Source organism: Thamnophis elegans, chromosome 15 (assembly GCF_009769535.1).
Source record: "Thamnophis elegans isolate rThaEle1 chromosome 15, rThaEle1.pri, whole genome shotgun sequence".
In the NCBI taxonomy this organism is placed as follows: domain Eukaryota; kingdom Metazoa; phylum Chordata; class Lepidosauria; order Squamata; family Colubridae; genus Thamnophis; species Thamnophis elegans.
Genome location: NC_045555.1, coordinates 48019854 through 48122018, shown reverse-complemented (window position 1 = coordinate 48122018; position 102165 = coordinate 48019854). Strand labels below are relative to the sequence as shown.

At 41.3% G+C, this 102165-nt stretch overlaps 1 protein-coding gene across 1 annotated transcript; it reads left to right on the top strand.

Moving 5' to 3' along the window:
• Positions 1-7757: 7757 nt before the first annotated feature.
• LOC116518369 (kinase non-catalytic C-lobe domain-containing protein 1-like) lies at positions 7758-80684 on the top strand. Its single transcript, XM_032231703.1, is given in 32 exon segments — positions 7758-7823; positions 13021-13183; positions 13186-13218; positions 19989-20047; positions 33726-33872; positions 37343-37460; positions 38892-39110; positions 39306-39823; positions 42518-42632; positions 44678-44749; positions 44840-44901; positions 46882-47040; positions 47325-47402; positions 50100-50175; positions 50350-50512; positions 51332-52221; positions 52829-52973; positions 57920-57999; positions 59198-59523; positions 62316-62409; positions 62509-62606; positions 64075-64295; positions 65535-65648; positions 67085-67232; positions 67665-67850; positions 69608-69769; positions 72675-72757; positions 73500-73650; positions 75791-75913; positions 76037-76096; positions 79892-80049; positions 80343-80684. Coding segments are annotated over 32 exon segments (5316 nt in total). The 3' UTR covers positions 80572-80684.
• The last annotated feature ends 21481 nt before the right edge of the window (positions 80685-102165 follow it).

The window sequence follows — 102165 nt, the reverse complement described above, 5'->3', positions numbered from 1 at the left end:
TGCCCCCCCCCCCCGCCTCGAATGGTATGACTGCTGTGAGTTTTTTAAATTATGTATTGTTATGTTTCGTCTTTTTTATTTTCTGTCTGTACCCCCCTTCCCTGATTTGAATTGTGAGCCGCCATGAGTCCCCTTCGGGGGAAAGGGCGGCATATAAATATAATAAAATCAATCAATCAATCAATCAAATGACTTAGCTGGCTGGAAACAAAGAGAGCACACCACCCTCACATTTGCTGGCTGAGGAATTCTGGGAGCCGAAGCCCATACATCTTGCAATTGCTGCGGTTGAGAAACTCTCTGCATTGGTGGACCAATGGCACATTCACTATAGCTGGTGTTTTTGCTGAGGCTGACCTTCAGAACTTAAAAAGTCCTCTTTCCCAACATCAGAACAGATATATTTGATGAGTGGTGGTGGAATGTTTTGGAAAAATGAGACCCATCATTGATTATTTATTGTTTCGGGGCGTGGCAGGCCTGGGTCGCTGCCGGTTCTGCGACGCAGGCCTGATTTCCACTACAAGTTTGGCCGAACCGGGCCGAATCAGCACCCACCCACCCACCTCTGATGCTGTGGTTTGTAGGATCCCACTCTGCCCGCCATATATGCTGTGAAATCATGAAAAACAGAAGACCCCAAATCTATATTTTCCCTGAAACAAAGCACGAGAGCATTACTGTAATACGTTGCAGCAGTTATTATAATTTTATGACCATCCATGGGAAAGTATCTCTCATTTGTGTGGAGAGGCATCTTTTGGATGTCATCTATATCCTTGGAAATTACAAAAAAAAGGACTGAAAAACCCAATGTCTCGCTCTTTCAGCGAGAAACAAGTAGGCCATCAGTGAACAAGCTATTCAGGGATGCAATGCATAAAACGTTACTTCTGTCGTAATCCTAGCAATTGAACTGAGCATGGAAAGCGTCTGACATTTCTCACTCTCTTCAGCCAGCTTCCTTATTTCTCTGTTAGCTCTTTGTAAAAGTACTAAAAGAATGCTGGCTGAGATTCATACAAAGAACGAATGCTTTGTTTCAGCTTCATGAATATATATTTTTCATCGTTAGTGCAGAGTCTTTGGGGAACGCAGAAAGAAAACTCCTTTTCTACTTATGTCCGCAATTCATTGAGCAAATTTCTTCCCTTTACTTTTTCTTGCTCTGGAGAATTAAGTCAAAGTTTAAAAAATAGGCAAGCAGAGAGAGCCCTCTTCCCATTTCTAGCTTGGGAGTTCATTCCTGTAATTATATCAAATTGTTTGGGGGCGGGGGAGAAATGGTACACAGGCTTTTAGCTGTGAAACATGTACTGTAAATTGAATAAGCTTATTTAAATCTATGTCTCCTAAATCCTGAACAGTGCCTTCTTAGAACAATAATTAAATGGTATATTTGACCTTATTTCAATCAAATCGCAATAAAATCTTTCCTCAATCTTTGGACATTTTTAAAATGAAACATTATACATTTTTGTTTTCCTTAGGCGAAGTTAACAAAGTAAAATATTGCTGGCTCTTATGTCACTTACATTTTTCAATGTTTGGGGTTCAGTTTATTGTATTTGTATGCCGCCCTTTTCCCCCGAAGGGGTATTTGTCTTTGCCTGAGAACCAATGTACCTGTACCTATAATGAAGCCAGGAGCCGCTGCTATAATAACAACAGAATCCAAATCAGTCCATGTGTAATTATTAAAGTTTGCTCTTAGTGTGTTTAAAAGAAGAATGGAACTTTATCTGATAAGAGATTGCATTTTGAATCAGGAAGCACCAATTAATAGCAGTAATAGCAGTTAGGCTTTCAGCCCCCTCTAAGCGGTTTACAGAGTCAGCATATTGCCCCCAACAACAATCCGGGTCCTCATTTCACCCACCTCGGAAGGATGGAAGGCTGAGTCAACCCTGAGCCTGGTGGGATTTGAACAGCCGAACTGCAGAAGTAGCCTGCAGTGCTGCACTCTAACCACTGCGCCACCTCGGCACATTAAGAGCTCCATCTAGGTAGACATGAAAAAGTACATTTGAGAGCTTCCAAGCACGAGGCTTCCAATGATTGCCACCCAGAAGATACTGTTTATATCAGTGTTTTTTTTTTCAAATCTGGCAAGATCTCACATCTTGAAGTTGTGTGGACTTCAACTCCCAGAATTCCCCAGCCCTACAGCTTAAAGGTGAAGTCCACACAACTTGAAGTTGCTAAGTTTGAAAAATACCGAACTAGACCAGGGGGCGGGCAACTGTGTCCCCTTCAAGACCCATGGACTTCAACTCCCACAAGGTGGTTCAGGCTGGCTCAGGAATCCTGGGAGTTGAAGTCCACAGGTCTAAAAGTGGGAATAGTAGCCTAGTAGCCTGATATAAACCTTTCCCTGGTGGATTTCATGTGTGGAAAGAAACAAAAAATGATGGAAGTATTAGTAGCTCTAGACTTACGACATGAAGCAGAAGTGTCTCGCTTCCTTTGCTGTCTGCTTTTGGGACCCAGATTCTCTGGCGATGCTTTCTCTCCCTGAGACTTTGCACCATTGTGCTATTTTGCTAAATCTGCACTGACTTCTAAAAGCTGCAATGTCCTCAGTGAAGAAGCTGGGTTCCCACAGTGGCTGGGTGCAGAAGGCTGGTTGGCGTAAGGGAATGCGGAGGGAAGGTAGCTGGATGAACAAATGCTTGCAGGGGCTTCGTAGCCACTGCAGCCTGGTGTTATATGCTGGTGGGGGGTGGGGGAGCTGGGGAGCCACCTTAGGAAGCCAGAAAAACTGTAGCACCTGGGATAGCTTGGTGGAGACAACAAGGAGGCAACAAAGAAGTGAGGAGTTTCTGCTTGGGTGCCTCCTTAAAGTTAGACTACTTACTCTAGTCCTACAATTTCCTTGGCAAGACTTGGAACGTGGTTTGGCTTTGCCTTCTTCTTCCAAGGACTGAGTTTGAATGATGTTAGACTACCCAGCCTGATTACTCCAATGCCTGAGAAAGGACCAGAATCCCCAGTCGCTAATTTATAGTCCGCTGCTTTTAACCTGACACCAAACTGGTTCTTAGTGCAGGTGTTGAAATCCAACAGATGCAGTCCCAGCTGTCATTTGTATTATTGATCAAACTTGCATAGCCTCCTGTCTCACCAAAATGTAATTCTGGGTGGGTGGCGCACAACGATCATATAAAAGCACAAATATAAAACGGCGTATAACAAAAAAACAATAACAAATCTATTTATTAAGAAATAAATACTATAAACAAAGGGTGCAAAGCCCGAGGCAAAGAGAGGATAAAAAATGGCCACCTCAACAACGGAGCTACGTTATGCTACGTAGAATAGAATCTTGGCTTTTTCTTCCTTTCAAATGCTTGCTGAGCTTTTCTTTCTGAATTTTAAGACAGTGACTAATTGCCTAATTTAATTCTTCACACGTGCTGGAAATGAAACATGACTTAACGCTGTTCTTGGGTTGGGAACAGAAAGTATCTGGGCAAGAGCAGAGGGATCTGGACATGACTCTTTTCATATGGTATGTGGATATATGTATTCAAGAAGAGATCACGTGCTGCATAGAATAATTTTTAATCTCTCTTTGAAAAGTTCCCAGCTGTTTTGCTACAATGCATTTATAAAGTTTAAATCACTGTTTAAAGTAATCTAAACCTAAGGCAAATGACAGAGCAATAGCAATAGCAATAGTTAGACTTCTATCCCGCTTCATAGGGCTTTCAGCCCTCTCTAAGCGGTTTACAGAGTCAGCATATTGCCCCCAACAATCCGATAGATAGATAGAGATAGATAGATAGATAGATAGATAGATAGAGATAGATAGATAGATAGATGATAGATAGATAGATAGAACATAGGGTATGGCTAGCTGATGAGAGCTAAATAGCTTGAAATAGATCTATACTAGTCTCCCTTTATTTATTTATCAGCATAAATATAACATAGATAGATAGATATCAATAGCAATAGCAGTTAGACTTATATACCGCTTCATAGGGCTTTCAGCCCTCTCTAAGCGGTTTACAGAGTCAGCATATCGCCCCCACAGTCTGGGTCCTCATTTCACCCACCTCGGAAGGATGGAAGGCTGAGTCAACCTTGAGCCTGGTGGGATTTGAACAGCCGAACTGCTGAACTGCAGTCAGCTGAGGTAGCCTGCAGTGCTGCATTTAACCACTGCGCCACCTCGGCTCTAGAGCAGTGGATAGGCCTAGGTTATAGTAACCTTTACTTCAACTGTACAGTATTGTATGATTTATTTTAATGGTCAATGAACTCCATTGATCCACTTATAAACAAGAACAATGTATGTCATTTTAGAAGATAGTCAACTTCCATATTAATTTGATGTGAGTGGAGCCAGTCAGGTTTTTTTTTCCCACGTATGAAACCGTTTTGGGACATGTTTGGGACGGAAAGTACATTTTGATACAATTTGGATGGGGACTAAAATGTGTATTACTCTTTTATACCAACTTTTCCTGGCGAAATATGTATTCTCTCTCTGTGACGGGCAGAAAATCATGACTACCTGATGGAAAAAAATTACCACATTTACCAAATTTAAACATACACCAATGAGATCATCCCTTTCAGGACTTATAGTGGAGGTTGTTATGCAATGTCTAGAACAGTGTTTCTCAACCTTGGCAACTTGAAGATGTCTGGAGTTCAAGTCCCAGAATTCCCCAGCCAGCGGATGCTGGCTGGGGAATTCTGGGAGTTGAAATCCAGACATCTTCAAGTTGCCAAGGTTGAGAAACACTGGTCCAGAGGCCTTAACATTTCCATACAGACAACCCAAACTACGGATGAGAAATGCAGACAACACCTTCATCATAATAAAAAAAGGACCAATTGGAGAACACCAAGAGAACCATGAACATTTCCCCCCCAAAAAATCCAGTTTACCAAAAAAGAAGAAAACCACACAATGGCAAACCAGAACCACAAGTGTATGGGAAAACCTCCAAGTGCTTCATAATTACCAAAGACAAAAGTATTTATTTTGATTCACTGTATGAGGTTTCTGATCTTCCAGCAGCTATGAAAGTCAAAGGTGCCTCTGAAAAATTAGTGCACTCTGATTTAACGCGATGAAATCACTAAATATTACTTTTTGTTTAGTATATTGTGCAATGTGTTGATGTACCAAAAATGTCAACCAGATTGGCACAGTAGCATGTCCCAGCCTGCAGTATTATTTTTTGAATGGTTTTTAAGGAAAGCATTTTTTTTCAGTTGGTATGTAAGATTGGAAAACAGCAAGCGGCTTCTATATATGATTAATAGTGAAATTAAACTTCGAACAATCTGGCTACAGTCCTACACACACGTAGTATTGTTAAGTCCTCGGACTTACGACCTGAGTCGGGCCGAACCCGCTCGGTCTTCACTGATTGGTTCCGGCGCGACTGTCGGCGGGCGCGGAAATTGCAGCCCTCGGATTGGCTGCCCGCCTGACAGCTGTCATATAAATAGCTGTTGTTGATTGTTGTTTCTGATATTTGGTTTGTTAATAAACGGTTCTACCGCAGCACGGTGTCTGTTTTACCTCACCTTGCAAACAAAGCAAGTATAAGTCGAAATCAGTTTCATTAAACCCAATAGAAGTTGCTTTTAAGCAGATAACACACAGCAGTATATTTGCTATTGGTTTTTAAGCCATTTGTAGAAAGGTAATTGCTATTGCGAAGAAAATTATAAAACCACGAAGATGATGGGGACCGTGTCCTGTTATCTTTCTTTCAAAAGCTTCAAATGTTTAAATTACTTTTGGCTTTGGACTCTCTTTTTAGAAATATGGACACAATTAATAGGTTCTCTGTCAGGGTATTAAAAATGGATTATCAAGGGTGGATGGTATTTGATGGAGGCGCTATCAAGGAGAATAATCGATAGGCTTGTGTATGACCAGACAAGGGTGGTTTCACCTGAAACGCAGCCCATTTTTAGCTCATTAATATTTAACATTAATAATATTTAGCGTGCGTCAAGTACAAGAAGAACTTGGCGCAGGAAGTGGAAGGATGCATTGCCAAATGTTTTTAATGTTAAGCTGGTTCATATATTTTTTTTCCAAGCAAAGGAGGAGAATCAGCCAGTAATTAATTTCCTGAATAAGCAGCATGAAAAGGTTAAACAAGAAAAATGTCTGTTTATTTGTGGGAAAGAACCTGATTGCAACTAAAAATAAACTACCAACAGGGAGAGACGTCGCACCTGTTGTGTCTCAGAAGTCTCCATACTATCAACCATAGGTTCCCCAATTGAGATCTGGCTCTGTTGGAACAAAATGTATCCAAAATGCTGTTGATACCCCTTTGATCCTCAAAAAAAACCCATCTTTTCTAGGTTTTATGATAATGGATGAATTTCTGGCTTCTCTATGACTTGCTACACGTTGGATATTTCAGAATGGCTGTCTTCTGTCTCCCAGCCTTGCTTATAAATCTACTTTGTGAGTACAAGAGATAGGGTTTTTTTTTATATAGCAAATATCTATAGGTGTGGAATTTGTGTTCTGGAATAACTTTCCCTGAACAGTTTATTTAGCTCCAATAAAGGTGAATATTTATGGCTCAGGGTTTGAATGAGGGATCTTTGTGTTCTCTGAGGCTGGTCGTTTTCTTGCAGAGATTTCCTTAGTCTAAATAGGTAACATCATTAATGCTGGTAAGGGGTGGGCTTTGCTCTCGATTTGTCTTCTGATGGCTTGCCCTGGGGGGCAGAGGGGGTCATAGAAATTCTTTGGTGGAGTTGTTTGCTTATGGCTTGTTTGGCAGTTCCTTAATTGGGGTGATTGTTTACTTGATTGTTAATCTACCCTTGGAGTTAAACTTGGAGCTTGGTGGGTGTGGCATGGCTTGGTGGGTGTGGCTTGGTGGGCGTGGCATGGCTTGGTGGTGGTGGACTTGGTGGGCGTGGCATGGCTTGGTGGGCGTGGCATGGCTTGGGGTGCGACTTGGTGGGCGTGGCATGGCTTGGTGGGTGTGGCTTGGTGGGCGTGGCATGGCTTGGTGGGTGTGGCTTGGTGGGCGTGGCATGGCTTGGTGGGTGTGGCTTGGTGGGCGTGGCATGGCTTGGTGGGTGTGGCTTGGTGGGCGTGGCATGGCTTGGTGGGTGTGGCTTGGTGGGCATGGCAGGGCTGTCCAAACTTGGGGACTTTAAAGACTGGTGGACTTCAACTCCCAGAATCCCCCAGCCAGCAGAACTCTGGGAGTTGAAGTCCACAAGTCTTTAAAGTCCCCAAGTTTGGAGAGCCCTGAGGATCTCCAGGGTCCCCTCCACCTCCGTTATCCTGTATCCCTGTATCGCCATTGACCTGAGTCGCCAAAGGGCTCCGTCATTTATCCTGGGGGTTCCCAGAAGCGGAGCCCCAAACCCGCCAATCAGCGGCTGCAGCGCCGAAACTTCTCCGACTCTTTCCCGGAGAGCCTCCCCCCTTTTTCGGCCACCGGCCCGGCACAAGGCAGGAGGAGGAGGAGCCGCCCTTCTTGGCTGCAGCCCGGCCGAGGGCGAGGCGGCTCGGTTGTTGCCAGGGGCGCCGCCTCGCTCCGCAAACACATTTGCCGGACGGCGCCGGGCGGGAGGCGCGGCGAGCCAAGCCGTCGGGGAAGGAGAAGGGACGGAGCCCGAGCAGCTACGGGAGGAGAACCGGGGGACGGGGCGGCGGAGAGAGCCCGGCTGGCCCTTGGAAGTCGAGTCCCTCGCGGCTCGCTTCTTTCCCCGGCCGGGGCCGGCAAGGAGCCTCGCCGGCAGCCGCGATGGGGGAGTTCGCGGAGGAAGAGGGCTGCGACTTCGATCCCCTGCCGGCGCTCTCGGAGGACGAGGTGAGCAGCCCCGGCGGCGGGGGAAAAAAAACACCAGATGAACAGAGTTGGAAGGGACCTTAGAGGTCATCTAGTCCAACTCCCCCCCCCCCGGTCTCCAAGCAGGAGCCCCTTGAGCATTTCTGATAGGTGGCAGCCAGCCTCTTCTGGAAAGCCTCCGGGGATGAAGCTCCCACAACTTCTGAAGCGACTACTATTGAGAAGAGTGGATTGTCCTCACTCTCAGAAAATGTCTCCTTATGTCCAGGTTGAATCGCTCCTTGTTCGGTTTCCAACCATTATTCCTTGGCTGGCCTTCTGGGGCTTTGGAGAATAGAATAGAGTTGGAAGGGACCCTTGGAGTCATCTAGCCAACTCCCCCCCTCCCCGCCCCAAGCAGGAGACCCTTCACCATTTCTGACAGATGGTCTCTTCATGAAAGCTTCTGAAGGCAACTTCTCTTCCAATTGGTGGATTAGTCTCATTGTCAGAAAATTTCTCCTTATTTCTCAGGTTGAATCTCTCCTTGTTCGGTCTCCAACCATTATTCCTTATCTGACATTCTGGTGCTTTGGAGAATAGAGTAGAATAGAGCTGGAAGGGACCTTGGAGGTCTTCTAGTCCAACCCCCCGCTGAAGCAGGATATAGCAATAGCAATAGCGGTTAGACTTATATACCGCTTCATAGGGCTTTCAGCCCTCTCTAAGCGGTTTACAGAGTCAGCATATTGCCCCCAACAACAATCCGGGTCCTCATTTCACCCACCTCGGAAGGATGGGAAGGCTGAGTCAACCTTGAGCCGGTGAGATTTGAACCGCTGAAACTGCAGATAGCAGTCAGCTGAAGTGGCCTGCAGTACTGCACCCTAACCACTGCGCCACCTCGGCTCTATATCATTTTAGATAAGTGACCTTCTAGACTCTTTTTAGAAACACGCTGTGATGAAGCACCCACAATTTCTGGAGGCAAGTCTGTTCCCAGACATGTAGCACGATGTCTTCTCAGTGTGCCACTCTCTGCGGCAGTCCGTCAAATATTGGAATGCTGCTATCTTGTCTCCCTGGACCTTCTCTTCATAGACTAGCCATGCAAGAGCCGAGGTGGCCCCATTACGGATGGAAATTGTGATAGGTGTTAAGGGATATAAAGTGGGAATCATAAGTGATCTAGTGTGATCACCATCTCTGTTCTTCCTGATGTGGTTGTTAAACAAACATGGGGTGCCTAAGAGGCCTCCCCCATCCCTTGAGGCACTTTGGTGCTCTGCTAACCTTCCCCTGAGGCTTGCTTCCACCCCACAGCACCCCGCACTCCTGTCACCCCTGTGTTATCCATTGGCCATTAATCTTTCAAAGATATCTGGAGCGAGGGTTAAGGAAGGGAGGGAAGATCAGTCCTTTACATAGGGCCCTTTTCCGGAAGGGGCTGCCGTTTTCCTGGACATTCTGCATTGGATTGGGGATGTGCAGTGGTGTGGTTCAAAAAGATTTCGAACCTACTCTGAGGGTGTGGCCTCCTTTGTGGGAGTGGCTTGCTGGCCATGTGACCGGAGGGAGTGGCTTGCCGCCCATGGTTCTCGTTCTCTCCTCTCTGTCTCTCTGTCTCTCTCTCTCTCTCCTTCCTTTTGTCTCTCTGTCCCTTTTTCCTTTTTTTTTCATCTCTCTCACTTTTTCTTTCTTTTTGTTTATTTATTTATTTCTTCTCCTTTCTTTCTCTTTCTCTTTCTCTCTCTGTGTGAATCTCTGTGTGTGGTGTGAGTGGTGGGTTTCAAAAAATGTTGGGAACCTCTTCGTAGGTGTGGCCTGCTTTCCGGGTCCGCGGGTGGAACCTCTTCTAACCGGTTTCGGTAGATTTGACGAACCGGTTCTACCGAATAGGTGCGAACTGGTAGGAACCCACCTCTGGGGATGTGGGGTGAGGAGGAAGGTGGTGGAGCCCAGAGGAGTTTGAAGCAGCACAAGACTTGCAAGTACTGGTGGGAGGAGATGAGGAAGGAGATGGATGGTGTGTGTGTATTTGCGTCCTGCAGCATCCCTACAGTTGTCTTTAGGACAGATAACTACGGGGACGCTGCAATGCCATTACTTCGGAATCGGTGGTAAGTAGCGTTTTTTTTGGGGGGGGGGTCTGTCGTACCTTCAAATGGTCACTAAGTAACCAGTTGTAAGTTGAGAACTACCCGTAGTACCTCCAGCTTTGCAAACAGCATGCTGATGAGAACGGGAACACGTAGTAGTTGCTGTGGGACTTCTGCTTGTATGCTGTCTGTAGAAATCTGGTTCATCGCTTTGAAAATGGAAGATTGAACAAGGTTGGCCTTAGTCCAAAATGTAACTGTCAGCACTCCTCCATTGAATAATTAGGAAAGGAAAACCACGAGACTCCATTGATAGAAATCAAGTGTACTTTTACTAATTATAATGATCAGAAGCGTAGCAAAGCGAAGACTGATTCTTTAGGCGTGAAAGCAAATGATATATAGAATAACCCATTCCCCTCCCCTTGGCATCACAGTTACAGTCCAATCATAATTCTCCCAAGTGTCAGGTGTGAGATAACTTTGAAAGGCATCACCCAGATGGAATGTGGGTGCCGTTGGCCTTGGCGGGAAACCTCCTCCGCATGCGCAGCAAGACGGGCAGCAGAAACTCCAGAATGTTCCTCCAGCACAAGTAGTAAATCCCTCCCAAATACCATGCCCCCCCACTCTCCGTTTCAATGGCAGCCGAAGCAGCAGCAAAGCAGAGGCTGACAGTAACCCTTTGGGAAGTATTACATTACTCTTTCAAAATGTTCCATTGTAACTTTAAATTTCACCTGGAAAACCACCTGGAGTCGTACTTTTTGTTTTCCACTTACCCTAGAAAGAGCGATGTGCCTTTTGTTTCATTTTGCCATAATGAATGTGTAGTATTTTTTATTTATTATTGCTGGTGTTTCTATGCTGCTCTGCTTCAAAAACAGACACTAGAAGCCAAGATGAGAGAAAGCAAAGAAATCACAAGTAATATAAATTACAATAGCTGATATAGATCAGAAAAGAAAATCTGACATCCTCCAAATGTTATTTCAGAGCCAGGTTTTTACTACTTTTCAGAAGCTGATCAAAAAGAGGCTTTTAAAAAGCTATTTGTACTCAAGCTGTTCCACAGAAGGAATCCTGCCAAAACTTCACATAAATAAAAGCAAAACAAGAAAATAAAAACATCAACATTTAAAAATTAAAACCAAGAACTATCAAACAGAACTGCTAACCTAACCAATATAGAAAATTAATCCATTCTATTTATTGAACAAATTTGTATCCCATCTTTCTGCTCCATTTGGATTCTCAGTGGAACTTCTTCCTTTGAAATTCAGTTCAGGATATAAAAATCCAGCAGTAAAACATTTCAGCTAATAAAACTTCAGGAAAAGTGATCTAGTTCTTTGATGGCAACCTATACAATTAAAAATAAACGAAGAGCCAAATCTTTCCTTTTAGGTTAGAATATTTATTTCTAATTATAAGATAATTAGAATTATTTTTCTGAGGACAGAAAAGCAGAGGAACTCTGGCGTGGTTTTTATCCTTCCGTTAACGCTTAAAATGCTTTCCCACGAATATGGCCACCCTCAACTGAGGGAACGTTACTTTTTCATGGTCTGTACAGAGTTTTTATATTTGTGCCTTTGCCATATGGTGAGACCATTTATATTTACCAGCAGTTGAATCGTAACCAGGGGAGAGAAGCATTTGCCATGGGGCTTAGCTTTGTAGCACTGCAATATTCTTTCAGCAAGAGAGAATGTCTCCCATTCTTAAATAGGTTTACCAGGAAATGTAGTAATGGAGCCAGAATGTTGTACAAGCACACTGTGGATTGAGCTATTGTTTCATTCATTGGGCTGCTAATAAAAATGCGCTTGGAGGTTTAGGGACACAGTCTGGACTCTTTATCTGAACATCCTTTGGGACCATAACATTATTTTATTTTATTTACAGTTAGAGATGATTTTAAAAAACTGTGTACAGAACAAATAGAATAAATTAAGAACACAGTGGCAGTGGGTAAACAATGTACATAACTCTAGAGTATAATAATGAATTCTAATAAGCAATAAGATATTAACTGTCTGGCATAGAAAAAAGAGGTCTTATATGTGAGGTTCCAATTAAATTGATTTATTGCTGAACACAGCCCACCCATAATCTTCTCAACTAACGGTTAGCAGCTGCTAGGGGTTAGATAAAAGCCAATTCAATTCAAGGAGCAAGGACTTAGTCTGTTTGTGACTACATAGGCATTCTAGGCTGATCCCTCTTTTAACTCTACCCCCAGGGGGCTGTTCCTTTTCCTACATTAACTGATTTCACAAGACAACCGTTTTGGGTTTCGGAATAAGGGTGGTCCAGTGTGGCATGAGTTTAAGCTCTAGACGTTTTCATTTTCCTTTTTATTATGTTTTTATAAACCTGGATACATTTTTTTCAGTACAGCACAGTTTATACATATTAATTGAAGATTGCTAACATTATATTTAGATAACTTGGAGTATTGAAAATAAAGAAGACTTAAAAAAACCCTTTTCTTTCACTGTCTCAAAGGTGCTTTTTCAACTGGACTTTCTGGTTTTCTTTGATTCTTATTCAAGAAGCTTCTTTGGCAAAAAAACTTCTTGGATGAGAAGTGAAACTTCTTCAAAGAAAAAACAAAGTCCAGTTCCCTGCAGCCATATTCCTTTTGGATCTTTGGCCTGCCACGCTTTCTATTATTCTACTATGTCTTTTCTATTGTGGGAAAATGGGACTGTGGGGGATTGCAAGGAGTTAGATGCTATGTAGCCAAAACAAATTCCTTTCTAGGAAGCCAAGATCATCCTTTGTTTCTGCACATCTGCACCTGACCGGAACTGGATGGGTGGAACTGCCAGCATGGCAGCGGAAGATTAGACCATGGGATGGACCTGTGGGTGTGGGGGCAAGATCACGAACTTTCAACTGGGTGGGGAAAACCGGGAATCTTTCAGATTCTGGGTTTTCCCAGATATGCCAACATGGCTCTCTTAATAAATTGGAACTTTGAGGAATCCTTTGCCTTGGACTCTGATTTAATTTTGGATGCTATTTGGAACCCTGACGACCTTTGGGGTGGTGGATTTTGCATTACTTGGATCTAGCTTCATCAAGTTCACTGTACTGAAATGTGGAGTAATTGTGAATTTTTGTCTTGGCAGGAGAATGTGTCGCTGGCTGATGTTCTCTCACTGCAAGATAGCTGTCTTACTGAGCAGGATATTTGGGCTATTTGCCTGGAGTGTAGTCAGTCTTTGAAGAGCGTCGTCCACTCTACAGTCTTCCACACCCTTTGCATTACTCCCGACACTTTGGCTTTTAACACCATGGCAATGTATGCTTCATGGAACAGATCAGTGGTAAGTGTGCAGGCTGGTAGGCGATTTGTTGAAAAGTAAAAAAATAAAAATCCTACTGAGAGATGTGGTGAAACATTATATTCTCCCTGTCAGATTTCTACATGGATTTTAATTAGAGTGCGAACCATAATTTTCTTAAATGCAACAATGAATGTCGGCTCACGTCAAGCTAAATTAGGTTACATCTATTAAATGTATGTTCATTTAGGTGTTATAGTATTGAACAAAGATTACCAGATTAAATTTAATGTGGTTCTAAATTTATTTCTTCGATCTATTTGTATTTTCCAGAGGATTTCATGCAATAAATGCTACCATGCTTTTGTGTGAATGTTTTTAAACAAAAGCAGCATCTGAGAACCAAGGGAGGATATATAGATAGATTATATATTTAGTGTTCATTATGTATTCTAACTGGAGAAAAGCTGACATTAACTAGCTCTAGTGGTAACATACATTATTTAATATATAAAAAGCTAAAGCTAGCAAAAATAACTTCCCACCCCCTTCCTTTAGTGAACAGGTTTTATGTGTGTTCCATGAATTTATTTATTTATTCATTTATATAGCTGCCCCCTCTTAAAACAACCCTGGGTGGCTTGAAACTGATAATGCACTATAGAAAGAGGATAAAATGATACAAACGGTATAAAATCAACAGCGATAAAACTCAAAAGAGAAAATCCTGGTGCGACAGCATCTGATGCACCCACATTCTCACCCCTTCCTGGGCTCAGATATTAAGTGATCTATGGGAAGATAGAAGGGTAGGGGCCTGTCAATCACAGGGAAGAGGCTGTTCCATAGCAACAGGAGCTGTATTAAAAAAAAAAAGGTATGTTTGAAAATTCCCATAAGATGGCGACATTTAAATGAAAGAATCTGGAGTTTCTTTTTTAAGTGTAGGGTGATGTTATATTAGCCAGAAAAGGACAAGGCTAATGTAGAGTCGTAGTTTGGCTGCCTAACATCGCTAGATCGAGTTGATTCATGCTCAAGGGATGAGCTAACTACACCAGGAAGAAACATGGGTGGCTTTTCTGCTGCGTCATCTGGTTCCACCACAAAACCGCGTTCGACTAAAGGGCGCTCGACGAAACCGCGTAGCTGACGTCATCACAGCGCGACAACAGCGCGGAGAAAAAAGCACGCTGTAAACGCTAAACCTAAAATTAACCCCTAAACCTAACCCCCCTAAACCTAATCCTAAACCTAACCCTAAACCTAACCCTTAACCTAACGCTAAACCTAATCCTAACCCTTAACCTAACCCTAAACCTAACCCTAAACCTAACCCTTACCTTAACTTGAATCGGCTTGCTTTCAAAGCGCTATTTAAAGCGCCCCTCTTTCTCCGCGCTCGCTGTTGTCGCCCTGTTGATGACGTCAGCGACGCGGTTTAATCAGGCGCGCTTTAGTCGAGCGCGGTTTTGTCGTGCCACGGCGTCATCCGAGGGTCCTATCCCTCGACCAAAGCCACCTTGCAAATGCGTGCCGCAACTGGAAAGGCCCAAAGGCAGCAGGATTCTAACCATCCGTAAGAAGTGCCAGCGCATCTCCCCGCTGAAGGGTACCTATTTATCTACTCACGTATAGCCTGCTTTCAAACTCCAGAATCTGAGGCAAGTGATGGGAGCTCACCCCGCCATGCAGTGCTAGGACTAGAACCGCTGGACGAAAGGCCCTCTACGGCATCATTAAGTCACTGAGCCATTGTGCCTCGTAAGGGAGCTGGAGTGTGTCCCTCTTATTCACGTGGGATGGATATTCTCTGGGAGAAGCTGTGCTTCAGATAACCTGGTCGGGCGAGCGGAAGAGTGTGCAAAACTCCATTTGTGCAAGTGGTGTGTGCGTGCGCTCCATTTGTGCAAATTGAGTTGTGCAGAGGCATCCACCACTTGTGCAGAACTAGCCCCTCTCCTGGCTGCTACTGACCAGTCCACAGAAATGGGAAGGGTGGGGAATACTGATATAAGCAATTGTCAAACAAGGCCTCTCAGATAATATTGAAAAGAGAGCAACAGGGGGGGAAAACAGAGATGCCCGTACAATCTTGATAGCAGAAGGATCTTGTAAATTCCTTACGATTCAGAGAAAACCTGAGATTAAAACAACGTGGAAAGTGTCTCAATGGGCCTATTGCAGGTATGATATGTTATTTTCCCCTTAAATATTTCCATTATATTCTTTGGAAGATATTAAATTGCTGAAGCTCCCTATGTGACCCAAAATAAATGGAGCAGATAATTTTGTGTTATGTACTCACTTCTGTCATGCCAGCCTGACAAATCTTAACATGTTTCCACGTTAACTTTTAAATTCCTATTTTAGCAATGCAGTTATATTACTTCCAGTAGATTGCAATGCAATACATAGTGGTACCTGACTAAATACCTCCTCTAACTTTATTGGAAACCCAAATATGGCTAGAGTAACTTTGTCCACTCATTGGCTGTACCCTACTGACTTAAGATATGCCTTCTGTCTTTGGGTCTTAGTTTAAATCAGGGCTCTCCAACTTTGGCAATGTTAAGACTTCTGTATTTCAATTCACATAATTGAAAGATTCTGGGAATTGGGGAATTCTGGGAGTTGAAGCTCACAGGTCTTAGAATTGACACGGTTGGAGACCCCTGACTTAAACTATAATGAACTTACCTTTTCTCCAGCCCCAGAGCCGAGGTGGCGCAGTGGTTAGGGTGCAGTACTGCAGGCCACTTCAGCTGACTGCTATCTGCAGTTCGGTGGTTCAAATCTCACAGGCTCAAGGTTGACTCAGCCTTCCATCCTTCTGAGGTGGGTGAAATGAGGACCCGGATTGTTGTTGGGGGCGATATGCTGACTCTGTAAACCGCTTAGAGAGGGCTGAAAGCCCTATGAAGCGCTATATAAGTCTAACTGCTATTGCTATTGCTATTGTTTTGCTTATTTGCAAAGCCAGTTTGTCTTCTTTTGCAGGTTAGTTTCCTGGTGATTCTTGGCATTTTTGAAAACAGTGCTCACTATTTTGAAGACTTGTAACTGGGTACTTTACACATACTTCGATATCTTTCGAGCAGCTTCTTTAATCTATACTTTCAGCCACGGATAATTGAAAATAAGTTATCAAGTTTACCCTTATAAGGACTGAGTGATTGATTTGCGTGTCATTAAGAGAGTGTCAACTCTTGGCAACCACGTAGATAGAATCTGTCTGCTCCTGATCCATTTCATCTTCCAGGAGCCACACCCCTTGCTTCTATAACGCAAAGTCCACGCATCTTGTTGGTTATCCACTTTTTCTCTTTCTTTCCAATTCCCCAGCATTACAGACTTCTCCAGAGATCTTCACATAATGTATCTGAATAGGATAATTTGAGCCTGCTCATTCGGGTTGTGTTTTGACGATCCATTTGTTTGTTTTCTTGGCTATCACTGGTATTCTTAGGAGTCTTCCCCCAAAAGAAGCATTCCAAATTCTAGTACTTCTTCTAATGCTAAAATTATTTCTATTCTAGTACTTCAAAAAGGGACGTGGTGGCTCAGTGGCTAAGATGCTGAGCTTGTTAATCAGAAAGGTCGGTGGTTCGGCACTTCGAATCCCTAGCGCCATGGAATGGAATGAGCTCCTGTTACTTTTCCCAGCTTGTGCCAACCTAGCAGTTTGAAAGAATGTAAAAATGCAAGTAGAAAAATAGGAACCACCTTTGGTGGGAAGGGAACAGGGTTTCCGTGCGCCTTCGGCATTTAGTCACGCTGTCCACATGACCATGGAGATGTCTTCGGGCAACGCTGGATCTTCGGCTTTGAAATGGAGATGAGCACTGCCCCCTAGAGTCGGGAACGATTAGTACATATGTACGAGAGGAAACTTTACCTTTAGTACTTCAAAGTCCACTTTTTGCTTCCATAGAGTGCAACAGAGAAACCATGTATGACTCCAGTAGAGACATCCCACCATCTGAATAACTTTTCTAAAGCTTTCATTCTTGTCAAATATTGGCCTGTGGCATATTTCTTGATTGCTGTTAATATTTCTTCTTTTTGTAAGCCGCCCAGAGTCCTTCAGGATTGGGCGGCATATAAATCCTATTAATAAATAAATAAATAATAAATAATTTGACTCTAAGAGGCAAAGGTTATCCATCACTTTAGTATCTTCACTGCCTTTTCTTAGGCTGTTTGCTGAACCTGTTATCATTAATTGAGTCCTAATTCTTTACATTTAATCTACCTCATTTTTCCACTATATTCCTCAATTTTATTCCTAGAGTTTGCAGGAAATTTGTATTTCAGGTGTCAGAGCAGTGTTCATCAGCACAGCACAAATTATCGATGGATTTCTTCCTCCCAATTTTAAAACCATGCTCATTTTTGAGTTAATAAGAGTGTTCTACTTCTTTCCAAAATAATTTAAATTAATAGACTGGAATACAAACCCACAACTGAACAACCATATTGGGAACATTCATAATTCTGAAGCTCTGCCTTTGGATTTCCATTTTATCAAGAAGGGTCCTCATGTTGTAGCTTGGAAAATGTAGTGTTTTTAAAGCCTCACTTGACTGATGAAAAAAATGAGTGTGTGAAGACATGAATAATTTGTCATGAATATGTTATGTTGAAGTTCCTTCCACAGTTCCTCTACACAGATATCTTCCTGTTTACTTGTCCTCATTAATGCTGGTGTTCAGTCAGGAGTATGCTGATTAACTTCCGAAGGATATGCATAATTTGTTTCTAGGATGTTACGTGGGGCCTTATGCTGGCATTAACATCTCAATAATAAGATCAGGGAGAGCATTCGATGTGAACTAGATTCCCTCCCCCTCCACAAGTGTGTAACAAATGGTAGTGTGTTACCTCCTGTAGGTTGATGGATCATTAGAAGATTATGATTAGATTAGAAGATTAAGAGCCGAGGTGGCGCAGTGGTTAGGGTGCAGTACTGCAGGCAACTTCAGCTGACTGCTATCTGCAGTTCGGCGGTTCAAATCTCACCGGCTCAAGGTTGACTCAGCCTTCCATCCTTCCGAGGTGGGTGAAATGAGGACCCGGACTGTGGGGGCGATATGCTGACTCTGTAAACCGCTTAGAGAGGGCTGAAAGCCCTATGAAGCGGTATATAAGTCTAACTGCTATTGCTATTGCTAATTGGGTGTGGCCAATTTAGCAGTTCATTTTGCCTTTGTCCTTGCTGTACTTGCCCCTCCCCTCCTCACCCACTGGCCCTGGATCACGTGGCTGCACCGGTGAGATCTCCCCTCGGTCAGCTGGTCCTCCCTAGCACCTTACGGCCTTACCTTTAGCAGCAGCGGTGCAATCAGAAGTGCAGCTCAACCGGTGAAATAACTTACCAGAAGTGCAGCTGGACTTGATGCTCAATGGATGATAAGGCTGACGGTGAGGGACGGGACGATGGGCAGGGCTGAATCCCACCACTCAGCGGGCCAGATATTTTGCGTTGGTGGGCCATATGTGGCCCACGGGCTGTAGTTTGAGGATTGGTGGGTTAGGGTTAGCTTGTGCTTGATTGATTGTTTTAGTGGTGCTGGTTCTTGATTGGATCCTCACACTGGCAAGATTCTGACTTGCCCATTTTGGGAAGTTGATTCCTAGTTGGTCCTGCCTTGGGACGTGATCTTGGTGTGGTGTAGTACAGGAATCAAAACAATGAAACTTTCCCTAATTTTTCCATTTGTCCTTTCATGAATCTTTGTATCCAAGATTTATGTAGTTGATGAAGTTATTCTTGGGGATATTTAAGGAGGACAGAGAATGTTGGGTTGTCATGCTGTTATTTTCTTAAATCTCAAGACATTTATTTCTGCAGAACTAGAATTAGAACTACGGAAGATCCCCCCCCTTCTCAACTTTATAGATCTTGACATCTTCTCGAAAGTGTTTCATTATAAATGTTAAGGATATGAAGTTAAATGTAAACAGATTCCTCAGTCTTCTTCTGAAATATATCGATACATGATTGACAGTATTTGTTAAACATTAAACAAATGGAACAGCCCCAGAGATCTTCAGCTAGATTGTTCTGTGCTTTTTAACCCACGCACAAATGCGCACACAAACGCACACACACACACATTTTATAATAATACCAGCATTACTGAGGCTGATAAATCTCATAAGTGCATTAACAGTACATTTTTTTGTTTCGTTTCACCCCAATGTAATTTGTTGAAATGACAAGGGAACACATTCTGTGGAAAATGTTCTGATAGAATTGTCTCTCCTATACTAATGAGGCAATGGTTTCGATTGTGATGTGTAAAAGCATGAACTGAGCAGATTTGAAAGGCTATGAATAGTCTCTTCATTGTACTTGAATGTTTAAAACAAAATAATTGAGACACTTGATATGCAAATACATCCTTTGATCAACATATTGACAATGCTCCATTTAAAAATTTGATGCCACTCCAGCCAAGCTGTATAATGTGTTACATAGAAGATGTTGTAGATTGTATGTTTGAAAAAGTTCGCTTTGCTCACTAATGTAAAGATATTTTTAACATGAAATTAGACTCAACCTATCTTTAAATGATTTGGAGCCTTGTATTAAATTTATCTCTCACACGCGTTTATATTTTTGCAAAATTGTAAAGACTCCAGGTGGTTTACAAAAGCAGATTATAATACAAAGAGGGAAATCCTAGCACTCCCCGCTCTTAGTAAAAACCAACATCTTTAAACTTAAGCTAAAAATATTACCATTTGTTGCTTTTTGATCTGTCTTGGATTGATTTTAATGCTTTAATGTGAAATTCTTTTAAAAGATGATCCAGAAGGAGCTTTTGTCCCACCAGAGATCGATGAAACTGGTAACACATTTGAGGTGAGTAATCAACTCTTCTGGTACAACTCAGACTATCTTTAATTGTAAAGAAATGTTCTTAAAATGTTGAATGCTTGGTATGGTTCCAAAATATGAATATCTGTGTGGTTTCTCCCCTAGAATTTAGTCAGAATGTATTTTATATAAATCCTCTGTTGCCATTTTTATTTGTGGACAATGACTGTTAAGTAATTACTCCATAATGACAGAATGAAATTACTCCATAATGAATGGAAGAAAATGTTTGATAAATGTATTCATTTATAGTAAACATACTTTCATGTTTTGTGTGTTTCATTGTATGTATTTGTTGATGGGCTAACTATAAAGATTGTAGCCAGCTGTAACATTATTTGGTATTGCCCCCAAAAATAATGTTAGAATGTTTTATTTTTCTGGATAACTGACACATGAATCTTCCTAGTCTAATGATTCTTAAATGTTATTTAGGGTTGAATTGTATTAGAATCTTAATTACACCCACCTATTCACTAGCTTCCAAGATAAGATAATCCAAAGGCCTCATCAGTGTTGGTTTTCTACTCAAAATTCTGTTGTTTAAATTATATTATTTAAAAAAGTTAAGTCCAGTTTGTGTGGGAATCAGAAGATAATATGTGTAGCTGAGGGTTGAACTGTGGTGCTTTCTGAGTTAGTTGTTTGCTTGCCAATATTTCACTATTCAACTAGGTATATTATCAATGTGACTCTGATGACTGATGATATTGCCTAATTGGGTAATGAAACATTGGTAAGCAAGCAGCGGAGTTCAGAGAGTACCAAAGACTCCATATGTGTGGTGATGTTAAGATGAATTCTCTCTTGGGAGAGTGGGAAGCAGAGGAGAGAAGAAAGATAGGAAGAGAGGGATAGGAGGGATGGTAAGGGGGGAAGATGAGAAGGATAAGGAGGAGTGGAATGTAGAGAGAGAAGGAGAAGGAGAAAGGAAGGGGAAGTAGAGTAGAAAAGGATGATGGAGGGAAGAAAGGAGGTAGGAGAGAGGTAGAAGAAAGAGGTGTATGGAGAGCAGAAGACCTAGTAATGGGTTTTAATCTTTCTGGGCGTTGATGGCAAGAGGAACAGATGTAATTACTACTTAATACAATAGGATGTTGGCTATGTAATAGTATACATGTGATTTATATGTTATGAAAATGGAAAATAAAAAAAGTATTTTGAAGAAGAAAGATGAATTCTCTCTTAGGTTGGGTCTTGCTAGAACAGGGGTTTCAAACTTAAGGCCCGGGGACCAGATCTGACCCGCCGGGTACTTAGAAGTAGCTCGTGGGGCTGCCCTGGAAACAGTGAAAGACAGGCCTGAGATGCTTCTGCCAGATAAAACCCAGCCCTCCCAACCTCCATTTTCACTGGTAGAGAGTTGCAAGAGGCGGTGGCAGCTGAAAACAGCGCTCGGGAGCCTGTTTTCGCTGGCAGAGTCACCACAGTTTCCCCGTCAGGAGTGACGCCAAACTGGCCACGCCCACAGCCATACCCCCCTGCCCCTCCCCAAGGTCAAACACAACCCCGATGGGGTCCTCAATGAAATCAAGTTTGACACCCCTGTGCTAGAATGTGATATCTGAGCAGGTCTGGTATTTGTCACACCCAGCTAATTTTATGGAAGCGAAATTGCTAAGAAGTTCCAGGATTGTGGGCTTAGACTGAGAAATATAAAAACCATCCTGGAAGAATTAAAAACCACTTCCATACTTCTGCCAACAAAAATCCACAAGCCACCCTTAAGATTATCAGGAATTAAGGTAAAGTTGAAAGGGACTGTTAGATATTATATCATATGCATTGATGTAGTTCTAATTATTAGTGATTGTTTCTGAAATCTTGGCTGGTACAACTGCGCAGGTCTTCAAGGGACGCTTTATTATCATAAAAGGTCAAGTACAGGGCGGGGCATAACCTTTTCCTAGGGGGTCACAGCAAGATCGACAGCAGTTTACAACTTCCGCGACACCTCATTTTAAAGCCCATAAAAAACTGAATTGAATGAGCTATTAAATGTTAAATTTGCTTTAAGAATGGCTGGAAAATTCGATTCGGAAGAACAAAGGATCATTGACAGAATAAAATGCATTGCCTTTCGAGAGGCTCGCGATGCTGGAGCGACGTTTATCAATCGAAAATGGATTGCAAACAAATTGAAACGTCATCCGGATTGGGTTACTGATAATTGGAACAAAACAGCCCAAGAATGTTTCACAAAATTTGGAGAAGGGCATCCTCTGCAACTGTCCCAAGAAAGCAAAGCCATCATTGCAACTGGCAGTCGCAAACAACGAAAAGGAAACCGAAAAGTGGCCCAAGAAATCCTTCAAATTCGTGGAAAACGAATGACGTCTGGCCGGGAAATTCGCCAGATCTCAATCCGGCAGAGAACATTGGGGCCATAATTAAGGATGAAGTGGAAGCTCTGATGATTCAGGAGCAAGGTCAAAATCGATATTCGGTTGAAACTTTGAGAATGAATTTGGAAACTGTGTTGAAAAATCTGGAAAATCGAACGGAACTGTTTGAAGATTTGTTGTGTTCTTATCCACCTCGTTTGAATGCTGTTTGAAGGGCTAATGGTGGTCATACTGACTATTAAATCGTGTCAATAAACTCAGTTTTTGATGGGCTTTCGAATGGTGTATGAATTATTTGTGTTGTTATTACAAGTGTTGCTGTGACCCCCTAGGAAAAGGTTATGCCCCGCCCTGTAGAATCGCACCACTGTAGCTTCCTCACATCTGCTCAGTAACGTCTCGAAGCATTTTTTTAAATTGTTAATTTACTTCAATATTAACTTCAGTCTATTTTTAAACTTTTTGCATTGTTTAAAATTATTGTAAGCTTACTTGAGAACTGAGCCGAGGTGGTGCAGTGGTTAGGGTGCAGTACTGCAGGCCACTTCAGCTGACTGTTATCTGCAGTTCAGCGGTTCTAATCTCAACGGCTCAAGGTTGACTCAGCCTTCCATCCTTCCGAGGTGGGTAAAATGAGGACCCAGACTGTGGGGGCGATATGCTGACTCTGTAATAGCAATAGCAATAGCAATAGCAGTAGACTTATATACCGCTTCATAGGCCTTTCAGGCCTCTCTAAGCGGTTTACAGAGTCAGCATATCGCCCCCAACAACAATCTGGGTCCTCATTTTACCCACCTCGGAAGGATGGAAGGCTGAGTCAACCTTGAGCCGGTGAGATTTGAACCGCTGACCTGCTGATCTAGCAGTAGCCTGCAGTGCTGCATTTAACCACTGCGCCACCTTGGCTCTTAAACCGCTTAGAGAGGGCTGAAAGCCCTATGAAGCGGTATATAAGTCTAACTGCTATTGCTATTGCTAACTCAGCTGAGCAGAATGGTGAACTAAAGATCAAGAGTACTTACGACTTTAAAAAAATTCTTCCCAGTGTATAGCATTTTAAAATAAATTCAATACATTATAAAATACATTTTGTTTTGCGAAAATGGTCACAGGTTGCACAAGAATACGGTTATGTAATCGTGTCATAGTGATTTTTTTTTAAAAAAAACTTATACTTAACAACTTACCCTGAATTATTTGCTTTATTTCTGACCAACCAAGATTCTAAAAACGAGAGCTACCTCTGATCATGTATTTTTCTGCACGGCATCAGATGAAATAGCTACAGGCATCATCTGAGGATGATCGCATTGGGCATATTTAGCTTCAAATAGGTTAATACTACAACCTTAAACATGACCTGGTGGCAAAGTGGCAGCCAGTAAAATTCTTTAAAAAAAAAACATTATATTGCAGTGGCAGTAACTTGCTCAACGTTGCATTAGCCTAGCTTTCCATCATATTGACAGCCCTGCACAGGATAAATTACGGTAATTAAAAAACTGAGGTTATCAGGGCATGTATCAATTGCCTAAGCTGTCCCCTATCAGGGGGGGGGGGCATAATTGTTTTATCAACTGAAGGACTTTGTCAATTAGGCTTTTAGCGACTCTGCTAGATCCATGAATGTACTTAAGTGATGTATCGATTCCTATGGGAATGCAATCTGCAAGTGTTTTCCACATCTGGAAGCAATCCATAGGCTGTTATATAGATTCAGCATCAACTGATCAGCATCAGATCAGTTTGCATCCTGCATTGCATCCAAATCTTGACCCAGAACCAGAACAGGCTCTCTTGAGTCAGATATAATAGTGCAATAGAACCTGACACCATATTCTTCATCTGTTGATGACCATTTCTGCACCATCTCATAAATCAAGAGGTTCTCAGACTTTACAATGCAGATAGTCCTCAATATAACTGTAATGGAGTCTGCCAATTATGATCAAATGTTATGATTGTCCAAAAACAGATTGTTAAGTGAATGTGGGGGTCGTAAAGTGACTGCTGGGATTGCTAAGTGAACCAGTGGGTGCAATTTTGCTGAAAACTGGAAGTCCCAGTATTTGAAAAAAATCACCAAAATGCAATTATTGCAAACAGCTTTACAGGCCATATATCCCTGAGTTGTCCTTGGGCTAAAGATTAATCCGGGAGTTCTCTATAAGATGTTGACTCCTAGAACAGACTGGCCCAAATATTCTGTGATCCAGATTCTAAGATTCCTTCCAATGTTCTCCTCCTGTGCTTTCTAAGTTATAGAAAACATTAGAATTTTATTTTTCATAGACTTGGCAATAATAATTTAGTTGTCAAATGAGATGAGGTGAGTTGTTCTTAAATTCCACACAAGTGGAAATGCAGGTTGCAAAATTTGTAAACTTATATGTATTTACAGAAGATAAAAGTGAGAAGAAATGGCCCATCAGGCACAAGAAATAAGGACCAAGGCTGTTCAAATAAGCATGAGTTCATTGTCTACAAAAATCTGAACTACTAATGGTCAAGGCAAATTAGCAGTAGATAAGCGTTAACGAATTGAATGAGGGCTGGACTTAGATCCCTTGTGGGTGGGAAGAGACTCAAGACTGGTGACACACTTGATCCCTCCCTCTGGCTCAGCCTGATCATCTCCTTATGTGGCCACTTTGACGGAGTAAGAATTCTCTTTAAAAATGCAATTTGTTTAATCACACAATCCAACAAAACTGACTTTTCCGGCAAATATCCTAGCTGCCTATCCTTTATTCCTGCCTTCTCTGCCTCGTCCATCTAAAAAATTTTTAAGCAATATACCCAATTTTTATTTAACCATTCCATTCTATTCACATTCCATCATATTCTCTGCTGTCCAGGATATCTGCTTTCATAATTCCATTACACCCATAAGACGTATATTTGTTTGTTTGCTTGTATCCTGTCTTTATTTTTACAAAATAACTCAAAGTGGGGGACATATTCAACATGACTTCCTCCTGTTTTCTCCACAACAGCCCTGCGAGGTGGGTTGGGCTGAGAGAGCGACTGGCTCAAAGTCACTCTGCTGATTTTTCAGAGTATAAGACGCACCCCGCCCAAAAAGAGGGAGAAAATCCAGGTGCGTCTTATACACTGAATACAGCATTTTTGGCCTCCCAAAACCCCGCCTCCTTCACAAAAATTGACATAGCGATAGCAATAGCAATAGCAGTTAGACTTATATACCGCTTCATAGGGCTTTCAGCCCTCTCTAAGCGGTTTACAGAGTCAGCATATCGCCCCCAACAATAATCCGGGTCCTCATTTCACCCACCTCGGAAGGATGGAAGGCTGAGTCAACCCTGAGCCTGGTGAGATTTGAACCGCCGAACTGCAGAACTGCAGTCAGCTGAAGTAGCCTGCAGTGCTGCACTCTAACCACTGCGCCACCTCGGCTAAGACGGGACTTGAACACGGCTTCCTTTTTTCTAGCCTGCTGTCTTAACCGCTAGACTAAATTGGGCCTATAATAATAATAATATTATATTATTATAAGCATTACTGTGGGTGAGTTGAAACTTTTTCCTCAGCTAGGACGCAGTTTATGGTTATTTAGTGAGGAAGGAAAAATCACAAGCGCATCTTCCTAGTTGATGTATTATTGCATCTTTAGTCTTGGAGGTTGAGCTCTGCACATTTCAAGGGAATGAGAAAGAAGCCAGAGCATTCTCCTCTCAGTTAATAATGGGACCACAGATTAATGGACAGTATGGTTGAACAAACTATAAGTACATATTTTAAAAAAGAATGAAAGCCTTAGACCAAGGGTGTCCAAGTGGATTTCCTCGAGGGCTGGATCAGCATTCTAGTTCTCCGCAGACCAGCCGGGGGGGGGGGAGGGAGGTGGATATGGGATGGATGCCTCCTGTAGCACTTTTCCATCCAAAACAGGCCACAGGAGTCCTGTGTCCTCGGTGCCCCATTTTGGCCAGAAAAGGGCTGCAAGAAGCTGTCCAGGCCCAAAATGGGCCGGACAGGGGCCGCATACGCCCCCCCCCCACACCCTGTTTCGGCTGCCAGAGGCACCAGGAGCCACTCTACATGGGGCAGCCCTTGAAGAGTATTCGGAGACTTCAACTCGTCCAGAACACAGCCGTGCGAGCGATTGTGGGTGCACCTCGGTACACCCACATTACACCTATCCTCCGCGAGCTGCACTGGTTACCGATCAGTCTCCGGATACGCTTCAAGGTGCTAGTCGTAACTTATAAAGCCCTTCATGGTATTGGATCTGGGTACTTGAGAGACCGCCTGCTGCCAATTACCTCCCACAGACCCATTAGATCTCACAGGGTTGGCCTCCTCCGGGTTCCATCTACTAGCCAATGCCACCTGGCTACTACCCAGGGGAGGGCCTTCTCTGTGGCAGCTCCAGCCCTCTGGAATGAGCTCCCCGCAGGGATTCGGACCCTCACCTCTCTCCAGGCCTTCCGAAAAGCCGTCAAAACCTGGCTTTGCCGGCAGGCCTGGGGGTGATGAGTTCCCTTCCCTCTCGACATGTATGGTTGTGCGACTGTTGCCTACTTTTATTATTTGTATTTTGTCTTTTATGTTCCCCTTTTTCCCCCTTGAATTGTTCGCCGCCCTGAGTCCTCCCGGAGAAGGGCGGCATACAAATAATAAAATTCTATTCTATTCTATTCTATTTGCTATTTCCAGGTCGGCCCCCGTGGGGCAGATTTAAGCACCCCATGGACTGCATCCAGCCCACGAGCCTTGAGTTTGACACTCCTGTTTTAGACTGTATATTGCTTTTTTTTTAAATTTAGTTTCTGCCTCAAATTTGCAATTAAAACATAAATTTTTGCCAACGCTGAGCATTTTAATGAAATGCTTAGTTTTTAAAAAACTTCCATCTTGACGGGCTTCCTTTCTCCCCGTAGGAATTCCACCTGCCTCCTTTCCTCCCTAAGTTGCACTCACACCGCGAAGAGGATGGCAGTGCATTTCCAACAAGGCTTGCTACATAAATTCCCACCTGAGATTTCTTTAATAGATTCATTCTATTCCCTGGCGCAACAGCAGGCTTCTTCCGCTGGGCCTAAGCAATGTGGCTGGTGTCAGCTCGGCCTCAAACGGGCATTTGTCCATATGACAAAGCTGCCATTCAAACTGATGCCGCAGGTTGCAAATATGGATTTCCCTCGTTCGCGCGGTGTGTGAGTGCCCAGTGTTAAAAACATCTAAGCATCTAAGCTGTTGTATCATACAGGCTTTTAAAATGTGACTCATTTATTTAACTAAGGAACAGCAAGCATTTCTTCCCCCCACTTCTTTGGCAACCTTTAGATATATTATAATTACTTTATTCTAAACAGCGTGTGTCTGCAAAATTTTCTTTAAAAAAACTACTTTGCTTTTTGTGCTTTTCCTTAAGTTTAACTCACCTAACTCTATCTGTCTACGTACAGTTGCAACTTTTAGTTTCAGTGCTTATGGGCAGATTTCTGTAAATGATATTGGTTAAATCCATCTGACCTTTTCTTTTCTTTGGGCTTAAGGTATTTTCCCTTGATTTAAGGAAGGGAGATTATAAACTTCGACTGCGTGTTTATATTCTTTTTCCTGATCCAATAAAGGTAGCACCTTTAAACTAATACACTCTCACAGAAATAGTGTGCCAGCCTTCAGGGGCCTCTTTCCTTATGTGTCCCTTTCGTCCTCTGTTGAGGTTTGCATATTTTGCTTAAAATTTCCATTGCTAAAACTATGTGAAACAGAAGACGTGATTGAGTTTCACTGAGTAAGTTTCAAATGGAAATGTAATCAGAAGTTTGCCCTACTCTTTTAAAGGTGTTCCTTTGCTGAGATAGGTTTTATGGAATGTAATGTGATAAATGGATTGGGTTACTAAAGCTGAATAGAAAGAACAATTATACACATAACACATGCTAAAATAATTTTCACCCCATGTTTGGTAATATTTCTGGAACAGTTGTTTGTTGTCCAGATAATGGCAGGGAACCTCATTCCATACTTCAATTGAGAAGTTCGTATATTTTAAATAGCAATAGCAGTTAGACTTATATACCGCTTCATAGGGCTTTCAGCCCTCTCTAAGCGGTTTACAGAGTCAGCATATCGCCCCCACAGTCTGGGTCCTCATTTCACCCACCTCGGAAGGATGGAAGGCTGAGTCAACCCTGAGCCGGTGAGATTTGAACCGCTGAACTGCAGATAGCAGTCAGCTGAAGTGGCCTGCAGTACTGCACCCTAACCACTGCGCCACCTCGGCTCTTCTCAATGCCACTTGAAGGCAAAAATGAAGAAAATTAAAGGGGAACAATGACCATAAGATGAAAATAAAAATCTACATTAATTTCCTACTTGTGATTTAAAACATCCTATCCATTTCTTTCTTGGTTTTGTCTTACAGAGGTTCAACGCCTCTGTTTCAGATAACCGTTATCTGCTACTTTCCTATTTTCTCCATCGATAAATTTCTCCCTCTTCAGTTTTCCATGATTGCTGGGCGTTTCTGTCAAGGAGCCACACCTGAAACTAGCTTGTATTTTGAATTTTTCTTGTGTTCAAAAGCTAGGTTGAAACAATAACGTATTATTGCAAATATACTAGATATTTTTTTAATGTCATGTTGCTGTTAGTTGTTGTAAGGATAAAATTTATGGGATGGAAAAAACATTATGTATGCATCAAGCATAGTATATATGTAGTGCATACATAAATGTTATGTATGCATCAAGCATAGTATATATGCTTTCAACCAGTTAAAAACAAGCATCAAAATTTCACTTAGAAATCTCACATGTTCTTTCGGGAAATTCCTAATTATTTCTTTGAAAGAGTTTCTGTGTGTTTGTGCGTGTGTGCCCTTTCGAATGAGTGCTGTCTCCTGGAAAGTCTCTGCAGTTTTCACGGCAAGGTTTTCCCACTACACCAAACTACCAATCTTTCCCTTGGAGTGCTGAATGATATTTGAAGGATTGGGACTTTCTGTTGAATGTACCATATTTTTCGCACTATAAGATGCACTCCCCCCCCCAAAATGGGTGGAAATGTCTATGCGTCTTATAGCACGAATATGCCATCTGTCACCGCTGCCGCCGTTTGCTGCTGTCGGGGAACAGTGGAGCCTTCGCTGCCGAGCAGCTGATTGGCAGTTGGATTGGCCTTGCGGAATACTGCTGGTCAACCGTTCTCGGTGGCGGCAGTCGGTGGTGGCGGTAATCAGTGGCAATCAGCAGCGGTGGAGATCAGGGGCAATAGGCAGCAGCAATTGGCGGGGGTGTGGGGAGGCGGGCATCCCCGCCACCTAGAACAACTGGTCAGCGGTATTCCGGGAGGCCAATTCAGCCACCAATCAGCTGCTCGGCAGCGAAGGCTCCAGGATTCCCTGCATGCGGTAGCAGCTCAGCTGACCTGCTGGGGTTCTGATAACATGCTAACGCTGATCGGGATGTTTGCTATTTGATGCAAGGATTGTTATTATTATTATTTATTTATTTAATTTGCATGCCGCCCACTCTCAAAGAGACTCAAAGGGTGCTAGCTAGGTGAATACTGGATGGATGCTGAGAGGCAGAGCCAGATTCCCCCCCCCCCCCCCCCGGCTTGTTTTCCTCCTCTAAAGTTTATGGTCCGGTACATCTTATAGTGTGAAAAATGCGGTATATCTGATTGCTTTTTAAACAGTTCACGACTTGGAGCCCCTTGGAGCCAAAAGATTATAGGCCCCAATAATAATCATTCTCAGGAACTCATCACTTCAAGAATATATAAAACTCTGCGTTGAGCTCAGCTTGCTTACTTTATCTGCTAAATAGCCAAATATATTAGCATAATTATTGCTTGATTGCATTTAACATATTTATAACTTACTTTTCAGCCAAGATTTGGTCTCAGAAAAGTTTGCTTTTAAAGCGGGGACAAAAACATAGGCTGCATTTCTGAGTACTGGATAGGTTTTTTTGACTCACAATATATTGTACAACATATGTTTAATATATTATATTTGGTCCCAAAGGTTAATGTAACACCATAACTAAAGTTTTCCCCATCACCCCTCTTATATTTCTCCCAAATCCAATTTCGTTCATATTTCACACGTATGATTTTATAAGCATGTTAATTCACAGAGTAGCAATAGCACCTAGACTTATATACAGCTTCACAGCCTTCTCTAAGCAGTTTACAAAGTCAGCATATTGTCCCCAACAATCTGGATGCTCTTTTTCCTGACCTCAGAAGGACGGAAAGCTATTGTGGATAATTAGATGCTTGCTGGAAATTTCACGTTTCAAAAATGCATTGAGCTATTCAGTTCTGTTTTTTCCATCCATGATTTTTTTTAAAAAATGAAACTGTGTGATCATTTGTATTCATTGCACTAATATGCATTTTGTCTATAACTTTCATGGAATTGGGAGGGTTTATTTAAGCACGTCCAATAGAGGTGAGCCAATCACCCCTCTTTTTCATTTTTTTTGTTGCCCTCCAAAATTTATTTGAAAATAGGTTCTGATAATTGATTATTGGTTATGTTACCAAAAACAAGTAATTCTCGACTTGCCGCAGTTTATTTAATAAACGTTCAAAGTTACAACAGCACTGGGGGGGGGGGGGGAAATCATTTTTCACACTTCCAACCATTTCAGCCTTCCCATGGTCACGGGAACTAAATTCAGATGCCTGGCAACTGGGACCTTCTTTTGAGACCTTCTGACGAGCAAAATCAACCGGGGGAATCCAGATTCACTAAAGAATTGTCCAACAAAACTCAAAGGGGACATCTTGCCAATTAATATCTGAATTTCTTAGATTACAAATGTCAGGTTTGCTTGGTAAAGGTAAAGTTTTTCAGTGGAAGAGAGGGAGTGGTCGCGTGTGGGTATTCTCAAAGCCTGATTGGTCCAAGACTGAGGGTAAAACTTCTTAAATTCTCCTTCCTGCCTTTCTAGCCCAGTTTCCGCTCAGTCTCTTGGTCCAAGCACTGCTTGAGTTGTGAGTAGAGAGATAGTGTGTATTTTTTTTTTTGCTAAGTTGATTCAATTGGATTCTATATTCGGTTTCATTTGACATTTAAATTGCTTAAATTTGCTTGAAAATTTATTCCTCGTAGCTGCGGCCCAGGGGTCAGTTTTTTCTGCCTCCAGCGGTGGGGGGCCCCCCTGTGAGGTGTTCAGGCCCTCCCATCTGCCGGCCTGGACCCTCAGACCTATCCCAGGGGTTGCGGGGCCGCTGTGCTCCAACTCTAGGTGGCGCTGCTCATTTCCATTTCAAAGCCAAAGAGCCAGCGCTGTCCGAAGACGTCTCAGTGGTCATGTGGCTGGCATGAATAAATGCCAAAGGCACATGGAACGCTGTTTACCTTCCCACCAAAGGTGGTTCCTATTTGTCTACTTGCATTTTTACGTGCTTTCGAACTGCTGGGTTGGCAGAAGCTGGGACAAGTAACAGGAGATCACTCCGTTACCCGATGCTAGGGATTCGAACCGCTGAACTGCTGACCTTTCTGGTCGACAAGCTCAGCGTCTTAGCCACTGAGCCACCACATCCTTGAAGCTGTGCCTTTACCCATCTCTTGTGCTCTTTATGAAACCTGGCGACAGAGATTTCCAGTCTTCATTAAGTTCATGTATAAGTAAAAATTGCATTTTCTCCTTGTCGAAATTTCTACTTCGATCCTTTCCTACTTGTACCTTGCGTTTCGTTAAAAGAGCCCTTAAGAACTTTAAAACTCATTAGTTTTAATGAAGTTAAATTTATAATTCTTTAAAAATGTTTAAAGTATAACTCCTGATATTGCTCAGAGGAATATTTGGCAGAGTTACCAGTTCTGTTAAACTTGGAATGAACAATTTGAACTGACTTGAAGAAAGCTCCACCTAGTGGAAATCTGATAAACTACTAGCTTTGTTTTTAACCTGAATTTAAAAGAATCATCCATGTTGGCAATACGTCAGAGTTGTTTCAGATACTATTTCCCATCCTGCTGATGATTGTGTGTATAAATAAATAAAAAATAAACCTATCATATTGCAACAGCGTGATGCATGAATCTATCATTGCATTATTCAGTATAATTAACTCTGCCACGTTTGCTCCTTCCCAGAACTATGTGATCCTGATAATAATGTTTCATTTGAGACATTGAAGAAGATGTTCATCCCTTATGTTGTATTTGTGAGGGTTTGCTTCTTGTTTTAGTACAAAGAGATGGCTTGGGAATCGGGGAAATGGGTAAATGTTTTCCTGATATATACTCTGACCCCCCAGCCTCCATGTTAGCTTAATGCAGATTTTTTTCCCCTTCAAGTACAGTATTTAGTCAAGGGAAGAAACAGCATTTGCGTTATTAAATATGAAGGGATATATTTAAAGATATTTCAAATATTCTATACTGGCATGTCAGTAAGGGTCCTTCTATGTTGGACACAATAATGAGATGTAAGGAGCCGAGGTGGCGCAGTGGGTAGAGTGCAGTACTGCAGGCCACTTCAGCTGACTGCTATCTGCAGTTCAGCGGTTCAAATCTCACCGGCTCAAGGTTGACTCAGCCTTCCATCCTTCCGAGGTGGGGGAAATGAGGACCCAGATTGTTGTTGGGGGCGATATGCTGACTCTGTAAACCGCTTAGAGAGGGCTGAAAGCCCTATGAAGCGGTATATAAGTCTAACTGCTATTGCTATTGCTATTCTTTCATTCCACTTATATGCTGCCCATCTCCCAAGGGTGATTCTAGGCTGCTTGCAATTACAATGTCCAATAAAAAATTTAAAGCAATAGAGATCTTAAATATAAAATTCATTGAAAATTAAATTGACCCAGATGGAGAGGAAGGGAGCAAAGTAGGCACTTTGGGAGGGTGGGAGGAGATGGGGCTGTTATCTAATTCCTTAACCATCTTCAGAATGCCAGATCCCCAGGCCAGTTGGCACAGCCCTTCCGGAAGGCCAAAAGGAAGGGCATGGATCTCACCTCAGGGGACATGATGTTCCAGAGGGTGGGACCCACGGCGGAAAAGCCTCCTCTTCTAGACCCCCGTTGAACAAAATTCTTTGACAGATGGGGTCCTTCTGCCGGCATGGGTGAGATAGCCTGGACCCACACCATGAAGGGCTTTAAAGGTGATAACCAACACCTTGAATTGGACCCAGAAGCAAAACTGGCAATCAGGGCAGCTCACAGAAAACTGCCTGAGTAGCGCATTCTGCATCAGCTGAAGCTTCCTGATAATGTTAATTATAACTCACCGGCTTTAATGAAGCTAAGTTGGGTTTAAATACAAAGTGGTACTTGGTAAAGTGCCTCGTTTCTGTTTTTAATTTCTGCAGGCCCATCTGTATTCCTTAGGAGCGACTTTAACAGCAGCGCTAGAGTATACAATGGAAACTGGAACGGAGCTGGAATTTAGCCAGGATCTGTATGCTCTGCTTGGACAAATGCAGAAAGAAAATCCTAAAGAAAGGCCAGATATTGAGGTAAAGATTATTTTGCCAGCTGATCTTGATTTGACGTGAGTAGCAACGATCATCCAATCTTCCTTTCACTGTTTCATTGGAAGATAATTGGCTGAAGTATGGGTAAAGAAATATAAGCGTTATTGTCATATAAGGAAGTGCAGATATTACACGTTGTTTGGCATTAATATAATTTGTCATTTCCGCATAGGTGTTACTATTCTTCTTTAACAAAAGGGTAACAATTTGGAAACATTCATTTCCCTTATCAATGCTGAGTTTATAGGAGCCAAACATTCCAAATAAATATAGTCAATTGAATTTTTAAAATAATGCATTCCAAGGAAATGAATTATAGATTCATAGCATCTATGATGCTAACAGTAATAACTTATAATATCATGTGTGTTAACATAAGAAGTCAGGATTGTATGCAATGTTTGTTAATCCGAAGACTTCACTTTAGACTTGGCGACTTACTTGGTTTGTTTGGCTCAAATACTTTGACATTGCTCCTATGTACCGTATTTTTGGAGTATAAGACGCACCGGAAAATAAGACGCACCTTAGGTTTTTGGGAGGAAAATAGGGAAAAAATGTTCTGCCTACCAGGTATTCATCTGGCTAGCCCTTAGTCTGGTCAGTTTCAGCATATAAGTTTGCTGGTTTAAAACGCGCGCACAGATGCTTCCCCCCCTGGTTGGGGATGAAAATCAGCTAAAGCACAGCTGATCATTGGAAGGAGCAGCAATGAGAACAGCAGGCAAAGCACGGAAGATCACCTCACTCGTCAGTGGCCTCATTGGGGCTGGAAAAAAGCTTCGAAAAAGCTACATTTGGAGTATAAGACTCACCCAAATTTTCAGCCTCTTTTAGAGGAGGGGGGGGAGTGCATCTTATATTCTGAAAAATACAGTACATTATATTTGTTTGTTTATTGCAAAAATGTATACTATGTGCTAGCTCCCAAAGATTCAAGGCATCTTACAAAGCAGAACAACAAACTCTCTAACAAATCCCAAACCCCCACAATAATAGATAATGTTGCACTAACTCAATTTAAAAAAAATAAATAAATCAAAACACGAATCCAATGTAAAGCATTCTCAGTTCCTCCCCCTCCCACTCCACAGGGTAATGTCCCAAATGTGCCAGTAAAATCCAGGGCTTTGTAGAAGGACAAAATTGTGGGACGGCAAATGTACCTCAAGGGACGAGCACTTCGAGGTTACTCCCTTGAGTAGGGCAACCTATGCCTTCTATCCAAAGATGAAGACAAGCACTTCGAGGTTACTCCCTTGAGTAGGGCAACCTAAGCCTTCTATCCAAAGATGAAGACAAGCACTTCGAGGTTACTCCCTTGAGTAGGGCAACCTAAGCCTTCTATCCAAAGATGAAGACATGGACAGGATAAAATGAGACAATCGCCTAGGCCTAGAAGGTAGACAGGAGACAACCCGCATTAGCTTTATAAGCTGAGTCCACCATTTTAAATTAAACACAAAAAGCAATTGGACCTGGATCAAGGCTTCCTTGCCCCTGACTTCGGTCCGTTGCTGCAGTAACAGCCAGGAGCCCCGGAGAGCCCTCCAAATCTATTCCTCCAATTTAAAGTTGCTTCGGCCCATGCAGTCCCTCCCAGGCCTCCAGATGCCAAATGACAATTGCTACTGCACATCTGGCCTCGCCGGGTGATGCTGCGTAACTGAGATTTTGCAGCATTCTGATGATATCTCATCCCAAACTGATATTTGATCTACCGAAGCTGCTTCATACGGATTTTAAATATCATGGGTGTCAGCACCTCTTCATTGGGTAATTAGGAAAGAAGACCACGAGACTCCATAGGTAGAAATCAAGTGTACTTTTACTAATTATAAATGATTAAAGGCATAGCGAAGCGAAGACTGATTATTTAGGCGCGAAAGCGATTGATATATAGAATGATCCATTCCCCACCCCTTGGCATCACAGTTACAGTCCAATCATAATTCTCCCAAGTGTCAGGTGTGAGATAACTTCAAAAGGCATCACTAAGATGGAATGTCGGTGCCGTTAGCCTTGGCGGGAATCCCCTACGCATGCGTAGTCCGACAGGCAGCTGAACTCCAGAAACTTCCTCCAGCACAATTAGTAACCCCTCCCAAATACCATGCCCTCCCTCCCCGTTTCATGGCAGCCGAAGCAGCAGCAAAGCAGAGGCTGACAATGGGTGAGTAGAGCACAGAGGGACATTTCTCCTTGTGATCTGGGGTACCATACATTAGACATCTCCCTTCATGATCACCAGTTAGAATCAGGCACACTCCAGAAAGATCCTCCATACGTGGTGTTTCTTCACCATTTGAAGAATAGAATGATGGATGCTATTAAATGCTACTAAGAGATTATACCGTGTTTACCCAAAAATAAGACAGGGTCTTATTTTCTTTTGATTCCCTGAAATAAGTGCTTGGCCTTATTTTCGTGGAGGTCTTATTATTTTTGAGGTGCAGGATGTGGCGAGTGTGGTCACCTCATGGCTGCTGCTGTGGTGCAATATTTTTGGGGAGGGCTTATTTTCGGGATAGGGCTTGTTTTAGCACCTGTGCTCAAAGGCCCAATTGGGCTTATTATCCGGGGAGGTCTTATTTTTGGGGAGACAGGGTAGAAGCAACGGAACATACACCCTTCTTCCACATTTCAACCCAGGTCATCTATCTGAGCAATCAGTGCAGCTTTGGTCTCATGTCCAGATCTAAACACAGACTGGAAGGGATCCAGATAATCTATTTCATTTAGATAAAGGCCCCAGATCTTTTCAATCTCACAGGTATATCACAACAGCCTTCCAGAAAGTCACCAATCCAGCTCTTCCCCAGAATAAATCTTGAGCAACCTTGAACAAAGCTTCTGAATGAAAACAACCCAACAATGATCTTTTCATTCACCATTTTCATTACACTCATAAACTTGGGTTTACCTATACTCATTTTTTTCATTTTCATGTCCTGAGTATAAATCTCTTGAAGAGCAAAGTGCTTCAACTTGAGTTGCATTTTTAATTACATTTCTGTTTCCTGGAAATGTCTGTTTTAGTTTCTAGGAGATACTGCAGATTTACCATTGAAACTTGATTTACTGCCATAATGTATTACAAACCTAATTCAAAGCCTTTTTATTCATTTAAAATCCACTACCAAAAAATGAATGAAGGATGGAATTTTAACTAAAGTTTAGGTACACAAAAGATGTTTCCCCAATATAAACTATATTATATTTTATTATCATATTTATATTTTAAACAGCATAAAATACTTTCAACTGTTATGCTACATCGTAAATTGTATACATGTAATAAATTGAGTAGTTGAAAAAGGATGATATATACAGTGTATAGAACCTCTGTAGATGCAAAATGCTGAAGTTTCCAAGGTAGTGTTAATCTGTTGGATCATATGAAAACATAGCTAGATAACTTATAATATCTTTCGATATAATTGTCATTGTAGGTTGTTATATCATTATGCAAAGAGAAACTCAAGGTTTCCTCCCCAAGTGATATTTGCCAGGCCCTTTCAGCTACTGGAAGAAAAATGCTTTCAATTGAATCATATGGCACCTTTCAAGGTACAGTTTTTGCATTTTTGATGCATATCATGGACCTTGGAGTAATAATAATAAAATAATGTTTGTAGCTCATGAACTGAAATCCAAAAACATATGAGCTGAAGTGAGGTCTAGGTATTTATGTACAGGATTTTTAAAAAGCCAACACAGTTCTAGGCTGCATTAACAGGGGCAGAATCAAGATCACATAATGTGTTAATACTACTTTATAATGCTTTGGTAAGACACTTGAAATTCTGCATCCAGTTTTGGTCGCCATGATATAAAAAAGATGTGGAGACTCTAGAAAGAGTGCAGAGAAGAGCAACAAAGAGGATTAGGGGACTATATTCCCAAGGTGGCGCAGTGGTTAAATGCAGCACTGCAGGCTACTGCTAGATCAGCAGTTCAGCGGTTCAAATCTCACCGGCTCAGGGTTGACTCAGCCTTCCATCCTTCCGAGGTGGGTAAAATGAGGACCCGGATTGTTGTTGGGGGTGATATGCTGACTCTCTGTAAACCGCTTAGAGAGGGCTGAAAGCCCTATGAAGCGGTATATAAGTCTACTGCTATTGCTATTGCTTTGTTTTCTTTAGCTCAGCTGATTTGCGTGGCAGAGCGGATTCCTGTGCCTCAGCTGAGCTAAAAAACAGCTCGGCTCACCAGCGCTGACACTGAGGGCGGTCCCTGAGTGCTGCGTGGGAGTGGGCGTGCGCATGCGCAGTGTTCTCTCACAGAACCAGTAGGAAGAGATTTGGAATCCCAGTGCTGCATGGCACCAACAAATCCAGGATGGGATGAGGAGGCAGGAGGAAAAAAAATGCTTTTATACTTTTTTTTTACATACTTTTAATAAGATTTGTATGCTGCCCACTCCCTTGGGACTCTGGGTGGCTCACAACAAAGTAAAAACATTTAAAATATTAAAAATACAATGTTAAAAAATTAATACAACTTCCATTCCATCAGGTGGGGCTGGAACTTAATCAACAGCCCCAGGCCTGCTGGAACAGCCAGGTCTTGATTGCTTTATGGAAGGCCGGGAGAGTGGTGAGGGTCTGGATCTCTGCGGCTAGCTCGTTCCACAAGGCCGTGCAGCTACAGAGAAGGCTCTCCCCCGGGGAGCTGCCAGCAGGCATTGTCCGGTCGACAGCACCCGGAGGAGGCCCAACCTGTGCGATCTTATTGGTCGTTGGGAGGTGAATGGCAGGAGGCGGTCTCTCAGGTAGCCAGGTCCAATACCATGTAGGGTTTTAAAAGTAATGACTAGCACCTTGAAGCGCGTCCGGAGACCAATGGGAAGCCAGTGCAGCTCGCGGAGGATGGGTGTAACATGGGTGTATCTAGGTACACCCATTATCGCTCGTGCGGCTGCATTCTGGACCAGCTGTAGTCTTCGGACAGTCTTCAGTTAAAAACTCTTTTAATAAAATCCTCTCTCTTTGTATCTAGATAGTTGTGATGACATCTGGGAAGGAAACTTCTATGAGAGCCCTTTGCCGAATGAAGAGCGCCCGGATGATAACGTGGCTAAGACTAGAACAGCGTCAGCAGAGGACTCGACTTTTGCTAGAAGTGAAAGTTTTCGTGGCCTGTATGCGCCCAATGACGGAAACAGTGATCTAAAGACCATGAAAATCAACAAGAAGGAGGAAAGAGTTTGCTGTCAAAGTATTTCAACCTGGGTTACAAAAAGCCAAGAGAGGAACAGTTTTACGAAACGCAACAAGGAGTTAGATGCTAAGCCATATGCAACCGGAGCGGAGAGAGATTCGTTTGAGAGATACTGTTTAAGGAAAATTAGAACTTTTCCAAATGTACCCTTTAACTCTGAGACACACTCAAGAGCATGTTTATCTTTTATAGGGCATCAGGCTTCACTGACAAGGAAGCCGTGTCAGTTGCAACCTGGGGATACTATCTTAGAAGGACCATTAATTCGGTGTGATCACCTTGAATCAAAATCCGCCTCTCTTCCGCATAACAATTTCGGAGAACTTTGCCTGAGCCCAAATACATCACCAGGGTATCCAAACCACATGACATCCAATGATGACAGAGAAGCAGTGGATATTTTTCCATGTTGTTATGCCATTTCTGAAACTTCAGACCAAAATAATCCAGCAGATGAAACAAGTCCTGAATGCAATGCGTTAGAAAACTGTCGTGTAAGAGAATTCCGCAGCGAAGCGCCTCTAAAATCAGGTCAAAATTCTTTGTTTTATATTAACAAAATGTCTCCCACATTCATGGCGTCTAAGGAAGACGGATGTAATTCAAGCGTGCTAAGTTCTCCTGAAGACAAATTCAGTGAGAGAACAGACTGTTGGGCTGAAGACAGAGAATATGACGACGGGGATTCAGAAACGAGAAACAACGAGGTAGCAAAAACAAATCCTTCATTTAAAAACTATTTTAATTACTATATAAGACGCACCTTCCCCTCCCCCCAAAAAACAACACTGTGGAAATGTTGGTGCATCTAATACACTGAATATAGCCATTTTTGGCCTCCTGAAGCCCCGCCCCTGTATCCCATTTTTGTGAAAAAAACGAGCCGTTTTTCACAAAGAAGGAGGCTATTTTGCCTTCCCTCAGTCCCCAACGAGGGCATTTTTCCCTTGCCCCAGCCCTGCTGAAGCCTGCAGAGGGCTGCTGGGGACTGAGGGAAGGCAAAAAACTTGTTTTTCTTACCTCTTTTGAAATCTTGGTGCGTCTTATACACCAGTGCGTCTTATAGTCTGAAAAATACGATAGTCTGTCACATAACGCACTTTCTTTGTGGAGATGGGGGAGTGTGGCCCTACAGTTAAACTCTTTTAACACTTATATGTTGTGGGGCAACGTTTGGATTACCAGCGCTTTAAAAGGGAAAGTTTGAACTGGAAATTGTTAATAGACCTTTGGGTTTGAAAATTCAAGTGGTTAAATTGAATGCAACTAAAACATAAACGAAGTACATTTCTGCTTGATCACACTAAGTTAAAAATCACTATCTGCATGCAAAGTTTATTTTGAACCACTTTACGGCCAATTTTATAAAGATCAAGGTTCTGATTCACTTTTTCTTTAAGTTGATACATGTCAGACTCAGCTTTTCTTAGCAATTGGGTATTTTCATCAATTACTGATGTAATAAATGCTGGAGAAAGTGTGTTGGAGCCTCTGGCAGTGGGTGACTTGGTTTTTTTGATAGCAACCTGTGGATGGAGAATTAGAAGTGATTTTATGTCTAAAGCTGCTATGGTCTAAACCAGTATCCCTTAGTTTTTTCCATGTACACTGAGGTTTTAAAATAAGATTCCTGGGAGAAGCCCCATTCATGCAGTAAAATAAGATACACAGTAAAAATACAGAGGTAGCACTAGAGGAATAAAATTTGCAGTTTGGTGGAGTGTTCAGGAATGACTTGAATGCTTTCTGCTTGCATTAGGTGGTATTAATTTTGGAAATAGCAACACTGTACAAATCGTGATGCGCTCCCCAGATTCCAGCTCTCTTCGTTTTAATGTTCCCTTTTGTCTCAGAAATAACATAAATTTCTTTGATGCTCGATCGGTCAACTTTAATGTCACCCTTCTGCTCCTCTTTGCTTTATGTCAAAATTATATTGCCAATCCTGCTGCCTGCCAACCTCATAACTGTATCTTCAGACTTTTTAAAATGGCTTTTCCTTTGCAATTCATAAATAAACCAATTCAAGTGTGACTGAGGAGTCTTGTTCTCTCATCTTAACTTTAACCTCGTTGCCTTGTCTCTCTTTCGTGCAGTTGCCATGGCTTTTGAACTGCAGTACAAAACTTTTTCTATGCACTCTTCTCTTGCTTTCTTCTGATCATTTCGACCTCAGACCGTCACAGAAGTGAAAATCAAATTGCTGGTGGACAATATATGATTTTCTAACAGAGTTACTATTATCCCGATCCCCAGATAAACCTGTTCAGAAGCTGGATGCAGTTTTTAGGAATAAGTCCTTTTATCTCTTAGAAATAGGAAATTATTTCTCTTTTCCTAAGAAAACTAAAAAAAAAAAATATCCAACTTTTGTCCAGAAAAAGAATGTTCCCTATAATGAAGTAGAGTGGATGCTGATGCAAAAATAAACTTAGAATTTTCCTTCCTTTTCTACTGTACATGAGCATTAAGCATTAAAAAATGATGTTCTTAGTATTTATAAATAAGATAAAACTCTTAGCAGTAAAACACTGGTTCCTAACTACTGGTAGTTACACTAACAGGACATTGCAGGTGCCAGGGGAAAAAATTCTAACTTTAAAAAGTCAAAATCTTAGAAGTTTGCCAAATCTGACCAGATGTTACAAGTTTTCTCAGAGGCTGTCCACTTTAATTTTAAAATATTCTAATTAATTGAGAGGGAGGACTTGGGTCAGCTAGAAGAAAGACATATAGCATGTATATAATTGTAAAGTCCCATATTCTAATTCTAATATTATAACCGTATAATATTGTATTATATTTGGATATTTTTATATATATATGAAAGCTCTGATTTTTTTAAATTATGTCCAAGAGAAATATATTTCTCTGTGTGCTAGAAGAAGAAATAAAAGTAATTCTTTTGCATATTTATCTATATCGAAGGCATTACTGTACACGTTTTTGGAAAAAGTGAGAAAAATGCTAGCATTTTGAGAAGAGGTATCACCTGTATCAGAGGTGTCAAACTCAAGGGCCGGCGGCCGGATCTCACCCATGGGGTCCTTAGATGTCAGCGCCATCCTGGAAACAGTGAAGGACCAGTCGGCAGTACTTCTGCCAGCGAAAACAGGCTCCTGAGCTCCATTTTCACGGGCAGAGGGTTGCAGGATGCCCTGGCAGCTGAAAACAGAGCTCGGGATCCTGATTTCTCTGGCAGAGCGCTTGTGCCACCACAGGTACCCCAACAGGGGTGACGTTAAGCTGGCCACGCCCACCCCTGACCTATATCGTAAATGCAACAACTTATGTTCATAGATTAGCATGCATATACTGTAATTGAAATTTAACGCGCATTGTAATGAGTATGGCTTAAAAAAACACTTTCTGTTTCTCAACTGTCTTTAACATTTTGCTTTCAGTGCGTTTTTCTGAAACATTTCTTAATACAGTACGGTAAACCCTTGAAAGATTATGAACTCTGGGCTTTGTGCCATGAATGTTTGCTCACTTTGGAGACATATACAGATTATCCAGGTATGACCTTTGCTATTTTTTTCCTCTAACTAATGTGTTTTGCTATTTTAATAGCAAAGACCGCCTCCTGCCGATCACCTCCCTCAGACCGATTAGATCACACAGGTTAGGTCTCCTCCGGATCCCATCTGCCAGCCAATGTCGGCTGGCGATTCCCCGGGGGAGGGCCTTCTCTGTTGCAGCTCCGGCCCTCTGGAACGATCTCCCGGTGGAGATCCGGACCCTTACTACCCTCCCGGCCTTCCACAAAGCCGTTAAGTCCTGGCTGCTCCAGCAGGCCGGGGGGCTCTCGAAATATCCAGCCCCTCGGAAATTGTGACTTGTATATTTTAATATGTTGTTTGTGTATTATCCCCCCTCCCTTGTTTTATTGTAAGCCGCCCGGAGTCCTTCGGGAGTGGGCGGCATACAAATCACTAAAACTCTAATTCTTTTAATATTTACACGTGCATCATTTCTTCCAATGCTCTCAATATGGAGTGAATTGATAGTTTAGGATATATGCATTTTAGCTTCCCATTGTATCTTGCAGCCAATCATCTAATAAAATTGGGCGTGAAAGGATGAGGGACTGTTTGATCCTTACAATAAAAAGATGAATTATAAAATAACTTCTCATAGTTTAATGTTGACTATAACTCAGATATTATTTAACACCTGTGTAATGGAAACTTGTAGGAGCCTCAGTTGCTAGAATATTCCACACCTTCCTTTTGGTAGATTGATATATCTTTAAGGCATTCTTGAACAAGAATCTTAAACCGTGTGCAACGACACATGGATACACAGTTAATAATTCATCGCACGTCTATTTTATTATGACTATAAAGTCATTGTCTCCATGCCACTAAATACCACAAAGGAATTATAAAGTAAAGGCATAGTTTGAGAGGTTTTAACATAGCTATTTAATACCTTATTTCTGTAATAATAGCTCAGCTGAGCATCTGTATATTCATCTGGCAGATAAAAAAGTTAATAGGTCCTTCTCTATTTATTTCAGAATTCTGGGCTTGTATGAATGTTCTTAATGCTTGTTTAGCACTTCATAAACTTTGCCACAGACAATGATCTTATTTGCAGCTTTGACGTTTTGAAGAAATCTACCTTTATGCTTGTTTTGTTTTTATTTTTTAAAACCAAACTAATATAACTTGACAAATTGCCTAAGGCACTATATCAGTGTTTCTCAACCTTGGCGACTTTAAGTCCTGTGGACTTCAACTCCCAGAATCCCCCAGCCAGCACAGCTGGCTGGGGGATTCTGGAAGTTGAAATCCACAGAACTTAAAGTCACCAAGGTTGAGAAACACTGCACTATATGATATATATTCAAATTCCCCAGGGTTTTGGATAAACCAACCAAGGTGCTAGCCACTATTCAATCAACCTCATTATATCCAACCGAAAGTCTTACAATGCACCAACATGCCAATCTTGTAGAGCAAAACTTGCCTCAAGGGCTGAGAGATTTGGGGCATCTCACTTTAACTCCCACGTAAACTCAGGATTACAAGAAAGCTTTCTAGGTATTAAATTGAGCCGTGTTTCTCAGCAACTTTGAGATGTGTGGACTTCAACTGCCAGAATCCCACAGCCAGCAAAATGTGTCAAGGACACTCTATCTCTCAGGGGTCCCCAAACTTGGCAACTTTAAGACTTGTGGACTTCAACTCCTAGAATTCCCCAGCCAGCTGGAGAAGGAGTTGAAGTCCATAAGTCTTAAAGTTGCTAAGATTGAAGACTTCTGCTTTATCTCTTAGTGCAGTGGTTCCCAAACTTGGCAACTTTAAGACAGCAGAGCTGGCTGGAGAATTCTGGGAGTTGAAGTCCACAAGTCTTAAAGTTGCCAAGTTTGGGAACCACTGTCTTAGTGGCTGCATAAGCTTCTAATGGACCTATGGCCAGTTATCAGCCTACTTTAGTCTGTCAGAATTCAACATTTCATAATTTAATTATTCTGTCTTGTAACCAAATAATCAAAATAGATGTCAGTGATATTATAACCCTTGTTAATATTGATAATGTTATTGTCTATTTTCCAGCGTATTTATGTTTGGATTCTGTAGTAATCAACCCTGATGGAAGGATTTCTTTTGCTTCATGTAGAAATGAAGGTAAAATGCATGCTGCTGTAAATATTTCTAAGTTTCATTTAATTTGGTTCCCAAAATTAAAAGCGCTTATTGCGTTTTGTTTATTTTTAGAATCATTGGATGGGTTTTACTTGGCACCTGAGGCAGCAGAAGAGGGATTTGTTACTGAAAAGGTATTAAAATATATGATCTTTGTGTTATATGTTAATGAAGATCCGTCTTTAAAAAGGGCTATACTCCAAGACAAATTCTATCCAGGTTTATACTATCTGTACATAGTTTCTTTAAAGTGGAGGTTCTGCTTAGAGGCCTTAATTATAAAATACATACATATAGAGGTGGGTTCCAGATTCTTTTACTACCGGTTCACTCATGGAGGGGCTTCGGGCGTACACATGCTTCGGTTACATGCATGCTTGAATCGCGCTATGTGCGCACAGTGAAAAAATTGCTTATGCGCAGAAGCAAAAAGCAAGATGGCGCTGTCTACGGTGCCGTCAATAAAACCAGTTCGGGGGGCGGGGGCGGCCAAGTTACTACCCACTCGGCCAAACCAATCCGAACCGATAGGAACCTACCACTGCAACATGGAAGATAAATTGCATGCTACTACGTATGTCTTTGCTATTTGCTGGTAACTTATGAGATTGATGGCCTTATTTTTCATCCAACTTCATTCACATCTACAGAGAAGAAAAATATAGTTGCAAATAATATAGTTGACAAACACCAGAAATAATTAAGATTTAAACATCTGTGGAAAGTGGCTATGAAGGAGGCCAGTATGGGAAGGAGTGGAATGAAATGAAAGGAATAAAAATTAATGCTGAGAAAAAAATTAATAAGTCAGCCATAAATTATGTGGGAATGTTAAAACAATATAGCTACAGAGAGACGTCTTAAAGAATGTTAAGAGTGAGCTAAGGGAGCAGAGATGCGTCTCAGGAATTGGAACATTAACTTAAAGTAAACAGTTAAAGATGATGACTTTGTCAAAGTTAGGTCAAATCCGTTACCAAAGTGACAAAGGAGAAAATCATGGCTTAAGTGCAAAACAAGCAACGGCGAAGTGGCTCGAACAGATACCTCCCTAATTCACGTGGGTGTACGAAGAAGGAGGAGGTACAGAACCATCACACTTGCACGAGTCTCTGTGGTCACTCTCAATCCAAAAGTCTTATTTTATGTGGAATTGATTTGTGGAATTTAATTGGTGAGGCTGGCATTTACATGATTTGTCCTTTATCCCATTTTTGCCATTTTTTTTTCTACTTGATATACACAGGATTGTTCAGATTCTTTGGATCAATCATTGGATATCAAACATCCATATATTCCTCCAGTAATTGGAGAGCTTATCAAGTATTGATAAGTCTGTAACGAGCTTCCTTAATGTCAAGCCCTGAAAGGCAAGAATGCCCATTTTCAGCTTTATCTCCATATTACAATCCTTGAATGGTTTATTTGGAGATCAGCTCATTAATAGGTGCTTATGACTTGGTTGGGAGATGAAGGAAAGTCCATTATTACACTTACTTGTGTCAGCTCAAGACATCCTTAGACATCAATTGTTTACTTGATCTGAATCCAAAGGTGCTTTTCAAAAGGCACAAGAGACTTTGTTTTTCCTTGAAGATCTAAGATCTAATCTTCTCATCTAAGAAGAGTCTTCAACTTTGACGAGCCGAGGTGGCGCAGTGGTAAAATGCAGCACTGCAGGCTACTGCTAGATCAGCAGGTCAGCGGTTCAAATCTCACCGGCTCAGGGTTGACTCAGCCTTCCATCCTTCTGAGGTGGGTAAAATGAGGACCCAGATTGTTGGGGGCAATATGCTGACTCTCTGTAAACCGCTTAGAGAGGGCTGAAAGCCCTATGAAGCGGTATATAGGTCTACTGCTATTTGACGTGCTTCTTGGATGAGAAGCAAAACATCTTCAGGGAATTACAAAAGTCCAGTTGCCTTTTGAAAAAGCATCCTTGGGACATCCACGACATGGATGACTGAGAATGGTTAAGGCAGTTATGGTTTTAACAAACACCCCAGTTTGATGTTGATTTGGATGTTCAACCATGTGCATTCAAGAACAAGGAGAAGATAAAGTGAGGCTTACTAGGTGACTAAACTGCCTTTCCACTGTGCCATTTCCCACAGGCCTGTATTTACTGTATGGCTGCAATTTTGTGGAGAGCAGCAAGAAGCAATTTCCCACCCGATCACAAATTGGTGTTGCCAGGGAAACTGAAACATTTTCTTCTGAGTATGGCAAGAAGCAAGGCAGAAGACCGGCCTTCTTTAGCAGATGCAATTAAGGTGAATTAAATTCAGCCACTTAAATTTCATTTTCATTTCCATAAACCGGCTTAAGGAGCAAATAAAATTTTCTATTGGGTGGTAATCCATCCAATTTGTGTAGGTTGCCCTAATGGCTGTTTTCAACACACCTTCATGGGATTTTATTAATTTTGAGCAACTTTGACTTAATTGTAATAAAGTTTCGCCAAACATTCAAATTATTTTGAAAATGCCTAGTTTTTTTTTATACCCACCTCCTTCTCTTAGTGCCTATAATTCAACATGAAATTTCATATTTCTAGATTTGTCGTAGTTATCTGCTTGAACAAAATATCAGCAGCAGGATGATTCTAGAAGTTTTAGCAAAAGTGGCGTTCCAGGTACGTATTTTTGGAGGAGTGTGCATGTGTCTGCATTTTATTCCAGTAAAGTTCAGTCTATTCAGACTAAAATTAACTTATATATATTCTTTTAATCTCATTTCAGTTCAGTACCACAGTTTTAATAATCCATATGCAAGTTTTGTTTAAACAAACCACAGAATAATTAAACTGTTTTCAAGACTCATTTAAAAAAGTCTTCTTATAAACCATAATTATAGAACCCACATTTTCACTACCTTATCTTAACAATGATTCCAAATTAACAGAATCCAAATACTATAAAAACATTAACATCACATGTTTGTGTTCTAAAATACCTAAACTCTATTTGGACTTTAGAGTACAACTCAGTAATGATCATTGCTCCAACAGGTATAATATTGTAACTACAATAAAATGCCATAAATAGTATTACAGCTTCAGGTCAGATGTTAGAATTGAAGGTTATTTGACCATTGAATTAAATTGAATCAGATATTTGAATTGACTTGAAAAAAAATCAGATTTCTGTGCATGCAAATATACATTTTATTTTAGTGTACCTTTGATAGATTTGATTCAACTTTTTAAACTGCATTATCCCACTGCAGATTCAGATCATATTGAATGTTCAAATCAAATCACAAGCCTGATTTGCATGCTCATAGTAAATTCAGCCTTTCCTTATCATTCTTACTCTTATGATATTCTAGGCCAATGAATGAGTAAGAAATATATATAGTATCTTGTGAGACAGTTTATACATTCTAAACTTTTTCTAATCTGGCTTTTCTCAAAGAGTCCAAAGAGGTATATGAGGTGTACTCCTTAATTTCATTTCCTCTCCAAAAACTCTGTAGGAGAGAATGGGTGGAAAATTTGAGAACCATACTTTAAGCATGCCAACATTTTAATCATTAGTAGATATACTCAGAACATATATTTGGAATTCAATAACTTGAGTTTTCTCTAGTGGGAAAGAATGGAATTCATTGCAATCAGAAATGCACACAAGGATCTGTCTTGTTTAAGGGAAAGAATCGAACGCAGGGATGTGTAATCTTCATAACAGATGGCTGGGAAATTCTGGGAGTTGAAATCCACAAGTCTTAAAATTCCCAAGGTTGAACACCCCTGCTTCAATGGCTTGTATCTTTCCTGTTAAAATTACATCCTTCATAAAAATGCTAATATTATGGTGTGGGAAGAGGGACTTGGTGAACAAATCCAAGCCCCCCTCCCCCTATTTTGCTGTTGCTATGGAACCAGAACTGGAGTAGGAGAGAATATGAATATATACATGTACGTCAGTGGTGAAATCTAATTTTTTTTCCTACCGGTTCTGTGGGAGTCACTTGATGGGGGTGGTGGTCATGTGACTGGGTGGCCATGGCTAGGTAGTCATGTGATGGGAAACTCACTTTAACAATGTCCTGCTGGAGCAGGGGATTGGACTAGATGACCTCCAGGTCCCTTCTAGCCCTGGATTGCTGTGCTCTTTCAAGGTATTCTTTGAAGCTGCATCTAGTGGTCCTATTTCCCTCTGTTCCTCCCTCCCTCCCTCCCTCTTCCTTCCTTCTCTCCCTTTTTTCCTCCCACCCCTCTTTCTTTCTTTCTTTCTTTCTTTCTTTCTTTCTTTCTTTCTTTCTTTCTCAGCCACCCCCCACCTATTGTTTTTAGCAATAGCAATAGCAGTTAGACTTATATACCGCTTCATAGGGCTTTCAGCCCCCTCTAAGCGGTTTACAGAGTCAGCATATTGCCCCCAACAACAATCCGGGTGCTCATTTTACCCACCTCGGAAGGATAGAAGGCTGAGTCAACCTTGAGCCGGTGAGATTTGAACCGCTGAACTTCAGATAACAGTCAGCTGAAGTGGCCTGCAGTACTGCACCCTAACCACTGCACCACTTGACAGTCTCCACATACCCCCCCCCCCGGTGTATATTTGGAGTTCTCAGACACCTGTTACTTTCAGTTCCTCATTCCCCACCATCTCATACTTCCTGTTCTAAATATATCCACATCAAGCACAGACTTTGCACAAGTCAGCACATTTCGAAATATTTAGTCTGGTACATTTTGCAATTATTTTAGTTTAAAACTTTGGTTCAGTAAGGCCTGCAAGCTCACTCCTAGGCCTATTACTTGCAACTTTCCAATGAATATTTTCTCCCTCTGTGTGTGTGTGTATTCCATCCTTCCTTCTTTTGATAGTTTTATGGTGACCTTGGACCTTTTCAAAGGCCATCTGGACTGCCAATTTATTCAAGCACCAGAAAAATAAGTATTCCACTAACCTAACATTTCTCGTTCCTATAACCTGATTTTTCTTTCCCCTCTGCTTTGGGAAAAAACTAACTTAACTTCTTTATATTTTTTTTATGCACTGGGATCTTTGAGGTGAAAGAGGTTAAAAGCAGGCTATACAAAATCTAGAGAATAGACAAGAGAAGCTTCAACTATCGTTGACAATAGGAAAACTATTCTAAATAGCCCAGATTTAGAACTGGCATTTAGCTCCAGGACTTCCTTCTATCTTTTATTCTTCTGGCTCCCTTGAAATTGGAAGTATAAAGAACTTAGGCCCTTAGGCAGAGAAGAAGAAACATTTCTATTTCTCTTGGTGTTGGGAGGGTGCCGGGCGATTGTGTGCAGGGATGCTGAAAACAGTATTTCTAAGACTTTTCTCATCCTTCATTATTCTGCTGATAGGACTTCAGAGAAGCCGATTCTCTTACTGATAGCTGGCCTTTTCAAAAAGAAAGTTGCCCAGGAAATACTAACTTAGGTGAGTATTTTATTCTAAATACCTTGCTGTTCCTGATTCCTTTTTAATAAGAAAAAAACTAAGTCATGTACCCAAACATGTTAGAGACCCCCTTTTTTTTTTGGTGGTCCACTGTTCTCACTTTTCTTTGAACAGCGTGCCTCTTTCTCTTCTTAATTGTGTTCCCACTTTCAGGATTTTTGCCTATGAGTAATGAAAGTAAACTGATAGCTGTAAAAGGACCGGTTCCGTGCCAGTCACCTTTAAACAGAGAAAGGATCACGTTACCAAACGCCTTCACTTCTTCGGCAACTCATTTTAAGCCTATTATTCTGCATCAGAATATAAACCATAAAATGTAAGTTCTGGTTGTGTGTTCTCCAGGCAATGATTAATTCCACGGCATACCATATATATTACGGTATGTGTTATGATCCTTTTCACTAGGATGAAGCTAATCACGTCATAAAGATCTTCTGATTTTTGCAGAGAGACACAAATTTAAATTCCTCCCGAGTCTGTTCCTTTATTCCATTTTTTTTTTTTAAATCAACAGAGAAATTTGGATGTTTTCAGTGCTATCTTTAATTTGTGTCTGGTTAATCTTAATGACAGTTCTTTTCAAACAAATCCGCTACAAATCATGGCAAAAGAATATAAGTTTACAAAATGAAATAACATTCATTTAACGCCTTATGCTGCAATATATTATATGTAAATCAGATCATTTAGATCTGAATGAGCGAATGCTGGCTGGGGAATTCTGGGAGTTGAAGTCCAGACATCTTCAAGTGGCCAAGGTTGAGAAACACTGATTTAGAATGCTATGCATTACATTCTTTAATCATATTTTGCTTAACAGCAAAAAAAATGCAACATATAGCAGGGGGGGAAAGTAAACACCAGTTTTCGGCAAAAATGTTGTACAGCCTGTGCCTTCATTACCCATAAACCACGACTGCTTTCTTTCACCTTTGTTTCACCACTACTGATTTTTCACGCTGATAAAGCCCTCAGCTCTTGAAGTTGCTTTACTACTTAATGGTAGAATTGCTACCATTAGTAGATGGATAGTTGGTGTGAAAAATCACATTGATATAACTGTCCCAAGACCTTGTAGAATAAAGCAGCCACCTCAAGCAAAGTAAATCTTACAAATCATCTTCTGACTTTCTAGAGATGCCATTGCAACCCCCGTCGTAGACTGTGAAACCATCACAAGAATACCATCTGTGAGTAGCAGAAATCCAATACCTTCAAGTAATGACAATGAAAACAAGACAGGTGAAATTTCAAATTTGTCTACTCCTTGTATGGTGCCTGGTACTTTGGAGCGGAGTGAAGAAGAGCAGAAAATGCTACAACAGAAGGATTCCGAAGAGCAATCTCCGAGCAGTAGTAGTTCCCCCCACCCTAACTTACCACTTCCCGACTCTTTAGATGTGTCTCAAGAGAAATGCATTTTGGAAGCACCCCCCTCGGATAACCCCAGCTCTGCCGTCCCATCGAGTGTGACTTTTGTAAATAATTTCCTTTTAAAACAGGACCCAGAGACAAGGGTGTTGACTTTCGTACCCGTGCAGATAGCAATATCGGAACAAATACCCAATAAACCCCTCCGTTCAAAAGCAACTTACAGCTGCTGCCCAAATTTACACCTGCTCCTTTCAGAACCTGCGATGGCCTATGATGCTCACGGAGCCTTGCAAGCAAATTCATCCTTAAGTGACGCGATTAAAGATCAATTTGGTGACGTACAAAATAAATGTTGGGGCATCAAAGCCAAGATGGGTGATTTAACACCAACGACAATTAATAAAGAGACGCAAACCAAGTGCTATGAAAGTAATCCATGTCTTGTATCCTGTAAGGAACCCAACTCAGATACAGAGATCTCAGATCACGCACAGGATCCCTCGCTCGATCAAAATCCTGGTTCACTCTTCCCAGGAACTTCTCAGCAGAATAAAGGAACGCAGAATGTTGCCTTGGAGAGCATTGTGCAACTTGTCCAACAAGAGTTTGCATTTGATAAATCTCAAGACATTACTGAAGCCCTAGCTATAGGTAGGTTTTAATATTTTCATAGCAGATTGCAAATATTAAAAAAAAGAAAGCAGAGCCGAGGTGGCGCAGTGGTTAAATGCAGCACTGCAGGCTACTTCAGCTGACTGCAGTTCTGCAGTTCGGCGGTTCTAATCTCACCGGCTCAAGGTTGACTCAGCCTTCCATCCTTCCGAGGTGGGTGAAATGAGGACCCGGATTGTTATTGGGGGCGATATGCTGACTCTGTAAACCGCTTAGAGGGGGCTGAAAGCCCTATGAAGCGGTATATATAAGTCTAACTGCTATTGCTAACTGCTAAAATAAGACATGTCAATAAAAGTGGTTGTAATTTAGACAAGATTCTTTTTTAAAGTTATTGGATGGATACTTCCAAAAACTTTGCTATGTCTTTTTAGTATGCAAGTCGCATATATAGGATAAAAATGTTGGCCTCTGCAGTTATTCTTTGATTTACTGTTTGTTTGTATTGTCTTCCAAGGAAAATAGAACTTTTTGTATTTTCAACTAACACTGGAAAGAAATGGGAGTGAGGCGGTGGGGTGCGGAAATAAACCCTAATAAGCTAACCGGTTTTTTTGCATAACCCACTATTTTTTTTTTAAATCAGGTAAATATATTTTCACTTTAAAGGATCTCCAATACAATACATTCTGCAATGCAGTTTCTGAGAAATTTTGTGAACTTTACTGGGAAAAAAAATTGCTAGCAAATCTTTACGGTGCAGCGAACGGTAGAATTCCTGTCCCTGAAAGGCAAGTGATGTTTGCGTTTTACCTTTTAACACCAATTTTGCTTTCGCTTACCTTACTGTTTCGTTTGTCATTTTAACTCCTCCACCATTCCCACCACCCATCTAACCAAATGGATATAAATCATGTTTTCCTGGAAATAAGACAGGGTCTTATTTTCTTTTGACCCCTGAAATAAGGACTTGGCCTTATTTTCTTAGAGGTCTTATTATTTTTGAGGTGCAGGAGGTGGCGAGTGTGTTGCAATATTTTGGGGGAGGGCTTATTTTCGGGAGAGGGCTTATTTTAGCGCATGCGCTCAAAAGCCCGATTGGGCTTATTATCTGGAGAGGTCTTATTTTCAGGGAAACAGGGTACTGTTTTCACTGGAAGTTCAGAATAGACATCGGACGAACGTCCAGTTGCAATCTGGTGTGTTCCATTCTTCTGAATTCCTACACTTTTCACAACCTTGTCAGTACCACAATCCCTGAATACCAGCCCAATGTTTAATCTTTGTGATTAAAAAAAAGAGGAACAAATACTTGAGAAAGTCATTGAGAAGGCATGTACTGTGGCATTTAAGAATTGTGTAGGAGCCTAAATTGATAGGCACATCTGTATAGGCATTGTTACAGATGTAATCTTAATCTTGGGTTGGATATATATATATATATATGTGTGTGTGTGTGTGTGTGTGTGTGTGTGTGTGTGTGTGTTGCATTTGTGCTGATAAATAAATAAAGGGAGACTAGTATAGATCTATTTCAAGCTATTTAGCTCTCATCAGCTAGCCATATCCTTACTGGGATTCGAACCTGGGCTGTATAATATATCAGGCAGTTATATTAGCCACTAAGCCACAGGCTCTCTTCCTTTATCAGCTAGGCCAGGGAATTAGGTATGTATTGTGTCACAACCCCTGGTATGCCCAAATATGGGAGGAAGCAGACTGCTTCCTTTCTCTGTCTATCGGCTCATCACAAGAGACCATCACGACGGAAAGCCATTATTTTTACTGTTGCCTTTTTTTACATTTGTGTTGCATTTGTGCTGATAAATAAATAAAGGGAGACTAGTATAGATCTATTTCAAGCTATTTAGCTCTCATCAGCTAGCCATACCCTTACACAGATTTGAACCTGTGCTGTATTACATATCAGGCAGTTATATTAGCCACTAAGCCACAGGCTCTCTTCCTTTATCAGATATATATATATACCTTCTTCCCTGGCTTCAGCTGATAAGGAGGAGACCTGTGGCATAATGGCTAAGACGTTTGCCTAAGATGCAATACAGCACAGGTTCGAATCCCAGTAAGGGTATGGTTAGCTGATGAGAGCTAAATAGCTTGAAATAGATCTATACTAGTCTCCCTTTATTTATTTATCAGCACAATAAAACACAAATATAACAAAGGCAACAGTAAAAATATTGGGTTTCTGTCGTGATGGACTCTTGTGATGAGCCGATTGACAGATGATGGAAGCAGTTAGCTTCCTCCCATAATTGGGGCTTACCAGGGGTTGTGACACTATATATATATATATATATACTTAAAGTCACAACCCCTGGTATGCCCAAGTGTGGGAGGAAGGTCACACTTCCACTCTCTGTCATTAGGCTCGTCACAAGAGTCCATCCAGACAGAAACCCAATATTTTTACTGTTGCCTTTGTTATATTTGTGTTTTTATTTTATTTATTTTATTTTATTTATTTTATTTTATTTTATCCTTTATTTATTTATCAGCACAAATAAAAACATATATATATATATATATATATATATATATATATATATATATATATATATATATATATATATATATATATATATATATATATATATATATATATACTTTAAAGTCACAACCCCTGGTATGCCCAAGTATGGGAGGAAGGTCACACTTCGATTCCCAAAAACTTGGGTATGGCTAGCTGATGAGAGCTAAATAGCTTGAAATAGATCTATACTAGTCTCCCTTTATTTATTTCTCAGCATAAATATAACATATAACCGCCTGCCAGCCCTTTGGAAACCCGCCCTCATTAACAAACGAATCCCAAACATGAAGAATGAGACCAGGCCCACACTCACAATAGCCACACAGAATACTACCAAAAAACATCCACAAAGAAAACAACCAAAAACACAAACTGATGAGGAGGCACGACCCAGAACCAGAAGCCAGACTGCTAAAGCACAATCAGCCTCTTCAAAACCCCTCCCACCCTCACAGGAAACACAACCCCCCAAACAATCAGAACAGAACACCCCTCCACCAAATAAGGACACACTTCCACCTAATCAAGACACACCCAAGCCCCCATTCAATCAGTTTTCATCCCCTACTGGCAGTTAAAACTTAATCCCCTACTGGCAGTTAAAATTTAATCCCCTACCAGCAGTTATAAGGAACAAACAGCCAGCCAAGATCCCACACTACTCCTGGAAACACCAAACCTGAAGTAGTCAGCAGCAGCCTGAAGATGACGAATGTGACTTCGTCGAAACGTCGCCAAGACATCTCCAATTCTACGCGGGAGAAAACCCGAACAACTAGAGACCTATATATATATATATATATATATATATATATATATATATATATATATATATATATATATATATATATATATATATATATATATATATATATATATATATATATATATACACACACTTAAAGTCACAACCCCTGGTATGCCCAAGTATGGGAGGAAGGTCACACTTCCACTCTCTGTCATTAGGCTCGTCACAAGAGACCATCCAGACAGAAACCCAATATTTTTTACTGTTGCCTTTTTTGTTACATTTGTTACAGTTTTGTTACATTTATCAGCATAAATATAACATATATATATATATATATATATATATATATATATATATATATATATATATATATATATATATACATACACACACACACACACACACACACACACACACACACACACATATCATGATTGAAATAATGTATCTGTCACTTTAAATGCTCAAATGAGATGTGATTGGATGCTGTTGCTTTAATCAGCCATAAGGGGGAGTAGGAACTACTACTGGTTGTTCCTGGTTGTTCCTGTATGTTCTCCATGCTTGTTATTGGAATTGAATACTGTATATTGGATGGTGGCTACTCTGTATGTTAGTTACCTGTCTACATGGTGAATCGTGAGTTGTAAACCAACGTGTTGTGTCATAGGTTGTGTATATACTTCAAGACTACTTATCTCTTGTTTTGGAGAATGTTTATCCTACTTTATTTTTGTTAACGCAAGTAAAGTTATCCTTGTTTTAACTTCGGCGGCTGTGATTGATAGTGTGACTATTCAGCGGCACATTCCTTGCTACCTTCTGCTACTCAACTCTAGTCTCCAAAAGAAGATATACTTAACAGGCATAAACATGAATACACAGACGTAAACATAAAGAGACTCGGGAGAGACTATAAAACACTCAGTTGTGAGTGCAAACTGCTTTGCAATCAAACTGGAATCTCTTTTGTTCCAGCTATGCAGCATGTTCTCTGGAGACTAGTTAGATACAAATATATTAACTCCAAAACTTCACTGAGCACATAATAAAGTTGTCTGGCTTTTTAATTTCAGCATTAAGTGCAAGACAGACTCAAACCATATGGTTGTTTTTTTTTATAACAGCTTATATCCACAAATGCCTGGGGGGGGGGGTTGGCAGTGTTTCTCATAACTAATTTGGTAGATGGTGACAAAGAACATCCTTGCATGTTCTCTGAGTAAGTCCCAAATGGTTCATTAGCATATACACCAAATATTGTTTACATACAGGGCAACTTTAGAGACAGAAAAGATGGGAAGAGTTAAATTGTTTGTATCTATATATTAAAAAATGTGTGTGTGTGTGTGTGTGTGTGTGTGTGTGTGTGTGTATGTTTCAGCATAACTCTGGAATGCCTCAAGCAATTTCAACCAAACTTCATACGCAGATGATCTACTCTCTGGAAAAAAATGTTGTGCGTATAGGACATCCCTAAAACTCCTCGGGGTGTGTGTTCTGTTAAGATACAGCCTGTTCTGCCTTAAAATGGCTTCTACTGTACTGCTTTAAAATGGCTTCTACTGTACTGCTTTAAAATGGCTTCTACTGTGCAGCGCAGTGGAGTTGTCATGATAATGGTTTCACAGTATTCCATAAGGGGGCTCCCTCCGTTACATGGCACTAGGGATTCGAACCGCCAAACTGCTGACCTTTCTGATCGACAAGCTCAGCATCTTAGCCACTGAGCCCCCGCGTCCCTGATGCACACATTACAAAGCTCATATACTTCCTCAGACCTCTTTCCACCATGTGTTATTAATGTCCAGAATGACTTTCTGAATGCTGCTGACTTCTATTTTCATTTAGAACATTTTTGTTGCTCCAACAAGAAAGTAAGGGGAGACTTCAAAAGAAATACGAACGCTGGATGACTGGGAATTTCTTTGGCACAATCATGTTGGGAGTAGCAAGTGTAGCGCAAAAGCCAAACTCATTTTTCTTTGGATGACTCCTACCTTCCCAAATATAGAGAAGAAAGTAGCTAGATCAGGGAGCAGATAAATATTTGAAAGCCTGGATCAACGTAAAGATAGGCTGGGGTATGTTTTTTTCCCCCCCTTTAGTAGCCTTGTAGTAAAGGTGTCTGGAGAGAACAGGTGGCAAAATTGGCGACGTGCATTTAAAGTTTTATCCTTCACAGCTTGATGAGATTCTACCTGTTAAATGTTTTATCTGAGCCTTGGCTAGCCACCGTGTGAGAGTTGCTCCACTGGAGAAAGTATTTTGAATGTCTAAAGGCTTTGAAGCTTTTCCATTTTTGACATACAGTACACCTGGTGGAAGATGCAAATACTTTAGCTCATCTTTGAAGCTTTCCGTCTGCCAAAGTACTTCATTTATGAATATGTATTCAGATGTTCATCTCTTGCACTCTCCCTCATTTTCAGAATTAATGAACCACAACATTTCAGCAAGACTTTCCAAAGCGAACCAAATCCCTTTCTGAGTGGCAGTGAGGAAGCAGAAGGTATGGAACAGTTAGTGGGCATGCCTTACATTCCATCATAACTAATATCTAAAAACCTTCAGCGGTTAAGCCGTGAAGTAATAACCTTTATGTCCTACTAGATACAAGGAAGAAGCAGCAGCAAATGGGGATTTTTCAAATAAAGATTTATATCCTTGGGAAACTGGCGCGGAAGTGAGCCTGCTGGAGAGAGGCTGTGCTAATGTTATTACTGGGCTGGACACAGCAACCAGATTTAAGATTTAGCTTTCCTTTAGTTGAAAGGCCGTTTATCTCATTTAAATTCACGATGCTTCTAATCCTTCTCCTCATGAGATGAAAGAGTCTAATATATAGTAATCCTGACATCGATGTGGTTTGACCTAAAGCAGTAAAATATTAGATATATTGGTCAGAATAATGTTCAATTATTAATGTTGTTGTTATTAATAATAATTAATTATTATTATTAATTAATTGTATTATTATTAATTAATGTTCAATTAATGTTCAATTAATGTTCAATTAATGTTCAATTAATGTTCAATTAATGTTCAATTAATGTTCAATTAATGTTCAGTTAATGTTCAGTTAATGTTCAGTTAATGTTCAATTAATGTTCAATAAAGAGCCGAGGTGGTGCAGTGGTTAGGGTGCAGTACTGCAGCCACTTCAGCTGACTGTTATCTGCAGTTCGGCGGTTCTAATCTCACCGGCTCAAGGTTGACTCAGCCTTCCATCCTTCCGAGGTGGGTGAAATGAGGACCTGGATTGTTGTTGGGGGTGATATGCTGACTCTGTAAACCGCTTAGAGAGGGCTGAAAGCCCTATGAAGTGGTATACAAGTCTAACTGCTATTGCTATTGCTACTACTACAATTATGGATCTGCTCAGTCGAGGTTCTTATGAAGATTCCTCTGTGGCCAAACATTTGACTATCTGGAATGTATGGTCAAGTAGAGTCTATCTTCACACAAGACAAAGCAGATAGAAGAAAAGTTACAATGCTCATTATATTTGAGGTCATGGGAAGAATGCTGATTGTTAAATATCGACTTGGCCTATAAAGATGTTAATTTGCTAAATGCTATTAAACAGCAAATATTATTTATAAATCTTCTCAGGACAGTCAGTTTGAAAACAACGCTTAGAGTAACAAAACTAATGTTAGCTATTACAGTGTCCTTCCTTTGCTTTTTAATTTTCCATACAAACGCAGATCATGTTGCTGGTATGGATTCAGAGGAGAAGGAAGTTGAACCACAAACTCTCCTAGTTGAAATACAGACCGAGGGAGAATGTTTGCAGACCGAGAAACGTTGCAGTGGGCCAAGTGTTGCAGAAACAGAACAAAAGCAAGAAGAAATTCAAGAAAGGGTGGAAGAAGATACGTGCTCCAGCCCTTCCTCTCCTTCTGGATTTTCTCCTGGTTGGAGAAGTGCCTTCTATGGTTCAGAATGGTTCAGTCTAGATGTACACAATTATTTCAGAAAGCTTGGAAAACAAAAAGCTCATGGAACTCAAAATATTGATGCTAAAAAAACGGTAAGTCATCCTGTTTCCTCAAAACTGAGAAAACTATGTGTGTTCACTTTGGGTAGAATGTAATATAGAGCAATGCATTAGAAGGAGTCACAGTTATGGATTTTGGATGCATTCTGTAAGTCAGCCCATTTCCCTTAGTTCAGAAATTGTTGCCATATGAATGCACTGTTTTGCCCAGTTAAAGAAAAAGAGTTTTAGTAGTATACGGATAAAACCAGTGTGTTTGCCTTCTAGTGTTCTTATCAGAGAAATTACCCTCAAGAATCTCTACCTTCAGGGAGATGTTTGTTAGGCAGGCAAGAGATGGCCTTTATTTCAACATATTATAAACCCATGTTGAACTGTACTTAAGGTTTTTTCCTAACACAAAGAGAAACTGTTTGGATTATTGGATTCCTATTATTACTTTTACTAAATATTTTTCAATATGCAGTTAAACCTCCTCCCCCTCCTCCCAATAACTTCAAAATTACTGAAATGGGAATTATAATCCCGATGGATTTATTGTCTATTGCATTAAATTGGTGATCTCAAAAGAAACTATGTATTTTGCCATCTCAGTTGAATATTTAAAAGGGATTGGAAGTATTGCCTTGTTTATATTCGTGTTGTTTTCACATGTAAGTCTTTGTTGCAGTGCTGTAAATGTACTTTTGATTAGGGCTGTGTAAATCAAGTAAATCAGATTCAAATCACCAGTTTGATTTGTCATCTTGAATTGATTTGGGATCTTGAAATGATTTGGTTCAGAAATTCCAATTAAATTTTCAAATCAGGTAGATTTTATTCATATTTCTGTAAAGGATAAAACATTTTCTCTTCATGCACAGGAGGATTCAAACATTTCTACTCCACCGAGAAGCATTCTGAATTTATTTTCAATTTAGAAAACAGGTTTGATTTAGAGGTTCACTTGAACTGATTGAATTGGCTCTCCCAATCAAATATTTACAAAGCCCTAGGCAAGAATGATTTTACGAACATCAGTGGGGCTAGTTAATATTTATACAGAATATAAATTCATTCTTAAGGAACTCTCGGAATTTTTATTAAGCTTTTAGTTTTCAAAGAGGAGAAAAAAGATAACAACTAATATTGTACTTTAGGCAAAAGGAAAACAAGAAGTAAAATATGTTTTTTTATATGAGCAACCAGTTTGTATATCGCATAATAGAAAACTGGGATATAAATGATTTTAATAACACAACAAAGACGTTGAGCCCCGTGACTGGCACCTGATTGTCTCTCAGTATCTTTATAGTTATTTTTATTGACTTGCTGTCAGAACAGTCAAAGCATCAGACAGTTTTTCAGTATTCTGAAGATGGATGAGTAACTGAAATGTTAAATTATCTTGATGATGAAACATTAACATGTTAATATTTTGTTTACTCATGTATCTTTTAAGTATTTCACATAAAATGCAGAGATAGGCTAAAATAAATCTGACTTACCAGCTTTTAACTATGTTACTTCAGACAGAATGGTCAGGGTATCAGCGTTCCAAATACCATGCAGAATTAAATCAGAGTCAAAGGCAAAAATATCCTTAAAGTTCCAGTTTAATAAAACAGGCATGTTGGCACATAGCTGTGGGGGATCCCAACTCTGGAAGTTACATCAGAATCCCACCCAGTTAAAAGTTCATGATCTTGTCCTCACACCCACAAATCCATCACATGGTCCAATCTTCTCCTTCCACGCTGGCGTCCATGCCCAGCTTCTTCCGGTCAGGTGTACTGGTGCGGAGAACAAAGGATGACCTTGACTTCTAGCAAAGAATGAAAAACAATACATTCCACAATCCTACTCCTTCTATTCCCCCCTCCCATTAACTATACTTAAAGAAACAGCATAATGAAATAAGAGAAAGTGTGGCAGGCCAAAATTCTAAAAGGAATATAAATGCAGGCCTGACACAGAACTTATATGAAACTGTTGAGATAAGTACAGCATGGCTTCTTACACCTTCTGTCTTCCCTTTCACGTGGATATGATCTAGAACAGGCATGTCCAATCCGCAGCTCACAGGCCACACACAGTCCTGGACAGCTAGTAATGTGACACCACAAGATCATAAACATTTAACATTATTATACGTATGTATGTGCGTACGTACATGTATATTTTATATGTGACCCAAGACAATTCCTCTTTAGCGCAGTCCAGGGATACCAAAAGGTCGGTCTAAAGGTTGCTGAAAAACAGAATAGGGAGGATCACATCTTCACTTCCAACAAATCATAAATGATATCCAGGTTCAGGTGTCATAGAGATTGGCTAGGAACTGGGACGATCTAATAGGAAGCACAGCAATAGTAAATTCCTTTGGCAAGCTGACAATAAGCAAAGCTCTTAAAAATAGAATATACTTCAAATTAAAATGTAATAAATGTGTAATTCCCTCATCTACAGCAGCAGCAGCTTCTAAAATCTTATATACAGTAGCAATAGCACTTAGACTTATATACCGCTTCACAGTGCTTTACAGCCCTCTCTAAAGGGTTCACAGAGTCAGTATATTTCCCCCAACAATCTGGGTCCTCATTTTACCGACCTTGGAAGGATGAAAGGATGAATGAACCTTGAGACCTGTCAGGATCGAACTCTAGGTTGTGGGCAGTACTGTATACTAACCACTCTAGCCACTATTCTAGCCACCACAGCAAGAGGCACTATTAAATATCCCGACGAGCGTGCTCTTAGATCGGTTTTTATGCTACTCAGCTTCCCTTCTCAGAAGCCCGCAGAGAAATGGCATCACTTTCGTTTTGTTCTGCCTCTTCCACCAGGAACTTGACCAGCTGATAATGATCGAGGCAAGAAATTACAGGAAGAGCATAAGCTTCTACCAGCGGCTGTTGTATAAAGAGAGAAGCAGGAAAGGTATATTTGGGGGAAATGAAATGCTAACAACTGTCTTATAGCAATTGTTCATCTGTGCTGATGCAACCTGGTCCTGATTACACTTTTCAAATCTTTGAGGTGGAGAAATAAGAACTTTCCTGCCAAAGCTGGAGAGACAGATAGAAGAGATGAAATCAAAGACACGGTTTCTTGAGCTTGTGAAGAAGTATATCCAGGTAACTATGGGAGTTTTCAAAAATTGGGTGTGAACGTCTGTTACTGTTATCAGGGAAGGCCCAGGCTCCCGTGCACTGACACACGATTAAGGTGACAACTGCAGTTGTCCAGAATAATTGTTCTAATTAGCTAAAGCTGCAACGTTGGGAGTCTTTCTCATCTACGCTATTTCTCTCTCTTTGTAAGAGAGCCATTCAAAGAGACCACATACTAATGAAAGTCATTATGCAGTGCAGGTGGTGTTTTTGGAAGGCTGTTTGTATTTCCAGGTGCCATCCATTGTTTTCTGTGGGAAGCAGTTTTGCCAGGCCACAGGATTCATTCAGTAAAAATTATTCAAATTTGGAGTACAAGGAAAAAAGAAATAAAACCCCTTTCCTGTTAAGCTAATGACTAATTTGTTTTCTGCTGGATATTCTTATCCATTTCAAAAACACTTTATCTTTCAAACCCCACTTTGATTTCTGGTTTTTGGACACACACACAGACACAAATGACTTTGGATGGCTGTTGTCAGGCAACTTTTTAGAATGGGACATGCGTTGCTCCACCTTTGAAGCATCAGTGGCCTTCCTGGGTTACCCGTCACAGCAATGGAGAACTTCTGGTTCATTAGGAGGTGTGGATTCTTATCTCCCTAACCAGCCCAATCAATGGTTACAGATAGTGACAGTGCAACTTTAGCAACTTTAAGAAACCAAACATTTCTGCCATGATTTCCTACCTTAATAAGGAGCTGCTCCAGATTTTTGTGGAAACTCTGTGGGTGCAGCATAGCTTGAGCACACAATTTGTGTGCGTCAGATCATATCTGCGAGTCAGCTTAATGTAGTGGTTAAGGCATCGTGTTAGAAACTGGGAGACGGTGAGTTTTAGTTCAACCTGAGGCACAAAGCCAGTTGGGTAACCTTGTGCCAACCATACTCTCTCAGCCCTAGGAAGGAGGCAAGGGCAAACTACTTCACCTCTCGCCAAGACAACTGTAGGAACTAGTCCCACCCTGCTTATTAGTACTGCATTTCCCCTTTCTAACTGTTAGAAATCCTGTATATGGCCCTACAGAACAAACAGTGCACAGTAGACATGTGCTTTTCTGCTTAACTGCAGAAGGAAATCGGGAAACTTCATACAAAGTTATGGAGCAGGGGTGTCAAACTTGCAATGGCACGTTGTTATGTGACATATCACAACTTTCTCCCCCTTTGTTAAACTGGGGCAGGGGAGAGTGCGTGACACATCTGGCCCGCGGGCCGTGTGTTTGACACCCGCGACCTAGAATATACCATAGGTGCAACTGCAAACGTATAAACACTGCCATCTACTGGTTGAAGAATACACTGCCGTAGTTATTGTATAAAATACATGAATACCGTATTCCAACACTTACTCCACATCTTTTGGAAGCGTTTTTTTTTTCCCCCTCTGTATCTTTTCTGTTTGTTTCTTTTTTGTCTCCTTTTGCTGCAGATTATGTATGCAGAAAAATGGGGTGTTGAACCATACAACTTTCTTACAGTGGTTAATATGGGACAAAATGAAATGCTGGACATCAGGGCCTTAGATGACGTGCTGACTTTTTATCACATAAACAAAGCTCCAAGTGAAGCTCAGTATAACCACAATCAAAATTGCCTAAGAAATCTTCAAGCTGGAACTCCACTTGGATTAATGGCCTGCCTGTATTCTAGGTACAGCCCCTTATACAATTCCACCAGAAATTATAGTAGAATAAAATCGAGTATCAATTCTAATCTTAAGACACTTCATGTTTTCCCCAGAAAAATCAGGAAATGTGGTATTGGTCCATCTAGCTTGGTGTTGCTTCATTAAGTACAGCAGTTTTAGAGGACTTTTCAGTTTTCCTATTTGTGGAAATATAGCAATAGCACCTGCTCATATACCCAAAGAAGTGCTTTTCAGCCTTCTATAAGCAGTTTACAAAGGCAGAGTCCCAATGGGAGTGGGCGGCATACAAATTTTATTAAACTGAAACTGAAACTGCAGTGATTTGGTTGTGATCGCTTAACAACCATGGCGGAAAAAAGGTCATAACATGAGGCATGATTCATTTAATAATTGCCTTACTTAGCAACCAAACCTCTGGTCCCAATTGTGGCCATAAGTCAAGGACTATCTGTAAATAGTTAATTTGTGCAAGAATTTAGACTAGAAAAGAGGAATGAGTGTCGAACATATTTCAGTGACCATCCTACTGGATCATTTGCAAAAACAAGGGGAAGAGAAGATGGCTAGAATTCTCACCATTTTTTGGGCGAACCTTTAAAAATTCTAGCATGGGAAGTTGGGGAGAAGAAGCAGATTTGTTTTTCACGTGTTCTTTGGTCTAGAGCACGGGTGTCAAACTCGTGGCGTCATGTTGCCATCACGTGATGTTTTGCGACTTCCCCCCCCCCCATTCACGAAGCAGGGTCGGCGTGGCCTGGGTGTGACGTATCCGACCTGCGAGGGCCGCCTGTTTGATACCCCTGGTCTAGAGCCTAGTGAACTGGCCCCTGTCGTGTAAAAGCTTAGGAAAGCAAGTTAAATTGTTACCTCTGAACTTAAAATTTTAAGCCTTTCTTACTGCATTTTTGCATTCCAGACTAACTAGAAATTCTAGTAGCTTTGTGCGTTTCTTAAGTAAATGCTTAATTCTGCAGCTTTTAGAAACAGAACTGGTTTTTAAAATTGGTAAGATTGTACCTTAAAAGTATTTTCGGCTCACAATAATGTCAAGAAATACGTTACTTGTTATCGTACATTTTTTTAAAAACAATCTTATTTCAAAAAGAACAATAAACAGAAATTGCAATATTAACTGATATCTAACTGAATAATTTCCTTTTGCTTCCTATTTTTTTTGTCACTCTTGAGACCAATAAAGCATATTTTAGCTTTGCATTATTGTTTTCCTTTGTATTCTTCAGAAACGCATTTTTAAAAGGCTACGTTCAACAGTTCCTATTCACTTTTCGCTATTTCTGCTCACAAGAGGAACTTCTACAATTTCTTCTAGATAGAATCAGAATTACCTTGCCCAGGTAGGTAATGAAACCCCACTGAAATCAGGTATATTTGAGCTCATTAGTATTTGAGTGGCCTTTATTATGTACCTTTTCATAATTATAAAGTATTGCTTACTTTGTAGTCAGAGGGCATAGCCAAAAAAAATAGTTCTTATGCCAGTTGAAGTTTCTGCAACCTTTAGATTTTTCTATCTGGATTACCAAGCCTGTTTTTGCCTCATAATAACAAGATTAGCAATGGTGCTGTCCTTAGAATTTCGATGAAAAACAAAGTAAGGAAAGTGATTGGCAGATTTTCTTACCTTCATTTCCTCTTACACCAAATGCCTTTTTAACATGGGTAGGATCGGGTGATTGTTGATGGGTACTTAAAATGGACCATTTGGCTACCTTTGATCCATTAGTTGAGCTATAATGTGAGTTTAACAGTCTTCTGGAATAGTGCCATACCCATTTTAAAGATAAGATTAGCACTCTTCCAAATGAGCATCAACCTAGTTGAGAGATCACCAGAAGAGGGAAGTAGGGAGTGATCAGGAAGGAATGAACTCCCTCCTTCTTTAATGCTGCTAAGGAATGTTGGTCCTGGCACCCGGTCCACTTAATAGCAATAGATCACTAGAAATCACTAGAAATAGCTAATACGTCCAATTTTATAAGATATGGGACTTGTTTTATCAGTGGCTGGGGGAAAAAACTTGGAAATGAAAAACGTTTTACTCATGCTTTAACTGAAGGAGTTAAATGATAAAGCAATGGGTGGAAACTAATCAACGAGAGAAGCAACTTAGAACTGAGGAGAAATTTCCTGACAGTGAGAACAATTAATCAGTGGAACAACTTGCCTCCAGAAGTTGTGAATGCCCCAACACTGGAAGTCTTTAAGAAGAGTTTGGACAACCATTTGTCTGAAAAGGTATAGGGCTGAGCAGGGGGTTGGACTAGAAGACCTCCAAGGTTCCCTTCCAACTCTATCATTTTGTCGATTATATCAGAACCTCCAACACAAACGGGTAGAATAGTTGAAATCAATACACTACAGGAACAGCACTAGTAAAACATTTTAAGCACACCTCTCGAGCTCTTTCAAAGCAATACTAAAAACCATGTTTAAAGGAGCTGCACAAGACTTAATAAGCACTTCAGAAAGTGATTATTCCAAGCCTAAAGTGGCCAAAATAGTTACTGGTAGAAGATTTTTTTAGACCAGAGGGGATCTGAAGAATTTTCCAAGGGCATCTGCTTAGATTTGTTCAATTCTTTCACTGATTGCACATTCTTCTTTAGGCCAAAATGTATAATTGGATTTCAACAGGGGTGTTTTTTTTCTTGCTTTTAAAAATTACATTTTTTTAATGTGTGATGTAATAAGCTGAAAGACATAATCTTTTAGAATGCTTATGTCAGGCGAAAACGCCTGTTCATCTTTTTCCTTTTTTTAATTTTCTTAGTTCCAGCCCAGAATCTTCCTCATTGTTCAGCAAAATATACCACCGTAGTTTCTCCATTCTTCACGCTTGGATCGAAGACTGTTACACCGTAGACTTTAGCATAAACACTAATCTCATGCGAATACTAAAAGACTTTATCATTTCCCAGGTAATTCACTGCTTTGACAGATAGCTTAATGCAAATGTCTTCTAAATCACCTCTAAGTTACAGGACATAATATTGCAATGCATTATTCTAAACATAATTGGTTGAGAATGTGGGGGAATGAGAATAAAATTTATTTCGGATAAATTAAGACACAGTTTGAAGCAGAGAGCCGAGGTGGCGCAGTGGTTAAATGCAGCACTGCAGGCCACTTCAGCTGACTGTTATCCGCAGTTCAGCGGTTCAAATCCCACCAGGCTCAAGGTTGACTCAGCCTTCCATCCTTCCGAGGTGGGTGAAATGAGGAGCCAGACTGTGGGGGAAATATATGCTGACTCTGTAAACCGCTTAGAGAGGGCTGAAAGCCCTTTGAAGCGGTACATAAGTCTAACTGCTATTGCTATTGCTAAGAATATAATTACTGACTTTTTACAGGTGGTTCCACTCAATGGTTGCGGCAGACAGTTGCTGTTATTACTTAATAACATTTCTAGTGAGAAAGAGAGAAAAGTTTCTCGGTTCTGCAAGATGGAAGAATGGGAACAAGGGATGGAGCTCCATGAAACACGATCATCATTCTCTTTTTCACGTAAGAGGGACTCGGGAAATGTTTTACAAAAGGTATGTCATTTCCTTAACTTGCTTTATATTCACTTATGATAACTATATCCAATTGTTATTCCTCCTCACTGTACTTACTAGCCTTATCTAATCTATTTGAAAGAGTGCCTTAGCTAAGTTATCATGGAAAGTTTACGTCTAAATTAAAAGGTGAATCTTGATTTTGAGTAGGATAGAACTATCAGATGCTATGAGAGCTAGTCCTCCACTGGTTACATCTTCTAATCTAGTTTTTAGCTGGGACAAAATCAAACAGCAGTTAATTGCATGAAATAATTGAGGTGTATGATTTATTTTCATAAATCTAGGGGTGGCCTGCAATCAAACTACACTTGGGGAGGGAGAGCACAAGCGAGTCAGGGTCCTTCCCTCCAGCCTTTGCCCAAAGCCCCGCACAGCACCAGGAGGATGAAGTGTGAATTCCGACCCCTCCCTCCGACCCACATATACCTTTTCCAGCTGCTTCAGAGAGGGCTTCAACGCTGCTCTTGCCTCGCATCCTCTGAAGAAGCCCCACCCTTCCTTCCTTCCACAGCTGGAGCGGGTTCTAACCGGCGCGGTAGATTTGTGGAATCTCTTCTACCGAGCCGGTTAGAACCAGCAGGAACCCACCCCTCAGCCCAACCCACCTTATGGGCTTGTTGTTGTGGGAAAAAGGAGCCGAGGTGGCGCAGTGGTTAGGGTGCAGTACTGCAGGCCACTTCAGCTGACTGTTATCTGCAGTGCGGCGGTTCTAATCTCACCGGCTCAAGGTTGACTCAGCCTTCCATCCTTCCGAGGTGGGTGAAATGAGGACCCGGATTGTTGGGGGCGATATGCTGAGTCTGTAAACCGCTTAGAGAGGGCTGGAAGCCCTATGAAGCGGTATATAAGTCTAACTGCGATTGCTATTGCTAAAAATTATTATTGTAAACATAATAAAGATGGGATAGAAATAAATAAATCAAATAAATCTAGAAAAGATAAAGTTCTAGTAGGGATTCCTGTTTGGTCATATTTGTAGAATTTGCTGTTGAATAAATTAGTGCTGAAGTTAAGAAAATTATGAGAAATTATTATGTAAGGAAAATCTAAGAATCTTCCTGACTAGCACTGATGATGTTACCTAATTAGGGTAATGAAATGTCTGCAAGAAATAAGCAAGCTCAGAGAGCACCAAGTACCCCTCATTTCAACCCTGAGCTACAAATATTCTCCTTTATTGGAACCTCCTTGTGGAGTATTGTGAAGCTGTTACAATGGCAACTCCACAGCGCTATACAGCAGGCCACTTTAAGGCAGTACAGTAGAAGCCATTTTGAGGCACAACAGAACGTATCTTAACAGAACACGCACACCGAGGGATGTTAGGGGTGTCTTACCCACCCATCCACCCCAGTATTTGTTTCCAGAGTGTAAGTAATCTGTGCACCAAGTTTGGTTGAAATTGCTTGAGGCATTCCAGAATTATTCTGGAACATACACACACAGCCATTTTTATATAGAGAGATATCTTACATAAGCTGATAAAGGAGGAGAACCTTGTGGCTTAGTGGTTAACACATCTGCCTAATATGTAATACAGCCCAGGTTCGAACCCCAGTAAGGGTATGGCTAGCTAAATAGCTTGAAATAGATCTATACTAGTCTCCCTTTATTTATTTATCAGCACAAGAATATATATAAGAATATATATTTAAATTATATATCTTATGAAAGACTGGTTTCAATTTTCCTTATGAACGATGTAGCTAATGGCTCTTGTCCTTCTCAAACAGCATCTTAGCTGGAGACTTTCAAAAGGCCCTGAACCCCAGGTGTGTCATCGACCCACAACAGAAGAATTGTCTGGCTTCTGCATCAAAATAGCCGAGGCTCCATATTTCTTAAACGAATACACCGCGCAACAACTTTGTTCTCAGCTGACATTATTAGAACAGGTAAAATGGATTTTCTGTCACCATGGTTTTAGCACTGTGCTCTTTAAATATTGCTATGCTTTGACACTCCAGTTGTATATAACAATATATTCAGAATGCGGTGAAAGCACTGAATTCATTTTGAAAGACCAAAGTGGAGCTGTGTGTGTCAATGGCTTAATCTGTGCTGGTTTCGCCTCAGTTGTCTGAGCTGACTCACTGACCCCCGAGGGGAAAGCCTCTTCACCTCATATAAATTAATGTAAATTCTATTATTATTTTTTCTTCTCTAGAATGGAATGAAATTTGTAGGCAAGCTAGGGTATTGTTAACAGACAAGTCATGCCAGTTTTCATTCCAACTGGGAAAAAAAGTTATTTAGAAGTACTTACTTTGAATTTCTAGCTTTCAGCCAGGAAAAAGAGTGTAAGCGTTTTGCGTAAAATTTAAAAGTGACCCTAAAATAATCATGTTGGCATCAAGAAGCATTTAGCGGAAGCCGAAATAGCACTTTGTGAGACCCAGAGAAATTGCTCCAAATGCTGATACTTTCCCGTTGCAAAATGTCAACTTCCTATTTACCGTATATACTCAAATATAAGCCGAGTTTTTCAGCCCACTTTTTGGGCTGAAAAAAGCCGCCTCGGCTTATACTCGAGTCAGTGAAAAATTTGCCCGAAATGGAGGAGAAAAAGGGGCGGGGCCATGCCGCTGGGTGACACTCGTGAATGGCCCGGCGCCCCTGTGAGTTTCCCCTCCCTCTGTGTCAGTTTGCCGCGCAGCGCGCACCGCACCATCCCCCCTCCTCACGTTCTAATGTAATGCAGGGCTGTCTTACGATTCCCCTTCCTCCCCCTCCTGCCGCTCTGCAACGATGTCCCACCTCCTCCTTGTTATGGCAAGCAGCCACATAGCGATGTCCCACCTCCTCTGGTACAGTGATCCAATGATAGGAATCACTGTGCCGTGTGTCATAGGAGGCGGGACATCGCTCCCGCGGCTGCACGGGACATCATCATCACAGCGGGACATCAGCATCATGAGGTGAGTGAAGTATTTCATTGAATACACCGCTAGTTTACTGTTTTTCTTTGAAATAAATATTCAAAAACATTATTGGTATCTATTTTTATTTTTGAAATTTACCGGTAGCTGCTGCATTTCCCACCCTAGGCTTATACTCGAGTCAATAACTTTTCCAGTTTTTTGTGGTAAAATTAGGTGCCTCGGCTTATATTCGGGCCGGCCTATACTCGAGTATATACGGTAATTCACTTTTTTGAACTGTTTTGTTTAAATCAGAGCAGGGAACCTGGTAAGCACTGAGATCACGTCGATGCCCATGGGCGCTATTCTCCTTACCCATGCTGCTGTGCTTTGTCTCTTAATAAGGAGTTTTGTATCAGGAAATAGATATAAGCATCTTCCCATCACAACAAGCAATGAGAAACTCAAGGATCTAGAACTGTCTCTCTCTCAATCTTGGCAACGTTAACACAGGTGGAGTTCAACTCCCAAAATTCCCCAGGGCAACATGGCCGGCTGGGGAATTCTGAGAGGGGAAGTCTGCCTGCCTTAATATTGTCCCAATGTTGAGAAACACTGATCTAGAAGTTCCTGGGCACTATTTTTTTTTTCATTCATCTGGAATGATCTCCCTGTTGAGATCCGGACCCTTACTACCCTCCCGGCCTTCCGCAAAGCCACCAAGTCCTGGCTGCTCCAGCTGGCCGGGGGGGGGCGGGGGGCTGCGAAATATCCAGCCCCACGGAAATTGTGAATGTTGCGGTTTTGTTTTTAAAGTGTTGTCTTTGTCTAGTTTTCCCCCTTTCCCTTGTCTATTGTGAGCCGCCCGGAGTCCTTCGGGAGTGGGTGGCATACAAGACAAATCAAATCAAATCATATTTATAATAATAGCAATATTGCTGTCAATTAGAACCATCTAAGGCAATTTGGGAACGGACTGAGCAACATCCAGAACTGGATTTCATTTGTTAGTGTAATAATATTAAGTTAATAATTATAATATTGTTAATTATTTACTTTATTATAATTAATAATGGCAATTATTGGTGGCACAGTGGTTAGAATGCAGTATTGCAGGCTACTTCTGCTGACTGCCGATTACCGGCAGTTCGAATCTCACCGGCTCAGGGTTGACTCAGCCTTCCATCCTTCCGAGGTGGGTAAAATGAGGACCCGGATTGTTGGGGGGGGGGGTGATATGCTCTGTAAACTGCTTAGAGAGAGCTGTAAAGCACTGTGAAGTGGTATATAAGTCTAAGTGCTATTGCTATTTAATTAGGGGGAATATAGCAAGCAACTTTTCAGCCCTACCTGGACCTCATATGGTATTATTACAATACCTTATGAGAGGCAATGTTCCCTGATCTCTTCAAAGATGAATGGCATATCTGTAAGAAGCTCATATTGGACTTGAAAGATATGAACAGCGATTGAAAGTAGAATCTCCATCTGGCTTCTGTAGACTAAATTCACTATGTTTTCTTGGAGATTTGTTGGTTTGTTACTTTCCAATCTAACTACAAGCTCTGCTAGTTCCTGATGGTCTCTCATGTATGCATTCATTAGATCTGAACCTGCAGAGTAGTTTTAAAGCTGAAAGAAAATCGACCTCTATCAGTGACTCACACTTTAGAATGAAACTGATAAGAGTGTATTTCAGTTGGATTAGTTTTTTTTTAATGCTCAAATTGCCGTGATTGTCTTGTAGAATGGCTTTTAATGAGTGAAACAGGGATGGAATGTAAATAAATACCTCCTTGATTTATTGGTACAATTGGTGTCTTTCTGGGTCATTTCCTAACAAGACTACAGTATGTGAGTTTGGATTAGAAAACACAATAATGGAGGCATGCAAAATGGAATATATAACCCATGGCCGTTTTCTTTTTCATCTGTTTAGGAATTATTCCATAAATGCCACCCAGTGCATTTTCTAAATTCAAGATTGCTCGGAGTCAGAGATAAAACAGTGCCTCTCCCAAAGTAAGTTTGCTATTTAACCAACCTTGCTGATGGAAGCGGAAAACTACTGAGATGCCATAATATTTACCTTCTGCTTAGCTTTAATTACAGGCTAAAGCTGTTATTCAGTAGCCCCTTCTATTGTTTCTGCAGAATCCCTTTTCTTTCTTAGGTGGCTATAAAATGGCAGAATTGAAGGCAGTTCATTTAATGTGAACCATTGGAACAAGTTTACCTCTAAGGCAGATGCCCCCAAACTTTCTCAGTTAAGGAAGCATCCAGCTATTCCTAAACTGTGGACCGTGCTCCCTTGAGGCTCACTAACAAGCTTGCTAACTGTTCCACATGTTAAATATTGCAGTAAAGGATATTTCGGTGCTCCTGTGAGTTCTTTGCAACATCTCTGAGGCTGCGGATCAGGAAGCAGATCTGCATAAGGTGGGGTGAGATAGGAAAAAATTTAGAAGTCTAGTTTTAATCCTGGCATCATCCGGACTATTAAGGAAGGCAAATCAAAGGCTGCAGAATTGTGGATAAATTATCCAAGGCATTTACTTGGTGCTTAGCTTGCCAGTTAGATACATTCTGAAAATAATGTCTTTTGTTGAAGATCTAGCTTACTGGCGTCTTTGAGCTTTGATCTTATATCCCTTGGGGTTGGAAATAAATGCAATCCGATTCGTGGCTTTCCTTGCAGTGAGTTGTGTTAGCTTTTGCATAGACTTAGGCTGTAAGTGTTATACATTTTTATTTCATTTCACAGGGCTTCTTCCTCTGAATTGCTATCTACTCCGACCTATAACCTTTTTGCCAACAACTGTGTCCAAGATGATCACCTCCTGCAGCTTTTAAAATATGCAGATAATGTCAGTACCTGGGTTGCTGCAGAGATAGTAACCAGTTGCAGCTCTAAGGTATGAATAATTCCTGTTTCATGAATTGAGTGTGAATGTGTGCCTGGGCAACATGATTCGTTATTGTGATTTTATTTATGTGATTCTTTATGAGCCGAGGTGGCGCAGTGGTTAAATGCAGCACTGCAGGCTACTTCAGCTGACTGCAGTTCCGCAGTTCGGCTGTTCAAATCTCACCGGCTCAAAGGTTGACTCAGCCTTCCATCCTTCCGAGGTGGGTGAAATGAGGACCCAGACTGTTGGGGGCAATATGCTGACTCTCTGTAAACCGCTTAGAGAGGGCTGAAAGCCCTATGAAGCGGTATATAAGTCTAACTTCTATTGCTATTGATTAATGACTATTTCTCTGAATAGAGCAGGATCATAGCAATAGCAATAGCACGGGGAGTTATATATCACTTCATAGTGCTTCACAGATCTTTCTTTTTTTTTTCTCATAGAAAATTTTTTTATTTTCCATTTTCATAGCATATAATCACATGTATACTATTACATGGTCAATATCATGTTGTATTATTAAGTAATTACATCAATTCATCTTACCATCATCTACCAAAGGGGGGGGGAAACCAGTTATTGGCTCTTCTGCTCTCCATACACCATATTTATACCTTATCCGACACTTTCTTCCCCCTCTCTCCTCCCCCTTTCTACATCCTTTCTTCCCTCCATCATCCTTTTCTACTCTACTTCCCCTTCCTTTCTCCTTCTCCTCTCTCCCCTTACCACTCCCCCTTATACAGTTCTTTCTAAGTGGTTTACAGAGTCAGCAAACTTCCCTCAATAATCTAGATCCTCATTTTACCCATTTCGGAAGGATGGAAGGCTGAGTCAACCTTGACCCGGTCAGGATCGAACTGGGGGTCGACAGAGTTAGCCTGCAATACTGCATTCTAACCACTGCGCCACCACAGCTCTTTGGTTGACAGAGAAATCTTTTGCTTTCTCTGAACTACATTAAAAAAACAAAACTGTAACCCAATTCCCAGAATTCCCCAGCCAGGAGGGGGAAATTTGTAAGTGCTGTTTTAACACATCTGTGTGCGTTTGTGTCTTCAAGTTAGTGTTAACTCCTGGACAAGTCGCTGCAAGTTTCTTGGCAGCATTTTTAGAAGTGGTTTTTGCTTGAGGTTTGGGAGATAATGACGGGCACAAGGCCACCCAGTTGGCGTTCTGCCTAAGATGGGCTGGTTTCTAGTTTGGTGCCTTAACCACCGCACTAAACTGACACTTCATTTAATAACATGATCAATAAATGGGCAGTTCATCTTTAGTATCTATTGTCTGATGTAATTTCCTTGGATAAATATAACAACATTCCTTGCAGATTCCGAAAGGTGAACAATTGCTTAATTGTTTACACTTTTAATTCTTTTTCTTTTTTTATTACTTTTTTATTATTTCCTGTATTTCATCAGTTTTTGAAATTCAATAAAGTTGTATTAAAAAAGAATATAGTCTATGAATTCTGATATTTATGCCTATTAAATAGTGTATCGTTAGGTATTATAATTTGCATGAGGATAAGCTAATTTTATTGCACCAGGATGATCGTTCTTGGTTCTTTGTTTTCTGTTTTCATAAGTATCAATAGATTTTATAGTTTATTTAGTTTTATAGAGCTTATAGATTTAATTTGCCTGGGTGCTTTATTGTGTTTGATTATATTTTATCTTGCTGTAGTCTGATCATTAACTAAAATCAAGTCTTTCCCTCTCGTCCCTTCTCCAAAATACACAATTATTACTTAGTAACCAAAAGCTACTTGGAAACCGGAGTTTTTGTAATTGCATAATAAATCTAATGAAGAAGTGTTTCATGGGGAAAAACATATACAATGTGCTTTGTGGTTTCAGCAAACAAGACAATTAGAGTAATTTATTTAATCTGACACCAAATCTCTTCTTTTTAGTGAGCATTTTGCTTGGGTTGCCAATGGGTAATGAATTTTATCACATTTAGCTAGCTGGAATTGAAAGCATTTAGCTATTTCCATATAATGATGATGTCCTCCCTGAACTGCGTAGCGAAAAAAATAGAGCTGGAAATGTGTTTTTTGACATTGAGAGCTGGGCATTTGTACACATTGGCAGAGAATGCTGATACATTTTGTTTAAACTGTTTTCTGATTGTTCTCCAGGTACAGATGAATTGGGTATCAAAATTTCTCTTGACTGCCAAGTGTTGCTACAAGCAAAGAAATTTTGCCACTGCCATGCAAATCCTGAGAGGTCTGGAAAATCTCATTGTCAGACAATTGCCTGTGAGTGCTACGCCTAGTTCTTAGTTGTTTATACAGGCAGAATACTTTTAAAATAATATTTTAAAAGGATGCGTTCCACTCGTAATATTCAGAAGACTAACATTTACTTTGATTTCTGTTCAGATTTGGAAAAACATGCCTTCTAAAGTTTCTGATATACTGGAAGAACTGAAGGCTGTAGAGGTACAGTAAAAAAAAATAACTTCTCTTCTCTCTATCTCTTCTCTATCTCTTCTCTATCTCTTCTCTATCTCTTCTCTATCTCTTCTCTATCTCTTCTCTATCTCTTCTCTATCTCTTCTCTATCTCTTCTCTATCTCTTCGGGGCGATTTTGTGTTTTTTCTGCAGGAGATCGAGTTCGAGTTTGAGTTTAATAGATTTATATGCCGCCCCAATCCCGAAGGACTCCGGGCGGCTTACATAAAAACAATAAAAGGAATATTAAAAAGTTTAAAAAGTAGAAGACAAGAGAAGTTAAAAGAGACACAACATGCACTCAACCTTAATGGGGCTGGACCTCATTCAAGAGGTCAACAGCCCCAGGCCTGCCGGAAAAGCCAGGTCTTAATGGCTTTGCGGAAGGCCGCAAGAGTGGGGAGGCTCCGGATCTCTGGGGGTAGATCGTTCCATAGGGCCGGTGCAGCCACAGAGAAGGCCCTCCCCCGAGGAGCCGCCAAATGACATTGTCTAGCGAGTTGAACTCTAGCGAGGTTTTTTTACAAGGAGATTTACTGGACAAAAGGCGAGGAACACAACAGACCTGGAAAGGTAAGAGGCGCGCCTAGCTTCTCCCCCCCCATCTGCCACCCCTCGCTAAAGGGGCGGTGGGGAAGGGAACCAAGCAGGCTGCCTTTACCATTGGGGTGGGGTGGGCGGTGTTTTTTTTGCGCGAGAAGGAACAGGTGGGAGGGGGTGATCACATTGGTGGCCTGTGCGGGAGGGAAGGGCGAGGGGTGGTGGAAGCACTTTGCTTCACCTGTCTTTTCAGCGGACCCTCTTTTTGCCCCGCAGGCTGTACGCGTAGGTGGTACAGTGGTAATGTTGGGGACCGGTTGTGCATGCGGTTAAATAGTTGGGGGCATGCTTATTTTCAGGGGAGGGCTTATTATGGCGCATGCTCTGAAAAGCCCGATTGGGCTTATTAGCAGGACATGTCTTATTTCCATGGAAACACGGTATTTGAGTTTCACTCTGAGGATTTGGCCTTCTAAAGAGCAGTCAGGGTTGATCTCCTCTAGGACTGACCGCTTGGATGGCCTTGCAGTCCAAGGGACTCAATGCAGGAGTCTTCTTCTCCAGCCACAGAGTTCAAAGGCTTCAATTCTTTGGCGCTCAGCCTTCCTTATGGTCCAACTTTCACAGCCATCCATTGCAACTGGGAGAACCATACGCTTCACTACTCTAGGTCAATGTTTTCCTTCATCAAGTGTGAGACAATAATATTAGACAACCATTTCCAGTCATCCCAGCTTGGACTGGGCTGGAGATTGGGAAAAAGAGCACATGATCTGGGCCTTCCTTTTATACATATGCTTCTCTTGTCCACCACAGTACAGGCAGTCCTCGACTTACTTAACTTTTTGAGCCCAAAAGTCCCCTTGTTAAGTGAGACATTTGTTGAGTGCGTTTTGCCCCATTTTACGACTTTTCTTGACATAGTTGTTAAGCGAATCACTGCAGTTGTTAAGTTAGTAACATAGTTGTTAAGTGGATCTGGCTATCCTGTTGACTTTGCTTGTCAGAAGTTCACAAAAGTTGATCACGTGACCCTGCGACACGCATAAATATGAGTCGGTTGCCAAGCATCTGCTGTCAGGTTTTCTAAAAATGCCCCAATTAATTCATGAGCATTGAGCCAAGTTTCAATTCAAAACGTGTCATTTATTAGGAGCACCCTAGGCAAGATCTTTTTGCAGCCAGATCTAAGCCTTGTTTGAGTTATATCTGAACTTTATCCCCCTGTTCCTTCCCTCCCCTCAGTCTGTGTCACAAATCACATTCCCAAATGAGGTGCACCCCTCCCAAGCCTGCCGCAGTAATCTGAGATCCGACTTCAGCCGACAGTATGTGTGGAATGTGCCCCACCCCTCTTACTATGGAAATGTTAGGAGTTGACATCTGCATTGTGATCATGTGACCACGGGGATACTGCAACATTCATGGGGAAAAGGGTCATAACTTTGTAACTTCAACCAATTACTAAACGAACTGAATTGAAGATTACCTGCATTCCCCTTCCGTGCAAATCTAACCGGAAAGAAGACATCTGGGAGTCTCTCCTCAAGAAACTTGAAAATTTGGAGGAGGGGAGCTTACTTTACTTTATATTTTCAACGTTTGTATCCAAGGCTTCTCCCTAGGATTTGACGGCAGCCTACAGAGAAACAGTTCCCAAAGCAGAGACAAGTTTAAGGATGAGCGGAAAAATTAAACAAGATCTTTCTGATCAAGGGCTGACATTGTCTCAAGTCTTGGAAATCTTGTCCCCATCGGCTCCGCTTAATGGTTTATCCCTCCCTCAGGCCAGCCAAGATCCAAAATGTTTCTTGCAAATGTCATAACCGCAGCCTTTCTGACAGAGAGTGAATGAAGAATTGGAAAGCTATCGGCGATTTTCTTTTTGTTTTAAAAACTGTTCTCTTATAAACAGAAGGATAAACACAAATCGAACAATCCATTCGCTGATTTCTACTTCTCTCGCATTCTCCCTTGGGTGTTTTTTTTTTAGATGCAGTTGTAACATTTCAGATTTGGTTGCAAAAGAATATTGAATTATTTTTTTTCTCTTAGCTCCTGCCTTGCAGGATGGGAACATTTTAAACACTGACTTTGAGAAGTGCAGTACCTTTTTATTCAAAGTAAATCTCTCACCATGTCTTCTGCTTTTAGCCAAAATAAAACAATTGTTAGGAGTAGTGAAGGTATATATGTACGGATATGTGATTTTTGGCGGTGTTTGCTCCTCCAAAGATCTGGATCACTTGTGTTTCCTTGAAGGGATGACATTTTGCAAGACAAGAGAACATTTTGCAATTGCTCTTTATATCCTGCAGGACTGAAATCTGGCATAAAAACCCATGTCCAGACATAAGACATTATTATACATTATTTATAGTATATATTACACAGTCTAAGGCAGTGTTTCCCAAACTTTTGACATATGTGTACCACTTCTATAATTTTCGTAACGCTGAGTACCCCTCGTAAAAAACATATGCTTTAATAAAAATCAAAATATATTTATTTTTTATTTTTTTGGTACATACGCAAAATAAACGAAAGTTATATTATAAAGAACATTTATTTGATTCAATGAGAAGGATGAAATTGTTTATGTTGAGATGACAGATCGTCATAATATGGTTCCCTGGTTGTTAATTTTAACCTGAGATGCGGTTCCACGTCCAATAGTCTGTACCCCCACCAAACTCTTCCCGTACCCCTGGGGGTACGCGCACCACACTTTGGGAAACACTGGTCTAAGGGGACGCTCAGTGGCTAAGACGCTGAGCTTGTTGATCAGAAAGGTCGGCAGTTTGGCGGATTGAATCCCATAACGGAGTGAGCTCCCGTGACTTGTCCCAGCTTCTGCCAACCTAGCAGTTCGAAAGCATGTAAAAAATGCAAGTAGAAAAATAGGAACCACCTTTGGTGGGAAGGGAACAGCATTCCATGCGCCTTCGGCATTTAGCCAGATTCAGCATTTAGTCATGCCAGCCACATAACCATGGAGACGTCTTTGGACAGCGCTGGCTCTTTGGCTTTGAAATGGAGATGAACACCACCCCCTAGAGTCGGGAACGACTAACACATGTGTGAGAGAGGGAACCTTTACATTATAGTTCCCAATTCTAAGTCTTTTCTCTTTACATATTATACAAAAATGTTTGTTACAACATAACAAAGACTTCCCCATCAATCGTCATGCTCTGTTCTAAGCTGTCTGCCTGTCTGCATGTCTGTGTGTATTATTTCAGGTATTTTTAAAAAGTGACAGCTTGTGCTTAATGGAAGGGGAGAGATTTAAAACATCGTCAACAATTCCATCAGCTCACATACTTGCTATGCACATACAGCAACTTGAAACTGGAGGATTTACGATGCGAAATGGCACATACAAGTGGACCAAACTTAGGTAATGTTTTCAAGGCATGGTTTTTATTAAAATGGAATACAGTCTTGCAGCTTAATATAGCTGAACAATAATGTTTAAAAAACATAACATGTATATTATTTATGAAATAATTGAAGGCAGGATAAATTGAGCATTTCGATTATTTGTTGTAGAATGCTTTATACAAATTTGTTTTTTTTTTAAAAAATTGAATATTAAGTGCCTAATACAGTGTTTATTTCCCTATTTTATCAAATATGGGGGGGGGGGAAACCCCAGCCTGACTGGATTCTTTCATCTTTTCTCGTTTTAAGGAATATTGCGAAAGTTGTAAGCCAAGTTCAAGCATTTCAAGAAAACCCCTACGTGTTCCCACCAGATTGCCAATTACAAGATTTCTTAAGGCAACGAATAACTTTCCTTAACGACGCAGACATCTTCACATTAGCGGCTAATAATTATGCCAACTTCCATCAGAAACCTGAAAAGCAATCTCGAAAAATCCAAGATGCATTGCACAGGATGAAAGCAATGTTTCAGTGAGGTTTATATACATCCCTCTCCAGCAATTTTTATTTCAAAAAACATCTTCCTGGATCACTTACTAAAATAGAAGAAGGGCTTTGTATGGTTGTAAATATTGTGTACAGGTAGTCCTCAACTTATGAACAAAATTGAGCCCAAAATTCTTCTGTTGGGATGACCTTGGTTCCCATAAGAAAACTTTTTTGTTTTGACTAGTAACCCTTCTATCTACGTTCCCCTCTCCCTTCCCCTCGCATCAGAGTTGACATACTGGATGTAATCCATAGGCAACCCACTACCAACCACTAGTTTAGCTCAATGGTGTTAACCTGATTATTTGAGTAACTTGCTTCAATCGAGGAGTGGACACATCAAATTCAAAACAAAACTCCACAATGGCCATATGGCTAAGGCCCTTAATCAAAACTAAGTATCAATGAAAGTCTTCCTTCTGATAACTTGCACAAGATCCGTTGAGAGCTCTTCTTGTTGCTTGGGAAAGAGTAGAACGTATCAGAAGAGAAAAAGATGCATCAACAAGAGGTGGTCCTACCACTTATAGTAAGTGCCTCCAAGGGAACGTATCCCTCTAGCAACAAAGTATTTTCTGCTCTCAATTACCTAATGCTACCTGAGTGCTCATATAGTATCAGCCTCCACAGGTAATAAGAAAATGTTTCATTGCCCATTTGCTCCTAACGTTCTTCCACATCTATTAGGTTTCGGGGGTTGGCATGGCCTTCTAAGATTGAATTCTCAACATACAGAAATGATTAGACCTGAATTTGGTTTCTTGAGTCAGATTACCTAAACTGAAAGCAGAGACTTAATTCCAAATCATAACCACTTTTATTTTTATTTTTAAAAACCATGTTCAGTATCTATTCTTTTTCTTATACCAGCTCTCCTATTTATGATTCTAAGGCAGCATATGACTCCTTTTCAGGAATAAATTTCATACAAATTTGCAAACATGATGCGTTTCCATGTGTGCTATGTATTTGATTGGCATGACATTTTGTATACTTTTAATACTTTTTATTACTTTTTCTGTAATTTCCTATTAAAGCAGAGCACCTGTTGAACAATTAGTTGGTGACAATTTTACTATTGCACACTGATTTGTTTCAAAGGATTTAAATCCTTCATTTAAGAAAGTATTTATTATATCACCTAGAAGTAATTTTCCTGCTGAATCTGAAGAAGATTAATCATAGTGATATGCTTTATTTTGTTTGAAAACTTTTTCAGTTCAGTCGAATCTATGTTTTTGAATTTTTATATGAAATTATTTTTCGAAAGTCTTTAAGGTGTGGTCTGTGAAAATTGTTTAATTTGAGCAAATATTTCTCTGCAAATTACAGTGTCAAAATTATTTTAAAGAACTTCTTTTCAAGATTATGTCATTTCTGTACTATGCTCTTTTGCTGATGACCTGAAGTACTTTCTAATAATTGACTTAAAATGTTCTAAAATCCGTTCTCAGAAGTCAACATATGTTACTTTTAAAACTTTTCTTATATTTTTATATGAAGCAGTCAGTATTTTCAAGCTTTTGAGAATATCTTACGATATGATGTGAAAATAAATGTTTGCGTCTATAGGAAACTTCTTTTCTAATTTGCTATTTGTATTGAGCCATACGTTACATATTATTCTCTCTTTCCTTCTTCTGCCTTAGCTCACTATTGTAGCTTTCAGGTCGAATAACCTGACGTTTTTAAGAGACACACCCGAGAAGGCTTTCTGAATCTGAGCGTGTTTGCAAATTACTTTGACTAAGAATTACCATCCCAATCTATTTCCTGACATAACTCAAGATCAGGGGTTCCCCATTCCCACTGCATGGACCAGCATTGGTCCGCAGCATTCCAGAAACCGGGATGGGAAAACAAGCTAAGTCCCATCCGTGGGATGCAGGCAGCACGGGAAAACACCCATCCCTCTGCTCCATCGAACAACTTCTCTACAGAACCGGTCCCTGGTGCCCAAATGTTGGAGGCCTCTGCTCTAGACAGGTGAATGTATTGCTTGTGGGTCATTGTTGACTGAGCCTTCCATCCTTCTCAGATGGGTAAAACGAGGAGCCAGATTGCTGGGGGCAATACGCTGTCTCTGTAAACTGCTTAGAGAGGGGCTGCAAAGCGGTACATAAGTCTTAAGTGCTATTGCTATTGTAACTGTAAGGCTGAGCAAAAACAGCCCTTTTATATGTGGCCTTCCCTGTTCATTTGCATTTCTCTTGGATAAATTTCATTTATCCATAATATTTAGTTTATGCTGACTTTAGAAGAAAGAACAAAGATGGAAGATGGGAAATACGCTGTATTAATTTCTTTACAAGAGCTGAATAAAATAATTAATGAAATCAGGAAAAAAAAGTTTCAGGTTAACTAGTGGCTCAGGGCTGAAGCGTGGAATGAAGGCATGAGGAAAAAAAAGTACAATTGAGATCATAAAGGAATAGAAATGCTAATGTAGTATAAATGCTAGTTACAAGTATATGTTATTTCTTCTAAAAATACATTCTCATTTTGAAAGCTGCTTTAAAAATTTAGGTTTTAGGTTTAGGTTTCATTTGACTTGTATGCCGCCCTATTCCCGGAAGAATCATTTTAGAGGAATGATGATGATGATGATAGCTGCATCATATACAGCATTTTCTTTCTTTGTAATTGCTTATTATTCCAGAAGGTGGCACTGGAAACCTATGATTGTAGTTTTTGGAAAATATCCCTCAGGGATAACCCAAGATTCAGTTTCAACTATACAGGGGGAGGGAGAATGTGAGTACGGTGCTTAAAAGTTAACAAATGTGTTGCGATTTAAGCTTGTCCGAGTGAAAACTTAATACATCTCTATCAGTCTTTTAAAGTGCCACCTTCATTATTCTTTATTAGTTGCTGTTTTGAAGAAGTCATAAAGATACATCAAACGGTGCAATAAAACATATCCTGGTATTCCATTGTTTAAATAAATCTACTGGGGGGGGGAAAAAGGCATTTATATTCCTATCGGTTCCAGAGACCTTCTATTTGTTGAAATAAGACCTGCTCAAGGAGAGAAGAAAGAGAAGAATGGGGGGTAGGAAGGAGGGAGGGAAGGAGGGAGGGAAGCAAGGAGGGAAGGAAGGAGGGAAGGAAGGAGAGAAGAAAGGAGGGAAGGAAGGAGAGAAGGAGAGAAGAAAGGAGGGAAGGAAGGAGAGGGGGAGAAAAGAAAGGAGGGAAGGAAGGAAGGAGGGAGGGAAGGAAGGAGGAAAGGAGAGAAGGAGGGAAGGGGAAGGAGGGAGGGAAGGAAGGGGAGTAGGAGAGAAGAAACGAGGGAAGGAAAGAGGGAGGGAGGGAAGAAGAAGTAGGACCGTTGTAAGATAAGATGGATCTATGGGATGTTAAAAAAGCAATCTTCAAGTATATTGTCAACAGTAGGGAAAAATTGTTATAAATACATATTATTAATAACAGTTATGAGATCATATAATTGTGAATGTATATATGAAATTGATAAAATTAAAATAAATAAAAAAAGATCTGCTCAAATCCATTGAGGCAAAAGTTGAAGGTGCCAGAAAGAAATGACTTTACAGCAGGAGTTGAGACACTGAAGATCCTTAGTGGTCTATTCCAGATCCAAATTACTAGCCGGGCTGTCAATCTTAACAATCTTCTTTGGAGTGCCACAGGCTTGACACACTCAATTTGTGGAATGACCTACAGATCCTCAGCAATTCCTCCCCCACCCCCAATTAAATATGCTAGAAAAACTGCCTTCTGAGCATTTTTAAAAAAAGCAAAGTTAGCCTGGTTAGAGCCCAATTGCCTTTGCTTATCTAAGAAGTGTATATTTCAACACATGAATAAAAATCATTGGCTGCAAGTCAACATATAATTATTGAGTGAACTCTGTTGGTTCTTGGCAAATGGGCTGCTACAGGATTTGATATAATACACGGTAGAGGTAAAGGTTCCCCTCATACATATGTTCTAGTCGTTCCCAACTCTAGGGGGCGGTGCTCATCTCTGTTTCAAAGCCGAAGAGCCAGCGTTGTCCGAAGACATCTCCATGGTTATGTGACTGGCGTGACTAAATGCCAAATCTGACTAAACGCCGAAGGTGCCCGGAACGCTGTTACCTTCCACCAAAGTGGTTTCTATTTCTCTACTTGCATTTTTGACGTGCTGTCGAACTGCTAGGTTGGCAGAAGCTGGGACAAATAACGGGAGCTCATTCCGTTACGCGGCGCTAAGGATTTGAACCGCTGAGCTGCCGACCTTTCTGATCGACAAGCTCTGTGTCTTAGCCACTGAGCCACCAGTGTTAAAGCAGGTCTGTTTATAACATAGCCCACCATTGACAATGAGATCTGGCTATGTTTTCAAAATAATGCCATCGTTTACTGCAGAAATAGGCACCTTAAAAGTCTAGCGATCAAAGGCCTGTGTTGCGTATTAATAACTTGTGGCATCATGCTTCACTCATTTGTGAATGAGTGAAGCGCGAGGTGGCGCAGTGGTTAGGGTGCAGTACTGCAGGCCACTTCAGCTGACTGTGATCTGCAGTTCGGCAGTTCTAATCTCACCAGCTCAAGGTTGACTCAGCCTTCCATCCTTCCGAGGTGGGTGAAATGAGGACCCAGACTGTGGGGGCAAGTTGCTGACTCAATTTGCTAAAAAATCTGTAAAACCGCTTAGAGAAGGCTTAAAGCCCTATTAAGCGGTATAGAAGTCTAATAGATAGATAGATAGATAGATAGATAGATAGATAGATAGATAGATAGATAGATAGATGATAGATAGATAGATAGATAGATAGATAGATAGATAGATAGATAGATAGATAGATAGATTTCAAGATTTTGTGGAAACTTCTATTTGAGAAACTGCCAGCCCTGCTCTGATAATTGGTTGAAGATATTTTTACATTCTTAAAAAATATATAAAGCCTTCCCATTATATCCTACAGAGCCTATTGGATCACAGAGGAAAGAAAGAGCTAACACAAATAGCAATAGCAATAGCAGTAGACTTATATACCGCTTCATAGGCCTTTCAGGCCTCTCTAAGCGGTTTACAGAGAGTCAGCATATTGCCCCCAACAATCTGGGTCCTCATTTTACCCACCTCGGAAGGATGGAAGGCTGAGTCAACCCTGAGCCGGTGAGATTTGAACCGCTGACCTGCTGATCTAGCAGTAGCCTGCAGTGCTGCATTTAACCACTGCGCCACCTTGGCTCAAAGTTGTTTAACGCGGGTGATCCTTGATTTGTGACCACAATTGAGCCCAACATTTCTGTTGTTAAGTGAGATGGTTGTTAAGTGAATCTTGCCCCGTTTTACGACCTTTCTCGTCACGGTTGTTAAGTGAATCACTGCAGCTGTTAGGTTAGCAACACTGTTGTTAAGCGAACCAGGGTTCCCCATTGACTTTGCTTGTCACAAAGGTCGCAAAAGCGGATCACATGACCCCGGGGCGCTGCAACGGTTATAAATACGAGTCACTTGCCAGGCATCCAAATTTGAGTCATGTCACCACGGAGATGCTGCAACGGTGTATTTCATAAGTGTAAAACAGTCATAAGTCACTTTTCTCACTGCTGTTGTAACTTTGAGTCACCACTAAATGTACTGTTGTAAGTCAAGGACCACCTCTACAAAGATTTCCCGGCTCCTTACTAAGAGAAAACACCACTTGCACTTCTGCATTTTAGCCATTTACCTGTGCTTAGTTTTTCTGAAAAAATTGTTATCATTGCCCTGATTTACCAAAGAAAGAGGGAAACCCCAACAGAAATCTCTTAAGACACAAAACTTTCATCCTCTCACATTAATAAATTATGTTATATACCGGTATCATTACATAATTCATGTTTAATTGACAATAGAGACAATAAGAGATTCAGCAAATTTGCTAACATAGGCAATCCAGTTGCCTAATATCAATATCTCTCAACCTCATCAACTGGTCTAAATAGTTCTTCAAGGAAAGCTTGTGTGTGCGTGTGTGCGTGTGCGTTTGTGTGTGAAGAATTCATCAAACCATTATATAAGCATCTTTGTATGATTCCAGAACAGAGTTATCACATAAAATAATTTCTGTTTTGTGACAAATTATTACTTTTCATGAACTACTGTTGTGTTTTGCTATTAAATATCCCACAGTGAGCTGAACTCACTAAACTGTTTTTCCTTTAAAACCCCAAAGATACCAAAACAGAAGAAATAAGAGTTTGGGTTGAATTGATCGTAACTTTAAAGCCATACTGCCTTATCACACTTTGAATATCATAAGGTAACACTTTGTGTCTAATTTGTGTGTGTCACAGCATGTATTTGTGGCTTGTTTGTTACTCATTGCTCATGTGCTCCTATTTGTGAGTTCTTATGCAATTTCAATTACACTGCATGTGTGCCTGTAAAGTATAATTGTCAGGAAATCTAGATGAAGGATTAGGCACCAAGATCACCATCTTGGTGTATATAGGGGTAGAAACAACTTGGGTAGAAAGATTTGTTACTACAGAGAAAGGTGGCCATAAATGATATTGCTACATTCAGCTCAGGTGAGTTGTGTTTTGTTTGGGGGTGGAGAAAAGTGCTTTAAAAGTCTCCAGTTAATCTTGCCCGGGAGAAAAACAGGCCCTAAAGAAAAACTTAAGTTTCCACACTTGTGAAACTCATCTATTCTGGAAAAATCCCAAGCAAAATTCATTGATCTGATCTACAGTGCATAACCTGAAGGGAAATTCCTTTCTAATCAGATGAATGGTGTTGAGGTGATCGTGACAAAGTTCTATCTGTCTAGTCTTCCTGTATTTGTATGGCAAGAGGGAGCAAAGAGACAGCGATCCAACATACAAAATCCACATCTGGAGAAAGCACCTTTTGTCTCAAGGTTAATGTAGCCATTAAATTTTGCTGCCGGTTATTATTGATCTCGCCTCCCAAGTTTGCAAAGGCCAAGAAGGTAAGCATTCCAGGAGACTCAAGACATCTATGGATCACTCATAGATCCTCTCCTTGTTGAGAAAATGATCAAAAGATTTCATTGGAAAGATCCAGGTTTTCCACTGGGAGATCCAGAAATATATCAGTTTCACTAATGCAGCTCCTGTTTGTATTGATTTACGAATAATCAGTTGAAAGCATGCAAAACAAACTTAAAATCGGGCTATTTGTTCATCTTTTATGTTGTGTTCTGAATAGACAACAAAGGATCTTAAGAAACAGCCTTTTTATCACCAAGTAAGGTCAGTCTCAGTTCCTGACTATGACCTCATGGATATGTTTAACAACAAAACAAAAGTAATTTGGAATTCCTTTCTTTGGAGAGTTTCCCATTCCACTCTACTTTCCAATCTTGGGTTTTTCTGAATAACTCTTGACTTCATTTCGAATTTCAAATGAGCTAAAGTCATCTTGTGATGCCTCTATCCTGAAGATGCTACATGGTTCTCTCTAAGCTGTGCTTTCCAATCGTATTGGAGCATTGGAATAACAATTATGGTCGTTCTAATCCTAACACAATTGGAAGGGCAGGGAATAGGATCGGGGAAAATATTCTAGGGGTCTGAGTGGGGGACTTCCTTGTTCAAAGAAGACCTCTAGCATTGAATTAAGTCGAACTGCTATTGCTATTGCTATAGATAGATAGATAGATAGATAGATAGATAGATAGATAGATAGATAGATAGATAGATAGATAGATAGATAGATAGGTGAGAGATATAAATAGATAGATAAGAGCCAAGGTGGCACAGTGTTTAGAGTGCAGTACTGCAAGCCACTTCAGCTGACTGCTATCTGCAGTTCGGCGGTTCAAATCTCACCGGCTCAAGGTTGACTCAGCCTTCCATCCTTCCGAGGTGGGTGAAATGAGGACCCAGACTGTGGGGGCGACATGCTGACTCTGTAAACCGCTTAGAGGGGGCTGAAAGCCCTATGAAGTGGTATATAAGTCTCACTGCTATTGCTATTAATTTCCATAAGAAATCCTAAAAGTGAGAGCAATCTGGCTCTCCATCAGGTTGAAACCTATAAATACATTACAAACACAAATCACCATTATAATTGGCAGACTTCTTACATGTTTATGCTTTTGTGCATTGTCCAAACACATATTTAATCACATACTGGTAGTAGCTAAAACAAACTTGTGAGAGTTAATTCAAAATTAGGCATGATTTGAGGCCACCAAAAGTTTGGGTATAGGTTTGGGTATAATGAGTGTAGATGTAGATGTAGATAAATTTATTTATAGTGGAGTTTATGCATCTGAAAAACAACAATAACAACAACAACAACAACAACCCCACACACATCTGGCTTGGAACTGCTTGATTTGGTATTTAAGTTTCAAAATTTGGGAGGGAAAGGATTTCCAAAAGGTGCCTCTGCGCTTGATAGAAAAGATCATACATTGATCCCACATTCATCCGAGGGGGCGCAGTGGTTAGAGTGCAGTACTGCAGGCCACTTCAGCTGACTGCTATTTGCAGTTCGGCGGTTCAAATCTCACCGGCTCAAGGTTGACTCAGCCTTCCATCCTTCTGAGGTGGGTGAAATGAGGACCTAGACTGTGGGGGCGATATGCTGACTCTGTAAACCGCTTAGAGAGGGCTGAAAGCCCTATGAAGCGGTATATAAGTCTAACTGCTATTGCTATTGCTATTCAGCTTTAAGGTAACACAATAATTGAGTGTGCAAAATGTACCTTGGCTACTGCTTCCGCTCATCTTCTTTCATTCTTTAACATCCCCATATGCTTGTAATTCAAAAGCTTGGATCCTGTTTTATAAAAACGAATAAGCTTAAAAAAACATAAACACGTCCACAAAAGCTGCTTTTGAAGCCACGGGAAATACTTTCTTAATAAATGAAGACCGTCACTTAAGCTGCACTCAGAGGAACTTGGATTAATGTAGTTCTTTTAACCGTCCGTGGAAACTGTGAGCATCAAGGTTTGTTATAGAGTTATCCTTTTAAAAGTTATCCTTACAGATATTTATACTGATCAGGAGAATAAGATAAAGGCATTGGGGGGTGGAGGGAGAACTAGGTTTCCCCCCTATGGTGGAAATAACACTAAAACATATTGACCCAGTTTCATCTCCTTCCATAAAACAGACAAATGTGGGAATCAAGCTCATTTTTCAACCTCTCTCTTCCCTCCGTGCCTCTATAATTGGACTACTAGGCTGTCCAGTAATTCAGCCGAAAATACATGAGATGGCCTGGAGGCAATTCCTCTCAGAAGCCATTTGGGAGGGTCAAAACCATCAGAAGAAGCAGCTACAGGTGCACCTGAAGTCCTCTGAGAAAGGAGTGGTAGAGAAGGACTACAACTCCTATCTTATTTGTGAAGTAATAAATTACCATTGTTATTCCGGAGGAAGAGAGAGCGAGGCGCTGACATTGGCTCCACCTAACTCCATAGAGTTGACGTGTGGAGGGAAGGGGAAGCCACTGGTACGTATTGTGAGGAAGGATGAAGTAAACCAGAGGTCCCAAAAGCTCTGCTGGATGGAGAATTCTGGGAGTTGAAGTCCACAAGTCTTAAAGTTGCCAAGTTTGGGGACCTCTGAAGTAAACGGAGGAGGAAGAGAGCAGAGAAAAGTTCTGTAAAACCATTTCCAATGACCTCAGGGCCACAGGGAGTCACTCTTCCACTCCCCCCCCTCTCTTTCTCTCCCTCCCTCTCTTTGTTTCTTTCTCTCTTTCTCTCAATATTCTATCTCCCTCTTTCTCTCTTTCTCTCCCTCCCTCTCTCTGTTTCTTTCTCTTTCTCTCTCTCTCTTTCTCTCCCTCCCTCCCTCTCTTTGTTTCTTTCTCTTTCTTTCTCTCTTTCTCTCCCTCCCTCCCTCTCTCTTTGTTTCTTTCTCTCTTTCTCTCAATTCTCTCTCTCTCTTTCTCTCTCTCTTTCCCTCCCTCTCTCTCTCTGTTTCTTTCTCTCTTTCTCTCAATTCTCTCTCTCTCTTTCTCTCTCTCTTTCTCTCCCTCCTTCTCTCTCTTTGTTTCTTTCCCTCTTTCTCTCAATTCTCTCTCTCCCTCTTTCTCTCTCTTTCTCTAAATTCTCTTTTTTCTCTCTCCCCCTCTCTCTCCCTCCCCCCTCTCTCTTAATTCTCCTCCCCCCCCTCTCCCTGTGTATGTGGTGTCTCCAAACCCACCAAATGGGTTTGACAGCTCTTTCAAAGCAAGTCAACCAGGAGGGGTGGAAGCTAATCATGCCCCCCCCCTCTTTCCATAAAACTCCTTAAGCAAGCAAGAGGGTTGTGAAATGTGGATGTGAAGACAATTGGCCCCAACCAAATCTCCCCTTGAGCCAGGCCGACTATTTACTGTCCCCGATGGTCTTTTGAAGCCCCCTCCCCCCCTCCCACAAGGCCGGGGCAATCGGCGGAGTGGAGACCGAGCGGCAAAGGATATGACGGGGCCTGTAAATCGCTTAACCACCGAGCGACCTGAGCCCTGGGCAGACACCTTGGAGCCAGCCCGGGCGGCTTTTGGAAAACGTGTGAAGAGGCTCTTTTGTCGGGGGAGGCCCGATGATAATTAGACGGCGCTTATCTGCCCCTTTGATGTCTGTTTACTCCAGCGGCGCTTGCCTCGGGGCCGCGGCTCTTAAGGGAAGGGACGCGGGCGGGCACGCCCTGCCTGGACACACAGCCCGAAGCCAGCGCGCCATGACCAAGGCTCCGTTCTCCGTGGAATGGCTCTCCCAAAGCAGCCGGCCCAGCAGCAGGCACGCCCAAAGCAGGCCAGAAGCCAAGGAGGCCGCCCCGTCCGAAGGCGGCCGGGCCCAGCAGGAGGATTCTCCGGCCAGGGAGAAGATCCCGAACGAGATCAAGCAGGTCCCCGGTTCCCAGGAGCCGCCTCCGGGGCCTCTGCAGAAGAGCAGGCCGCCCTTGCCTGCCTCGTCCACAGGTACCTCTCCCCTCGTGCAGATCGCTGGATTCTCTTGCCGCGGCACCCGCGGGCAAAGATCGGGCTAGAACTGGGGAAGAGCCCCGCGATTGACCGGTGAAGGCCTCGGGCGCAGGACTGGCTGAGATCCAGGCCTCGGTGTGCTGTGTTTTAGGTCAGGCGGTAGGCAGAGAAGACGGTTGCAAACAGAGGCGGTTGGGTGCGCCAACTCAGCGTGGCTCCCACTGGAAGCACGACAGGCAGCTTCCATTCCTCTGGATTCCACTCCAGAGTAAGATGGAGACTCCCCAAGTTGGAGACTCCCGGCTGTCGTGTTTTAACTAAAATAAATTGGATTGGGGGAGGGGGGAGGTGGAAAGAAGGAAAGAAAGAGAAAGAAAGGAAGGAAGGAAGAAAGAGGAAGGAAGGAAGGAAGGAAGGAAGGAAGGAAGGAAGGAAGGAAGGAAGGAAGGAAGGAAGGAGCCGAGTGATGTACTTCAGCCTTCGAGCCTTGCCTTTTTCTCCAGAGAAGAAGTTGCTTCTTTGCGTAACGATTGAGTAGGGATTAAATCAGTGGCTAGAACTTCGCAAACTTTGCTGCATGTAGAAGGAAATTGAAATTGAGTAAATTGTGTTGCCTGGTCTTGGGATTGTTAGGTAGAACAAACACCAGCCCCGATGACCTCGGGGTAATTTCATCCCTTCTACGCTTACTAGAGGGCAACGAAGAGGAACGAAACTGGAGGCTGGGAGTCTCTCTTTGCGCTTTCAGAGATAGGAATGGGCAAGGATAAAGACTCCTTTAACAATAATAACCCTAAAGTTCACTTTAAGGAAGGAGTAGTTCCATTTATTTCCCATCCCAGGATAATGGTTAATAAATCTGAAAAGGTCCTAAATTGGATGAAGGAGTTGGGCGTACTTGGGACCCTCTTTACGTTCGTGAACGCTGCCTTTCCATAGTTTTCTTAATACATAAACGTTTCTGAGATGCGCGTTTCCAGCCTTCCTCCGTCAGATGCGCCCCAGATTCGTGGGTCTGTAATGTCCATGATTGGTCAAGCCATAGTCATAGGCCGGTCTATCTGGGGATGGCCGCAACCCACTCCCATTTCTAGGCAATAGATCCGGGGGAACGCAGCCACTTTTTTCTAGGGGAAGGAGAAACGGGAAACGGTTTGCCCCTCTGACCCCGGACCCTTACCCCTATTTTTCTCCGGAATGATTAGCTGCTTCCAAAATGCCATGGAGCACCACCGAGTGCGGGTCCGACGGCGAAGGAAACTTCTCCGAGTGCCAGGCTCCAGACGACGGTGGAAGCCGAAACGCGAATACGCGTCGTTTGCGCACCGCTTTCAGCCTGGAACAGATCAGCACCCTGGAAAGCTCCTTCAAGCGGCACAAGTATTTGGGGGCGGCGGAGAGGCGCAAATTAGCCAGCAAAATGCAACTCTCTGAAGTCCAGGTAAGACGGGAAAGAGTTTTGGGGGCGGAGGGGTGACCCCCACTTCTATTTCCAAGATGTAAGAAAACAGATCTTTCCATAATCTGTGGCCTTCTCATTCTGGACCCTAATCTAATTTTTCCAGAATTCCTTGGCCTATCACCCCGGGAAGGGAAAAGGAGGTCCGGAAATGGGGGTTTTCAACAAGGTTTAAGGACAGATGTTTGGGCTTTAAGATAGGCTAAGCCTGAGAGACCGCCTCCTGCCGATTACCTCTTTCAGACCAATTAGATCGCACAGGTTAGGTCTCCTCCGGATTCCATCTGCCAGCCAATGTCGGCTAGCGACTCCCCAGGGGAGAGCCTTCTCTGTTGCAGCTCCGGCCCTCTGGAACGAGCTCCCTGTTGAGAGCCTTACTACCCTCCAGTCCTTCCGCAAAGCCACCAAGTCCTGGCTGTTCCAGCAGGCTGGGGGGAGCTGAGAGGCATCTACCTCCACAGAAATTGTGAATGTTGGTTTTGTTGTTGTTTTAATATGTTGTCTTTGTCTCCTTCCCCCCTTTCCCTTGTCTTTTGTGAGCCGCCCGGAAGTGGGCAGCATACAAGACAAATAAATAAATAAATAAATAAAATAAATAAGCCAATTTAGCAGGACCTTCATCCAGATGAGTATGAGCTGAATTTTAACCAGTGTTGAAACTTATTTGGTAGGTAGGCTCACTTTATTGAGCTAACGGATAGAGAGGGATATTCATTCCTCACCACATTTATTCTCCAGCTGGTGACCTCCCAAGGAATTACAAAAGCCATTCCTAGTTTGTCTTCAGCTATGATGGTTAGGAATTCTAGGTGGGCTTTGCTATCTTGGTGCATCTGGAAGGCGCCAAGTTTGATAATAGCGTTACCCAATATCCATTTCAAATCTTGATCAGAGATGCCATTATATCGTTTCTTCACTTTACTGGAATATAAAGGCAGCAGAATGGGAGTCTCCCCATGTGCTAATGAAGGATACTTAATTTATCTCTGGTTTCTTCCTGTTTCTGCAGATCAAGACCTGGTTCCAGAACCGACGGATGAAGCTGAAGCGTCAGCTGCAGGAGATGAGGCCAGAATCGTCCTTCCATGGCCTACCATTTTATGCCCCCCTTCCTTTCGGACCTCAGAGTGGTCCCTTGTCCTATGTTTTTTCACCCCAACAGACTTTCACCAGGAGGGATTCTTCTGGCATTCCTTTCCCACCAGTGCCCTCTCCCAACCTGGATCCCAGAAACACCTCTGGAGGACAGCCAGGTGCTATCTGGCCAATGCCCATCCCCTATTTTTTGGGATACCAAGACCCAAGAACGATGTTCATGACTCTATGAAGGATTTTAATGACCAGTAACTGTCAATTTGCACTATCTTGTTTTCGTCAAGTGATTACCAAGAGCTATATAAAATTTTGGATCCTGGGCAGATATGCTGCAAAGAGCTATTTTTTTTTTGCACAGACATTTACATATTGAGTGAGAGGGAAAGTGATGCTTATGTGAAGACAATGTGTGCAGTATTGGTAATAGCTTCAAGAGGATCTCAAGAGGATCTTTGTCATTCAAATGATGGCTTAATCTGGAAGTATACAGGCAACTGAGATTTCTTTCCTGGATTCATCAAAGGCAGCTGTTGTCGAGGGACACTCATCTTGAATGGGTTTCTCAAATTAGCTAATTTTGATAAGGAGTTAAAGAATATTTTATTATAAGAGTTGTGCAATAAAGACATCACAAGTAAGTCATAAAGCCATGCATTTTTAACACTGCAGAAACAATAAGAAGCAAAGTTATATTTAGTCCTGTTTTTAAAAATATGCCCCTTAATCACAACCAATGACAAATTGGCTATGTTGGCAAGTAATGTATGCATTATATATTCATATATAATTGTGTGTGTGTTTGTGTGTGTGTACACACACAAACATACATACACAATACATGTTAGTCATAGGCTCTCCCCAATCTTTTAATTTTTCATTAGCATTACTGACACGATACAAAGCTTAATTTATTTTTAAGTATTGTTAATTGAGGTCCATTGAGCAGATGCTGAAAATAATATTACACTGAAACTGTCATAAATATGAACCAATTGCCAAGTACCTGAATTTTGATCACGTGACCATGGGGATGATGCAACAGTTGTAACTGTGAAAAAACCGGCCGTGAGTCACATTTTTCAGTGCTGTTGTAACTTTGAACGGTCCCTAAATGTTGTAAGTTGAGGAATTCCTGTACAAAGCATTTTATTTATTTGTCAAGCCTGTTGGCGAACCTACAAAGAACTTGCAAACTAGGACAGGCTTATCCCTGCCAATTACCTTAAATGTAAATGAGTTGCTATGAATCAGCCTTGGACAATTCCATGCAGTGTTTTTGGCAATATTTTGGAAGGGGTTTGCCTCACCTTCCTAGGGCTGAGAATGACTAGCTCCATTATTGAGGTTGGACTAGAACTCATTGTTCTTTTGACTTGAATTCAATGCCTTTAACCACTACACCAGACTCTCTGCCAAATACCTTAGGCTTAGGCGTTTACTATTTTTTATCTTAGGGAAAAGATGGTTCTTCACTTTTCAAGTAATCTGCTCCAATAATAGCCTTGCCTCTGCCAGCCCAAAGAGTTGGCAGGGTCAGGATAAAAATTTAATGCATTTCACTCTACTACTTCTAATTACAATGATATAATGCGTATTGTTACACCAACAGTTTTCTCCTTCCATGATATTAAAATGCGACCAAGCTTTGATTCTGCTTTTAGCCTTTTTCAAAAAAAAAAAATTGTACATCGAAGTCAGCCACCTAATGATAAAACATTAGCACTTTAAATAAAGTGGCTTTAAAACTGTCATTTCATTTTGAGTCTTGGAAATATGTTCCAGGAGTAAGACCGATTATATGGTGATGGCTCTGCTTTTGTTTAATATCATGGGCTAAATACAGATAATTAATGCTTTTAAACAAATAAACATTGAATAAAAGATGCAGATGAACTCAGGGTTAGATTATATTTTAGAATTTCACCCGCATTTCTTTCATGATGTTGATTTCTACCTAATAAAAAATTTCTATTTTTATTTGATCTGCTTTAGTCATTCACGGGTTTTCACCTTTTGATAAAATGTTCTGGATACATTTGGGTTTTGTTCTCCCCATGGGGATTGGAATTGAAAAATAAGGGTTTCCCCCAAAATTATTCCATGGGCTAAACTATGGCCCGTATAATCACTTATGTGCATGTTACACACACATGCAAAGCCTACTTTCATACATGCTAAAATGTGTGTCTTTCCCATAAAACCTTCAATAGCAAATTAAAAACAACTTGGATAATGCAACTTTGGGAATATCTGGAAACAAGATCTACTCAGGAACCTGATCACATTATGGGAAGAAATGTGAACAAATTTCCCAAATCCAATGCTGTCATTCCGTTGCTGCCAAGCTGACATTGCTCTTCACCTAAAGCATATTCTACTTCAGTGCAAACCTAATCATATGTTTCAACCTTTTCCTTGTAGCTGGGTTACCTGTTCTCATTCTCCTGATAAAACCGATCCGAGTCCAGTATATTAAAATAGGAATTGCAGAAGCATCGCCTTTCTCCAATTGCATTTAATTTTTAGGAATACCTAAAAATAGGTATTCTTCGAAATGCTATATACCCATGACAATGAATTCGGTCTGCATCCTGTATTCCTTACAATTAACCACAATTCCATATGCCTACATACCAGTGTATACTTGCTTCTATGCAGCATGGTAGATGGCCAGAAGAGATTACATGTAGGCTATTACATATTCCAGGTATTTCTCCAGATTTTACTATAGAGTCAGACATAAGAGCAAGGGGCAATTGAAGATAATACCTTGATATAGAGAGTAATAGATCAGATGGTTAATGAGATTCTAGAAACAACTATTTAAGTGGGTAGGAGTAAACCTGAAAATTAAAAAGAAGCCATGATAATGTCTAAGAAAAAGGGAAAAAAAGTTAAAGGTAATGATTTGGAAAACCCTAACGTGTCCAGTAATTTTCCAAGTCATCTGTAATGATCTGTTGTTCCCAAAGAGTTCTACAAAAATGGATATACCTCCCTGCTTTCATTGCCAACGTTTACAAACTGAATAAACCTTTGGGACTTGGTTCTTCTCAAAATAATGGAACTGCTAATGCAAGACGGATATTATCACTTGATTTTTAACCAACAAAACTATGATAATTGCATACCATTTCTTGATTTTTAACTATATATATATATATATATATATGAATACATTCAACATTGTACTATTTCAAGATTTGGCAACAGAAATCTTATATACAATTCATACTAGAAGGGGCAACCAGTGACAGAAATACATTATATTCTGGATGGTGAATCTATGGCATACAAGGCGTTGCCCTGTCTCTGAAGGGGTCCCTGAAGGGTCCGGAGGACTAAAAACAGCCCTACGAGCAAATTGGAAGTCCATTCCTGAACCTCTGGTTTGCCCATAGGGCCGGGGAGGGGTTTTTGTATTTGTATTTGTATTTTATTGTCACTTATAGGCCGCCCTTTTCCCTGAGGGGACTAAGGGCGGCTTACAACTCATGGGAAGGGGGTGCAAGACAAAACGTAAAAATAATATGTGAATACAAATAATAATAGCAATAAAACACAACATTCATTCAACATTCGGGTGGGGTGTATGAAGGTCTTATCCCCAGGCCTGACGGGATAGCCAGATCTTAAGGGCTGTGCAGAAGCTCTGGACTGTGGTGAGGGTGCGAATCTCTACGGGGAGATCATTCCAGAGGGTCGGGGCTGCTACTGAGAAGGCTCTCTTTTGCGCTCCAGAGGCTTCAGGAAAGCTCCAGAGGGCCTCCAGGGGGTGGAGGAAGGCTGTTTTCACCCTCCCCAGGCTCCTATAAAGCCTCTGGAGTCTGGGGAGGGCGAAAAAAGCATGCAAAAAATGTGGGGTCACGCCTGTCATGCATGCATGCACACTGGGGGGGGGGGGTGTCGCGCATTACATTATGGGTGTGGCATGCCCCTGCACGACCCCCCCTGCTCTCTCCCCGCTTATGGCACGTGAGCCAAAAAAGGTTTGCCGTCACTGCATTATATCGTTGAAGTTTACTTTCCACATGCCAATAAGGCACTTCTAAAACTTCTCTTCTAGCATGTTGGAGAACCATCTCAACAAACTCCTGTCATTAGCTCCGCCCCTTGACGCTGATGAGGGCGGAGGTAACCCCCCCCCCCACAATATATTGCCTATCCTTGATACACAAGAATGACCCCCCTATCTTACAGCAATGGCATGTTGTAGTCCAGTGTTTCTCAACCTTGGCAACTTGAAGATGTCTGGACTTCAACTCCCAGGTTAACAGCGCTTAGCGTCTAGTCCAGTGTTTCTCAACCTTGGCAACTTGAAGATGTCTGGACTTCAACTCCCAGAATTCCCCAGCCAGCGAATGCTGGCTGGGGAATTCTGGGAGTTGAAGTCCGGACATCTTCAAGTTGCCAAGGTTGAGAAACACTGTTGTAGACAACAGCAGTGAAGGAAAGCTTCGAGTGCCTGAAAGAATGGAGACTCCACTCTTGATATGAAAGAATGACCAGATGAGACCCATGGCCAATCTTTTGATCCAAAGAATGAAGAAGTTGAAATTTGGACCCAAGGAGCAGACCAATGCAAAAAAAGAGAGAAAATAACACCTAGCAATAGAAGTCAGTTTTATCAGTCAGATTAAAGTCTCTCTCTTTTTTTTAAGGCTGAGCTCAAGCTATCTCCTTTTATCTCTGCTGACATAAAGGAGAAATTGTGAGATAGGAATCTTGGCTGATTGTAAATACCAGCCGGTTATCTCACATCGTATCTGCATGCCTGGCTGAAGATAATAGGCGCTTCTAAGTCCCTACAGGTTAGACAAATGGTTGATTGGATTATTTTATGGATTATCTGAAGTATTGGAAAAAAGATGTTCAGAAGTGGATTTAGAAAGGACCATATAAAATTTCTTGGGGTGGGGGGAAGGGGGTCTTTTTCCTTTAGTGAAGGCAAGTTGAGCAAGGGGAAAAGGCTCTTCAAAATGCTTTCTTCTCCATGGTAATCCAATCAGAGCACAAAGGAACTTTCCAAACCAATGTAAACAAAAAATGGGAGGGGATTGGGGGAACTTCCATACCTGCCTTTAGAAGAAATAAATCAAATACAAACGACATTTGTAAATGTCATTAATAATCGCGCATGCTTTGCTTTTCTAAATCCTTTTCCTTTGCCAGATAACTTCATTCAAATGTGACACCTCAAAACTGCCCCAGGATGCTTCACTCAATTGTTTCACCTTTAGGGCAGACGCAGAGATGGGTTCCTGCCAGTTCTAACCTCTTCTATAGAAGAATTTCCACAAATCTACAGTCCCGTTTAGAACCGGTTCCAGCTCCCTCCCCCCTGCCCGTCTGCACATCATCAAGATGAAGAGCGAGAGGAGGAATTCTGGGAGTTGAAGTTCCACAAAGCTGTCAAGTTTAAACACCCCTGGGTTTTTTTCCCTAAAGGGTTAGGGGTGCAAGGGTCTTGTAACTTGACAGCTTTAAGACTTGCACACTTCAGTGCCAGAGTTCCTGAGCCAACGTGACTGGAGGAGGAATTCTGGGAGTTGAAGTCCACAAGTCTTAAAGCTGTCAAGTTTGAACACCCCTGGGGTTTTTTTTCCCTAAAGGGTTAGGGGTGCAAGGGTCTTGTAACTTGACAGCTTTAAGACTTGCACACTTCAGTGCCAGAGTTCCTGAGCCAACGTGACTGGAGGAGGAATTCTGGGAGTTGAAGTCCACAAGTCTTAAAGCTGTCAAGTTTGAACACCCCTGGGGTTTTTTTTCCCTAAAGGGTTAGGGGTGCAAGGGTCTTGTAACTTGACAGCTTTAAGACTTGCACACTTCAGTGCCAGAGTTCCTGAGCCAACGTGACTGGAGGAGGAATTCTGGGAGTTGAAGTCCACAAGTCTTAAAGCTGTCAAGTTTGAACACCCCTGGGGTTTTTTTTCCCTAAAGGGTTAGGGGTGCGAGGGTCTTGTAACTTGACAGCTTTAAGACTTGCACACTTCAGTGCCAGAGTTCCTGAGCCAACGTGACTGGAGGAGGAATTCTGGGAGTTGAAGTCCACAAGTCTTAAAGCTGTCAAGTTTGAACACCCCTGGGGTTTTTTTTCCCTAAAGGGTTAAGGGTGCGAGGGTCTTGTAACTTGACAGCTTTAAGACATGCACACTTCAATGCCAGAGTTCCTGAGCCAACGTGACTGGAGGAGGAATTCTGGGAGTTGAAGTCCACAAGTCTTAAAGCTGTCAAGTTTGAACACCCCTGGGGTTTTTTTTTCCCTAAAGGGTTAAGGGTGCGAGGGTCTTGTAACTTGACAGCTTTAAGACTTGCACACTTCAGTGCCAGAGTTCCTGAGCCAACGTGACTGGAGGAGGAATTCTGGGAGTTGAAGTCCACAAGTCTTAAAGCTGTCAAGTTTGAACACCCCTGGGGTTTTTTTTCCCTAAAGGGTTAAGGGTGCGAGGGTCTTGTAACTTGACAGCTTTAAGACTTGCATGCTTCAAATGCCAGAGTTCCTGACCAACATTTTGGTTGCTAAGCAAGAGCGTTGTTAAGTGAGTTTCACCACATTTTACAAGTTGGCCACGCCCACCCAGTCACATGGCTGGCAAGCCACTCCCACCAAGTCACATGGCCAGCAGGTCACTCCCACCCAGGACTCCGGGTGGCTTACGAAAGAAGAAAGAAGAGAAAGGAAACGAAAATAAAGGAAAAGACAGTTTATGTTGCTAAGTGAGGCATTTGTTACGTGAGTTTTGCCCCATTTTACAACTTTTCCTGCCCCGGTTGTTAAGTGAATCGTTGCCCTCGTTAAGTTAAGCAACCCGGTTGCTAAATGAATCTGGCTTCCCCTTTGGCTCTGCTTTTCAGAAGGTTGCAGAGGCTGATCACTTGACCTCCCCATGGAGGAGGCTGAAACATTCATAACTGTGAAAAACTGTAGTAAGTCACTTTTCCCAGTGCCGTTGTAACTTTGAATCTTCCCTAAGTGAACTATTTTAAGTGGAGGGCTACCTGTAGACATACAAATCAGTGGGTATGCGTGTACATGTATAATTTGCAATCTAAAGATAATTTGCATAAAGATAATTTGCAATCTGACTCTGGAGGCCAGAAATAGTCCACAATTGAGATTTGCTAACTCAAGTGTGTAAAATAAAACACACTGAAGCACAAAGAGGGGGACTGTATTTTTGCTCAGGGTTATTAGGCCACCCCAGCCTACGTTGATTCATAATTATCGACGCTCATATTAATTTAGAAATCAGGCCAGCTTTTTTTCTTTGTGTCAATGTGTGTCACCCTGAATTTCTTTTCCCCTCTAGGGCTGAGCCTACTTATAACTACCAGATGGAGAAGAACCAGTCAAACCAACTCATTAAGATTATGACGCTAATATTCCTTTTACAAAAAGTCTAGATTGCTTTCTGGAAACTTATATGTTGATCAATGGTATTTGAAATGCAAAACTCGACCATTGTGAATTAAGCTGTTTCCCTAGAGCAGTGTTTCTCAACCTTGGCAACTTGAAGATGTCCGGACTTCAACTCCCAGAATTCCCCAGCCAGCATTCGCTGGCTGGGGAATTCTGGGAGTTGAAGTCCGGACATCTTCAAGTTGTCAAGGTTGAGAAACACTGCCCTAGAGGCTGGGACTGTCTTTTTAAAAGGGTCCATAAACTTTCCTATGTGTGGATTTCCTCTGAGATGAATTGTTCATATTTTCAGTCTCCGATTTTCAACTGAATGCTATGAGAACTGGCAATTGTGCTAACTTACCGTAGATATACAACTTAACTTTATCCACCCATCCATTCAAAGATCCCTATTGGTGTCCCCCTCTTTTTGAATAGAAATGGAAAGTGTTAAAGTAAAATGGGACTATTAATTCCCTATTGTGTTAACTACAAAACTTCAATAACTTTCACAGTTATTCCTCCCTTGACTCATTGTTAAGCAGAGACTAAATGCAAAGCTAAGGCGTTGTCACTGATCACCGTAATCTTTAAATCTTGGACCATGAGAAAAAGAGAAAATCTTCTGGTTGATGAGAAAGATAAGAGAAATCACAGCCTCTGGCTTTATGTTAAAGTTCCTTGCAAAGAAACAATGTGGGACTATATTCCAGGACCAGATTTCTGGTTAACCAGATTAA